Here is a 142,903-nt window from a genome sequence, read left to right as displayed (position 1 = left end):
ACTAGAGGGAAGGCCACGTGAGGACACAGCAAGAAGGCCCACAAGCCAGTCAGGAAGAGAGGTTGGACCAGAAACTGAATCAACCGACACCATGACCTTGGACTTCCCAGCTTCCACAACTGTGAGAAAATCAATTCCTGCTGATTAAGTCACCCAGTCTGTGGTATTTGGTTATGACAACCCCAGCAAACGAATCCAGCACCCTTTACTTTGTCCAAGTTTAAGAACAGGCGAAATTAGGCTGTCAAACGGAAAAGCATCAGGGATAATCACCCTTTTGTTAATTAGGTTTTATATAATAAGTTTTAATCCTCGAAGGCCCTGTTTTAACTTACATTGGGCTATAATAGCTATTTTAACTAAGGGGTCCGTGGAGTCCCATTGTACCAAGCCAATTTGAAAGTGCCAAAGATTTAGTTTTAAATTTATTACTCGTTGTGTTAGAGTGTGTGCCAATGTGGGATATTTTTAGGACAATGGGTATTATGACTATGGGAAATTTAGACAAAGCTATAGTTAAAGTGAGACATTCCTACTTCTTTTCTCTATCTTATATTTAGTTACTTTCTTAAGATTATAGCAGACACGATGTTTAAATATAGTGGAATCTCTGGATATAACTGTAATTTGAGCCCCAGTATTAAGACCATGAAGTTACGTCAATTGGTGCATTTTAGCAAATGCTAAAGTTAATTTAGAACTTGGGTTGCAGACACACAAAAGACAATCAGCACCGTTTTTATCTCTGTTACATAAATTCTTCTGGTATATACATTGTACACAAATTTTGGATTTCCAATTGGGTCAAATTAAGAAAATTTCTTTTTAGTTAGATGTCGTATGTACATATGTAATTTATCTATTACACATTTGTGTTAAAATATTAGGCAGACACATAATTTATTTAGTTACCTTTTATTTTCTCCCCCTGTATCTGGGCTTTGGTTTTGTTTTGTTCTTTTTTTCTCTGCCTACTGGTTTTCTCCTGTTTCAGGCTTCTAGCTGCCTGAAGCCGCGGTTGTTAGTTTCTGTCTCCGGCTGATGAGAGGAAAGAAGGAGGAGGAAGAGACCCCTGGTTCTAGGTGGCAACTTCTCCCTGCCCACAGCCTACTCTGTCCCCTTCTTGCCAATCCCCCAATACACGCCTGTTTTTCTCTTAAGAAGAATTTTTCAGAACAGTCAGACAGCTGTATCTCTAGGTGGGTAATGTTGCCCCCCCCCTTTTCTGTCTCCTGTCCCTGACCATTCTGACCAACCCCCCTTTTTTGCTTTTGAGTGTTTAATGATAAAGTCCTAGTCTGAATACTTCCATCAGGATCTGGGGGGCATAGAAGCTGCCCCTAGATGTCTGGTTCCTAGCCCTGGGTTGATTTAGAGCAGGGGAAATCCCAGCAAGCATTGTGGGGATTATATAAAGGAGGTGGCTGTGGGTACAGACTTGGGATGGGTTGGAGGGTTTGTAAAAGGTCTTTCCAAGCTTGCAAAAGTGGACTGCAGGTGAGATGTAAACAGCTTTGGCTGTTCCCTGGGCCCCGTGGTTAACAGACATCAGAGACCAATACAGAATCCAGCAAAACACAGTTTGAACAGCCCTCTGCGCCCTGAGGCGTTTTCCAAGAGGTCAGTGCTAGTGGCTGTGTCCCCTCAGCCACACCTGAGATAGTAACACCTGTGTTAGGCATAACAACACAGCTTCCAGGCATGAAGGAGCCAAACCACCCCCCCACCCCCCACCAAACAACTCCAAAGACAATGAAACAGCATCTTTCATAGTAGCAGATATCTGTCATTTTTACCTTTCTGCTCGCAGCACCATGATACCCCTTTGGAGAGCCACCCCTCCAACTCCCAGCCCATGCCCTTGGGGGACTGACCTCTCAAGCCTAGCGCTCCAGAGGTGGTCAAGTGACTTTCGCCTGGCCAGTTAGCGTCTCCCACTGTCTTGGTCCCCATGATTGGTTGAGGGATGGGCCTGGGATTCCAGCTAGTCCATTGTTAGAATGTACTGGGAGCCTGGCAGGTGCACCCTTTCTGGTGGGGCTGCTAGCCTGTTAGGGTGACATCTTAGAACCGGGACTGGGAAGGAAGCACCCCGTAGAGGAGGAGTGGGAACTAATTTTGGAAGAAACCACCACAGAGGAGAGTATGGGCGGGAGTGGGAAAGAAACCGGGTTCTGACTGGATTGTCCCATGCCCTGGATCCTGCTGGGAGGTCAAGTACATGAACTGGTAAGTTCCCTTTCAACTAAAAAAATACAAGGTGCAAACTGGGGAGCATAATATATGATGGTCTGTGTAATAAAAGGGGGTGGTAGTGTTTATACATATCTGCTTGCAAATGCATTTAATCTTTTCTGATAAGTAAGAAACAATCAAGGATACCTATCATGGAATGGGAAGGGGGAAAGAATCATAGAAAGACTTCACTGTGTATTTTTTAATCTCTTTTGACATTTACACATCTGAGAATGTTACCTATTCATAGTATTAAATACAGAATTCTAAAAATATAAAACCAGGGTTTGCAATGGTATTTGATAAACCTTAGGAAGAACAAATCCTATTACATCAACTGTATTGAATTTTCAAAGTGTGTGTTAGTAAGATAAGTATATTTATATCCCTAACCACCCAGGAGCAAAGTAAAAAAAGTAGTTAAGAGACCAGGTATGGGGGGCGCCTGGGTGGCTCAGTGGGTTAAAGCCTCTGCCTTCGGCTCAGGTCATGATCCCAGGGTCCTGGGATCGAGCCCCACATCGGGCTCTCTGCTCAGCAGGGAGCCTGCTTCCTCCTCTCTCTCTGCCTGCTTCTCTGCCTACTTGTGATCTCTGTCTGCCAAATAAATAAATAAAAATCTTTAAAAATTAAAAAAAATATATATATATAAATAAATAAATAAATAAATAAATAAATAGACCAGTTATGGGAGCGCCTGGGTGGCTCAGTGGGTTAAGCCTCTGCCTTTGGCTCAGGTCATGATCTCAGGGTCCTGGGATCAAGCCCCGCATTGGGCTCCTTGCTCAGCAGGGGTTTTGCTTCCCATCTCTCTCTGCCTGCCTCTCTGTCTACTTGTGAGTTCTCTCTCTCTGTCAAATAAATAAAATCTTTAAAAAAAGAGAGAGACCAGGTATGGAGAAAGATCTTAATTAAATTTAAGGTTAGGGGTGCCTGTGGGGCTCAGTCAGGTAAGTGGCTGCCTTGGACTCAGGTCATGATCCCAGAGATTGAGCCCCTGTGGGGCACCCTACTCAGTGGGGAGCCTGCTTCTCCCTCTGCTCCTCCGCGCTGCTTGTGCACAAGCATGCACTCTCTCTCTCAAATAAATAAAACCTTTTAAAAAATCTTAAAAAAATAAATAGGGGCACCTGGGTGGCTCAGTTAGTTAAGCATCGAACTCTTGATCTCAGCTCAGGTCTTGATCTCAGGGTCATGAGTAGAAACCCTGTGCTGGGCTCCATGCCTTAAATAAATAAATAAATAAACAACCAAATGAATTTAAGGTTATATATACATAGCCTGCCTTGTGTTATGTTTGCTGAGAAGATGCAAGAAGCTTTTTGAGATTTCCAGTGATAACTGCAAAGTTCTTCTAGAATATTCAGTGTTACCCACAAGGAACTTCTGTCTCTGAGTAGGATGTACTAGGTATCAGTAGGTCATCGTTCCTGCTATAATGATTGGGTGCGGGAGGGGGTGGAAAGGATAAACTTCAAAAATCATATTTTTAAAGACATCACAGAGCAGTGGAAATAGAGAAGGAAGAGCCCTTTCTAGGGGAGCTGGGATCATTCGTCCTTTTTTCCTGGGTCATTTGTGAAGTCTGGGCATAGGCTAAAGATTGGGCTTGGTTTACATTGAACTGTTGAGGCCACTCAGACTATTGTTACAGGCTAGAATCTAGATATGAGGTTCTTTACCCCTTGGGATATTTGGTAAGTGCTAGAGTAGATTGGGGTAAGGTTGGGGGGGGGGGCCTGTCTGGGGCCTGGGCTGGAAAGACAGAGTAAGATCTGCTGTCTCTTCGTGTTTGAAAGGTCGAGTCCTGCTAGGGAAGGGCCTGCAACAAACATAAGGCAGGTCTCATTCTCAAGATAATTAAAAACAGACATGGACAGAATCTAATTAAAGATGCAACTCACTCCAACTCAACTCAATTCCTGATTGGATTGAGGCATCACCCCTTGGGGCTATGTTGCCATGGGATGGGTAAACTCTGCAGGAGAAAATTTGATTATTTTCAACTTCTGTGGTTCTTTCATACATACACAATATTTGGCATATAGTAGAAAATTACAAGTCATAGAAAAAACAGGTACAGTAGACCGTTCAGGTGGCCTCCCAAAGATGTATGTGTCCTAATTCCTAGAACCTGTGGATGCAGAGACTTTGTGGATGTGGCTAAGGGTCTTGAGTTGGAGAGAGGGTCCTGGTTTATTGGGGGTGGGGCACTGATAAACGCACAAGGGTTCCAGTGAGAGTGAGGCAGGAGAGTCAGGGTCAGTAGTCAGAGATGTGAGGCAGCCAGAAGCTGGAGTTATGTGGCGAAGAGGTCACAAGTCAAGGAATGCAGGTGGTCCCTAGAAGCTGGAAAAGACAAAGAAATGTATTCTTTCCAGAGACTCTAGAAGGAGCCAGCAATGCCAACACCTTCACTTTAGCCCAGTGAAACTGCTGGACTTCTGATCTCCGGAACCAGAAGATAATAAATCAGTGTTGTCCTGGATCACTAAATTTGTGGTTATTTATTACAGCAGCAATAGGAAAACTAATACAGCAGGGCGGTGTGACAGATAATCAAGAGAGAAAAATGAGATGATAAAAGTAGACCCACACCTGATCTGGATGTTAAGGATTTAAAATAACAATTTAAATATGTTAAAGAAGGGGTGACTGGGTGGTTCAGTCTGTTGAGGCATCCAACTCTTGATTTCAGCTCAGGTCAGGATCTCATGGTCATGGGATTGAGCCCCGAGTTGTGTTCACACTCAGAGGGGAGCCTGCTTGAAACCCTCTCTCTCCCTCTGCCCCTTCCTCCTACCACTCTTTCTCTTTCTCTAAAATGAATAAATAAAATCTTAAAAAAATAAATAGTGGGACAAAATGCTAACAAAGTGGGGAATTTCGATAGGGAACTGGAATATGTGAAAACCAAATGAACATTCTAGAATGGAATAAAGAATGGGATGAAATAAAGAATTCAGATGGGCTGAGCAGCAGAATGGACACAGCAGAGGCAAGAGCTTAGTAAACTTGAAGACAGGCTAATGGAAAATATCCAAACTCAAGTTCAGAAAGATAAAAGAACAGAAAGAACAATGTCAACTGCAAAGGTCTTGTTTAACGGCTTCCCAGAATACAATATTTATCCAAAAAGATTATTCCTTTAATCTTAGAATGGTTGTTGCCGAAAATAAAAGGGAATTTGTGTATTTAAACTATAAATAAACTCACTTCATAAATCCTATTGTAGGTGTTCCTATTGGACACCTGGATCTAGTTTCCACACGGATTATAAAGTAAAGCTTCAAGCAGGTTTGAATCTAAAAGCCACATCATCTGACAACTCTGAAGTTATTTTCATATTTGAAAAATGGAGGTGGTAGTACATGTCTCACAGTTTTAGGGTGAGGATGAAGTGCCATAAGCCCTTAGCATAATGCCTGGTTCCTTGTGGATAACACTGAATATTCTAGACGAACTTTGCAGTTATCGCTGGATAGCTCAACAGAGTAAACATCTGTTTGTATTAAGTTTTTCTTGGGTGCTACGTCTGCCTTGTCAGAAGAGTCCTCAGGGGAGGATGAGGCAGCGAACTCTCATTGCATGAAATGAGGTTTTAAATGAGATAATAGGTGTGAAGCTCTCCATAAAGCCCTTACAAATGGTGACTTTTCCTACTATGGCAGGAACTTCAGTTTACCAACAACTCAGGTATGCAATAAATACCATTTTCTTTATTTTTAGTTAATTTTATGTTGTAGAACCCCAATCAGCTAGAGTGATAGCACATTCATCTCTGGAATTTGGGGTCTTCTTTCCTTTCTGCTGTCGAAGTTCTAGAGGCTCACGTTGTGCCAGTGTGTCAAGGGTGTGCGGTCCTGGTCATCTTTCTCCGTAGTCACAAAGTAGTATCCTGTCCCCGGGCCTGTGTCTTCTTCCCAGCAGTGGGCTCTCTCCTCAACTTCCATTCCCAGTCTGGGGGCCACGGGAGTCTCTCTGCTGCCATAGCGCCAAGCAAGGACCTGGGGATCTTGGAGAGGCTGCCTGGGCATGGCTGGCCCGGACATCTAGACAGCAGTGCCCTCTCTGCAGTCATGTTCCCTGGGGTGCTGGCCAGGAAGCGGGGCCCCAGGCCTTCCTTTCCTGAATCTACCTCATCACTGTTCTCACAAACCACTTCCTCATTTATCTTTCCCCTTTATAAGGGGCTTTTATCTGGTCTTCGTAGAGAACCCTGTCTTCTTAATAGGTGTAGGCCTCTGGAAACTATTGTTTTCAGACTATAGTAGTCCCCATTTATCTTCGGGGGTCCTTCCAAGACCACGCTCCCCAAGTGGAGGCCTGAAACCGCAGATTGTACTGAACCCATATGTTGTGTTTTCCCTATACATACATACCTATGATAAAGTTTATCATATAAAGTTTATACATATCAGATGTATAAATTAAGAGATAAATAAAGATAATGAATAATAGAACAATTCTAACATTATACTGTAAGGAAAGTTATATGAATTTGGCCTGCCTTTCAAATTACCTTATTGTTCTGTACTCACCCTTTTTTTCCCTTTGAAGATTAATTTATTTGAGAATGCGAGAGTGTGCAGGGAGGAGGAGTGGGGGAGAGTGAGACAGGATCTTAAGCAGACTCCATGCTGAGTGTGGAACCCGATGCTGGGCTCAGTCCCACGACCCTGAGATCATGACCTGAGTCAAAACCACCGCTACCACCAGGCCCTCCTCTGTCCTCACCCTTCTCATAAGGAGGGGAGATGACAGAATGCCCACGTGACTGATGAAGTGAGGTGAATGACATAGGATCGTGGCGTAGCATTAGGCTACTACCAACCTTCTGATGCTATGTCGGAAGGAAGAACCATCTGCTTCTGAACCATGGTGACCATGGACAATGAAAGCACAGGTAACGGGGGACAGCTGTAGCTTTGATTACTGCTTCATCTCTCATCTGAGCCAATAAGCACAGAACTGTCTTAAATTGATGAAAAAGGGGAGGATGGAGGATACTACAAGAAAATAAAAATCTAGGGGCACCTGAGTGGCTCAGTCAGTTAAACACTCGTCTTCAGCTCAAGTCATGATCTTAGGGTCCTGAGATCGAGCCCCGAGTCAGGCTCCCTGCTCAGCAGGGAATCTCCTTCTCCCTCAGCCTACTCCCCCCCCCCCAACTTGTGCTCTCTCAGATAAATAAATATATCTCTCTCTTTTTAAAAAGATTTTATTCATTTATTTGACAGAGATCACAAGTAAGCAGAGAGGCAGGCAGAGAGATGGGGAAGCAGGCTCCCCGCTGAGCAGAGAGCCCAACACGGGGCTCAATCCCAGGACCCTGAGATCATGACCTGAGCTGAAGGCAGAGGCTTAACCCACTGAGTCACCGAGGCACCCCTCAAAAGTGATTTAAATAACATAACATTTCCTGGAAACTGTTCTCATCCAGTATGTGAAGAGCCTTCTGTTTGCCTCCTCCTCACTAAAAGGCCTCAAATGAGATTTCTCAATTTGTCTTTCTTCTTGTGTTCTCAGGGGCCACAAAGCCTCTAACATAAATTATAGTTATGCCAATCCCAAGCCCATTACTTGGAGATGACAAATCAGGAAGAGAGAGAGACTCATTTTCTTCTAAGGAAGTAGCCCTCCTCAAGGGACTTGGGACTACCACAAATGCATACATTCTTAGACATGTCTGGCCTTTGATGACGGTAAATATTAAATTGTGCTTCAAATATAAAACCTCTACTGCTTGTAACTCCAGCTAGAACATTAAATGATTACCTAGGTGTAAAAATCTAAAAGGCTTTCTTTTTCCTTAAACAAGTCCTGTCAGCCTCAACATTAATTTTCTCGATTCTAGTGAGCACTTCACTCTTCTCTGCCATTTGTGCGGGGGAGGGAAGCACCTTTGTTGTACAAAGACTCATGGAGACAACTCCTTTTTGCCTATTAGAATTCTCCACACAGTTGGTAGCCCTAGGTGTGCCTCCAGCCTGTGTTCTGTGATTAGGACATATATCTGGTTGGAGCTTTCTTCTATTTTTGACTTGGTTGCCCCCTGAAAGGGGAGGGAGCTTCTCCCCTGCAGGTACAGTACTCCTTCTGAAAACCAAACTACAATTCCTATCTACTGTCCAAGTACGTTCGTGTTAATTTTACCTATCCTGGGTGGTCATAGACCCTGCACTCTATTTCCAACTGCAACATACTAGAAACCTGATAATTGCCTCACAGTTTTTGCATCCCCTCTGTTTGCCCTCATGCAAGCTTTTTGCCCTCTTTTTTGCTTCACGGTATCTTGATTTCATGCAAACATCTATGCACACCCCTTCCTCTCCTAGAAACTGACACTGTCCCCAGCTCAGGGCAAATCTTGATTAGCTGAGTCCCCTTTCCTTAGGTGGGACTGTTCCAGTATGGATCAAGTTCTTCCAATGACACATGTGGACACATCTCCTGGGGAGACTTCTGAGAAAGGTTTCCTCATTCCCAGAAACAGACCTCTGGGGAGAGTCATTTTCTTCTGCTGATCATGATCAGGTCTGAGTCAAGCGGCTGGAGCTCCAGCAACCTTCTTGTGATGGGGAGGAAAGGATGGAGACTGGGTCCTCCATGACATCCCCAATTATACCAACCACGGAGCTTCCCCACTTCAGGAAATCTTGTTAAGTAAGTAAAATGCTCTTAATTTTTAAAGCCAAATTGAAGTTGAGTATATTGCATTTTTGTCCGTTTGGCACTCCAGATCCACTGTCCATTCCTCTCTGGATCAGGAAGCTGGGCTTGGCCAATGGCATGCCTCAATAGTAGGTCAAAGGGTGGGACTAGCGAGCTGTTCCCATAACCATGCCTCTCTTCGCCCTCTCAAGTATGAGGGTAGCTTCTCTCTGTTACTAGTTACATCCCTTGTTGGTTTCTGAACTCGGCCCCTACTTCTGTAATCTCTCCATTAACCTCTCTGAAATGTGCCCTTTCCAACGTGCCATCTCTTTCCTGTTGGGATCCTGACTAAAATATCAGGTTTTCAATGGATGCTGTTACTGTCCACCTGACTGAACTATAATGGCCTCAGAGACATTTTACTGTCTTGTACATAGATAGATCTGTTCACTGGTTTCAGTTCACGTTCCCCTTTGATGTCTCCTATCTACACAGGTGATGGGCTGACTACTTTCAACACACGTACCTTCTAATAAATCTATCAATGTTTTTATTGATTGCAGGTGACTTTGGGGGTGTTCGTATTTACGGCCAACCAGTAAATCAATGAAGAGAAATCTCCAAATGTCTTTAGACTAAGGACTTTTTATGCCTTACACACTGTCTTCCAAAGAAGCCTTGCAAGTTCCTCTAGCTGAAAATGCTTTGGCTGCTGCAACCGTTTCTCTCCTCTCAGGCCATTGCTTTGTTTTCCTCACCTACCAACCAGGTTCCTCTGACAACTTTCTTGTAAGTTGCTCTGCTCCAAAACCAGCCCCCACATTCAGGGGGCAGGGGTTGGGGGGGGCATCTGAGAGGCTGGACTCTTCACCCAGGTGACCTGAGGTAATACCCCAGATGGCCACTTGATGGTGCCCAAGAATCTTCTCCTTCACTTTGCTCACATGATCCCGGGACGGCTCAGGTGAATAAAGCAACTATGGTAAAGAAGTCTGATGAGAGCTACTGATGTGTTCTTACATGTCCCATTGTGGGTCACAGTACTCTTGTGTCTGCAATTTTTATTTTGTTTATTTCTTTACTTGTATATTTATTTATCTGAGAGCCGGAGAGAGAGAGACAGAACAGGAGTGCAGGGGAGGGAAGGGGAGGAGAGGGGCAGAGGGAAGGGAAAGGGAGAAACAGACTCTTCACTGAGCAGGGAGCCCGACTGTGGACTCAATCCCAGGACCCTGGGATCATGACCTGAGCCAAGGGTAGGCGCTTAGCCAAGTGAGCCACCCAGGGCCCCATGCCTGCCATTTTTAAAGCATACAATGGATTATTCTGTTTAATTTCGTCCAGATGAAGAACTACTGACCACAGAAACAGAAATGTATGTTCATAGGAGATATAGAAATATCACCATATGCAAAATGTAAGATGATATTGTCATCAAAGAGCTGTGGAAAGATTCCACAGTTAGATCTGAAGTACCCCTGTCCTTTAATAAGATGGGACACACACTTTATAGATGATACTGAGAAGGAAGTCTGTGAAGCCTCTCAGAGACAGCAAGAAATTCACTGTAGATGTTCAGCAAGGCCATAAAGTGGCAAAAATAGGAATTTGAAAACAAAACTGTCCAAGGAATGTGCAGATACCTGAATCTAACAGCCTTGATCTTGCCCTCAGTTCTTGCAAGCACAAGATGCATAGCTATCAAAGAGACAAAACTTTCTCATCTGTAAGTATTAATGGGTTGACTCACGAAACTTTCTTCTATACTCTCAGGGGCACCCACTTAAAAACCAACATATACTAAATGCTATCTTACTAAAGTAGTGCAGAGCGTTTAAAAAAAATGTATGTCAAGCTCTTTCATTCGTAAGTGTCCTACCATAGCAATGGTGCTTCACCTGTATCCCTTTCAGTCCCTCCAATTCTGATTCCAATTCCAACAGGTCTTGTTTTTTCCCACATCAGGTCATTCTCTGAATCACCACCTATCTAATTCCACTCAATTCTGACACTATCTACCTGGAGATAACATCAGATCCCACGGGTTAAGGCAAAGTTCTACAAGATTGTTCCCCTCTTCAGGTGCCAACCATAAGTCTAGGTTGTCACCTGGGCTTCTGACCAAACATTATAGATTGGAGGTTCTCATGGCTCTGTCCTTGGGCTCAATTAATTTGCTAGAGCAGCTCACAGAAAAAGACTGAACTCGCTAGATTACCAATTTATTATAAAAGGATGTAACTTACTAACAGCCCAAAGGAAGAGTTGCACAGAGCAAGGGATGGGGAAAGGGGTACAGAGCTGCCATGCCTTCTCCAACCAGCTGTCTCTCCAAATCTATACTTGCTCACCAACCCAGAAACTCTCCAAACCCCATCCTTCTGGTTTTTTATGAAGGATTCATTCCGTAGGCAACTGATAATATCACTAGCCACTGGCAAATGACAAACCTCCAGCCCCTCTCCACTCCATGGAGGTCAGGGGGTAGGACTGAAAGTTCCAACCCTCTGATTGCAAAATTTGCTCACCTAGCAAGACCTTCCCTTTAGGAAGACCTAAGGGTTTCCCAGGTCACCCGATTCACACAACTTGAAAAGACACCTTCACGACTCCCATCATTTAGACAATTCCAAGGATTTTAGGAGCTCTGTGCCAGGAATAGGGACAAAGACCAGATATATATCTCTTATTATAAATCCCAATATAACAGTCCTTTTCACCCTTTCTGTTCTGTGACCCTCCAGCTCCTCCCTGCGACTGTTTGAGGATCTCTCTTGGGCTACAGAGGCTGCCTTGCACACTAAGCTTGCCAGAAGTGCCCAGGAGTTAATGTGCCTCTCCTCTGAGTCCGGGGCTACTGACCAGTGCGGGGGTCTGAGGGACCCACTCCGAGGCAAGGTTTGCCCTTCAGAGCTCCCCTCTGTATCTGTTGGTGCATGGCCAACACCACACTCTTGCTGGCGTCTTACCTTTCCTATATGTCTTTCCCCCACTCCTTCTCTTGTTTCTCCCTGGAGTATTTCCTTAATAAATCATTTGCACATGACTCCTGTCTCAATATTTGCTTTTGGGAACCCAACCTAGGAAACCAACATCGCTATAAACCATGTAGTTGTGAATAGCCTTATGTTGGGATACACATCAAAGTCCACCAGGGAAAAAACCATACTGAGACATGGCAGAAAGTCCTTGGCCTTGAATCTCTGACTGCAGAGAGAATTTGGCTTCAGTGTAGGCAGGGAGGGGAGGAGAGAGGCAGAGTGATAATGCCTGCCGCTCTGCTGCTTACCAGAAGGCAAGAGCTATCAGTGAAATGCCCACCAGGATCCTCTGTGCTTCAAGAGGAGCAGCTATGGGGGCTCTGGTAGGGACTCCGCTCCTCCCGACTCCCATGAAACACTCCTAGGCAGGGGCGGGGCACCTGGGTGGTTCAGTCTGTTGAGTGTCTGCCTTCGGCTCAGGTCATGATCCCAGGGTCCTGGGATGGAGCCGGGAGCCTGCTTCTCTCTCTCCTCCCCGCTCGTGCTCTCTGTTGCCATTTCTGTCTCTCTCGCTCAAATAAATAAGTAAACAAAATCTTTTTTTCTTTTTTTTTTCTTTTCTTTTTTTTTTTTTTTTTTAAAGATTTTATTTATTTATTTGACAGAGAGAAATCACAAGTAGTCGGAGAGGCAGGCAGAGAGAGAGGAGGAAGCAGGCTCCCCGCTGAGCAGAGAGCCCCATGCAGGACTCGATCCCAGGACCCTGAGATCATGACCTGAGCCGAAGGCAGCGGCTTAACCCACTGAGCCACCCAGGCGCCCCTTTTTTTTTTTTCAAAAAGGAATGTTCCTGGGTTTGTGTTTTGATTTCCTACTCAGTTGAAGATCTGCAACACCAAGTCAAAGGTATTTGCCAAACAAGTTTTGAAAACCCTTTTGGCTCTAGAACTGTTGGCTACACACTGGCTACAACTGTAATTTTCTCGCTCATCATTTCTGTCCATGTCTGTGCCCAGTAGCTGCAGAGTACACTTTTTGTTTAAGAACACATGAACATTCCCCAAGATAAGCCACACGCTAGACCATGATATAAATAAATAAATAATGAAGGACTGACATCTTAGAGTATGTTCTCTGGTTACAATGGAATTATAAATGTTAAAAAAATTTAATGAAGTAAATCTGCAGATCAAAGGGGTATTGTTAAAGGATTCATGAATCGGGCAGCATCCCAACTGGCAAGTAGAGCAGATCTCCAAAGGGCTACAGAAAAGGGAGGGTTTTTAAAGGTAGAGCAGGAGTGGAAAAGAGGCAATTAAAGCAAAGAATCCATTCTTAGGCAAGGTTACCCTCTTAAGGGGAACGGAAGGAGCCTATCAGTATATATCAGTGTATTTCCTAATGCTGATCAGGAAATCCCCATATCCACTGGTAAAAGGTTACATTTCCGGGGCGTTGAAACTGTAATTAGGTTAGGTGTTAAGTCTTGGTTTACTGACTTAGGGCCTTAACCTAGGTGATACAATTCTGGGTCTGTGGTTTTCTTTTAAAGAGAAATAATAACAAAAAGAAACCTGGAGGAGCCTCCAGTATTTAGGAATTAAGCAACACACTACTAAAAAACTCATGAGTCAAAGAGAAAAATCCACAAGGAAAATTTAAAAATATGTTAGGGGTGCCTGGGTGGCTCAGTCCGCTGAGCATCTGATTTTTGGTTTCAGTTCAGGTCATGATCTCAGGGTCCTGGGATCGAGCCCCGAGTCAAGCTCCTTGTTCAGTGGGGAGTCTGTTTGGGATTCTCTCACTCCTTCTCCCTCTGCCTCTCCCAGCCTCTAAAACAAACAAACAAATAAAATCTTCACTAAATAAATAAAAATACCTTAAATTAAAGAGAATGAAAATATGACATATCAAAATATGTGGGGTGCAGATAAAGCTGTGCTTAGAGGAAACTTTACGGTTTTAAATGCTTTTATTACAGAAGAGAAATTTTGAATCAATGATCGAGCGGTCTACCTTAGGAATCAAGAAAAATTAAATCAAAAGTAACAGGAAGAAAGGAGACAATAAAGACAAATAGGAATCTGTGAAGTAGAAAACTAACAAAAATAGAGAAAACCAAAAGTTGGATCTTGGAAAAGATCAATGAAATTGGTAAACCCTATAAAGACTTCGCAAAAAAGAGAGAGACAGAAAGTAATAGTGAGACCAGGGTAGACAAAAATAGACACTCAGATCAATGGAACAGAATAGAGAGCCCAGAAATAAACCCACAATTATATGGCCAATTAACCTACAACAACAGAGGCAAGAATATCCAAGGGGAAAAGACAGGCTCAACAGATGGTGTTGGGAAGACTGGACAGCTCCATGCAGAGGAACGCCACTGGACCGCTTTCTTTTACCACACACACAAAAAAACCCTCACGATGGATTAAAGACCTAATGTGAGACCTAAAATCATAAAACTCCTGGAAGAAAACAGGCAGTAATTTCTTTGACATCACCCATCGCACATGTCTCTAGATATGTCTCCTCAGGCAAGAAAAACAAAAGAAAAAATAAACCATTAGAACTACACCAACATAATAAGCTTACGCACAGTGAAGGAAATCATCTACAAAATGAAAAGGCAGTCTACCAAATGGGAGAAGATATTTGCAAACAATACACCTGATAAGAGGTTAATATTCAAAATATATAAAAAGTTCTACAACTTGGGGTGCCTGTGTGGCACCAACTCTTTTTCAGTTCAGGCTGTGATCTCGGGTTGTGAGATGGAGCCCTGCGTCAGGCTCCCTGCTGTGTGTGGGTGTCTGCTTAAGACTCTCTTTCCCTCTCCCCCTGCCCTTCTTTTTTCTTTTTTTCTCTCTCTTTATCTAAAATAAATCCTTAAAAAAACACCAAACTTACACAATGAACACTAAAAAAGCCCAAATAGGGGTGCCTGGGTGGCTCAGTGGGTTAAAGCCTCTGCCTTCAGCTCAGGTCATAGTCCCGGAGTCCTGGGATTGAACCCCGCATTGGGCTCTCTGCTCAGCAGGGAGCCTGTTTCCCACTCCTCTGCCTGCCTCTCTGCCTCCCTGTGATCTCTGTCTGTCAAATAAATAAATAAAATCTTTTAAAAAAAAAAAAAGCCCCAAATAATCTGATTAAAAATGGGCAGAGGACCTGAATAGACAAGTTCTCTTTTCCAAAGAAGTCAACCAGATGCCCAAAAGACACAGGAAAAGATAAGCAACATCACTCGTCATCAGGGAAATGCAAATCATAACCACAATGAGAGATCACCTCACACCTGTCAGAATGACTAAAATAAGAAACACTTATAAGAAAGTAAGTGTTGGGGTACCTGGGTGGCTCAGTGGGTTAGGCCTCTGCCTTCAGCTCAGGTCGTGATCCCCGGGTCCTGGGATCGAGCCCCACATCCGACTCTCTGCGCTGCAGGGAGCCTGCTTCCTCCTCTCTCTCTGCCTGCCTCTCTGCCTACTTGTGATCTCTGTCAGATAAATAAAGAAAAAATCTTTAAAAAAAAAAAAAAAGAAAGTAAGTGTTAGCGAGGATGTGGAGAAAAAAGAACCTTCATGCACCATTGATGGGAATGCAAACTGGTGCAGCCATTGTAGAAACCTGTATGGAGTTCCTCAAAAAGTTACAAATAGAATTACCACACAATTCATGAATTCCACTACTGGGTGTTTACCAAGGAAAATGAAAACACTAATTCAAAGAGATGCATGCACCCTTATGTTTACAGCAGCATCATTTACAATAGCCAAGATACAGAAGCAGCCCAAGTGTCCACTGATAGATGAATGGATGAAGACGATGTGGTGTACACACACACACACACACACACACACACACAGAAGAATATTACTCAGCCATTTCTAAAGAGGGATGAGATTGAGCCATTTGTAATAACATAGTTGAACCTAGAGGGTATAACCTAAGTAAAATAATTCAGACGAGAAAGGTAAGTGCCATACGATTTCACTTAAAGAGGAATCCAAGAAAAGAAAAGAAAACAAAAGGCAGAAACAGACTCATAAATACAGAGAAAACATTGATGGTTGTGGGGGGCGGGTGGGGGGAGATGGAAGAGACAGAACGAGTAAGTCCTGGGAATGAAGGTTCGGAATCCCTGCATTGTGTACTTGAGACTCATGTCCTGCTGTGTTAATTATACTTCAGTTAAAAAAGAAAAAAGAAAAGGTGGGGCACCTGGGTGGCTCAGTGGGTTAAGCCTCTGCCTTCGGCTCAGGTCACGATCTCAGGGTCTTGGGATGGAGCCCCACATCTGGCTTTCCGCTCAGTGGGGAGCCTGCTTCCTCCTCTCTCTGCCTGCCTCTGTGCCTACTTGTGATCTGTCTGTCAAATAAAAATTAAAAAATTTAAAAATTAAAAAAAAAAAAGAAAAAGCGAGGCCAGAGAAAAGGCTCTATGACGGTGCCTGACCCTACAGGCGCTCTGAATGTCCAGAGTCACTGTGGTCTCCCCCTTCTCACCTCCAGTTTTCGTTTCCACAGTCTGTTACTCGAGGTCAACCGTGGTCCTCATCGGAAGCTCCTGGGCAGCCTAATGCTAAGTCACAGTGTCTCCGCTGGGGCCTCCTGTCTTCTCATCATGGAGCCTTTCATCATCTGGCATCCTCACAAGAAGAAGGGAGAGGACAGACCGTAAGATGCCCAGACAGAGAGAGACCACATTCACCTACCTTGTGTCACGGAGTACTGTGATGATTGTTCTGTTCTGAATGTGAATCACTGCTGTCTGACTCTTAGGGAGCCTGATTGGTCCCCGAAGCTTTATCACAGGTATGCATGTGGGTGTAGGAACAGACATGGCGCATATAGGGTTTGGTACTATCTGCGGTGTCAGCATCTACTGGGGGGTCTTGGAACGTATCCCCCACAGAGAAGGGGTGACTACCGTATCTCAGGATCCACACTGAAACCAAGTGGGTGCAGTGTGCCAACTGATAATCTGGAACGACTTGAATCTCTGTCCAGAGGGTCTGTGTTCTGCTGAATGGAAGACGGGAGAGGGAGAAGCGTAGTAAGGAACAGCAGGTTGAGCCCTCCGATGCCCCCAGCGATTCCTTAGCCTGGAGGTCCACGCGTGGCCCGGCCTTGCGCACCCGCACGCCCGCGCCCCCGTGCATGCGCCTTGGGAGCTCGGCCATGTGGAGCTCTCTGAACTGCAGCAGCCTTCCAGTCCGCTTTGGGTCCTCTTCCAGACCTTTCTTGACACCCAACACCGAAACGCCTCTTGCAGCCCTAACCTAAACCTCATGCGAAGCCCCCAGTCTTTCCTTCAGTGTTACAGGGAAGAGGGCTGAGTTTTATGGGAGGGAGAAGACAGGCATTTATATTTAGACGTGGTGAAGGAAAGCAAGTCTCATGCTGCATCTGAATCAGAAACGAGGCTGAGACCCTTCTTTATTCTAAAAGCCAACAGCTGCTCAGAGACAAGCAGATTGAACCACTTCCTCCTTGCTCAGAAACTCCGAGTACGTGTACACACACACACATACACACACACACACTTTATATACACATATGTTTGGAAGAATGAAGAAAAAAAGCACAAAGAAAAATAATTCATTGATGATGTCATCTGCAATTCTGGTGCACGGTTACACATCTCATGTCTCATGATGTCCTGCAATAAAGAACGTTCACGAGTCCAGACAATTCTCTCAAACCAGGAGGTTAAGGATCGCGTGACAGATAAGCACTCACCCGCCAATTAAGACAGACCAGTTGCTTTCATAAAACACACACAGAGATGTTACTTCTTTTTTTAGATCCTCATGAAAAATTTCAAACACACACAGAAGAATAGTGAAACGACCCCCTCCTATACCCATCACCCAGACGGAACATTCCAATTAAGTTGGAAGGAATCATGAAACAGGAAGTCTGTAGTTTGGGAACAGGGCATAGTTAAATTTAGCTTTCCTGGGAACTTGCTCCAACTTGATTAATCAGCTAATCAAAGCTCTTTGTCTGATTTCAGTTTCCTTATCAGCGTAAAGAAAGGCTGTTCACAGCTCACCATCTGTGCCCGATTTCTATAGGTCTGGGTCGAATGTTCACACCCTGTTCAAGATTGTCCGTCTTAGCTGATCCCTTTCTCATCAGGTTGGGGGAAGGAAAGGATGACTTATATTATTTTCTATATTTATTTCCACAAAAATGAGACCTAGATTTTAAAACTGCAATCTGCCGTGTTTGAGACGGTGGCAGGATCCCCATGTGGGGACGATCACTGGGCCGATGGAGCTCTGCACCTGGCCACCAGGAGAGAGTTCTGGACGGCACATCTGTCACATGGTCTGACCTGGGAGACCATGTCAAGAGAGAAGAGTGTGGGTGAAAGCCAGAGCCAGAGTGGAATTCTGTGGGACACTCCCATCCAGGGTAGGTCAGAGCTAGGTCCTGACAGAACAGAGGAAACGCAGAGCTGACCCCACAGAAGGAACCGAGGACAATCCTCAGAACTCAGCAGGAGAAAGGCATGCACAGAGGCAGAGATAAAAACCCAATTTCTACCCAGCCCATCTCATCCCTCTCTCCCAGCCCTGTCCATCTCTTCCCCAGCCTCTCAGTCTCTCCCCGTTCTGGAATCCCTGGTCCCCTGGGGGGGAAGACTGCCCTTCGTCCTTTCCCCCAGTCCCCTTGTCACCTTCTTCCTCCCCAGTCCTCTTGGAATAGCTAATTCCTTCTCAACAGTCAGACCTCAGCCTTTCTGACTTCCCAGGGAGATCAGACCCTACTGTTCTCTGCTCTGCACTTTTCCTCTATAAAACATTCAGGTGGTCATTGTGTATCTTCCTGACTCTTCATTACCTACTGCCCCGAGGAGACCATGAACCCTAGGCGTGGAGACTAGATCTGTTTCATTCACATGGTGGATGCCAAGTGCCTTAGTGGCTGGCCTGAGTTGTGCTCAGTAGACAGAACAAACGAAGGAAGGAACGAATGAAGGCAAGGAGGTGCTGGCGCATTCCCAGGACTCAAGGCCAGCTATTCTTTCTGGAATTGCTCAGAAGGGCCAAGCTATCATCTGCAGTTCCGCTCACAACCCTGGGGAAGGCCGACTGTGGCCGTCCCCTGCTGCCGCTCCCACGGCCAGAGTCCCCGCTGGGGTCAGTCCGGCCTCCTGCTCTCCAGCCACAGCTCAGCCCTGCCCGGATCATGACCATACTGGCTGTCTCCAGGGCCTGGTGAGGGTGGAAGCCAGACTGGAGTGAGTGGGAGGTGAGGACAGGGAGACAGTGGATGTCCACAGCTTCTTCACAAGTTTGGCTTCGAAGAAGAGAAGAGAATTAGGGTGATAGCTGCAAGGAACTCTGGGGTCAAAGCAGGTCTTTTCTTTTTATAATTTGGGGAGAGATTTAAACATGTTTAAAGGTTTCAGTTAGGAGGAGGAAGTTGAAGAAACAGGAGGGAGAAAGAATCCAGAGAAGAGGAACAAAGTCATTTCTAAAGGGCCCACGGATGCTAATACCAGCTCCTTCTGCTTCCCGGCTGGCTGAGGCTCCGACAAGTGCGGCAGCCGCTCCCCCATTTCCACGTGGGCTGCTGGAGCTCCCGAGCAGGGCCAGGAAGGGAAATGTCAGAGCACTGGGTCTGAGTCATTACATTGACTGCCCACCTTCAGCTTATAAAGAGGTTGGAGAGGCCTAGGAAGGAACCAGGAATTCTGAAGTCAATTTCTGCAGGAGATGTCTGCACAGTAGAGTGCAGGGGGAGAGGCAAGGTGTGCTTTTTCTTTTCTAAGATCAACTGAGGGGGGCCATCTGCAGGACCTGAAGGGTGGTCCCTAGAGCAGGGGATACACAGGGGTACCTGAGGCATGCCCAGAAATCCAGGGGAGGCTGTGGCTGTGGGCTTTCACGAAGGGCTCTGTTTAAGAGGCAGGTGAAGGTTGGTCAAATGTGTGGATCAGACGTGCACCCCGAGTGTGAGACAGAGTGACCGGTGGTTGGTCTAGATTAACGAGTCTCACCTGGGGAGACCCTACGCCCCCAGAGACATTTGGCAAAGTCTGGAAACACTTCAATCATAGTGACTCATGAGGGGGGGGCGGTCATCTAGTGGGCATGCAGGGGGCGCAGCTACACACCCTGCAGGGCGCAAGCTGGGGCAGTAAGGCGGGGAAGGAGTGCAGGTTTTGTGTTGGCAAAGTCCCTGTATGAGCGAGCGAGTCCCTGTATGATGGTCTCAACTCGTCTTCTGCTAGGAGTGAAGGCAATGTGGAGGCCACGGAGATTGGAAAGAATGGATAATGGAGACAGTCGTTTTAGGAGGGGGAGAGCTAGGTGACACAGGACAGGGTTGTCAGACAACAGGCAGGAGAGAGCAACAGGGGCCCCATAAGAGAATGGAGGGTCCAGAGACAGAGTCAGTACAGATTCCCGGAGTGGGCGGGGGGGGGCAGCACAGCGCGCCTGGCCCTGGAGTGGCACCGGGGTCCTCCCTGCTAGCAGGCCCATTTTCTCTTACTGCCCAAGGCCTCAGTCCGCTGTCGGCATCCCCTACCAGCCACATCCGTGGGCCGGGTCTCGGCCTGGCATGACGTGCTAAGTGCAGGGAGGTGTCCACCTTGGCAGCTCCCGCTTTGCCTTAAGGAGAGGAGACCCCCTAACTTGCACCTTGTAAATGTCATTGAGTGCAGTTTGAGCCCCACATGCTCTTGGCATGAGGCGCCTTTTGCAGATGGCCTCGGTGCTGTGTGGTGAGTGACAGGCACTGGCCCTGACCATGGGGGTTGGGGGGGGCGGAAGTTCACGGCAAGGACACAGCCCTCACGAAGGAGGAGGAAAGATGAAGAACCTGCTCTGAAAGGGCCAGAAAGCAGGGAGGCCTTGGGGACCCAGAAAGAGCAACTGACAGTCTCAACCAGCTGCTGCCGGATGGGTCAGCTCCTACCTCTTCTCGGCTTTTTCCTCCTTCCATTCAAGGCTCAGAGTCCCAGGACAGAGTCTCTGGGGGCGGGTGGGGGGAGCAGTGGCCTCAGCCTGCAGGGAGGGCAGACACGGGATCTAACACCCACAGGCGTTGGGGAAGCATCTGGGGAAGTAGAGGCAGGCTTTCGGGAGAGTGGTCTGGACGCTTATTTCCTGGAAGGCTCCCCAGAGGCCCGTCCTTCCTGACAGAGTTGGATGGACACAGAGCTGCAAGACAGCTCCTGGTGGTCGCTGAACCCCCCAGTCCAGACTCATCTCCTGCTGCAGCAGGCCTTATGCACTGTCTCGCGGGGGGACACGCACTGCCCCCTTTCACACCCACAGATAGGCGGGTTGTGCAAGCGGAGCCCTAAGCCCGTTCTTGACCTCGTAAAAAAAATTTTTTTTCTTCTAAAAGGGAAAAACACTATTTTAGTCACTGTTTTGCAGAGAGGAAGAAAGTCCTGTTTGTCCTTATGATTCATGTTGGTGGTTTCTGGATGATGTTGTATTGATTCACGACGACTCCCTCGGCATCTGGTGTGAGTTAAGTGGGGCTTTCTTTGGGTGACAGGAAAATGCGAGATCTGAAACAGGGCTAACGTGAGAAGGAGCCGGGTGGGAGCTCCGAGAGAGTTTGAGCAATCCTCGGGGCTGGAGACGGTCCTGCTGGATGCTGCACGGGCTGAGCAAAGTAAGCAGAGAGCGACATGTGGCTTCAGTGTGGGGCGGCCCATGACGGAATGTCTGCTCCTCACTTTCGCGCCAATGACTCCTCACGGGTCAGAGGGCTTCCCGTACCGTGTTGCTTTATCCTGTTGCCAGTATCCCGACTAGACCCACGGGGGAAGTAGAGGCAAACAAGCTGCCATGGGTGTCCGATCAGGGGCCCAGGTTTTCTCTGGTTGGTCCATGACGCTTCCCGGAGAATCCCGGAGCCTATCTAGCAGTTCCGAATGGGAGATGATCTGGCCACCGGTGGAGGCCGTTTTTAGCTGTCGTGGCTGGAAGGGGACTCCTGGCCGCCAGTTTGCAGAGAGCTGGGAGGCTGCTCAACATCCCACAGAGCACAGGACCGTCTCCACAACGAAGAATTTTCCAGCCCCAGATGTCAACAGAGCTAAGGTTAAGAAACTGCTCTAATCCAAACCAACCCTTAATCCCAAGTGACTTGATGGTTTCAGGTCATTAACTGACTTAATGAAAAGGCCTCGAGTTATGGTTAAAAAGAAAAAACAACAACCAAACAGATTTCATGAAAAATCATGAAATTTCTGTTTAAAAACTATACAGTTGACCCTTGAACAACATGGCTTTGAACTGTGGGGCCCCACTGATACACAGATTTTTTCCATAAATACAGTCCAGTCCTGTAAATGTATTTTCTTTTCCTTATGATTTTCTCTTTTTTTTAAGATTTCATTTATTTATTTGACAGAGAGAGACACAGCGAGAGAGGGAACACAAGCAGAGGGAGTGGGAGAGGAGAAGCAGGCTTCCCGCTGAGCAGGGAGCCCAATGTGGGGCTCGATCCTAGGACCCTGGGATCGTGACCTGAGCTGAAGGCAGACGCTTAACGACTGAGCCACCCAGGCACCCTCTGTATGATTTTCTTAATAATGTTTTTTTTTCTCTAGCTTACTTGATTATAGGAAAATAATATATAATACATATAACATACGAAACGTGTATAAATTGTGTTATCGGCAAACCTTTAGTCATCAGGGGGTTGGGGGTTCTCAGCAGTTAAGTTTTGGGGGACTCAAGTTATATGGATTTTTGACAGTGGAGTGGTCCATGCCAGTGCAGGGGTCCTGCATTATTTCAAGGATCAACCATATATACCTTGCCTAGATTTTAATCTTTTTTTTTTTTAAGATTTTATTTATTTATTTTAGAGAGCAAGTGAGCAGGGAAAGGAGCAGAAGGAGAGGGACAGGCAGACTCTGTGCTCAGTGTGGAGCCCAGTTCCGGGCTCAATGTCACGACCACGAGATCACGACCTGAGCGGAAGTCGAGTTGGACGATTAACCAACTGAGCCCCCCAGGAGCCCCAAGAACTTAGTCTTTAAGTACCATTCTCTGCTGAAAAGAGCCAGGGCTTCTGAGAAATGGCTCTCCCAGGACTGGAACAGGCAAGCAAGGAAAACAGCAAAGACCATGATGTGGATTTAAGGACACAGGAGGCAACCTGAAGGAGCAGTCTCTGCTCGCAAGTGGGATGATTTGGGTGTCGAAAAAAAATGCCAATATGCTGAAATCCATATCTGCTATCCTGTGGCTTCTAGAATTTTCTTTTATAATATAAAAAGAAATGGTGCTTCCATTGCCTCTCAAACTTAGGTGTTCTCAGTTTTCTTTAGCGTTATCCACAATGGCTGGAAGGAAGTTTGCCTCATCTGGGCTCTGCTCCAGAAAGGGAGCCAGAATGAGGCACATGGTAACCACACAGTCATCATCAAACAAACCAGGACTGCACACTACTCTGGGATGCTTGTAGCTCTTGTGTGGGAGAGGGCGTGAAATGTGTTAACAGGTGACTGCAGAATAGATGGGTATGTCTGTGGGAGGGTACTTTCGCTGGAATCTTCCTCTTCCAAAAACCCAACTCTAGTAAGTTTAAACAATAAAAAGAAGCCATGGGCTCATACAATCAAGACATGTAGACGGCGCTACTCAAAGCACGGTCCATGGACTGGAATGTTCCACGAACTGTTACAATCCCATAAGGGGGTACAACTATACAGCTGAAATGACCACATGCACAATCCTCTTTGTACTAACCTCCTTTCCTCTGTTGTTGATAATAATAAGGAATAATGAGGGGCGCCTGGTTGGCTCAGTCAGTTAAGCATCTGCCTACGGCTCAGGTCATGATCCCAGGGTCCTCGGATCAAGCCCTGCATCCGTCTCCCTGCTCAGTGGGAAGCCTGCTTCTCCCTCTCCCTCTATCCCTCCCCTGTTTGTGCTCTCTCTCTCACTGTCAAATCAATAAATAAAATCGTTAAAAAATAATAAAGGATAATGAGAACACCTAGATTTAAGAGGCAATAGAAGTGCCACTCTTCAGGAGGGAAACTTCTTTAAATTACAGGTTCATTTTTACCATATGTTACAAAGTATTTCATAAAGTAACAGGGAACATACTTGGAAATAAAAAAAAAAAAAAAAAAAAAAGAACTGCCTTCGTTACAGTTTGAGAAACACTAGCTGAGTGTGGTCGTGATTCACCATCCCAGCCGTCCCTTAAACCTACCTGCTGAGTTTTGACAACTCCTCATCCTGTAGCTCATTCCCAAAGATTCTGTCTTAATTGGCCTGGGGTGGGGCCAAGGCATGGGTGTTTCTGAAGTTTATAGGGCGGCTTTGATATAGCCAGAGCTGGGGACCAGTAGCCTCAGATGAGACTTAACCCAGGGCTCAAGTCATGGACTGTCATCAGAAACCTGTGTCCTCACAGCACTAAATGCTTAGGTTAGAAAATTAGACGGATATCACATCAGTGACCCCAGCTTCTACCTTAAGAAACTAGAAAAAAGTGAATAAATTAAATCCAAAAGGAGCAAATGAAACAAAACAGTAAAGATTAAAGAAGATATCAGCAAGACAGGGAAAAGAACAATAAAGAATATCAGTGAAAATCTTTGAGAAAAATCTTTGAAAAATCAATGAGAAAAATCAATGAAATTGATAAACCTCTAGCCAAACTGGCCAGGAAAAAAAAAAAAAAAGAGAGAAAACACAATTCACCAATATCAAGAAGGAGAGAGGGGACACCAATACAGAGTGCATGGGTGTGAAAAGGCTAGTAAGACAATACTGTGAACAACTTAATGTGAATAAATTCTGTAACTTAGATGACATGGACAATTTCCTTTTTAAAATAATTTTTAAATTAACATATAATGTATTATTAGCCCCGGGGGTACAAGTCTGTGAATCGCCAGGTTTACATACTTCACGGCACTCACCATAGCACATACCCTCCCCAGCCCCCCCCCTTTTTTTTTTAAGATTTTTTATTTATTTGAGAGAGAGAGAGAGAGAGAGAGAGAACATGAGCAGAGGGGAGGGGCAGAGGGAGAAGAAGGCTCCCCACGGAGCAGGGAGCCCGATGTGGGGCTCAATCCCAGGACCCTGAGATTGTGACCTGAATGGACGGGAGACATTTAACAGACTGAGCCACCCAGGTGCCCTTAGACAAACAATTTCCTTAAAAGACTCCAACTACCAAAGCCAACTCAGAAAGAAAGAGGTAACTGGAATAGTCCTATATTTATTGAAGAAATTGAATTTATAGCTAAGAAACCTCAGAAAGAGAACTCTGGGCCAGATGGCTTTACTGTTCAATTCCACCAAATCTTTCAGGAAGAAAGAATGGCAGTTCTCCACAAACTCTTCCAGAAAACCGAAAAGGAGACAACACTTCCCAACTTACTGTTTCTGACCAGCTTTCCCTTAAGACCTGAACTAAAAACATTATAAGAAAATATATAGAGAGATCCTTCAAACTTACCATTCTTGAGAAAGTCATCTCTTGCTGCCTTCTCCTCCACAGCTCTTTTGAAAATGGGTTCTTCTAACCCAGGACCTGGCCCATACATAACTTCAAACTGTACAACATGGCTTCCTTCTTTCTGCTGTAGATGTTGGGCCCAAAGGCAGCCTTTTCACCTACATCGGGACACTGGCTCAAAAAGGTGTGCTGGGACCATTCTTGGGAGGTTGACCTAAGAGACACAAAGGGAAGGAATAGTTAATGACCTAAGGAGGGAGACTCATACTGACCCAACAGCTGTGGCAGCCATATTGGAACCACGAAGAGAAAAGAGAGAAAACGGGTCCAAAGACCGAATTGAGTAGATACACAAGCATAGGCAGAAATTTCAGGAGAGAGGGGGAGACTGAGAGGGAGGTAGAGAGAGAGACCAAGAGGGAGAGAGAAAGAGAGACAGAGAGACTGAGTTAGCAGTGAGGGAATATCCCAATTTCTGCCCCTTGTGAGGTCTCGCTCTTCAGATTCTTTTGGATTCATGGAAGATTCTTTCTACTTGACACAGTGAGTAGAATTCCCTTTCCTATAGGCAGAACTACCCTGACAAACAAAATGCTCAGTGAAAGCGAAGATCCTTCCATTCCTGCATGTTAAGGCCTTGGTGTCAATTCCTAGCCTAAGGATACCATGGGCCACCTTCTTCCTTCCCAAAGTCCTCAGGGATTTAATTGGATTCTCTTCTCTGTGTGTTTATTAAAATTGAGAAAAAAAATTGAAGTGTAACATACATATATCGAAGCATACAATTCTTAAGTATATACCTCAAATAATTTATACACACACACACACACACACACACACACACACACACACCTGTATAACCACCACACAGATACAGAACATTTCTAACACAGAAAGTTGACTCTTTCTATTCTCTGTGGAGTTGCAGACCAGATTATGAGCAGTTCTTGGGTGTCTATGTGCAATGGACTCAGTTGTGCTCTTCCATAATGCATGTCTTACAACATTAACCCCATGGGACTGTATTTGGAGATACGGTCTGCACAATGTAATTCAGATTAAATGAAATAATAAGGGGGGGCCCCTAATCTAACACAACTGATGTCCTTGTAGGAAGAAAAGGCACCACAGCTCAGTCTCTTCTTCCCCTGCCCCTCCCTTACGTGCACAAAGATGAGGTCCTGTGAGCACCCTGAGACGGTGGCCCCTTACCTACACGCCAGAAGAGACCTCACGATGAAGCCGACTTGCTGGCACCTAGATCTTGGCCTACCAGCCTCCAGACGTGGAAGAAATACATTTCTGTTGTTTAAGCCACTGGGTCTATGGTATTTTGTTTTGGCATCTGAGCAGATTAATACACCATGGGACCCATACAAAGGACAAAGAGAGGAGAAAGACGTCTTGAACAGAAAACTACCCCTGATAAGACCTCAGGCAAGTGATTTCACAACACAGGCAGGTGGCCCGTGCCCAGCGTGGCAGGGGAGGAGAGGGCAGGCAGCACAGCCGGCAAGCCCGCAGCCCCTCTGGCCACCGGGTCTGGTCCACCTCTAGGCTGGCTTGGACAGTGCGCAGAGACATTTGATCAATTTGGAACTGTAGTTAAATGTCAACCAACAGCCTCTCATCCATCTGTCCCCTAGGAAGTGCTCCAAGACAGCCCAATAGTCCAATAGGGCTTGTATTTGATTTTCCGGAGCCAAATGTGAGCCTGGTGGGCTGAGCATTGACTTGTAGGAAATACGGAGCCCTTACCATGCGACGGGCTGAGTGCACTGGGCCAGCCGGACGGTACTGGGCCCCTCTGGAAACAGCACACTCTCTGGTATGAACTGGGAACACCTCAGCTCCTCGGAACTCAGTGACACCTTACAACAGGTCACTGGGAGGGGTCCATCCTGGTCTAGGCCCTGTACTTTGTCATTGTCCACTCCCAGTGTTGTCAGATGGCCACTCACTAAACTTGTCCCTCCTGTCGGAGCTGATGTATCAGTGAGAGAGAGTTTCTGGTCTCTCTCTCGCTGCAGTAACTGTATTTCTCTCTCTCTCTCTTTAAAGCTTTTATTTATTTATTTGACAGAGAGAGATCACAAGTAGGCGGAGAGGCAGCAGAGAGAAAAAGAGAGGAGAAAGCAGGCTCCCCAGCGAGCATAGTGCCCAATGCAGGGCCTGATCCCAGGACCCTGGGATCATGACCTGAGCCGAAAGCAGAGGCTTTAACCCACTGAGCCACCCAGGTGCCCCACCTCTCTTTTTTTCAAGATTTTAAGTAATTTCTATACCCAATGTGGGGCTCAAACTCACAACCCTGAGAGTAAGAGCTGTGCATTCCCATGACTGAGCCAGCCAGGAGCCCCATGCAATTGCTTGTTTCTGTTGTTAGGGCTTTCCTGCCCCCTTGTTGCTGCCGTGATTTCTCTTCTTTCTTGTTCCTGCAACGCTGAGAGGCAGCCCCTTCACCCACAAGACCCAACACACAAGACCATCCTGTCTCGGTTGCTGCAGTGGAAGGTGCTGGAAGGATACATCCCAGACTCAAGGTAGCAGGTGCCTCAAGGCATGGGGAAGGGATGCAGTCAGAGAGACACACTCTGGGGCTTTGGACTCTCTTGGTGATATTTTCTTTTCCTTATACTTGGTGATGGGACGTGAGCATTCTCTATTAGTTTTAATGCCTTTTTATATGTCATATTTCATAAAAAGCTTTGTAAAAAGATTACCACAAAGCTGAGCACCCTACTTCCCTCCCAGCGGAGTCTGGAGACCAGCAGGGGTACCCCTCAGACTGGGCCCATCGATGGTGCTGGAACCTCTGTGCAGGCCAGGTCCAGGGTCCTGGGAGATGTTGCCCTTGGTTCCGAGAATGAAGCAGCATTTTGTGGGCGCTGCTCAGGCTGCAGAAAGCACAGACTCCCCCAGGAAGTGGTTGGGCTTCTCGTTCATCTGAGAGGAGGAGGCGGATATGATGGACACAGCCAAGCGGGACAAAAACCAAACAGGCATACGAACAAAACCGAAATCCTGACCCTTGTTTCTGGTCCTGGGGTGACTGTTGGACATTCTGCCATCACAAGAAAGGGGAGCACGAATGGGGGCCCCCCCAGTCTCCTGGCATTCCAGCCCAGTAGAGCTCCTGACATTCTACCCCAGTAGAGCTCCCTGGATAGTTCTTTCCCCCTTTACCCCTTTGCCCACAGCAGCTTTACAAAACTCCCTCTTGTCTTGACCTTTTGAGAAGCCGGCATAGTGCCCGCAGCCAGACAGCCTGCTTCAGAGGGGTCTTCTGGACCCTTTGATAGCCTCTTTTGGGAGCAAAAATGCCTTCCAATCAAAGCACCATTTCCCTGTCAAGGCAGGCCCCTCTCTGTCCTGCAACTGGCACCTTTTGGGGATAAGAGTTTTCTTGGAATTTATGAAAACACTCCATATTCATTTTGTACCAAAGATGTAAAAATGTGTCTTTGTGTGAAAGGAGAATGCAGATTTTGCTGTGGTTTTTTTTTTTTTTTTTTTAAGATTTTATTTACTTGACAGGGAGAAATCACAAGTAGACGGAGAGGCAGGCAGAGAGAGAGAGTGAGGGAAGCAGGCTCCCCGCTGAGCAGAGAGCCCGATGCGGGACTCGATCCCAGGACCCCGAGATCATGACCTGAGCCGAAGGCAGTGGCCCAACCCACTGAGCCACCCAGGCGCCCTGCTGTGTGTTTTTAAGATTGAAAAAAAAACCATTTTGGGGTGCCTGGGTGGCTCAGTGGGTTAAGCCGCTGCCTTCGGCTCGGGTCATGATCTCAGGGTCCTGGGATCGAGTCCCGCATCGGGCTCTCTGCTCAGCGGGGAGCCTGCTTCCCTCTCTCTCTCTCTCTCTCTCTGCCTGCCTCTCCATCCATCTACTTGTGATTTCTCTCTGTCAAATAAATAAATAAAATCTTTAAAAAAAAAAAAAAAGAAAAAAAAGAAAAAAAAACCATTTTGTTTATTTGAGAGAGCGCATGTGTACGAGTGCAAGCTGGGGGGAGGAGAGCAGAGGGCGCAGACCCCCAACTGAGCAGGGAGCCTGACCTGGGACACAGTCCCAGGACCCTGGGATCATGACCTGAGCAGGAGACAGATGCTTAAGAAGGCACCCTTGGTGGGGTTTTGAATCATAAGCAGATATTTTTTTCTTTCCATAAAGAGAAGCAAACAATACAGCTGCATGGTGGTATTACATGGTTTTTCCGCTTCTGGAGGAGAATTGGAACCACAGGGGCCCCTGGACCATCTCCAAAGCCAATTTTCTAGGAAGCACTGTTTCTACCCTAACTATATGTTCTCACCTATTTCTCCCCGTTCTGTATTCCCACTTCTTTCATTTCCATCCACCCACCGAGGCAGCTCTCCCCCAGGACCTCAGCAGCGTCCTTGCCACTGTCACCCAACAGACTCCGTTCGGCCCTCATCATTCCTGGCTTCCCAGGGCCACTGGACATCTGGGGCCTCTTCTTCCTTGAAACACCCCATCCTGAGTGTGTGGGACACCACCTCCCCAGGCCCTCTTCCCTTTGTGTCCCCCAATCCTGGGGGCCCTGGTCACTCCAGGTCAGCCAGGGATGTTCAGCAAGGGGCTCTCTTGAAGTCTGGGTGAATCACCTACGTCACAGTCGGTAGAACTCAGAGGCCTCCCCCAGGCCGCTTCTGATCTCCAGACGCTCTAGGGACTCTAATCTTGAGCTCTGGCTTCCTGGCATGTTGTCTCTCTGTCTGTACCATGTAGACACTAATGAAAAATACAGCCTCCTCTTGGGTTTCCCATGCCGTGTAATCATACCCCACACTGTGGGGTTATTAGACTTTGCTAAAGGTTTTGGGGTGTTCCAGGTCAGGGGTCACGTTAGGCCTTGCACAGCCTCCCACCATCCTGCCCACCCCCTTTACCTTTCATTTTTCTGTGGTAAACCCCAGACCTCCCCATGCCCTGAAGTGTCTCCTGGCCTCTGAATCCTGAGGGCTGTGGACTCCCAGGCCCTCGGGAGTGGGGGGGTCTCACCTTCCAAAACAAATGCTTAGCATGATTTGTAACAGAAATTCTGCAGGAGACTGTTTAAGCGGGTACCTGGGTGTCTCGGTCAGTTAAGCGGTGGACTCTGGATTTCGACTCAGGTCATGTTCTCAGGGTCCTCTGCGCTCAGCTGGGAGTTTACCGGAGACTTTCTCTCTCCTTCTGCCCCCTCCCGCATCCATGCGCTTTCTAAATAAAATCTTTTAAAAATAATAAAATAAAAAATATATTTCTCCACCTTGTTCCAGCCTCGCTGTTTTCCCCTCGCTCCAGACCCACATGTCCTATGGATACCTCAGACTTAGCACGTCCAAACCGGAGCACATCATCTCCCTTGGAAGCCAGCTACTCCTCTCTCTGCTCCCATGATTGGCGTCCCCATCGGGTCAGGTGCCCGGGGCTTCCCAGACTGCTGGGCCCGGGGTCCAGGCCTGCACCACGTCTCCCCCAGGGAAACTGTTTCGGGCCCGCACCTTCCATCCGTCCTCACAGGGCAGCCACAGGCGCGGTTCTCAAATGCCGTCTGATCATAACACAGCTCTATGCCCAGCTCCCCCGTGGATCCCAACATCTGCTGACGTCCCAGCTTGTGTCCCACAGCCCCCCAGCCCCCCAGCCCCTGCTCCAGCCTCTGGCTCCCGGGGTCCCGTCCCTTTGCTGTCTCAGGCTTGCTCCTGAACTCCCACTTCTGTGTCTGTCTTCTTCCAGAAACCTTTCTGCACCCCCGACTTGAGGTTAGGTGCCCTTCCTATGATGGGGGAGGGTATTAATAGCTGCTTGGCCAGTCAGAATAGCGTAAACAATGAACTCTCTGGGGAAGGTAAGGGAGGGGGAAAGGTGTGTTTATATGTGGGCGCTGGAGTGTGCAGGGGGAGAGGCACAGCCCGAGGTCGAGAATCAGGAAAGGACGGTTCAAAAGGGAAAAGCCAAGGAATAATCATGGAAGCTTATCACTGAAGATTACGGAAGTAAATACCAAAAGAACTAACTTAAAGAATGTGAACTTTGCGGGTCTAGATCGGGGAGTGTTGCTATTGCGCCAATATTTATTGTACCATGGACAAAATAAAAATTGAATTAGGAAAACAATTGAAACAGATCAACTCCAAGCCACTGAGCTTGGGTGAGGAGGGCTGATCTGGTCCCACCCATCCCCGGGACTTTAACGGCACATTTGGAAACTAGACCAACCACGGTTTCAAGGAATGCCCAGGAAACAAGGAGGAGAACCTCCAAATGCCTTAGATAAGACGCAGCCACTTGAACAATGAGTCTACGATTCAGGATGGCAGAATTTTGCTGCATTTCGTTTCTGTAGCGCAGGCGTCTCTCTCTTGCAGTTTGCTGGGCATTCGGATCTAGAAGAGACTGGAGTCTCTCCCCCAGGCTGTTTTCCCTGAAACCTACAGACTGTCATGGCCCCACATTTAAGAAGATGTGTTTATTGGGTGGTTCCTCCTGGTGGCATGGGTGCCTTCCCAGTCCTCTGCAGAGAGGTGAGGAGGAGGAGGGCTTGCACAAACCGGGGGTGGGAGGGATAGGGAGCACCATTCCCAGAGCTGTCTTGGACAGTATGTAGGATTTTTTTCCGATGGGATTCTGGCCGTTTTAAATCCAGGAAACTGCATGTTTTGGTTTGGTCCTTCCCAGGCCAAGTTTCTACACAGATTTTCAGCAATGTCAATGCATGATATATAATTATAGTATCTTTAAATTAGGAAGAGGCTGAGTGAAGATGCTAATAGAGCTTGCTGCATTTAGAAAAGCTTTCAGCCCGCATCGTGTAGAACAGGGACCTATTTTACTATTTTATTTCATAGTCACATGTGAACTATGTCTTTTTTAAGCCTTGGAAAGTTGTATGTATTTCTAAAGCCTGCAAAAGGGAGCGTTACCCGTGTGGCCCGCCCCAGAGATTTCCAAGAACACATCTTCTGTGGGGTTTGTAACATAGAAGACTTCTTGGAGGTGTAGCTCCAGGGTTTGCCCCCGTATCTGAGAACTCTCACACCCACCACCATTCCTGAGAGTGGGGTCCTGCTGTCCCCGGCCCCATGTCCGAGCATGCATGCTCCCAGAGCCCTAGGACAGTGGGGAGGGCTGGCCTGATGGAAGTGCTCCCTCGGGCCTACAGATTCGGACCCCGGGCACCTGGAGACCCCATCAGCTGGCACAGGCACCACATGTGTAGGGTCATGAAAAGAACTGTCATGGTTCAGCAGAGATGAGAGAGCCTCTCTGCAAAGAGAGGGAGAAAGGAAAAGCAGATGCTCTGGGCAAGCAGAGAGGAGAGATCTCATGTCCTGAGAGAGGCCAGCCGGCAGACACCTACAGGGACCAGGAGACAGAGAGACAGCAAGACAGAGAGACAGATGAATAGACGTAGGAGACAAAGGGACAGAAATCTGGCCTTGGCTTCCCACACGTCCCCCTACACCCTCCACAATCCACCCCCCACCCCGGCTACTCTCCGCCAACATCCCTGGGCTGGCCCTGCCACCAACAGTCTCATCATCCTTTCCTCTTAACCTAATGGACAGGACTCTGTCCCTTCCAGAAGAGTCCTGGGTGAGTCAGTCACCAGACAGTGCTTGGCATGGAAGGGAGCTGGGGCTGCTATTTTGTGTCTGTTCTGGGAATCTATTTTCATCCTTTTTTGGGGGGGAACACTTGGTGCTTTCTTTCCCCCAGAGGACTGGGAATTCAGTATGTCAGTATAATAAAATTCCCCAAATACGTCTCTTTGTCCAGACAATGGTATTTTTTTCCTAGTCATTAAGTCAATGCTGCTGTAAGAGTGACACTGAAGTGACTGGGTTTTATTTTTGTCCCCAAGGTACAAAAAGTGCTGCTTACTTTCTTACTGCGTACAGGCGGGGTGATGTGTCCAAGGCGAAAGTTCCAGAGCTTCAGAGGGCTGGGAATGGTTGATCTGTGGTGAAGATCTGCCTTGGTCATGACCTCTGCAGGGTCAAAAATCCCACAACTACATGTTGAGACGTCTGCCCACCAGCTCGTAGTGCATAGTGGGAACTCAGTAAACACACTAGAAAGGCTGGGCAAGGGACGCACATGTGAGTGCTTTGGAAGGAACGTGGCCAAGAGCCAGCAGGGGGGAAGGAAGGAGAGCAGGGGGCCGAGGAGCTGGCCTTCAGGGGTGCTCTCTCCATTGCCACTCCTGCCCAGCAGGCAGACTGAGGTTGGGTCGGGGGCAAGCGCCTGCTTGCCTCTGGTCTGGCTTACCTGGAAGGACATAAGGCTTTTCCAGGTCCACAGGCGCTGAGCTCTGGAGGGCGGGGGCCACAGGGGCTCCAGGAGAGGAACCGAGCTACCTGTTCCACACCATAATAAATACAAACACGCCACTGGACTCCGAGGACGTCATCCCCATGAGCCCTCCGTGGCCTCTAGCGTCCCTTCCCCAACTCTGCATGGGGAAAGGAGTGCCCAGTCTGAGCCCACCCAGGGCACAGCGTGATCATAGGTTCTAGGAAGACGGTCTTGTGGGTTACCCTCTGGGGCCAAGAGGCCCGCAGGATCACAGAGCTGAAGCTGCCAGGGGTGGGCTGGGCAGTGATCTGCCCAGCGGACTGCCAAGGAGGGTTGAGGCTGCCCTGCCAGGCCTGTCAAGGGCCAGCCCTGCTCTGAACATTGGCTCCATCTTCCTTCCCTTGTCACTCCGGGCCTGGGAGAAAGAACAGGGCGGGCAGGGCTCAGAAGGTGCTCCAGAAGTGTTGCTGGAGGGAGGAAGTGCTCTCCCTCCGCAGGTGGCCTTTAACCTCTGCCTTTGCCAAAGGCCCCATGAAGCCAGTTGTCCTGCTTCCCCACCAGAGATTTCCTTCCATTGTCTTCTGGGCTTCAGGAGTCCTGGGAGCCTCTCATTCCCTCAACTCTGTGGTTTTCATTCCATTGTCACAGGACTTGACTGTTGCCCTGCTAAGTTCAAAGCTGTCTTGGTTATCAAGATTTTGGAAAGTTATTTAACTTTGCATTTTCTGCCCAAAATCTGGGGGAAGTTTTTATTGTTTTTCCATCAAGTTTAGGGATCCCAACAAGTTGTTATCTTAGGGCTAGTGGGCCTCTCATTTTAATTAGTGCAAGATGACCCATCTCTGTTCATTATAACGTCTTCCATTCGTTTATTTGACAAATACTAAAGGCTTACTATGACCTACGTACTGTTTTGGGTTTTGTTTTGTTTTTTTTTTTTTTTAAGATGTTATTTATTTATGAGTGAGTGAGAGAGAACACAGGTGCAGCAGGAAAGGGCAGAGGCAGAGGGAGAAGCAGGCTCCCCACTGAGCAGAGAGCCCAATGTGGGATTTGACCTTAGGACCCTGGGATCATGACTTGAGCCGAAGGCAGGCGCTCCTCTTTGTTTTTTTAAAGTATGTTCTAGGCCCAACATGGAGTTTGAACTCAGCACGTGGAGATTAAGATCACATGTTCCAGGGACTGAGCCAGCCAGGCACTGCTGGACGAGGCACTGTTTCAAGTTCTGGCGAAACAGCCGTGAAGAAAACCGACAAGACTCTCTACCTGTGAGTGTGTGCATGTGCCTGTTTGTGTGTGTGTGTGAGACAGACAGCAGGTCGGGGGCAGAGAGAGGAGGGGAAGGAAGGAGAGAGAAGAAAGAGGAAGAGGAGAAAAGAGGAAAAGGGAGAGGAAATATAAACTTGTTTTGATGATTAATTCTGTTCCACTTGATTTTTTCTGAAATTTCAGGGACTTTTTTGTCGCCCTGTATGTTCACACTTTCTCCTGGAAGTCTGGCACGGTCCCCGGCTTTCCTTCCCTCTCTCAGTGATTTCCCCCACGTGCCACACAGGTTTCCCTGTCGCTCCTCTGTTTAATCACCCAGCCTCCTGTAAGCTTATTCACCACAGCAAACAGTGACAAGCGGAGGTGACAGGCCCCCATTCCCCTGCCCTGTCTTTGTCTCATCCCCCAGCCCTCCCAACAATAGGTAATAGCTGTTTTCTCAAATCTTTTTTCCTTTCAGTTGAGAGATCTATTTCAGAGAATAGGATTATCAACAAGATTTCACTGCCTTCTCCTTTTACTTTTGTGCTGGGGCTTTCTCACTGGGATCAGATTCATTTTCTTCCTCTTATATTCAGACTTCTTAAAATTCATGTGTAAATCCAGTAAGAGCAAGTGGATATTTTTTTAAAAAATCACTGAGGGGCGCCTGGGTGGCTCAGTGGTTTAAGCCTCTGCTTTTGGCTCGGGTCATGATTTCAGTGTCCTGGGATCAAGCCCCCGCATCGGGCTCTCTGCTCAGCAGGGAGCCTGCTTCCCCCTCTCTCTGCCTGCCTCTCTGCCTCCTTGTGATCTGTCAAATAAATAAAATCTTTTAAAAAAAAATCACCGAACCTAGTAGTATATATGTGCCCAAAAGGGAAGAGAAAGAAGAAAACAGAAAGAAGGGGGCAGGGGAGGACAATGGAGGTCGGGCTGAGGTCCTGCCTTTCACACCTCATGGTGGGTGACCCTGAGGGAGCAACAGGAAAAAGGTGTGGTGGCATCTGTGGCTCTCTCAGTGGGTCAGGTCCCCTGTGCCTCTAAGGCTGTGAGTGTCTCATGTATGCTCTCCACACCACAGGACCCATAAGGCAAAATCCAGCTACGCCTGGGGCTTCACTGGAGAGACAGTCATCTGCCCCCACTCAGCAGGGAAACCAGTTGAGCTGGATTTTTCTAGGTGGTACTGGAGAGAAATTCGTGGTAACGGAAGGGACTGTCAGAAGTCACTGACCAGATGACATAATGTCTTACATGGAGAGTTTAGAACCCTGTCCTCTGGGGAGAAGTGACCCCACTGTACCAGACAGGTCAGCACCTCACGCCCAATGGGGATCTCGCAGGCCCTTCTGATGGGCTAACATCGGCAGACACCCCTCCCCTTTATAGGCCGTCCTGACCATCAGTGGCTTGGTACAAGTAGACAAGATGACCAGCAAGATTCCTCCTGTCTGGAACCTAAAATTGGGACTAGCCCACGAAGAAGGGGCGGTTAGCCATAAAAGAGCTGAGGTTTGAAGGTCACGCACTGTCATTTCTTCAGGTCAGCCTTATTCACCATGGGAAGGGACATCGTGTACCCCGTGCATTAACTTAACATCCACAGGCTCTTGGGACGGGCCAAGCACCATTCTAGGTACGGAGGATACAGAGATAAAGCAAGTCCCAGTTCTCATAGCACTTACCCAGAGGCAAGCAGTAAATACAAGAGCAAGATGGCCAGAGAAAGGCAGAAAGCCCTCAAGTGTTGGAGCAGAGCCGTGAACTCCTTTCCCAAGTAACCATTTTCCTTTTGGGAGATAGCTCTCGGCTCGCTACTGGGTTTTGTTGTTGTTTCTAAGCTGAAGTAGGAAAGAAGGGTTGACGGAAACCATGGACTACTCTTCCTTGGTTTTGAGAATTCCCCATCCTCTGAACTCACAGCTCCCCAGGGTGGGATCAGGTTAAGCTCCTGGTCTCTCTGGCAGGTGGAGCAGAGCATGTGACCCAAGATGCCACCAAGGAGAGGCACGTGCATGACACTAAAGGACACTGAGAAGCAGGTGCCAAGGAATCTTCTCTGGAGAATCCAGCAGATCCATCTGGCTCCCAAAGGTGGCAGTAGCAAGCATCCCAATGGTGGTCCCCATCCCAACGGAGGTCTCTGCCCACCCGGGCAACAGCAGTGTGTGTGTGTGTGTGTGTGTGTGCGCGCAGTGGGGCTCCTACAAGGAATGATCCCCACAAATGACCCCCAAGCCTGGTTCTCTGCCCTCCCTGACGTTTTCTGAGGTGCTTACTATCCTGTAATAAGTTCCTCTTCAGCTTAAACTAGCCAGAAAGGAGTCTGTTGCTTAGAAGTCAGGGCTCGCATTGGCACGCAAATGGAGAAGGGCAATAACCTGATACACGAGGACAAGATCAGTTCAGCTACAGGTCTGTGCTGTGCTGGGAAGAAGTTAGCACAGGGTGATGTGATGGGCCTCTCCAACGGAACTGAAGGAATAAAATGTAGCCCGGCAGCATGACATCGGTACTGACTGCATGTCTAAATACATCCGATCAGAAATTATGTATCATCTGTATCATCATTCACGCAGGATCTACAAATTTGTCATAGTGGGGGGAAGAAAGCACACAAGGTGATGTGAGACAGACACAAGCAGGGGTGGGGGCTCTTTTTAACAGGGTGCTCAGGGAAGCCGATCTAAGGAGCTGCCATTGAGCTGAGACCTGAAAGGTAAGAGGGAACCAACCATGCAAAGAGGTGGAAAGGAGACTCGTAGGCAGAGAGAGCAGAAATATGAAGGATGAGCCTGGGAGGTTGAGGGATGGAGGGAAGGTTGCTGGGTCCGGAGGTCAGTGCAAGTAGGCCAAGGACATGATCAGCCTGGGAAGTAAGCAAGGGCCAGGTCACGCCAGGCCTCCCAGGCCAGGGTCAGGCCTTCGGATTTTGTTCTAAGGATGGTGGAAATCCCTGAGAGGACCTCAAAGAGGGAGCAGCCTCCTGAATGTCCCCCACCAAGCCTCACCTCCTGGTATTTACAGCCTTGCGCAAGCCCTTCCACACGAGAGTATGGCTGATCTGTGCACCCACCAGGACACTGCAGAAAGGGCGGTGGGTGACTTTTGAGGCTAGGTCATAACAGACCGTCTGACTCTGCCTTGCTCTCTCGGATCACTCCCTCTGGGGAAGCCAGCCACCATGTGGTGGGGACGCTCAAGCAGCCCTATGGAGAGGTCCACCAGTGGGGCCCTGGAACCTCCTGCCCACAGTCCTGGGACCGAGACAGCTCGGAAGCGGATGCTCCAGCCCCGGTCAAGCCTTCAAATGACCATAACTTCCTGAGACGGCCTGAACCGGAACCACCCAGCTAAGCAGCTTCAAATTCCTGACCCATAAGTGGGTGAGACCGTAAATGTTTGTCATTCTAAACCAGTGAATTTAGGGATTATTTGCTACCTCCTTCCATTGTTCACAACTGGTGTCTGTTTTGCCTGCGGGGGGTGGGAGCATGCTTTCGAAGCTGTTCGGTATTTGGATTATCAGCGTGAGCAGGAGTCATCACATAGAGGGGAGTCATGAGTGAGGTGAGACCAAATGGTAGATAGAAGCAGAGAGAAAGGCGCACTGCTGGGAGGGCTGAGTCACCCGTGCTGGTTGGAAGAGGGTAGAGCAAAGGCCTGTCACCGCCCGGCCTGACTAGCATCTTGGCTCTTCCTGTACCCGGGTTGTTCTCCTGGGCTCCTGAGCTATGAGACCAGGCTATGATGCCCCACGACTTGGGGTGATAGGAGTTCCCCTCCTTGCTCTACTCAAGCAGTTTTTAACTTGACACTGGAGGGTTGGGTTGCTATTCTGGTTTCTTCTGGGCTGGGGAGAGTGCTCAGTCCAGGCACAGGTCAGTGCCCAGGAGCTCCTTCTGCCTCCATACAGTTAAGGTCACATCCTGACCTCACAGCCGCCTCCCCAGCCAGGTGGATAAGGGGTTGTGTGAGGGAAATCTGCTTTGTTCTCTCTTCCCATTCCGAGGGGCTGGGTCATAAGGACCCTGCATTCTGAGCAAGGTTCTCCCTCTCTATGCTGGCTGTGTCTTAAGAGTTCGTTTGTGTTGATTTCAAGGACGCTCAAATGGGTTTCGGGATAGGAGGTACTAGAATTTCAGCTCATTATAATAGTTTCTGGAAAATCACACACAGCATTCCCACCTGGGTCATTAATTTAAAAAATATTAAACAGAAAAAGTTCAGATATGAAAACATAAAAAGTGGGGCACCTGGGTGGCTCAGTGGGATAAGCCGCTGCCTTCGGCTCAGGTCATGATCCCGGGGTCCTGGGATCGAGTCCCGCATCGGGCTCTCTACTCAGCAGGGAGCCTGCTTCCTCCTCTCTCTCTCTGCCTTCCTCTCTGCTTACTTGTGATCTCTCTCTGTCAAATAAATAAAATATTTAAAAAAAAAAAAAAAGAAAACATAAAAAGTGAACCTGTCTTAATGATGAGGGAGCAGGAGGCCGGCTGAGGACAAAGCAAGAGCTGGCGCCTTGCACCCCCCCTTCACCCGCTCCCCTCCATATGTGGAGCATTCCTCAGGCACCCCTGACTGCCATAAAATGATAAATAGTTAACTTGCTGAGATCACAATCCTGCAAGACACGAGTCTCCCTTGGTTTGCAAATGTCCTTGAGATTACAACAAAGAAGTTAACCTTATCAATAGCCCAATTTGCAAAGACCCAGAACTCAGTTCCTCAAGCCCTAATGTCAATAAATCTCATTAACAAGGATGCTTGATAGCAGGAATGTAACATTCCACCAGACTTCCAATTGTCTTCACTTGATAGCAACTAAGCCTTCAATATCCTGATAGTATTCTTTGCCCTAATAGCCCTTCTGGACACCCCTTTGTCCTCACCTACCCAACTCCTGTGTATATAACCAACCACTCCTCACAACCCGGGGCAGCCGCATCTCCGCCTGCCCACGGGCCCTGTCCCCGTGCTCTAATAAATCACCTTTCGCACCAACGACGTCTTAAGAATTCTTTCTTTAGTCGTCGGCTCCGAACCTCCTCACCCCACCGAACCTGACTTAGGTTCTGGGACTTCATCATTTCTCTTCCACACTCTGATTCTTGAGATCACGTCCAGTATTTCTTGAATACAAACAGTGCTGTGATGACCATACTTGTTCGCACAGCCATGTACCCTGAGCGGGTACAATCTATTCTTTCCAAAGAATAGATTCCTTCAACTTTACCTAAACATTTTACGTGTTGGTAGGTTCTCCCAATGGCCCATCAAAAAACTCTACTAGCATACAATGACCACAGCATACAAGAACACCCCTTTCCTTTTGCCAACACTAGATATTACCAATTTTAAATCTGCATTTCTCTGATCCCTAGTAAGCGTACATGTCCCTTCTCAACTAGCGGCCATTTGAATTCTCCTGTGAGTTGCCTGTTCTTGTCCTTCGACCATTTGTATATTGGAACATAAAGCTCTGTATTTATTATGAAGGGCCCCTCAGTATTTTAGAGTCATTACGCACGTTGCACCTGTTGTCTATACTTTGTATTTTACCTTTGATGTGGTCTTTAGTGCTACAGAAGTTTTAAATTTTTGAGGTTGAATCTGTCCATTTTTCCCTTTAGACTTTCTAGATTTTGGTGTCTTTTTTTTTTTTTTTTTTTTAGATTTTATTTATTTATTTGACAGAGAGAAATCACAAGTAGATGGAGAGGCAGGCAGAGAGAGAGAGGGAGGGAAGCAGGCTCCCCGCCGAGCAGAGAGCCTGATGCGGGACTCGATCCCAGGACCCTGAGATCATGACCTGAGCCGAAGGCAGCGGCTTAACCCACTGAGCCACCCAGGCGCCCTAGATTTTGGTGTCTTGCTTTAGGTAGGGTTTCCCCACTCCAAGAATGTAAAATATATATATTTTATCATATTTTCTTTCAGTCCCTTACCTTCCCTTTGCTCGCCAATGTCAAATTGTCCTCCAGAAAGGTCGTGCAGATTTACATCACATCAGCCTGTCTGCCCACGCCCTCACGAGCCCTGAGCTCAGCAGTCTTTTCAAATCTTTGATAAGAGTGAACCACCAGGAGCTCCCTATTTTAATTAGCATCTCTTTAATTATGAGTGAGGTCCAGGACCTTCTCATAGGGGTATCAGTTCTCAGTATTTCATTCCCTGTGAACTGCCTGATCCTATCTTGGTCCCAGTTTTTCAGTTGGGTGTTGGCCTTTATCTTACTGATAAAGGGCTCATTGTTTACAAAGGAAATGAGCCCTGCATCCCACCCATCCCCCCAGTTTGTCTTTGGTCTCTGCTGCCCTGCTGTCCCTTAGAGGCATCTGTCGCCAGCTGCTCAGTGCCCTGGATGGGGTTGCGAACAAGTCCTCCCCACAGTCCTCCCCACACGGCACCTGTCGCCTGGTGAGCTGCCTGGACCTTACTCTCCCTGCTCCTGCACACACCCCAAGAGCTAGCTCCCTCTCTTCCTAGCGTCTTTTCCTGAACATTTCAGGCTAGAGTATTACCTTCCACTGCCCTGTATTTCTCATCATCTCTGATACGGAAGGATATCGGTTTGCAGTTTCTAGTCCTATGACAGAGGCTTGAAACACATACCTTCTCTGGGCTCCTGGGTGACTCAGTCGGTTAAGCATCTGCCTTCGCCTCAGGGGATGATGATTCCGGCGTCCTGGGTTCGAGCCCCGCATTGGGCTCCCTCGACTGGGAGCCTCCTTCTCCCACTTCTCCTTGCTTGCGCTTGCTCTTGCTGTCTCTGTCATTATCATCTATCTCTCTCTAATAAAAAGATAAAATACAAAAAAAAAAAAAAAAACACCCAAAAAACTTTTCAGTCACGTTTAGAGGGTGGGGGGAGCACAGAGGCCGTAACTGGTTCTCAGCGGCCATCTTGACGCCATCTCTCCCCCGCACCGCCTACGCGCTCGCTTCCGCGCTCCGTCCGCCGGGTTCTCTTCCTGCTCCTGTGGGCGTCCATTTGATGTTCTCTTGTGTGTCAACAACCCTAAATTATGTACATACATATATTAAATGTTCTCCAGGTTTTCGGGCCTAGAATCATATCACCTGGAAATAAAGATCATTTTATCAAAAATATCTTAAGAAGCCATGCATACATTCACACAGGCTCGATGGCCGGGCAGACCATTCTGCACTGGAGAAGAGAAAAAAAAAAAAAAATCAGCTTCTGGGTCAGAGGCTGCTGGTCCGCATGTCCGCGGGGTCCTGGGGACCGGGGCCCCAAGTGTGTAACAGGAGTGGGGGTGGGGCTGTTCTTCACCCGGGGTTCGAGTGTCGGGTGTGGCTTTTCGGAGAGTCACTTGTTTATATTAAAGTTGGTGATCAGATTCATAGTCATTTTCCCCATGGGTCAGGGGCACCTCTCAGGCTAACGTGAGCGGGAGCCCACAAGTACGGCCACAACTGCCCTTCGTCCTCTTCTAGCTCTTTCTCTCTGGTTTGGTTTTTCAGAGCGCGCGCGAGAGAGTGCGCGTGCGCGAGCTCGTGAGGGAGGGGCTGGGGGAAAGGGTGTGGCCGGGGAAGGGCAGAATCTCAAGCAGGCTCCAAGCCCAGCGCCCGGCGCTGTACAGGGCTCCATCCCAGGACCCCAAGATCCCAACCTGAGCCAAAATCAAGAGTCAGACGCTTAATTGACTGAGTCCCCCAGGCGCCCCTTTATCGGTTCCGGGTTCATCCTTTCCCCTCCCCCCCTTTTGGATCTTTTCCAAGTCCCTAAGACTCCCATGCAGCCTGCCCTCGCCCATGCCTCCCTGCTTCCCGGCCTTCCCCAGCGTGTTCCACTGAACATCTCACAAGGGGGTCCCACCAAAAACGTCTTGGGGGTCCAGTCTGTTTCAGAAACGCTGCCTTCCATCTCGGCCTCCTCCGGGAAGACTTCTGGAAGCCTGCGGGGAACTCAGTTGTGTGTCCCTCATTAGCATTCTGCCCGCTGGTGCCTGCCAGGCCTTGCCAGGGAGGCGGGGAGAGATGTGAGAGGTGTGTGACAGTGCGACACTGGGAATTCCCCAGAGCTGGGCTGGCGGGGGGGCTATCTCCAGGAAGAGCCTGGAGCAGGAAGGGCGGTGTCGGGGCAGCTCCCACCACCACCGCCTGATCCAAGGCAGTCAGGCAAGGCAGGGACAGCCCCCCAGGCTGGGGACCAGACCATGCTGCAGTGGCCCCCACAGTGCTCCCCAGGAAGGCAGTCTCTAACTCTCCACCCCAGGGCGCTCCCAAGGAGGTGAAAGGGGCAGCGCGCAGACCAGAGGGACAGCTGGATACCCAGGCACGATACTGGGGGCCTTGGTGGGACCTTCCCTCCAGGGCATAATGTGACACCCAGACTCTCTGTCTCTCCGCCTCAAGCCTCAGATTCCCCGGAGAGGACGTCTGACTGGCCTGGTGGATCCAGGGCCTGGGCAGCCTGGCCTGGCTTCTAGAAGTGGGGGGCTCCGTGCAGACTCCAGCCTGCCGGGCTCCCCTGCGCTCAGGAAGGCCGGCGCGGGCCAGGTGCAGGGCTCTGGAGCGGAAAAGAAGGTTCTGCTGAAGCCGGCAAGGAAGAGTCGGGGCTTACCAGGTCAGCCTGACCAGCAGGCGAAGACTAAGCCTCCTCTGAGGTCAGTGCTGGGGCTCTGGAACCGGGAGAGAGCTGAGGGCGGCCCCCGCCCCCTGGCTAGATGGGTGAGTCACACCAGCGCCTCAGGGAGAGAGTGGGGAGGCCCAGCTGGGACCCCTCTGTGCGCTGAGAAAACTCTGGGCCGTGCTCCCTTCAGAGCGTGAGCTTGGTCTTCTCAGCAAATCCTTCTGTTGTGTTTCTGAAGTCTAGGAAGAAAGGACCAGTTTAATAAAATGAGTTTGAGCCAACATGACAGATAACAGGTAGGAAGTGCTGACCAGGGCAGGCGCAAGCCCGTGAGGTGGGTCTCGCCGTCCCTGTTTCCCAGCTGGGGAGACTGACACCAGTGCCTTTGCAGCCAGGATGGGTGGGGACATGTGTGAAGCCAGGTCTCTGATTCCAGAGCCCATGCACTTGGCCCCAGAGCAATGCTGCCTGTAGTTCTTGTTCCTCGTGCACAGGCTGACCATACAACTCTGCTTGCCAGGCCCCGTTTATGCCCAGGGAGTGGGCATGCTCTGCCCACCAAGCCCACATCAAGGCTTTGTCCCGGCACAGCCACTAAAGGCGCCTCCTTTCACTCTCACAAAGTGTCCTGGTTTGGATGACAACTTTTAAGGAAACTAGGCTAGCTGGAACCTAGAATATCCTAGCAAGATGCTGGTGGGCAGAGCTTGGAAAACTGGGTCTGCAGCTGCCCCTCACTAGCCCAGAACTCTGGCTCCCATGCTCAGTCTCCTGGGGCAGACCTCCATCGCTGCCCCCTGGATAGCTGGGCATGTTTGCAAACTGGGTTTCCATGATTTCTATGACTCCAAGCCTCTTTGTTTATATTCTCTCTGTCCCCACCCCTCTAATGCGAACTTACCGGATCTTCTCCCTGTTTCCCTTCTTTAGCTGTGAAAGAAGCTGTGTGGTCCCTCCCAATGCTCCCAGGAAGGACAGCTGTGCTCCCCGAGTGTCCCCGCCCCTCCCCTCTCCCGCAGTGGATACCAAAACTTGGGGCTTCTGAATCTTCTTGTCCAAATTTGCAGATGTGTCACAGAAGCAGACACTCAGACTGAGTTGTCCTGGAGAGGGTGCAGAGGGAAATGATCATGTTGGGTGCCATTTAGTTGGGCACTGGGTTGTCAGTATTGGTTAAGACACAGTCCTTGCCTCAAGTTTCTCGTAGACTGGAGGGGAGGCAGAAGGCAGACGCTACAACAAAATCAGCCCTACGGTTAAGAAATTGAATCTGTGGGACAAAGTACAACTCAAGCCCCAAAGAGGAAATGGACCGAAAAAGTGAACTGGTCAGCTGTCACCACAGTGCTGTGTAACAAACGACCCCATCGTTCAGTGGCTTGCCTTGTGAGCTCTTACTTCTGACTCCCACATCTGCAGATTGCCTGGGGCAGCCCTGCCAACTTCAGCTGGGCAGCTCGATTGGCTCCTGGGCGGGGATTTGGTTGAAGTCTGCCTTGTCTCATTCTTTTGGACCTGGTGGGCAATGCCTGGTGGGCAGTGCAGGGGGAAACCATGCCCATGGCAATGACAGCAGCCCAAGTAGTGGGTATGCTGTTCCATCAAGTCCATGTCAAGGCTTTGCACCAGGCCTGGTCTCCAAGCATCTTGTTGACCAAAGGGGGCTGGAGGTATATTATTCCCACAGTGGGAGTGGAGGGAAGTGCATCTTTGCCAAATGATGATCCAAGCTTCACAGAAGGCTGCATGGAAGAGGTGTCATTTGTCCTAGGCCTTGAAGAAGAAGCTGGATTTTCCCAAGTGAAGGTAGGATAGGGCACGGCTATCCAAGGGATGAAGAGTATGGGGGTGGGGGTGGCGATGGGAAGCGTGGTCATGGAGGTTCCCCTGGGCTTGAAGCCTGGCATGTGCTTTCCTTGAACCCAATACTCTCACCATCCCCACCTACCCATCATTTCCCTTATTTCCAGAGTCTGAAACTTCAGCCATGTGTTAAGTTCAAGACCTAGTTTTCGACATGGAGTCACAATGGAAAGTGTAGTGGCCGTCCCCAACAGGGAAATTGTGCTGGTCCCCCCCCCCCCCCCGCATAAATCAGCCAATGTTATGGTCCCCTATCCCCATTATGGAGCTCAGGTCTCCAGTCCTGAAGCTTGAAGCCTGAACCAACATAGCCCTCTCAGGGAAAGGACTCCTCGAAGACCAAGTCCAGACAGCAGGAGGAGCACCACAATAAAGCGAACTCAGCAGCGGGACTGGGAAGGCCATTTGGAAAGGGCTGGCAGGGAGCAGAGGACCCCTGTGCACACGGAACTGCGCGAGACAATGGTGGGAAGGATGGTTACAGGACAGGATGCAAACAGCACAAACCTTGACCATGTAAAAATAAGAAGTCACAGCTTCTGGGAGGGGAAGGAGATAGGAAGTGGGTGAGCTCATTTCCTCCTCCTAAATCCCAGGCTGTCGAGAGATGCCATCTACAGGGAAATATGCTTCAAGAAAGGAATCCAGCCTCTTGGTATTTTTCTTCCCTTTTAGGGAAATAATTTAGAAACATAAGGAGCACAATTATTTGCGGTCCGGCCATTTCTTTGGTTACATGTAGGCTTCCTTTCCTTCTGTGAAATTCAAATACTTTCCCCAGAAGAGCATGTATTGTACAAGAGCCCTTTACCTGGCCTACTCTCCGAAGATGGACGTAGAAAGGGGTCCCCGTCAGCATTGCTGGGGGTGCTGGTTTTGGCACCTCCTGGACGTTTTCTGTGTGTACTCCTCAGTGTGACGTGAGTTTCTTATAGTGAGCGGGCATGGCTAATATACAAACAAAACCTTAAAAAACACAACACATTTCTGGAAAAGAGACAATCCCACAATGGGGGTGGGGATACCCTCCGAGCTCCCCAAGGGGCCGCCTCTCCGTGTCTTCCCCTCCACGGGGTCCCGGGGACTTCCTGAGCTCCGCAGGCACCAGCCACAGGGAGGTCCTCGGCGGGGGCTCAGAGCAGGTGACTGAGCCTCCCCAGGGCTGTGTCTTCCGCTGTAAACCTAGGAAGTCACCCTTGCTTTGCCTCACTTTCAGGTGACGGTGAGGGACACTTGAAGTGCAGGGCCTGTCCTCCGTGGCTAAAGGGCAAAGGGACAGACTTCTTAGCGTCTTGTTCAGCAGGGCATCCAGCTGGAACCAGGTCTGAGGGCTGCCTGTAGGTCGGTCAGGGGGCTCTCTGCAGCTGTTTCTGGGTCCGAACAGCCACTCTCACGGTCTCAGCTCCATCTAGTGTCCACACTGGGACACGGTCACTTGCGACAGACTTCCCCTCATTTCTACACTTGTGAAGGTACAGCATTCACTGGGCAAACAGGATGTACATAAGATCAATTTAAATCATTCCTCCCTGTGCTGAGATTTGGTATTCCAAAGCAAGCTTTATACAAGTTCAGTACTACTAAAGGTTTGTGCCTCCGGTCTTTGGAAGGATAGCACATTCACGCAACAAATAATACTTACAATAATTGATATTTATTGAATGTTTACCATGTGCTGGGCACCATTCCGGGTCCTTTAATTGTGTGAGTTCATTGTGGTGGTGAGGTGCTTATTGTCCCATTTTATAGATAGGAACACTGAGGCACACAGGTAACAGTAAAATTCATCACTCTTGATTTGTGAGGGCAGGTAGAGGCCATGTCATGGGGCTGGAGATGAGGACGCAGCCCGATGGGAAGCTCCTCCAGGCTGAGTAGAGAGGAAACGGGGGCTGAGACAGCCCTGGGACTTGGGCTAGGTCTGAGAGGTGAGGGGGCAGGAGGGTGTGGGATGGCTCACGTCCAGCATTCGTGTCAGGAAGGAGGCTGTAGTGTGAGACAGAGCACACAGGGGTGGGCAGTTAGAGAATGTTTACTGAGCACCCAAGTGCCGGGCAAGGCTCCTGTCCTCGCAGGCCAGAGCCTCGTGCGGGAAGGTGGGTGTCAAAGGCCGATTCTGAGTGCTTGCTGGTGCGCAGACATCCACAAAGGACAAAGGCAGCTGGCGACGCGGCCTGGAGTGCAGGTGAACCTGAGCTCACAGGCAGAGGGGTATGAGGTTGAAGGTGGGGGTCGTCAACTTGGAGGACTGGACAGTTGATCTCAAGAAGACGGAGGAGGGTCCGCGAGGAGATGGACGTGTGAGCCGAAGGAACAAGAAGGGGGTTTACTGGAGCCAAAGAGAGGGTTTGGGGGGAAAGTGAGTGGCCATAGGGCTCGAGGGTCAGGGAAGGGGCAGGAGGAGGACTGGAGGGGTCTGGGGGTGTACTGGGCAGAGGGTGCTGGGCTGTGGATGCCAAGAGAAGGGAGTGAGTAAAACATGAGCAACTCTTCCAGGAGGGAAAGCAGACAAGGTTGTGGTCCAAAGAAGGAGAAGCCAGGTTGAGGAAGGGTTGTTTCCTTCTGTTTGTTCTTCGCAAGGAGGTAACAAGGCATCTGCGTGGGCTGATGGGTAGAACATGGAGAGGGATGAGGTCTGGGGTAGGCAGGGCATCCTCGAAGGTCAGTCACACATGCGGCGAGCGAGGACTAGACAAGGTTGGGGGAAGGTGCCAGGAGGGACAGAGATTCGGGACCTTTTGGGAAAGGGGACAGTATGGTGGGAAGCCAAGGGAGCTGCCCCCAGGGGCCTGGAATTTCTGGGCCTGAGGAGAGAAATGAGAGAGCTTCTGGAGAGGTCTGGAGCCCCGGGCATGGCAGGAGAGGGTCAGGTCAGCAGACAGCGTGGGGTTGCTGGTTTTCTCCTGCGGAGCCCCCAGCAGGGCAAGGCCGAGGGCCAGAGCAGGAGGAGGGCTGTGATGCTGCTCGTGGAGGCTGCTGGCCCAGTGGGCTAGGCCAGGGAGAGGAGGGAAGCCAGGAGACGACAAGGAGGCTGAGAGCAGGCACCACGGGCAGAACTCTCTGTGGGGTCAAAGAGCAGGGTGCGTCTGGACCAGAGTGGACTCGGTGGCTCAGGAAGTTGGGGTCAAAGATGGGATTTCTGAGTAAGACTTCGGAACAGTCACCTTTGTGACAACGCTGGGTGTGGCTGATGGGTCTGAAGGCAGCAGGGCTGGGGGAGGGGAGGGGACAGGCCTGGGAACCCTGAGGGAGTGGGGAGGGGACAGGGCTGGGGCAGAAACAAAGCCAAAGCCCTTGGTGAAGAGGGGACGGCTGGAGGCCAGTACAGGGCAGCAGGGCACTGAGGGACAGCGCATCCGCGGCCTGAACCTCAAAAGGGGAGGTGTGTGAGGTGAGGGCTGGAGCGGGGGCCTGCCCGTGGGTAGCAGGAAGCGGGGTGCTGCCAGGCTGCTCTGTCTTCAGTCTCCTTGGCTCTGAAGGAACCCTGTGCCCCGTCATCTTTCTCTATAGTTTCTTGGACGTGGGCGCGATAGCACTTATATTAACAGCACTTGACAGGTGGGCCCCGGACAGGACCCGCCAAAGCCAAGGACCAGAAGCCTGCCTGTGGGCCAAGTGGCACTAGGGGTAGGGGGCGTGGGGACAGCTTTCCATCAGTTCATCTCACCTGAGGCCGAAGAAAAACATCACGTGCAGATACAACCTTATTGTGCTGCTTTTAATTACGAAAGATGTAAAACGACGTATTATAAAACTTGGGAGCTACTTTATACAAATTCCAATCTTTAAATATTTTTTTTAACAGGGGACCTGGGAGTTAGGGCACTGGCGGGAAGTCTGATTAGTTGCTGTGATGGTCCCGCCGCGGAGCGAAGGAACCACCGTGCGTAACAGAGCCAACGAGAGAGTCAGAGTCGGAAGGGTCTTCAGATCCGCAGGTGGGCTGGAACCCACGGGGCTTCAGCTCGGTTAATATACAGTAGACTCAGGAGAAATGAAACAGGACAGGGGAGAATTTATGGTCGTCGAGACATGATCAAAAAAATTTTTCTCCTAACACCATGTGTCCTAAAAACCACAACTGTACGCAAAGAAAAAGTAGAACACAGGTAGGTTTTTAGTTCTATACTGTTTAACTGCTAGTAAACGAGAGTAGTACAGCTGTCGCTTTCTTGTAACAAGACTAAATATTGGAAGATCGTTTATTCTGATGCATGTAGTTGCTTCAGATGCAGAGGACCACGCCTGGTTTGTTGCAAAGGCAGCAGTGAGGGCAGAATTACCCGCTGAAGGTCAGAGTGACACCCGCCCATGGGTGTCCTTGATGCCATGTGAGCAAAGTGGGTTGGATAATGCCTAAAACCTTTTCACAGGAAAAGACTGGACTGGCAGACCTAAGGACAAATTTAATTCAGTGCTAACCTTACTGTCATCATTATATACCCCTGGGACACTGCACTGTTCCTTGGGAGCCTCCATTTCCATGAGTCACTGGGAGAATGCCCCGGGGGCAGTGTTCTTCACTGTGTAGGTCCCGGGGCTCCTGCTGTGCAGATAGAGCTGGGACCCCCCACGCCACTGACCCCTCCAGGTAAGGCACTGTGCAAAGAGTGGGTTATGCTGGGGCCTCTACTTAAAAAAAAAACAAAAACAAAAACAAAAACCAAACTTCTACCATCAGCATCATTCCCTGTCTGAAGGGCCAGGTCAGATTTGGGGGGGCCTCTGACCCAGGCAAGGCAGCATGGAGCTAGCTAGCTTCATTCTCGGCACACCAGGGAGCTGTGTACCATGACAAGCAAAGGGCTTGTACTTGAACAGCGAGAGTCACTCCCTCCTGAGATCCTCAGGATAAAGGGATCTGAAAATTCCCCTGGGACTGGGGCTTGGAGCTCAGGTGAGGACCCTGGCTAGATTTGGGGCGACTGTGAGGCTCAGGACTTGGGCCCCACAGAGGAAGCAGCAGTGGCGGGCCATCGGGGTTCTTTGAGAGACCGGAGGTAAGGCGATCCTTCTGGAGACAGGAATGGGGTGAGGTCTAGAGAGGTTAACAGCCCAGCATGCCGTTCCAGACTCTTCTTGCCATGTGGCACTGACCCTTCTGATTCAGACCTGTAGTAGAGCCTTGCTTCTTTGGGTGGGGGCAGACTAGCGAGCTTCAGCCACACTCCTGGGGTCTCCTGGAAGGGCAGTGGCTGTCCAGGCGAAAGTTCCAGCATCCTTTCTCTCTCCTTCAGCACTCCTGTCCTCTCCGTCCTGTTTTCCCGTGCCCACACCCCTCCCCAGAGGTGCTCCTCAGACTCAGCTATCAGGCCTCTGCCCGGGGCTAAGCAGAGGAGGCAAGCGGTGCTGGAAACCCAGTCATACTAGTTTACGTGAAGGGACTGATGACTAATGACGGCTTCATGAATTAGGTCTTCATTTTACTGTAGATTTTTTCTACAACTTCAAAGAATAAATCTCCTTTAAAAGCAATTCAGAACAAAACATGGATCTGATAAGGGAAGATCTTTTCAGGTGGGGGCCTGGCTGGGATCCCCGAGGTCCTGGCACTGAGCCCCGAGGCCTCAGCGTGCCCAGCCATCCTGGCTGCGCTCCGAAGACGGTCTCCACCCGCCTGCCCTGGAGAATCCCCTTGAGGAGAACGGGGCCCGGTATCACTGTGGAGCTGGTCTCCTAGCGTCAGAAGCTTACTAAAGTGCAGGCCTCGCTTCACCACAGGCACAAGTGTTAGAAAGGCTGAAGCTCTGGGATTTGGCAAGGAAGGGGTCGAGCTGAAGACGGGACTGCCGGGGCAGCGGGGCACCTCCATGCACTTCTCCGTTCCTTGTTCATGCCTTCGGGGTGCAGCTCACAGCATCTCCCGGGGCCCACATCTGCTTGCTGCTGGGGTTTGGAAAGAGTAAGGCACAGTCCCCGCGCTCAAGGAGCTTACGGGCTAGTGGGGTTCCAGGAACACTCCTGCTCCACAGAGAAAGAGCCTCCCCCTGCCGCTGTCGGCGGCTGGCCAGGCTTCCCCGCAGCCGGCTGGTGGAGAGGGCGGCCTGCTCTGGTCGGGAGCTCGTCTGGAAGACATCGTGGGTCTGGAGATGCTGCCCCTGGCACCGAGAGGAAGCCCTTCTCTCTCCAGGCTCATTCATCACCGGGGGATTTTTTTTTTTTCCAGTGACTGAATAGAACAGTTCTCCTTTCCCTTGTCCACAGGAAAAGGTGTCCTGAAGCAGCAGAGACATTGCATACTTGGGAGAAAACGAATGAGCATTCACTTTGCTTAACTCAAATCTGTTCTTGACATCGTGGTAAAAATTCTTCATGTTGGAAGTAAGGCATCGGGGTGATCGTGGCGTGTCCCGTCCGTGGCGGGCGGCTGCCGGGCCGGGCCGGCAGGAGCGGGGAAGGCGGCGTGGTGCTGCGGGGCCGCGGCTGGCAGCCGAGTCACCCCCCGAAGGCCCGCAGCCCCTCACCGCCTCGCAGTCCGGGCCGGCTCTTCAGTGTGGACTAAGTCAGTGGTTCTGGTGCTGCACCCGCTACCGCGGCCCGTGGCACACACTGTTCTGCTTCTATGCGCCGACAGACTAGATGGCTGGTAAGCAGATGTCCTGGTCCCGGTGTCACCCCACCCGAGTCGTCAGAAGCCCCGAGGTGGACCACCTGTGGCCACATCATCGGGGCCGTGGGCCTGAGAGGCAGCGCGCAGCTCTGAGGTCTCGAGTGAGCCACGGGGTGTGACGGGGCCTCGTCGGAATGCTGGGACTCACGGAACCGGCTGCTTCCATGCCAAAAGCCCAGGACCCCTCCGGCCCAGGGGGTGTAGCTGGCTCCATGCTGTGCCGCTCTAGTTCCGCTCCTTCAGCAACACATTCTGGCCCATTCCATCCTGTTCACAGTCGGTCAGCTCGAAACGTCTCTTCCACAGAGGGGTCAAGCAGGCCCATGCTGGAGTCACTTAGCATGTTGAGTCCGTCCAGGCTCAGGGGTTCAATCTGGAGCTCTTCTTCCAGTGGAAACGGAGTGTCTATGTTCAGGCTGACCTCGGGCATGCCCGCCAGTGCGCTGCTGAGGTCTTTGAATAGGCTGGTACTCGAGTCTTCTGGAAGGAGCAGTGAACGGGTTAAAACAGTGCAGGTTAGGAGGCATGTACAACAGACGACAGCCCCACAAACACTGGCCCTTTACCTTCTAGCCAAGACAGCGATGGCCTACATTCCCCCCCACTCCCAGGGTCCAGGCAGGACAGCAATGGCCCAATGCTCCCAACAGCCAGCATCGAGGCATGACAGCGATGGCCTGTGTCCCCCCAACTCCCAGCGTCCAGGCAGCACAGCGATGGCCCACGTCCCCCCACCACTCCCAGCGTCCCCTCTGCTCTGGACTCTACAGTCTTTTCCCTCAGTTCCACCACTCCCTGTTTTTGCAGGTTTTCTCCCTTTGAGCAGTTGTCAATCACTAAAGCTAAATTCTTGAGAACAGGCTTGGATCACTGGGCCTTTCCCCACTGTTAATGGTCTCTGGGGCCAGACACGTGCCTTTCGAAAAGCTAAAGTTGAGCCGGGGGACTTTCATTTCTTTGCTTTATAGCATGTTGTTTAAACTCTCTTACAGTGGTGATCTGCGAAAACACAGCAAAAGACGGACAGCAGAGCTGAGGGGCGGCCCGCACTCACCCGTCAGGATGGTGTTGGGGAAACTCCCGCAGTTGGAATACAGGTTTGGTCTCAAATGAAATGAGTCCTGTGGTTCTCGGGGACCTTGCTGCACCAGGGGCACCTGGAGGCATCAGAGGACACACGGTAAGGAATGACCTCTGCTTCCCGGGCGTGAAGGACACAACACACACCCAGAGCAAAACCAGACATGGAAACTGTCTTGGGGGCCTTCTCTCAAGGATCCCACACAGAATACTCTTCTCAGGCAGGCAGGTGCTGGGGCGGGGGGAGGAGAGCTCCCTGAGGCGCAGTGTGGGTGACTCATCTCGGCTCACACACAGCCCGGCCCACTAAGCCATCCAAGGAGACACCAGCAGTCATGGTCTCTGTGGCCCTCTGGTGTCACACACCCCTCCCTCCCAGCCACACCGAGGCCTTTGGAAACACCATCTGTGGGAACCCCTCCAAGGCTCCATCTATAACCAAGGAAGTGTTAGGACAAAGGGGCTCTTCTGCCTGTTGGTTTCTAGGAAAGGGAGGCAGGGGACCCTTTCCCTCTGATGCTCAGAGGGAGGAACCTCAGGCCCCTCTCCACGAGAAAGCCTCTGGGAGGACTGGTGAGAACTGGGGCCTATCTTAGGTGCCTTTCCAGAAAATAATATGCCAAACTATTGTCTTAAATCTTACAAAAATAGGTATTTCTATCATTTTTCAGGGAGATATTGACTCATCTAAACTCAATGGGCTTCTTCAGAAAATGAGGAGGCAGAGACTACTGGTTTATGCCGTGAGTCTTCACCGTGGCCCACTCAGGAAACATCTGTCTTTATTTTACTGTTGTAATTATTATTAAGATCTCTAAAATGCTCAAAACCCTTCGTTCTCTCCTTAATTCATCCTAGAACCCAATCCGTACTTAATGGACACTACAAAATCTAGAGTTATTTTAAATGGTCCACATTAGGGAAACCTACAAAGCAAAAGTTAGGGGTCAAATGAAAGTATCTGAGGGAGGGATGTCTGGCCGCAACTGCACTGAGCTCCCCTGGGAGGCCACACTGGGCTGGCTCCCGCAGCTAGGCCTGTGGGATGAGCCCCTCCTGTGTCTCTGTCTCCTCTGTAGGTGGTCCCTTCCTTCTGAGCCATTCTATAATTCTAGAACTGGAGTGTCACCAGAATTCTGCTAGCACTTGTTCAAACAATTCTTCTGCAGAGGCCTGACACCAGATAAGGCAGCCAGCACCAGGACTCTAGAGCTAGGGGACACTGCAGGGTCCCTCAGCCACTGGGCACATCTGAAATCTGGGCCATGGGATACCTGGTCTGTCTGGTGTGGGGGGTTCTGTGCCCTGAGCAGCCTCAACAATGCACGTGCTGCTCCGATGAAGAGGCCTGACTGGACACCCGCTCACCTGTTGAGGGAAGGCCGGGCCTGGCCTCATGGACTGCTGGTCAAAGCTCACATCTGGGAAGAAGTTGGTCAAAGATGAACCCTTCAGGGAATAAGGAAGGGAACGTTTAGCTTGGAATTTGGGGCAAGGTAAGTGTTCCCTTCTGAACGGTGTCCCTGCTAGGACCCACCTGGGCTGTGAGGAGCGGGAAGCCAGATGGAGGCAGGGATGAGGCGGCCTGGGGCTCCTGGGCAGGGGGCTGCTGTAGGAGGGGCTGGGAGAGGTCCTGGGGGGCGGGGTAAGGGGGTGGCGGGGACACTTGAGCTTCTGTGGGCAGGAAGGAAAGCGGGCTGCGATCTGAGGACACCATCTGTAAAACAAAGCCTCTAGTTAGCTTCGATTAGAGTTTCTAAGTGGTAAATCCTTTAAAATCAGGAGGTGTCAAAGTGAGGGAAAAACGTGAGTCCTTCTTCCCCAGGACTATGCTGTGCTATGCTCCCCGAAGCCTATGTCTTACTTCTGCTCCTTCAAAGTGACCTTAAATCTCACTTCCCCACCAAACATTTCCTATTCAACAACAATTTCTATTGTCTTAAAACACAAAACACCTGTCAATTTAACCAGTGTCCTCAGTGAAAATCATGCTGTGTTTTTTTTTTTTTTCTTTTTTAAAGTCACACCTTCTGGTTTAGGATGGAAGATCGGAGGAAAAAGAAAAAACCAAACATAGCTCTGTCTCCCAAGCCTCGACTAAAAACATTAAACAACAGGAGACATTAATGAACAACACCTTGAAAAAAATAAGACTAAACGGATAATAAACAGCACAAGGACAGAGATCATGGCATGGAAGAAAGTGGCAGCACAATCTGGAAAACGAAAAGCGACAGACAAGCCGTGCCTGGGTCAGCAGAGCTGAGAATGACAAGAGGAGGCTGGTAGTGGGAACAAGCCGAGAGGCAACCGGACTGCCATCACAGGGTCCCTGCGGGGCCTGCGGGACAGCAGTGGGCAGGGGAGAGCCAGGAGGAGGCACGGTTAGGGTTCACAGCTCTCGCCTGCGCCGAGACTGGGGGGCGGCACACTGGAGAGGGCAGAGCTGAGGGTCTGTGGGTGGCAAACAGCAGCGCCCAGTGGGTGAGGCGCTCTGCTGGAAACATAGGCTCCAGAGAGCTCACCACTCAGTCTTGAGGCCTCCACCCTTCTTTCCCACCCTGACTCTCAGGAGGCGCAGTCCAGGGATGCCAGCATCCTCTGGAGATTGGACCAGCTGGAGAGAGAATCCTGGGCACCCGAGGGCACCCCAGGGAAATGGCCACGCCGGGTCGGTCTACGCTCAACAAGCCCGCCCGTCTATGCAGCTTCTGGGCCCTGAGCTTAAACGTGTGCCGAGTGCCAAAAGTCACCAGACTGTGAGGAAAGCCTCTGAATGGAAATCAGAGACCAAGGCAGACATACAAGGAACAGGAACTTGGAGAAGTCCGTGCGGGAAGAAATTGTCATGAAAAACAAAATTATCAGGGGCCTCGGTGGCTCAGTTGGTAAAGCGTCTGCTTTCAGCTCAGGTCGTGATGCCAGGGCCCTGGGATCAAGTCCTGTATCATGCTCCCTGCTCAGCGAGGAGTCTGCTTCTCCCTCTCTCCACCTTCTGCCTGTGCTTTCTCTCTCTTTCTCTCTCACAAAAATAAATTAAAAATCTTTAGAGAAACACCAAATTATTATACTATTTAAACTATTGAAAAATCCTTGTTAAATCTGTTAAAAATACATAAAAAATATTTACGATGTGTATCTCTATATACTTTTTTTTTTCAAAGTGGGGATGTGGATGAAACAAGATTTCAAAAATGTTGTTGAGGCTGGATGACAGGTATAGAAGGATTTGTTCAATTATATTCTCTACTTTTATGCTACATGGAAAACTTATGTTACAAAAAAAAAAGCACAAACTAGAATGAAAATTACTACTGAAAACCTCAGAGAGATGAAAAAATGATATTGCATCCATAGGACGAGTGTATAATGCTATAAAAAGGAACACTCACTCAAAGGACAGAAGAGAATTCTTGGGAATTTAAAAGGATGAACTCAGAAATGAAAACTCAGTGTAACAGCAGGAAGATAAAGGTGAGAAGCTCTCCCAGACAGCAGGGTGAAAAGATTAGGAGACGAGAAGAGAAGGGAAAAAAACAGGGTATGAGAGGGAAAGAATGGGCTGTCCAAGATTCAACAACAGGTGTTCCAGAAAGAGCACACAGAGAAATCAAAGGGAAGAAACCATCCAGGAAATTTCCAGAAATGAAGGATGATAGGAGTTTCCAGATTGAGGAAACCCACCAAATATCCAGACTCATGTGATGTTGAAGCTTCAGAACTCTGGGAAATAAAAAGAAGATCTTATAGGCCTCTGGAGGGGAAAAAGACATTTTGTTCAAAGTATTAAGAATTGGAGGGGCGCCTGGGTGGCTCAGTGGGTTAAGCCTCTGCCTTCGGCTCAGGTCATGATCCCAGGGTCCTGGGATCAAGCCCCGCATCGGAGCCTGCTTCCCTTCCTCTCTCTCTGCCTGCCTCTCTGCCTGCTTGTGAGCTCTCTCTGTCAAATAAAATCTTAAAAAATACATATATTAAAAAAAAAAAGAATTAGAATGGCACTGGATTTCTCATTAGCAACTCTAGAAACTAAAAGGCAAAGAATTAATACCTTCAAAATTTTAAGAGAAAATTATTTCAGATTTGAATTCTGTATCTGGCCAATTATGAGCTAAATGATGGGTAGAAGGAGGACATAGTTGAATCATGCCAGGCTCACATAGCCTTCCTCGGAAATCTACTGGAAGGCTTGGTTTTTTCCCTGTTGTTTTGTTTTGAAGATTTTATGTATTTATTTGAGAGACTGAGCAAGCGCACAGGCAGACGCTGAGCAGGGAGCCCTATGCCACCTGGGGCTCAATCTTAAACGACCCTGAGATGAACTTGAGCTGAAGTCAGACGCTTAACTGACTGAGCCACCCAGGCGCCCACGGAGGGCTTGTTTTTAAATCTACTGAGAGGAGACCTACCTGACTCCAAGAGGTGGGGTTGGGATAAGAAATACATACGTAGAAAAGCAGACTAACAATAAAGTAAGACATTTATTAACTCCCAGGAGAAAAATATTTTCCATTTTGTTATTTCATGGCATATTAAGTGGTTCAACTCTGCACTATTATAACTGGGAAAACACTAAACACCGAATATTGCTCTGATGAAAAAACAAAGCCCAGTGCGAATGAGGAAGAAACGTGTGGGTGGGTGGGTGGGGAGAGGTGAAAGAGAACCATATCCTAATGGTAGGATAGCATCAGAAAATACCTAACACTAAAAACATAACAAGCATGAAATAATACGGTTATACCAAAGAGATTAGCTAAAGTGTTGAAGGCGCCATCTCTAGGGAGTGAGAAGTACAGGGAGTCGGGGAGGGGAAGACAATGTTATTCCATAACAAGCCCTTTCTTATGAAACTCTGTGCAGGGATAACACTGATTTTTTAAAAAATTTTAATATTAGGCAAACAAAAATAAATGGAAACATCTGGTAAAGGATGCTCTCTATACCTACAGCTCTCCTTAAAATGTAGCTAGAAAGCAAGAGTAACATTTCTTACAACCTATAAAATAAACTTGCAAAAGAAAATTAAATTAGCAATCCAATAACATAAAAAGAACCATTAAAAAAAACAATTATGAAATACCCTCTCACCCTCTCCCGAAAGGGATTACTCATGTTACGAGTGAGTAATGACTAGATCTGCTAAGTCCTTCCGCTGTGTTCTGTCAACTCTTGCTAAATCATGACTCATTTATGGCGAGGTGGGGAGTAAATGATGTCACAGTGTATCTAGGGAGGGACCAATAGGTTGAAAATATATTCATTGATGATTATAGTAAGAACCACCCTAAGTGCTCAGAATAAAAACAAAGTCAGCAAGACAAAAATATGATGTTTTGACATCTGAATTTCTGTAACAGGCTTGTGATTTCAAAATGCGCCTTTCTCCTTTTCTTTTCTGCTTCCTTCTTAATTTTTACTTTACTTTTTTTTTTTTTTTTTTTTAAAGATTTTATTTGTTTATTTGACAGAGAGAGACAGAGAGGTCACAAGTAGGCAGAGAGGCAGGCAGAGAGAGAGAGGGAGAAGCAGGCTCCCTGTCAAGGAGAGAGCCCGATGTGGGGCTCGATCCCAGGACCCTGGGATCATGACCTGGGCCGAAGGCAGAGGCTTAACCCACTGAGCCACCCAGGGGCCCTTTACTTTACTTTTTAATCTTTATACTCAACATGGGGCTTGAACTCACGACCCCAAGATCGAGAGTCACATGCTCTACCCACTGAGCCAGCCAGGGGTCCCAAAATGTGCCTCCTTCTGAACAGACTCCTTTGGGTCCTTCTGTGGAGGATCTTTATTAAATCCCACTCATGCCATGAGCAGTAAAAGCACTGCTTCTCACATCTGTAGGCGTGTTTAGGGAAGAGGTCTTACCCAATACCAAAGCTTCAGGGAGGTATTAAAGGTCTTTGGCTTTCCCCTGTGGCTTAAAATACTCACAGACTCAGTTTCTGATCATTTTCCACACCAATGTTAAAGCCCGGGCCTGGTCTCCCCGAGCCACACAAGACACGTCTGGAGTGTTCTCCACGCCCTCCCAGGCCCCAAGCCCAAGGTGGTTGCTTGCCCACCAGTGATCATCACAGCAGACGCCGGAAGGACACCGGCAGGGCTTCCCGAGGCATTCACACCTGCTCCCCGCGATCTCAGGGGAGACCTCGCGGCCTCACCTGCTGAGGGGACCCCAATCAGGCCCTGCATGCCTCCCCGTCGGACCGTGGCTTGGCTCTCACCTGCGCCGCAGGATACGGGTTCAGGGGGCTGGTGGCCGAGAGCTGTCTGCTGAAGGCCGGCTGCGCCTCGGGGCCCGGAGAGAGCGTGAGTGGGCTGACGGGGGGCTGTCTCCGCCGGGCCGGGCCGCTCAGGGCTGTGGTGGACAGGGACGGGTTGCTGAGGGAAAAGAGCCGGAGGGAAGGGTGAAGGGCGGAGGCGCTGGGGGCGGACGTCTGCGGGTGGCTGTTCAGGGAGGAGGACAGGGCCGTCTTATTGAGCGTGGCCTGGATGGAGGGGTTGCTCCGAGAGCTCTGCAGACCTAGGGACAACAAAGGCACAGGTCACTTGGGGTAACTGCAGGACAAAGCTTTCATTTTCCAAAGACTCAAGAACACTTAACTTCCACCTATCGGTCTCTGATGCTGATTCTGTGATGGGGCGGCTCTGGGGCAGCTGTCCTCCTGTGCACACAGTAGAGAACGGCTGCGCCCACACTGAGGGCTGGTGGCAGTGGGATGACAGGGAGTCTGACTCACGAGGACACGTGTACACAGCCACCTGGGCAAGAGACCCCAGGGCTGTGCACACATTCTGTTCAGAGCCCCCCAATGCCTCTGTCCCGGCACCCTGCCCGGACCCTCTGCTGCCTTCCTCTGAGAGTCATGGCTCTGGGGCGCTGCCTCGGGGACCCTGAAAATACTGTGAACACCCCAACAGTCACAGGAAGGGACCCCCCTCTCATGTCTCCTGTTTTCCTGGCTCCTGAAAAATTGTTCGTCACAGTCTATTCCAATTCATGGAAAATGAAGTTTTTGCTGGTGCTCTGCGTTATTTGGGGGGAGGGGCTGCAATTTTTAACTTGAGTTGGAGAGTTTGGGAAAGGCATCTCCATGACACACTGCCAGGGCACAAGCCCGTGAGGCCGGGGACCATGTCCTGTGTCCTGCCAGAGCCTTGGCACCGGGCCAGGCACGGAGTGGCTTTGCTCTGTGACTTAATGATGCTTCTGTGTATCTCAGAAGGCAGTGCCTGTGTTTCAAAGTTCAGCCTATTACTCTGGGACCAGCAGCCCGGGTGCGTACAAATGTGTGTTCTTTTACGTTCATAAAAAACTAAGTGTTCGATAAGAGTTACTGCAATGGAGCAAGGACAAAATAAAGCTTCTTTTTTTTTTTTTTTTTTTCCTGGAAAATGATTTTTCTAAACACAGGAAGGAGGTCTCTGGTAAAACCCTATGTAGCTTCCCGGAAAGCTCCCTGGTAAAACCCTATGTAGCTCCCCGGAAAGGTCTCTGGTAAAACCCTATGTAGCTCCCCGGAAAGCTCCGCTGACTCGAGTCCCAATCAGAGCTGAAGACGTGAGCTTTGGTTAAGAAACAAAGTCACTAGGGTGCCTGGGTGGCTCAGTGGATTAAGCCGCTGCCTTCGGCTCAGCTCATGATCTCAGTTTCCTGGGCTCTCTGCTCAGCGGGGAGCCTGCTTCCCCTTCTCTCTCTGCCTAGCTCTCTGCCTACTTGTGATCTCTCTCTGTCAAATAAATAAATATAATCTTTAAAAAAAAATAAAAAAAAAAGAAACAAAGTCACTCATTCAGAAGGAAAGCTCAGACATGTTTCTATGAGTTTGTTCACCATGCATCTTAAGGAATGCCTAGAAACTATAGAATCTTGAATCCAGTTCTGGACAAAATGATGTTTTGAGGAAAATAACACACAATGATAAACACAGGATTTTCAGTTGAAGCAACGCATCAGAGGCTTCCCTGGAGAATGCCAGCTTCCCCAAGGCCCCAGGGAGCTAACTGCCGATGTTGCATTATTTGTGTGACCTTGGATGTCCTTGTTCATGTAGAATTCACCATGACACTTGGAAGAGCAGCAGATTAATAAAATGACCTAAGTGAGTAAGTAGAGGTTATCTCAAATCAATTCTTCAAACCTAAAATTATGGGGGACAATGGCAGCACCTTCTGCAAGCTTTAGAGAACCTTCCAGATGACTGCTGTAAAGGGGAGCTCTGTCAGGTGAGTGGTGGATTCTGATTTGCATGGACAAGTCCTGTTGAACCCAGAGTGGAAACCAGCAGCCATGTCCCCCACTGGTGGACCACCACTGGGGACCCCCTCCTAAGGAAATGGTCCACACCACAGCTCTTCGGACCCAGCCAGCCAGGGGCTGAATCGCAGCCCTGGGAGTAAGAGACCAACGCCTGCCTCAGACATCGGCGGGCGTCTGTCGAGGTTCAGGTAAACATGGACAGGTTTCAGCATGGGGTCTGGGCTGCAGGCGCTCACACATGGTGCAGGAAAACCCAGGTCACACTGCGGGCAGCATTCGTACAGCCTCATGCGAACCTTTAAGCGCTTCTGAAGACCTGAACCAATAAGCTGGCAGATTCCTATTTACTATGCGTATCTCTGGAGTATAAAACAGTTTCATCATAGCCAGTATAAATGTTCTAAAATTCAAAATATTCTCTTTTGAAACCCGGTGGGAAATGAGAGGGTTTTAGAAAGATAGCTGTAATGATAAACCATTGTGGCATGTTCGTAAGCGCCACTAATGTTGTTCAGTGAACAGGGCATGGAATGGACACTTTCTTCTTGGCTTTTGCATCTTACTCTCCAAGTCCCAGGACACCTGGGCTGCTGAAGACAATGAAGGAGGAGGTCTAGCAGAGCATTCCAGAGCTCATGGAATCCAGCAGAAACAGACCAAAGGGAAAAGTCAGCAGGGTCAAGAGCTCCAGGAACAGGTACATCGCTATCTCTAACTCAGATGACTCATTCTCACTCACTGGGACCACCTGTGATCAAGCCACCGGTGCACATACGTGAGCACGTCCTCACTGGGTGGGGGACACTTACCAGAAGAGCTCCGTAGGCCCAGGTGAGTCATGGCAGCCGGCAGGTTGCCCATGCTATTCCCCACACTCATACTACCGAAGATGTGGTCGCCGGTGTCCAGTGAGGCTGGCACGGGCGCAGAGTAGTGGAGGTTGGTTAGATCTGGCAATGACCCCCCAGTGTTCAGGGTCCCCAGAAAGGGTGAGAGGCCTATGTTTTGACCATTGTGTGGAAAAGCACTGAAAAAAAAAGAGAGAAGTGTTACTTTCTCTAGTGCATTTGGTGGCTAGGGAATAGGAGAGACTTGTCAGGGAAAGGCTGTGGCATCGGAAACCCAAGTCCTTACAGAAGCGGAGACTGCCGCGTTCTGAGGACCTGCCTCCTCGGCTTAACTCTCTGAAGGGCAATGGCCTTACCGGTTCAGTCAGACTAAGGACGTCATCTATGCCTACTCTGCAGGAATATTTTTCCAAGACCAGATCAGACGATGGGTGTAAAAGTTCTCTGAAAACCATAAGGCCCTATATAAAACGGGAGGCACTACTTTGTATTTGCATGCTTCTTTTTCTAGATTTTAAAAGTATCTTTCCTACACACACACACACATACACAAGTCTCTCTGCCTTGAGCAGATACCCTCCAAGATATATTTAGTTACAGTTTTCATCAATTTTAAAGAGAGAAAGGGGTGTTAGCATTCGCTTATCTGCTGTGTGCCAGGCGCTGGGCTGAGCTGGTGCTACAAAGACCAAGGAGCCGAGCGTGTGGGTTCGCCGTCAGGCCCGCCCCTGGCATCTGCAGGTCTGCAGCGAGAGTGCGCGTGGAGGCCCACGTACCATCTGTTTACACGTCTAAAAGTTATGAATCAAATTAACACACCCTTAACTGAACTATGGTCTATGTTTCTGTCCTGACAAATGACACCTCCGTAAGAGCCTGGAAGGTCAGATTCAAATTCAGAATCCTCTGACTCCTGGAAGCTCTGCCCTGGGACATACGGGAGGTGGCCGTGGTCCTCAGTGCGCCCCAGCCTGCTCCGCAACCACAGGGGCCCCACGCAGCTCTCCCAGCCTACAGGCCAAGCCCTGGCCATACTCCACGCCCCCTCGACTGCATCCATCAGGCAGGTGGTGTGGTTCCCCAGCGGCCCCTTGGACTCCAGACCCCATGGGAACGGGGTCTCTAAAGTGTGGGGCTCTGGGGGAGGCTGCCTAGCCCCGGTCTGAGGGGCACTGCTCTTGGGGTTCATGGGCAGACAGGAGAGACAGAAGAGTGGTAAAGCAAGCATTTGCAATGTAGAAGGAAGCATGGGGCCAGGGCTGAAGGGGGTGGGCTGATCATTAGGGACCAGACTTGCAGGAGCTGCTGGGCTGGGAAGGGAACGCTTTACCAAGCACGTGACAGGGTGCTCAGACGTCATGGCAGAGCGAGGAAAAGGTGGGGAGCAGGAGGAGGTAGGAGGGGCGAGAAGTGAGCAAGGGTAAGACGACATGCTGTTCTCAAGAGTCTGACCAGAGGCTGTGGGAGGTAGGGAGCCCAGTGTAAGCTGGAGAACGACACTTCAGAAATGCCACTGCGGTCACAGCTTGGAGGACGGTGTAAGGGGGCAGAGAGTGAGGCAGCGACGGCCCAGGTCTGACCCACGAGGCTGAAGAAGAGAGGAGCCGGAGGAAGGAGACGCTAGCGGGGAGTGGGGGGGTGGTAGTGGATGCCGCCGAGGGCGCTGCTGTCCAACAGCACCTCCCAGGGACCAGCCACGGGCATCAGGGCCACAGAAGACTCAGACAAGGCAGGGAGATAGCCACATGATACAAGTCTGGAGTGGCGTGAGGTGTGGAGGGACTAACCAGCGGGCTGGGGGGCTTCCTGGAGGGCTCCTGGGCTGAGTTCCAAGCCCCAGTGGGTCTCGGCGGGAAAACCAGTTCAGGCAGAGTTCACGGCATGGGCAAAGCAGGGAAGCATGAAACCACACAGTGTGCCCAAGGAATTTAGATACAGCAGGAACTACGACACGAAGGTCAAGTTCAGGAGAGGTAGTGGTGAGGGCGGCAGGACTGGACAGGTAGGCAGAGAGCACATGAGGCTCAGACTGAAAGAAGCCGGTGGAAGGTGGGAAGCAGGAAAAAACATAATCCCACGGAGGACAATGTGGCTAACAGACGGGGGAGGAGGACTGGCATACGGAGCGGAGCCTGGCGGCAGAGAGGTGAGTGGTGGCTGGTGGGGCTTGGTAGTCAAGGGAGACAGAGCGAAGACAGAGCGTGGGGACTGAGTCGAAGAGACAGAAGGCACTACTGGAGAAGGACTCCTGACTTTCCAGCATGGGGACACTGAGGCGTATGAGCAGACTGGGGTGGTGGGCGTGTGCTGTGGGGATGACAAGGAATTCTGTCTTAGACACCGAGTTTCCACAGGACAAGAGGACGCGTACTAGGGATGTCTCCTGAGGACAGCTCCCTTGCAACAGTGCGGCTGGAGGCCAGGCCACTGTGGGCTGCAGAGTGGACAAGCAGTCAGGGGAGAAGCCTCAGAAGTAAATACTCTTTCCAAAGTGTGGCTAAGAATTCTGGAAACGAGCAGGAAGGAAGTAACTGTAAGTAACTACAAGGGAATGCAGGGGTAAGGATTTTTTCTGTGCAGACTCCTTAGTGAGTACATTTAAACACAGAGAGAAAACCTACCAGGGCAGACAAGGCTGAACACCCAGGGGAGGGCAGGACAGGGAGGAGGGAGAGGCCTCAGAAAGGCCAGTGCGGGCAAGGACCAGGGAGTGGGTAAGGCGTCAGCCTTGGCCAGGAGGACACCTGTGTCTCTGAGACCAGGAGGAGAGAATGGCCAGGGGAATCCGGGCCAGGAGGGAAGCTGAACCTGCCTCCCTGGGGGCCTCCCTCTTCCCAGTACAGGTAGGGGGATGGACGGAACTGGCAGGTTTGGGAGGACGTGGGGAAGAAGGAAAGCTGTCCAATTTGGCAGATGAGGAAGAAAGATTTTGGTTGTAGAAAACTGAATGTGGTACCTTGTTTTTCTGATTGGCTGAATGTAGAGGAAAGGTGATAGGGTCAAAGGTCAAGGACTAGGAAAGTGAACTTGAGAACCAGGGTGGCTCACCCTGACAGTGGACAGGCTCTCTGACTGATGGGCGGCAGGCACTGAGTTTTAAAAACTGGTAAAATCTACCTGCTGGGAGGTTTCAAACATCTAAGTGTGAGGCTCGGCGGCCGGAAGTGCGCACAGACACGCTGTCCATCTGCATTGGCGGGTGTGTTCACCGACACTCAGCTGTGCTCTTCTTAAGTGTATTTATGACACCGTAGCTTGCTAGGGCCGTTCGGCCACTGAATTATTTGAAACAAATGAAATGTGACTACCACGGGAGCTGCTGTTTTTGTGAATGTTCGGCTGACTTCCAAGTTACACCTTACAAGGGAAGTTGCTCAGAGTTTTGGGACAAAGAAGTCTCAAGACTTTCCTTAGGGAAAAACCTTGGGGACAGTTGGTCTCTGAGCCTTGAACAGGAAGAGCAAAACTTACTTGCCACCTCCAACATCACAGGATCGAGGGCGCCCTGACAGGGACTGAATCTGGGGAGAGACACAAAAAGCCTGGGATTACTCACTGGAAAGTCAAATTCAAGTTTTTTGAAAGTGTCTTTGTAAGTGTCTTGGGCTCCCAGCACGGTAAGGAGCACATACACGGGGCAGCCATTTCAGTTCGGACCGGATTTTTCCTGGCACAAGGGGGGCATGACATTAGTGAGTTTTCTTAATTTTTGCCTTGTTAATTATCTCCTAGGTGAATACTATTTCCTTCAAAAAGGCCAACGTGGAGCGCCTGGGTGGCTCAATGGGTTAAAGCCTCTGCCTTCAGCCCAGGTCATGATCCCAGGGTCCTTGGATCAAGCCCCACATCGGGCTCTCTGCTCTGCGGAGAGCCTGCTTCCTCCTCTCTCTCTGCCTGCCTCTCTGCCTACTTGTGATCTCTGCCTGTCAAATTAAAAAAAAAAAAAAAAGCCAATGTTTTGGGGTGCCTGGGTGGCTCAGTGGGTTAAAGCTTCTGCCTTCGGCTCGGGTCATGATCTCAGGGTCCTGGGGTCGAGCCCTGCGTCAGGCTCTCTGCTCAGCAGGGAGCCTGCTTCCCATCCCCCTCTGCCTGCCTCTCTGCATACTTGTGATCTCTGTCTGTGAAATAAATAAATAGAATCTTAAAAAAAAAAATCCAAAAAGGCCAATGCTGTTAAGAGAGTTTTTAAATCAACATTATATTTCGAACTGGCCTCAGAGGAAAGGAAAAAAACACAAAAACAAAACAGGGTGAAGGAGGAGGAAATTAACCTCAGAAGGAAACATGTATTTCCACTAGAACTTAAGCTTCAGGAGGGCAGGGTTTTTAACTCTGTTCATTCATAAATATTCAGCTAGAGGGCCTGGTGATAAGGGCTCGATAAAAAGACCGTGGGGAAAAATGAATGTACCACTGACTCAACTCTTCTACCAGAAATCGCTTACGGAGTGCTGCAAATCCCTAAGAAGTAGGGTGAGCTCCTCCTTCCAGAGACAGCAGTCCCTGGCACCTGGGGAAGAGTGGGTGCTACCACCCTTCCCGCTGGAGAAGGTGGTGCTGTCCTCCAAAACCACCCAAGCCTCCCACGGTCACAAGGACAGTATGGCCCCTCCTCCTGTTATAGTATGTTCATTTTTTATTTCAGTTTATTTAAGTCCCCTGTACACCCAACGTGGGGCTCGAGCTCCTGACCCTGAGATCAAAAGTCTCGCGTGCTTCTGAGTGAGCCAGCCAGGTGCCCCGAAGTACATGCATTTAAAATGTTATCTCCCCTCTCATCCCCAAAAGATGAAACATCATGTATATCTTGCTTTTATTAAAAAATGTCTTTTCAAGCCCACCCTTAATGCTAATGGTGACTCTGGTAGATCTGGCAGAAGAAACTGGGAATCTGACCATAAGGCAGTACAAGCATCACTAATACCCTTTCTTTCAAAGGAAACACAGCTTCCCTACGGGAAGAGAGGCCACGTCAAGTTCCATGGGGCCTCGCTCCTTCCACAGCTGGCAAGGTTCACAAGAGCCGTGGTGGCAGGCAGCTGGCAAAGCTGTACACGCAAATACTCAGAGGCTCCCAGAAGTCACAAAACAGAAGTCAACTTACTGACTCCAAGGACTCAGGTCAAACACCCTTCATTAAAGAGACAGGTATCTGGTGAACCAGCCACGCACAGAAGCTGGTGATGGGGAGAAGGTTTGGCTCTAAAACAGAAAAATCTGCTTATGACTAGTCACCGGGCTTCGGAGCTTCTAGAAACACAAATGAGGAGTGAAGGATGGATAGGACTTTCTGAATGAGTAAATGCGCATGAAAACTGTGTGAGTTGCGTGAACAGCATCAAGAGATACCTGTCCTAATTCATCGACACAGTTGTGGTCAGTTTCATTTAAACAATCATTCCCTAATACACTCTTCCATTTCTGTCCCCTGACATCTTTGCTTCCTTTTTTCTCAGCTCTTATCTCCCCCACTGCTGGATTTTAGTGACCTCGTAAGTATATTCAGTGATAACAAACACAGACGACTCCCCTACCTCCTTGGTCTCCCACAGTTGCTTCGGCAGTGGCTTGGGAACGTTTAACAGATTCTCTTCCTTCAGTGGGCCCGGAAAAGACAGCACTGAAGGGGGAAAAAGACATATTCACTCCATTTAGAAGGCAGCCATCCTACCCTCAGCCAAATCATCTTCGCAAAAAATGACTGATATGGCATTGTGTATTGACTGGGGAAGAGCTGGTGTGGGCCTCTGCAGCCGGGCACTGAGCAAAGGACTTTGGAGACACAGGAAAAGGGCATTACGGAGATGGAGAGATAAGAAAAAAAAGCCTAGGGTGTCTGGGTGGCTCAGCTGGTTAAGCAACTGTCTTCGGCTCAGGTCATGATCCGGGAGTCCTGGGATCGAGTCCCGTGTCGGGCTCCCAGCTCCACAGAGAGTCTGCTTCTCCCTCTGAACTTCTCCCCTCTCATGTTCTCGCTCTCAAATAAATAAATAAATAAATAAATAAAATCTTTTTAGAAAAAAAGAAAAATGAAAAGAAAAAATGGCCTAGAAATGAGGACAGACTAGAGGGTGGATCACTATGGAGTCGAGCTGCTCTTCTCAGTGGAGCATGGCCTAAGTAAAGGAGTGGCAGGAGATCCAGTTTAGAAGGTCAAGGCCAGATCGACGGGCCCCCAACCTTGGCCAGGAGATGGATGGTGGAAGCCGATGCAATGGGGATCACACAGTGGCCCAGGAGGGATGAAATGAGGATAAACAAGACAAGAGAAACACCATAGGGAAGACAAGGCGGCCATGGGGCTGCCTGGTGACGGGCTGGGAGAGGGAAGGGAACTGAAAACCCAGAGGGCTTGAGGCAGAGCTGTGGGATGGCCAGCTCTGTGCTGAGGGACCATCCCACGGTTTTCTGCGTTATCGCTCTCAGTCTGGCCAGGTGAAACGCGGATCATGTCATCTGATGTCAGGAAGGGGATACATCACGAGAGACACCAGTGACTGTGAAACTAGGAATGCTGTTAGGTCTCAGTGACGGTCATGGCTGCCTCGTCTCAGCCCCACACAGGACAGTCTCCGAACCCAAGAATAACAGAACCCGGAAAGAAGTCACTTGAAACAGAGACCAAAGTTGCAGAGGAGAGTCTGAGATGCAGTGCTCTTTTCTCGGCGCCAGGAAGACGGCGGTCAGGTCTGCTCGGCTCCTCGGGCCTGCCCCAGCGCTCCCAGAGGTCTCTCTTAATTCTGGTACTCCAGCCACTCTCTCTTGAAGAGCTTATTTGGCCAAGTTAAAGCTCAGGTTATAGAGATTCAGAGAAAGAAAACAGTGCCCGGTGGTTCCGAATGAATAGAAGAACCGTGTCACTCTTTCCTTTGTTAGTGGCTTCGGGGGTCATCTCGGTACATCTCCGACAGCAGCTGGCTTCACGAAGCTCAGTATCTCCTGCCAGATCTGCAATTTCGTTTTGCAACCAATTTGCCTTTTTCTGGCATTGTTTACTTACGTGTGTCAATTACTGACTTGCAAAACTTTCTAAGTAGGAACAGACAGCTAAGAAGGAAGGGGCCTTGGGATAATTAATGGTCCGAGTGACTGACTCATTCCTACTTTCATGTGGATACGGATACAGTTTTGCTTCCCTGCACAACCTCGTGACCATGGGACTGTGAGGACTCAGATGACAGGGAGCCTTTGTGATCTAAGTACATGGTTCCTTCCCATGCCCTTGATCATGGCTAGCCTGGATTTTATACGGCCTCTCAGAAAGTGAACCGAGCAGCTGCCATGGGCACTTGGTAAAGTCCTGAGAGCAGGAGTCTTGGGAGCGTGAAGGGAGCCTAGAGATGCTGTGCTCAGTGCCGGCAGGTGAAAGCAGGTCATACCTTCCCCATGTATGTCGTTCTCACCATCACAGAAACCTGGTGGGAAAGGGAAAAAAAACACACTTTTATGTGGTGCTTTCAATTTTATTTATCTAAGAATTAGTGACTCTTTCTGATTTGAAATAGAATCGTGAAAATTCCAGGGTGATTTTGGTATGCTGATGTTCATCCAAGGTGCACTAGTGTTACTAAAATTAGAATAGGTATGGCCCATTTGAGTCAAGAATTGGCTCCTTTCTACTCTTCCTTTAAAATGATCTCAGTCTTAATTTATTTTAAAAAACAGCCTCTGTCTTGAAAGAACAACGTACAAAGTCTGAGAACCTCTATTCAAATCACAAAATAAAGAAGTTCAGATCAAAACTCTTGCAAGTTGCAGGGGTGGGGGAAGGGCTGGTAACTCCAAAAATCTACGTGACTGGCTCACACGAACCATGCATGTTTAGAGGGACAGACTGCAAGTCCCATGTTGAATGTTGTTATATGTATTGCTTGAAAAGAGTCAAGTTATTTTTTTAAAAATTATCTAGTCTCTGTCAATTTAAATAGAATATATGATAGCTATTCACAAAGTTTTAAACATTTGACTTGGAATAAATTCTGGCTGGATCAAATATTTTTTTTTAAGATTTTATTTATTTATGAATCAAATATTTTTAATCCATAAAATATACTGCAGATGACCAACCATAGTATTTTCCATTGTTCTAAGCTAAAACCCATGAATTAGGTGACCATCCTCCTTGGAGCAAATACACTAAAAGAGTTTTCTTTCTTTCTTTCTTTTTTTAAGATTTTATTTATTTACTTGAGAGAGAGAATGACAGAGAGAGCATGAGAGGGGGAAGGTCAGAGGGAGAAGCAGAATCCCTGCTGAGCAGGGAGTCCCGATGCGGGACTCGATCCTGGGACTCCAGGATCATGACCTGAGCAAAAGGCAGTCGCCCAACCAACTGAGCCACCCAGGCACCCCTAAATGAGTTTTCAATAAAAAATCAGGACAAAGTTTTAAGTTCTGAGCCTTTAAATATACTTAAATGCTTTCTTAAAGTTTTGATAAGTTTCTGGAGAACCTGATAAGCCTCTACAGCTTCAACACCAGCTGTAATGATCATTCTTTCAACATGGATTCGTCAAGTTCCTGCAAGGAGGGTGTGCTAGGCCAGGGGGGAGAGGACCAGTGAGAAGCTGGAACGCTGAAGCAAATTCTCGAAAACAGGTAGAAGACCGACCATTTCGGTAGAGTCTGAGGTGGGGGCAACACTGAGAATCCCCAGGAGCACTAACAGGCTGATAAACCCAGCACGCTCATGAAGACAGAACTTCTCTCAGCCCAAGGAAGCAGAAATCAACTTAGTAATTTAAGACTTTATTTTAGGGGCGCCTGGGTGGCTCAGTGGGTTAAGCCACTGCCTTCGGCTCAGGTCATGATCTCAGGGTCCTGGGATCGAGTCCCGCATCGGGCTCTCTGCTCAGCAGGGAGCCTGCTTCCCTATCTCTCTCTCTCTGCCTGCCTCGCCATCTACTTGTGATTTCTCTCTGTCAAATTAATAAATAAAAAATCTTTAAAAAAAAAAAGACTTTATTTTAGTGCACAGAAAGACTTGGGTAAAAGCCTGTTAGGATGTAGCTTTGTGGGCCCAAGCCTCAAAGACTGATTCGGAGGGAGTGAGAATGGGCCCAGGAATCTGTTTTTAACTATCACCTCTGAGGACTGTCCGCAGACCATCCTTGGCCCACTTTCTGAGGGACCTGGACGAGGCTAGACCTGAATTCTGATTTGACATCTCCAAAGAAGGCAAGGTGAGGGCTGCCCGGCTGGCTCAGTAGACCAGGCAACTTCTGATCTTGGGGTTGTGAGTTTGAGCGCCACAGTGGATTTAGAGATTACTTTAAAATCTTAAGGGCGGGGTGGGGGGGCTGGGTGGCTCAGTGGGTTAAGCCTCTGCCTTCTGCTCAGGTCATGGTCTCAGGGTCCTGGGATCAAGCCCCGAATCGGGCTCTCTGCTCAGCAGGGAACCTGCTTCCTCCTCTCTCTCTGCCTGCCTCTCTGCCTGCTTGTGATTTCTGTCTGTCAAGTAAATAAACAAAATCTTTACAAAATAATAATAATAAAATAAAATAAAATAAAATCTTAAGGGCGGGGTGCCTGGGTGGCTCCGTAGGTTAAGCATTGCACTCTTGATCTCGGGGTCATGAGTTCAAGCCCCATGTTGGGCTCCAGACCCAGCGTGGAGCCCACTTAATAAAAATAAATAAAATAAAACCTTAAGACAGACAAAAAACAAAGCAAGGTGAGCAGAGCATCAGAAAATGAGGTGCAGAGAGAGGGAAGGTGAAGCTCTACAACGGCAACTGTCAGCAGGATGGAAAAGAAACTTCTCATGCATCTTTTGGCTTCCTTGGGGCCCTCATCTTGGGAAGGGGCTGGGAACGTGACCATTCTGACCACGACACCAGGATTATCCCATTGCAAACAACAGACTGGTTTCACTCAGCAACCTGGCATGGTATGAGCCTACATCGCTTCATCAAGACCCCAAGCCCCCCTCGCTCCCTTAGTATAGCTGCCCTGGCCCTGGAACACGAGGACCCGGTGGAGGGCTACCTGAGGAAACTGGGTGGCTCTCCTGTTCGTGCCACCCCTCTCCCTCAGATGGGCACAGAAGGAGGGCTTCATGGAGGAGGTGGCACTGCAGTTAGGCCCTGAAGGATAATGACGAGGATGACCATAATGAGAGCCAGCATTACGGCTCGCATACCACGGCCCAGGCTTCACAGCACTGCAAGGCAGTCCGTATTGTCCTCACAGCAGCCCTGAGGCAGGCACCGTGTGCTGCACCGCTAAGTTCTGGGACTAGAACTGGCCTGTGTGCCTCCAGGAAGTCCAGCTGCTGTAATGGGAGGGATGTGGACACTGGGGAGTGAGGTTGAAGGGGACACCCCCGTGCAGAGACGGGAGGAGGAGGACAGGAAAGGGGACATGAGGCCGAATGTGTCTGGCAGGGGCAAGAATAGCGTTGGGCTGGAGCGGGAGACGGGGGGCGAGGGACACGGCAGATGAGGCTGGACTGGAGCAGTCTGCCGGTGGCTCAGCGGGAGACACGGAAGGGGTGTGACAGGATGACAGCAGAGCTCTGGAGAGAGTGTTCCAGCAGCGCGTGTGAGATGGACGGAGAGGAGAAGGCCCAAAGGCAGGGAGACGGTGTGGGAAACTGGGAGGCCAGTCCGGGCAAGAAGGAAGGGGGGCCAGGCACTGAGGGCAGGAGAGAGGCTGCTCTGAGGCTCGCTGCGGGCAGGAGGGCTGGGACTTGGCTGCTGACTGCTGTGAGGGCTGTGGGAGGGAGGGTGAGGCCCCCAGGTTCAGCGTCCAGGTAAGCGGAACAATGGTGACGATCAGGACTGGTTTGTCAGAGCCAAGCTAACGCAGAGCCGACATACCCGCACCCGGATCTGTATTACTGGATGACAAAATACCGTAGGATACAACTAGAAATAAAGCACTGAGCCTAAAAAGGGAGCACTGAGACTGGACATCTGGAATCAGAGGAAACTCACTCACATCCGTCCCACAGGGCTAAGGGACGGCCGCGGCCAAGGCTGCATCTGTGTTCTGGGCACCCAGGAGGCCTCAGAGCCGCTGGGCGCTGACCTCCTGAGTGCAACACAGACCACGTGCCCTCTGCCTGCTCCATGCCGGATGGATAAAAGTCCTCCAGCAGCAGGATTTGCAGAGCTGGGTCCCTTCGCAACAAGCCTCTGGGGCATCAGCCTCCCCATTCGGGCACTCCTGCCATCTGGGTGATGCTTTCGCCCCTCTTTCGATCTGAGATGTTTGTGCCCTCCCCCTCCCCGCCCGCTCCTCCGTGCAATCAGGGGTCATTAACAGGCTCACTTCCTTATGGGTTGTTTGCATTTTAGACCTTCTTCGTAACTGTGCAGGTCACAGTGTTTGCCTGAGGACAGAGGATCGTTAAAACAGAGGTCCAAGACTCGCCTTCTTCCCGGAGGAGGGGTTCGGGGCTACGGCTCCCAAACCAGTACAGCTCAGCATCTATCTACAAGCTGTGGGTGCAGAAAAGATCATTCTCCCACACTCTTCGGTCCTGAGCTCCAGAGTGCTCCCGGGAAGGACAGGGACCACTCCAGCCCCCATGTCCATGACCACGTGGGAGTGGGGGGCAGTTAGGGGACAGTCCTGGGCTACAGGACAGAGCCAGGGTCCCAGCGAGCCCTTACGCTTGCCCGGCAGTGTGCATGTGAAATGGCGAAGCACCCCGGCCGCCAGGGAACTCTGGTCAAGGCTTCTCTTCGTAGATTCTGAATAATGAAAAGAGAAGAAACTAAAAATCTTGTCTGGTGTAGAAGCTTATTCCTGTTATTTACATCACCTACTTACCACTGACGCCTAATTGTCACACAACTCAATAACCACTGTGAAAATTTAAGCATGAACAGACCAATGGCTTCATTCTCTGGGGATACACAGTCCTGCTCACAGACGTACCAGTTTATTGCTCATGTGGCTAAGTTAGGAGCAGGCACTCCCTCATCACCAGCTTGCAGACAGACAGTGGGGACATGGTGGCTGCATCACTGAGCTCAGGAAGGATTCCCAGGGAAAGAGCGGTTACTGCTACTTCTGCTACGGAGCCTGAATCCTGGGCTTCAACTGCATTTTCCCATCACTTTTTAAATCCTTACTTTATTTGGTTGGTTCTATAATAAATACCTTTTTGCCAAGCTAGCTGGTATTTTTAAAATCCAAAGGGAAAGAAAATGAAAAACTTTTAATGAATTACAGGGGGAAAATACACAGAACTCTTTAAAATAGCTCCCACCGACAAATATAATTCTCCAGAAATAATCCCCACCCTTGGAGACTTGAATAATATTTTAAACACACTGGCTTTCCCATGTAAACACATCCATATTTGGCCGTGTTTCTGAGTTGTGCTGTCCTTGCACGGCAAGTGTGCACAAGCAGGCCCACAGCTCGGTCGCTGGGGCTGGAGGCTCCCCCCTGTGACCCCCCCATGCCCAACAGACGCTGCGGCCCCACAATCTCGAGTCGCTGACTTGACAAAGAGTGACCACCTCGATTCTCGAGTCGGCCCAGGAATTCTCCTCCCGATTTCTTTCTTGCTCCGTCTGCCGAGAGCAGCTCTGCCACAGTTCTGCCTGATTCCTTCTCACTCACCCCTTCTGACATCTCGCATCTCTCCCCTCACAGGCCCGACGGCTCCCGGTATGACTACTTCACCTAGTCAACCCCTTTCTGTGCTCTCTCTCTCTGCGTGCAGGCCCCAAAGGCTCTTTATTTAAATTATCTACAGTTGCCTTCTGGTCTCTGGGTCTCTGGCCCTTTGTGCAGAAGCAAAAACTTTGCAGAGAGGACAGGAGACGCGAAGGTATGGCAGAGGCCGAAAGGTGGCTCTTTATCAGGGGCTCCGAGGGTCAAAACCCATCCATCTGGTTCCCTCCCAGTCCGGGGAGACCAGGATGTCACTGTACTTCCTGGCACCTCCACGGATCACAGCTGCTGCCTTTCTGGCCTGTGTGTATATGGTCCCATCTCTGCCTCTCCTGGAGCTAAACTCACGCGTCTCTCCATAGACCCTGCTCCTCCGAGCAGTGAGCGGCGGGCTCCTGTCCAGTTCCCACATTCCTGCCAGCCTGATGCTCCCATTCCCATGGATGGAAACACGGCCAGATGGCCCAGACCGACTCTCAAAGATCTCGTGCTTGAAGCGTAAGGGAATGTTTTGGCCAAGGCAGTCATCTACGAGTGAGACCAATGGAACAAACACAGCAAAGTCATTACTAACCCCACCTCTACTATGTGCAAGGAAGGAAGACCTTGAACAGTCTCCAAACAGAGGCTATTTGGGTTTCAAATGGTCTCAAAAATAAAGTAAACCAGGAAGCCTGGGATTCTCTTGACCAAGATTTATTTTCTCCCCTGTTTTAAGACCGACCACCTAGCCCTAAGGGTTGTGGACAAGAGTCAACCTGCATAGGAAGGAGGTAATGCAAGACCATGGTTCCTATTAGATTATCATCCCCGGAAGGAAAGGTAGGCTTGCAGTGTGTCTTAGTGAAGCAGGTTGGGTTCCTGGCAGATGAGATGTCAGCCCCTAGAGTGTTCTAGCAAGGGCTCTGTGCCTGCGAGCCACTACGTAATTTCTCCATCACTGAGGGTCACTCCTCTGTGCCATGCACCGTGCTGGAGATAAGACCATCAGGATGCTGACTTTTCAAGAAATCTACACCAAGCAGCGGGAGAGAAGGCAGAAGGCAGCCAAGTGGCACAGCTGCCAAGGTAGGCCTGAGCCTAGAGGAGCTCCAGGCTGTGACACGGACACGGGTGGTTCTGGGCTGGTAAAGGGAGGAAGGTCAAGGATGGCCCCAAGGAAATGACAACAAAGCCAAGGGTGTTGGTCAGGTAGGCTGGGGTAGATCAGAGAGGAAAAGACGGAGGCAGAAGACACATCAAGAGTGGTTGTTGTGGCCGACAGAGGTGACTGAGGGACAAATCCCAGAGCTGGAGTCACTTCAAACAGAATGAGAAAGCAGACGCTGTGAGCAGTGGGCCTGTGTGTCTTACCCATATATGGGGCAGGCCAGGTGGACTGGCCCCCTCCTCCGTAGGGGTCCTGGGGCTTGGCGCTCAGAGCACTCGTGTGAAGCGCAGAATCAGAATTGGTCCTAAGGGGAGGAAGAGAGAGTCTGACTGAAAATCCATTTTTCCTTAGTAAGAATGCAATATTCTGAAAATATTAGCAAGAAAAATCCATTAGTAAGATCCATTAGTAATAAAATCCATTTTTCCTTAGTGAGAATGCAATATTCTGAAAATTACCAAGAGGAGAGAACTCAAGCACCCATAAGATGAGGAGTCTGAACCTACCTGAAGTCCCTCACCTCAGGAACAGCCTCTGAGGGTGGCCCACACCCAACAAGACCTTAATCTGTACGTGTATAGTCTCACACTTCGAAGCTAATGGCATAATGCTCTATTTCAACAACGTAGAGCTTGGACTCCTGGCCTCCCCCAGGGGGCTCCCTGTTCTCCCTGCGACACAGAAGACAGGTGGGCCCAGTGCATTCTTTGCTCCAGATTCTCTCCATGTGAGAGTAAGTCCTCCTGTGTGAAAGGTTGCCTATAGCCGTGGCTCAGGGGGCGTGCAAGGTCAAGACGACTCTGCAAATAATACTAAATGCTCTTTGCCTTCCGCGCTCATTCTCTCATGAGCACAGCAGTTTCTAGCAGTGACCCGTGAGGTCACGAAGGACAGAACGCATAAACCGAGAACCTAGCTACCTTCGAGAGGGTCGTGAAAGGTAAAACAGCGCCCCCTTTTTGGTAAATTCTTCGTTTTAGAAAATAATAACGCGCTTCCAAAGGGAGCCATCTTTTATGTTGACGTGTCATGAATCTATTATTGCTATTCTTTAATTTTTAAATTAATAAGTATCTCTTATAAACAGATAAATATCAACAGACACAGCCATATATGCAAACACTCTTTGAGGGCCTCAGTGGTTTTCAAGACTGTAAAGGGGTCCTAAGACAAAAAGGTTGGAAACCCCGATCTACAGCAAATTCTGGAAATTGCCCCCAATGGCTCCAATTTCTACTCTTAACTCTTAACTCTAAGGGATGATTATTTACTTTTTCTCATCCATGAGTCAAACTATCTGCCATGAAAAGAACCTGTGAGAGATGTAAGATTAGCTGAAAATGCTTCCTGTGGTCTCTTCTAGGTGACAGCCTCAGGTGGCCATTAAGCCATGTGGCCTGACTGTGCACCGTGGCGGTGCCATGTTCAGACAAGGGTATGGGGTGGGAGTGGGAGCGGGGAGGGCAGGTCGGAAGCTGCATGAGGCAGCAGAAAGAGCATGGACCCTGGGATCTGAGACCCCTGGCTTTGGATTCCAGCTCCTTCACAGATACAAAGAGGCACAAGAGAATATCAATCAAACGCAGAGAGACAACTGGGAAAATCCGTATATAGCCTGAGTTTGGCTAACATGAAGGAATCGCTACTAATTTTGTTACGTGTAAAAATGGCATTGTGGTTGTGTTTTCTTTAAAAGAAGTTCTCATCAATCTTTCCTGTTAGAGACATTTACAGAGGCAGTAGTCGATCTGGTGGGGGTGGGGTGGAAATGGGACGGGGATGGGGTATATGGCAGGACATGGATGAGGACGAAAGCTGAAGGGTGGGCACGGGGACTTGGGGTCATGCTTCTCTCTTCTGTGTATGTTTTATATTTTACACTATAAATGGTTTAAAAAAAAAAGTCTCAGTTCCATCACATGCTAGCTACATTGCCTTGGACAAGTCCTCTAGTCTCTTAAAACAGAACATAATATTTGTTCTTGGGGGCAGCTGTCAGGACCGAAAACACTGACCTCCACAAAACAGTCAACCCTGGCATTGGGCCGAGCGCGATCACGACAGGAGGGAACGCTGGCTGGATGCTAATGCTACCCCTGTTTCTCACAGATCTTATTTGATTCTCACACCACCCTCTTGAGAGAGGTATGATGATCTGCCTTTTCCAGATGGGTAAACTGGGGCGCAGAGAAGTTATACAACTTACTCAAAGTCACATAGTAAGACCCAACCCCGTAGTCCCCCCAGGACCCCATCGATGGATTGGTACTGTTTGTGCAGACATTCAATAAATGGTGGGAGATTTAGGCTTTTTAAAAATACTTCCTATAAACACATGTGACAGGCATATCCTCTAGTAACTGGAGAATACATAAAGAACATCAGGAAAATCAAATCAATTGGTCTTCTTTAAATTTCTTTCTATGAGTGACCAACCCGGGTACCTGTTAAGAGCAGATGTCAGCCTGAATCCGGGGTGCTTCTCTTCTTTCCAAGGATGCTGCTGCCTTTAAAAACCAGAATGACAGAGAAAGTAAAGACGTTCAATTCATAGGAGCAAAGGCAAGCCTCGGGCCCAAGTTTGGGAACTGGCTCTTCTACTCACCCAGGGAAAGTCACCCGCATGCTCCATGCCTCGTTCACTTTGCTCAACATTGTTAAAATGAGGTCTGACTGAGGGATCTCTCCGATTCCTATGATCCTGATTTCCATGATTAAAAACCCCCCAAAATCCGTAAAAACAGGATTAGCTAGTGGGGCATATACTGAGGTTTGGTTTGGTTTTGTCTTAAAAAGGGCCAACAAGCACCTTAAATAGTTCAAAATCCATGACCGTCTCCTCTCTAGGGGATATGAGGTCTCCGTCCAGATGTGGAAAAAGTCACCGTTCAGCACACCCCAAGGGTGCGTGGGGGGGGGCACCCTGACAACCCTACAGGTGGAAACCATCTTCCCTCGGAGATACTGTGAGTAGGAACACAACTGGCACGGGTGTCGCACTCATGGAAACACTTCTCGCACTTCTCGCACTGCTCTGGGCAGCTGTGGACATTTCTTCCTTGGACGCTAACTTTCAAAATATTCGTCTGGAGATCTCTTTCTCTGACTGAAAATACAATACTGTATTTTCCCACGACCCTGGGGCCCGGGATTCTTGAGGGCAGCTGAAAACCGCCTGGAGGCAGGAGCCCCCGTCACCCATACGGACGTCGCAGTTCCTGACTGTCACCCATACGGATGTCGCAGTTCCTGACTGTGTTAATCACCGTAAGTGCTCAGTCAGGATTTCCCCAGAGAACAGACAGAGAGTCAGCCTCAATGCCAAGAGCGCTCTGAATGTCTCTTTTTTGATGTGTACACTTCAGTGTCTCCTGATTCTGACTTGGTGAACTGGGAACGTGCCACACAAGCAATGGGTACACCAGTCTTTGCAGCTGGTTTTAGATTCCATCACTCTCTAGACCCCAAAATACTCAATTTTGGGGGGCACATATCCTCTGTATACAAAAATACTCAGAGACTCTAAATCAAACCCACTAAGCAAATTACATTTTGAGAAGCTTATTAAATCTTTCACTCCTTCCAACAGCTTACTAAGATACCCTGAGCAAAGGTGGTTATTTTCCCATGTCTCAAATACAAGGAAACCGCATCAGGGTATTCTCTTGGTAGGTATAGCCCGAGTATGTTTCCATTTGATTTTAAATATGAAGATCTAGATTTTTTTTTAATGATTTTTCATCTTAGACTTCCAGATTAATCTAGGATCCTACCTGAAAAACCTACGTTTTCTAAGAGAAAACAAGATTTATGTCAGAAATTTCTAAAACAATATTCAAAGGATAAAATAAAGTGAAAACATTGACAAACAACATGTGCCCACTTTTTAAAATACAGCTCGCTTACCTTGGCCAGCTCTCATCCAAGGGCTGTGAGGAGTAATTGGCTCCGAAAGTACTACCATCAAAGTGAAATTTTTTAATAAAGGAAAAATAAAATTAATGGGAAGTTGAAACCGAATGAAGGCGGCAGAATTATGGAGAGTTAAACACCTGAGTTTCTGGTTCTTATCCCTCTACACCAACAGCTTTTCCTCCACGCTCCCTCTGAAAAGCCTATTGGAAAATTGGCCCTGGAAGGACTATTGCTCTCACCACTGCCCTCTTCGTGTGATTCTTGTGGGGTCTCTTGTTTTTTGTTTTTGTTTTTTTGCCTGCGTAGCATCTTTCGATTTTGAGAACTGCCCTGCCCTTCACCCCCAACCTGGTAAGGCCGCCCTTCTGCGCAGGCCCCTCTGTCCCATGGGATAGATCAGGCTCAGTATTTCCGGTCAAGGTACCTTATAGCCTCGGAAACAGTGACTGGCTAAGGCACGGGCTCATGACACAAGCCCGAAGAGTGTGTTGGAGGAGAAAAGGGAGTGCCGTCAGCTGGTGAGCCTGAGAGTACTGTAAAGGTCTACAAGAAGAGAAAGCCTGCCCACACGGAAAGTCAGCACAGACGTGGCACCTCGCAGACAGCCTCGATGCTATCAGATGTACCCCCGGATCGAGCCCTTGGGCTTCCAGTGACATAAGCCAGTGAGTGTCCTTTTCCCAAGCTGAGGATTCCCATTACTTACAGCCAAAAGAGAGCTGCGTTAGATTTGTGGAGAAACACTAAGCTCCTTGGGTTGTCAGGGGCTCCACTGTATAAATTCCGTGTTCTTCTGGGGGTCTAGCATGCCTTGGAACACATTCGAGAGGCACAGAGAAACAGACATGATGCTATCTGTGCGGAGGGCAGGAGAGCTGTCTGGTTAATTAAATTAATTAAATGCATAGAATAGTTTCAATCAAGGGGTGCCGCCTAGGAGGTGCAGTCGTTTAAACGAGCAACTCTTGGGTTTTGGCTCAGGTCGTAAGCTCAGGGTCGGGAGACTGAACCCCATGTCGGGTTCTGCACTTAGTGTAGAGTCTGCTTGGGTTTCCCTCTCCCTCTGCCTCTCTCCTGTTCTTTCTCTCTCTCCAAAAAAATCAATAAATCTTAAAACAAACCTTTTTTTTTTTTTAAGATTTTTATTTATTTGATAGAGAGAAAGATCACAGGTAGGCAGAGAGGCAGGCAGAGAGAGAGGGGGAAGCAGGCTCCCTGCTGAGCAGAGAGCCCGATGCGGGGCTTGATCCCAGGACCCTGAGATCATGACCTGAGCTGAAAGCAGAGGCTTAACCCACTGAGCCACCCAGGTGCCCCCAAACCTTTTTTAATCATAATATTCTCCTGCTAAAAAATCTTTAATGATCCTCTGTTACGTACTTGGGCTCAGGACAGAGGGGCGGGGCCTATCCTGCAGGCCTGGGCTGGGCGTCCCAGAATGCGGCACTCAGAGCTTCCCAGCGATCTGGTGTGAGCGGCCTCCTTTGTGAGGGGAGGCGTCATGATCCCAGTTTCACCCTCCGTGGATCCATTTTGCCCTATCCAGCTAGCTTATGCCTTCAGCTGACTCCAAGTCAATATAGCAGAAGAGATGATTTTCAGAAGAGAACCATTTCTTCAGCATTAACTGCCAGGCTTCAGGGTGGCGAAGTGCTGACTAGAGTAGCCACAGGAGACAGGAGAGGTGCAGACAGTCAGGACAAGCACCCCCTCCCCCGCAATGGAACACTCCAGCACCTTCACCAGCAGAAGGGACGGAGGGGGTGTGGACGCCCCCGTCCCATGGTTATCTAGCTTTCCCTTTCCTGCAGTTGGATGAATCTCCAACCAGAAAAGCGTCATTTCACGAAGCCAAAGCTTACCGCTTCCCTCAGTACACGGCCGTCCTCAGTCCCCGTCACTCGTCCCGCTAACACCAACAGCGAGCAAGGACACAACGGGAACATCATGATCAAACACCAACTACTTCAATGTGGGGGTTCCAGGTAGCATTTCGGACTTTCTGATACATAGTAACGACATGAACATGCAGCGATCTCCTGACAGGTCTTTCTCATGGGGACTGGCTCTGTTGCCCAGGCCGGAGCGCAGCGGCTACCGACAGGCTCGATGGCCCTGCTGACCTGCTCCGCTCCGCCCGGGTCAGGTTCTCCCCTCCTTAGGTAGCCAGGTGGCCCCCCACTCCTGCAGGGCATTGGGTCAGTGAGGAACTTAGCCTGCACACCTGACGGGCATGACTTACTCCAGCCCAGAACTCCTGAGCTCAAGCCCTCCCCTCAGCCTTCCGAGAGGCTGGGGCCTAGGCCATGCCACCATGCTCGGCTGGGATTTTTTTTTTTTTTTAAGATTTTATTTATTTATTTGACAGAGAGAGATCACAAGCAGGCAGAGAGGCAGGCAGAGAGAGAGGGAAAAGGAGGCTTCCCACCCAGCAGACAGACCGACATGGAGCTCGATCCCAGGACCCGGAGATCATGACCCGAGCCAAAAGCAGAGCCCTAACCCACTGAGCCACCCAGGCACCCCCCCCAGCTGGGATTTTTAATACGACTGAGATGAAGCATCAAACATGAAACGTTGTGACCTCTGAGCATTCTTAATTCTCACTATCATATCTCACTTACTGCATATTAAAAAAAACCCAAGAACTGTTGGCATCAAGACAACCACTAGTGTTACTGGCTTACAGTTAAAGTCAACCAAATGGTGGGGCTCCTGGGGGGGCTCAGTCGGTGAAGCGTCTGCCTTCAGCTCAAGTGAGGATCCCAGGGTCCTGAGATGGAGCCCCACATCCGGCTCCCTGCTCAGCGAGGAGTCTGCTTCTCCCTCTCTCTGCTGCTCCCCCTACTTGTGCTCTATCAACAAAAATAAATAAAATCTTAAAAAAAAAAAAAAAAAGGCCAACCTAAGGACAACCTAGAAAAGATTACAGAAAAGTTCATTTGGGTGGCTCTGACAATTCCACTAGACCAAGAGGTCCTACGGAATAACCTAAGATGGGGGGAAAAGAGCCTATTTGTAAACCCGAATTTATCACTAATTCAACAAGCATTTTTGGAATGCCTACCAGCTGCCAGCAACCAAACAGAAAAGAAACTGGCAACAGGGTTTTCAAAGAGCCAGCCCAGTTTCTTGGCCATCCACGCGTCCTGCGCACATCAGTTAGTGAGGTTGAAGATGGTCCCACCTGCACCTCTGTATCTGCCCCCCTCCCCACCCCGCCCCAGGGCCCTCCTCCCCAGCTCCTTGGCTGCCTCCTCGCCTCCCTCCAGTCCTAACGCTCCCTGAGTTCTGCGGCCCACAGCCTCTCAGCCCACACTGCTGGCAAAGGGAGCTGCTGGGGAGAAGGGCTGCAGAACTGCCAGGTGTCCCGCTATGGGGAGCAGCCCCAGGGGCCTGGACACACTTGGGGAGGTGTGAGCTGGGCCCACCCCGGCCTCTGGCTGCAGGCTGGGGAGCCCAGGAAGTCACAAACCCAGACCCCCGGCTGCCAACAGTGTACAGAGTCCGAGTTTCCTGCTGCCCCTTCAGCTTCGTCACCAAACATACTCCAGACTCCCCCTGAAAACCTCCTCCTCCTCCTCCCCACTGGCACCTCTGCCCCTTTTGTAGTCCGTCCACCAGTACTTCACCGACCAAGGTGTTCCCCAAGTGCCTAGAGCTCGGAGAGGAAACTCCTCCTCATGTTCCTGCCTCAACCCACCAACAAAGGGGCGCCCTTACTCCTTCTCCGCATGGGCAGCGGCAGAGGGAAGCTTCTTACTCACTCTTCCCCAGAGGAAGGGGAGTAGCTCTTCTGCTGATAAGACAGGACATCTGTTGGCCCACGTACCCATGGGTGGGGTCACTGAGCCACAGAAGCCCAGAGAGTTCCACCCTCTCTTCTGGGCTGCCTGCCTCGTGGCTGGAGAGCACAGCCAGGCTTCTCCTTTTGGCTTCCTGTTCCCCTGTGGTGAGGGCACCTGGGGCAGGGCTCAGGAGCAGCTTGCTCCAGGCAGCCTGGATGCTGGCCACGTTCTCTCCCAGTCTCGGGGACTCTGGGTCCTCCCAGGGCCAGCATTTGCGGGGCAGGCCTGGGACCTCCCGGGGTGACGGATCTCCGAGTCAGCTTAATAGAACCTGCCACCGAGACGAATTCCAGGGTCAGATTTAAGACCTAAAGCTGGTCACAGTTTGGTTCCTTCCTAATTGCTCAACCATGTCTTCACCATCGTGCTACTTCCTCTTGCCCTTTCTGCCTCCCGACTACATCCTACTAGAATACATCTTACATGTATTAAATTAAAAATTAATTAAATTAAAAGTCAGATGTTTGGGAAAGTGTCTGAGTGGGATCCTCTGGAGTCCTTGCCTGCATGAGGGCGACCTGCTTCCCTCCACACGTGAGTGACAGCTCGGTGGCACAGGGAATCCTGAAGTCTGAAAACTCCGCACCCCACCCCATTTCCTTGTCCTTCATAGTGGAAATCACTGATGGGTATTAGGTAAAAACTGGGTGTTGTGATTAAATACATTTTGTTAGTCCTGGCAAGAGAGAACGCTTCTTAACCGCACGGCTTCTTGGAGCCCCGACTTCAACGGTGAGGCTCGGGGTGGGGGGAGAGACAGCAGGGCTTCTCAAACCTAGCAGGCCGTCTGTGTCAAAGAAACAGTGTTCTATAAACCGGTGCCCTAAAATCCTCATCTCATTGTGTGAGAAGAATCAGAGCAGAGCCTGTTCCAAAGAGGAAAGCCATTCCGAACTGTGGCCGGTCCTAATGCCTCTCCTCCCGACTGTTCGTGCTGGTTTCCCAGACACCATATGCTCTTGAACCTTGCTGGGAATAAAAGTCAGAAATTTTCCAGATATCTATTATTTTCCCCTCTTTCTAAAAATATATTTAGAGGAAAGCATTTTCTATGATTCTTCAGTGTGTCCCCTTCTTTCTCAGTGTGTTATCCACAGGGATAATATTATGTTAATTGCTCAGAAATTCAGCAAGATGGTGTTTGGGACCCGTGTCTGCGGCCCTTGAGGAGTGAGGAGGGTGGTGAAGGCATGAGCACTTGGGAAAGGGTAGAAGAGCCTGTATTCTGAATTCTCAAGCCCGGGCCCCAGCCAGGGACCAGGCAGTGCCTCTCCTCTGCCTTGAGGGTGGCCCCAGGCCAGAGCCCAGCTGGATAGTGTCCTGGTCTTTGCCTTTGGTGGCTGCCCACGCAGGCAGCAAAGCCCACAGCACTTGCCTTCACTGAGGCCACAGCCGCCCACTGCAGAAGGAATCTCCCCATGCCAGAGCTCTGCCTGCTGTAGCTGCCCACTCTGGGAGGAAGCCAGAATATTTATTAAACAACTTTCATTTTATGTATCATAGGACTGAATCCTTGTCTACGCTGGTCTGCCCCTTCTAAAATAACTTCCAAGCCAGGAAACAGCTGAAAGAAAAGAATTCTGAATGCAGTTTCTCTTTTTGTTCTAACAAATGTTCAAATCAGTGTTAACACTTGCAAAGAACAGAAGCGGGAGACAGACGTTGGGGAGGCACCAGACACACGTGAAAGGCCATCATTTTAAGCAAATTATTTCTAAATGAAGTTGCCATGAAAGGAAAGATGGAATCTTTCTCTAACTTCTCCTGACTCTATTAGCATCGTCAACATAAAATCATCCCTCTCCTGTGTTTCATGGGAGCTCACGGTCCCTGCAGGAGAGACGCGCTGTCCATTTACGGACAGCCCCAAGCTCAAGAGGCTTTTTTGAACCAGCAAATGTCCGGTCCCTGGGCCCGGGTTAGGTGCGCAGGAAGAGCATACAGAGTGACGTCTCAGACCTGTACTGTGATGAACTTTAATTTATCTGCATGTTTGACTTTTGCTTCCCCTCCCCTTTGGAGGTGACTGGTTTTCTGCAGTTGCTCCCATAAGGTGACCCATACATGGGGTCAAGTTACACCCTACAGTAGATCACCTGGCAGGAGACGGAGTCCCCTGAACACAGGTGTAGTCACTCCTTGTGCGACTCTGCACAAGACCTTCCCTCTCCGGCAGCCTTCCTCTCTCTGTACCACTTACCACCAGTCATTTGCCTAAATCGTTGTTTTACCTGTTTGCCTCTGTCCCTTCCCCCAGACTATAAACTATAAACTCATGAAGGGACACATCTTATTCACCACCGAGTCTCCTCTGTTTAGAACAGCCCTTGTACAGGGGGCGCCTGGGTGGCTCAGGTGGTGAATCATCTGTCTTCGGCTCAATTCATGATCCAGGGTCCTGGGATCAAGCCCCGTGCTGGCAGGGAGCCTGCTTCTCCCTGTGTTTCCCCTCCTGCTCCTGCTCTCTCTCAAATTAATAAATAAAATCTAAACAAACAAACAAAAGAACAGTATCTGTACAGAGAAGGGACACTGTAGATATCCCTTCTGATCTCTGCTGAATACAGGACTGCATTATTCCCTCACTTGTGGCTTCACCTTCCAGGGTCGGATCTGCCTCCAGGTTCCCTTTTCCGGGTCCAGGCTGCCCCTTCTATGAGCTCACGCAGCCCTCTCGGTCTGGGCGACAACTGACCACACCGGGCTGGGAGCACCGGGAGCACCGCAAGCACCGCGAGCACCGCGAGGGCAGGGGCCGGACACTGGTGACTACTTAAAATGTTTCCCATCTGTCACTTTCCTTCGATCCCCTCCTCTTCTACGTTATTCCTTCGGTTAAAAAAGGGGTGAGCGTATGTATATCCTTACACCACACTTGCTGCAAAAAGGTTCCGAGATAGCTACAAATATGTATTTATAAATATGCCACATACGTACTACAATATTCAGAACACTGACGGGAGAAAAAGAGAATTGAGAAATTGGAGAAAGACATATTTAAATCAAGCAAAGAAACACTCAAAGCCTTTTGCTTGAGAACTCCCCGCCGCCTAGACCACGGTCAGATGCGCTCACGCCACCCGCGCATGCGCACCAGCGGGCGACTCGGCGGGCTTCACCTCTCCCCCGAGCGTTCTGTGGAAGTGAGGACACATTCCAGAAGAGAACCTGCAGGCTCAGTCGTCATCTCCACCCTCCCTGACAGTGGTCACAAAGTACACAAGGACTACAAGTCAGGGTCTCTCGTGGACCAAATGTGCTGTGTCCCTGGGGGCCAAAGAGGGGAGAAACCGTTCTGTCTGTGGGTCCTACACCTCCTCCCCTAGGGCCTCTCTTACGGGTGTGTGTGTGTGTGTGTGTGTGTGTGTGTGTGTGTGTGTATCCCTGGGGCTGACCCACCTAGTGGTGCAGGGTGGAATTGGCCCAGGGTGGAACTGGTGCCCTTTCAACCTCAGCAGTGGCATCTCAGAGAAGTGACTCTGGACGCTCAGTTTCCTCCCTGGAAGACGGGGGTTAAAAAAGAAACGAAAATTCAGTAGTTTTGAGGACTAAATGACACATCCGTTGCCCAGCACAGTGCCTGGCCTGGGTAGGTGCTCAGCAAACGTGCGTGCCCTCCCCCCACTTCCTGGTTTCTCGAGAAGCCAGCTCTGCCATCACTGCCAGGAATTCGGCTCTGCAGTAACACTCACCCCGCCTTCCTGCGCCTTCCTCTACCCGTGAGCAGCGTGCAGGGAGAACCCCGGCTCTGCTGGCACACTGCTTCTCTGTCCTCTCCCACAAAACCTGGCTCGGTTCTGTGTCCCCAAAGCCCTGAGCACAGAGCTGGTGGCCCAGCAGTGCCTGTCCCTGACCCCCGGGGCCCCAGCCCCCTGATGAACGAAATTGTCCGGGGAATTCGCAATCTCCTTCTCCTTATTCCTACTTAACAGCATAGGATCTGGGGTATGCCGTGCCTGAGAATTTTCCTAACTACGAGCTCTTTATCTTGGGTGTCATTTGCTGAGTTTGAAACTCCATAAATAGAAGATCCTATGAAATTTCCTCTTTAAGTTCTAATGGCAGGTCACCAGGTCAACGGAAATAAAAATTAGTCACACACCTCTCTGTTTTAGCTAGACTAACTCTCTAACTTGGTTCAAAGTCAGGTGTTGCTCTGACCTGGCTGCTTTCTGAAGAACTGAGCAGGCCTTGCAAGAGGGCTGAATTACAGCTTGTTTATGTTCCTCTCCTTCACTCAACTCAACTCTATCTGTGTTTTCATCAAGTAAATACCCACGATGATCTTACCAGCTTTTAGCTGTGGAGATGTTTCTAGTTTCCAACTCACTTATTTTTATCGCCTCCATTCATCAGATAAAATGAAGGCTTTGAGGCCAAAGGGGAACCGTGGGGAAGATAAATCCCGAAAACCTTTCAAACATTTTAAAACTCATACTCCCCCCCCGCCTCCCCCCAAGACAATGAGAAAGGATATTTGTCGTCCTGGCTTGTCCCCGGACCTTCGGTGGAGAGGGTGGAAGCGGGTCCTGGCTGGCCTCTCCACCAGCCCGTGGTGGCGGGTCCCACGCACGCTATCAGCCTGGTGAAGGGCGGGCTGCAGAGAGAAGGGACAGGAGTCAGCCCGGGACTGACACTGCCATTCACCATCAAGAACAGCAACAGGTAACAACAGCAGACAGAAAGACTGGTTTCAGCTTTCTACAAGTGTTTACAACTAGGCCTCGAGTCAAGGCAAATCAGATCACGTAGCACGTGGGGCTGTTTCCATAAGGTTACAGAGCAATTGAGAACAGTCTTCAGTGTGTTAAGGTGAAAGCTGAAAGAATGGTAATATTAAAATTTTAATATTAATGGTAATATTAAAACCTGAGGCAGGACCATGGGTTCATACATCACACCCCAGACAACTCAGGAGTACCCTTGAAATGTACTCATCTAAGCCGGAGAAAGGCTGGATACGAGAACAAGAATGGGATACCTACAGACCGTGGACTATCTGTCCTGCACAGAGTCTTTTTGAAATTTTGAATCAACAATGTTTAAAAATTCAGGGTTGAGGCTTCCAGTGAAAAACCCGAACCCTTTGCCCACACCAATCCCACAGCCCCGGAAATCGAGAGCGGCTGCTCTCTGTAGGTGGGACCCCCATTCTCGTACTTTTAATGCTTACACCAGACCACTGGGTTGACCTACTGTATCAGACATCTGAGTCTGTAGTCCCTGAGTTAAGCAAAGAGAGAAGAAATACTACCTCAATACAAGTTGAAAATATGCAACTCATTCCCCAACATGGCACAGGTGAAACACAAACAGATTCAGGGTAAATCCGTGCTCAATAAATCCAAAGTCCTTAGTTAAGGAAGGCTTGGGATACATTCGTAACATTTTTGAGCCTGGCATCATAAAAGGCAATTTTTTGGTTGTCAAAGACCAAATGCCAAGCGGGCCCATTATATCGCGCATGTGACAAGCGTGTAATTTGTACATGCTATTCTGCAAGAGCCGTGTTTGTGAAACAGCTAAAAACAGATTTTCTTTTATGTAAATGGAATTATGTAAATAGTGAGGTTACTCTGAAAGGAATCATACGATAGAATATGGTTTTCTAAGGGAGCTGCTTTTAGCTAAGAATGGGTCATTAATTTTTTTTTTTTTGTTAAACATACGGATTTTCTCACGCTGGATTTGGGGATGACTCCTCTCTCTCTTCAGTGGGCTAATCAAATGTCTGGGCTAATGGAATCTAACGGTTCTACTCTATTTTTACAACCCAAATCTGTTAACTCTTAAAGAGATCTAGGTGAGCAACAACTTTTTTTCACGGAGTGAAACAGCCATTGTGATGGGTAAGCAGGGCGTTGGTCTCGGGCGATCTGCACACCCCTCCAGGGACTGACAGGCTGAAATCCCTTTGTGAATCAGGAGGAGACATGCCCACACTTTTTCAGAGCCTGTTTACACAGGAGACATAAGGGACAGATGACTTTGTTCCAGGATGAAAGGAAAGATTCTCCGGAAATGCAGCCGATGTTCACGACGGTGAGGTCACATGTACCTGAAGACACAGCATTTTCACTGAGGGCTCTCAGAGCACAAACGCTACCACACTGGGCTCTCAGAGGCCGGCCTACAGAGGTGGGCTGAGAGTCTCCAGAAGCAGTTCCGAAAAAGCAGAAAGTTCTTAGAACATCTTAGAGACTTCCTACGACACGCATATGCGCTATTGACACTTGTGCCTCTTTTGCATTCGTCCCTATGGGCCCAAATCCTGTAACTGCTACTTGGACTTGGCTGGGGGCTGGGGGGAATGGCCTTGGCTACCATTTTAATTTTCTCCTCTTCCTTACCGTGGCACTACTGCAACTCTCTATCCCTGTGGCAGCTGATCTCCCTCCAAACGATATTGGGCGATTTAGCCTTTTCGGCTCACAGGGACCAGCCTTGTTCATGAAACGAGCTCAAGCTGGTGTTCAGTCACGGAAGCTGGGGACCAAAGTGGACTTGGAGCAAGGACACCCGTGAAACACTATGGTGTGATGCTTGCTGAGGGCTAAGACTCTGTTATTTAAAAATGTATTTCTGGGGTGCCTGGGTGGCCCCGGGGGTTAAGCCTTCAACTCTTGGTTGCTGTACTCAGTGGGGAGTCGGCTGGGGACTCTTCTCTCCCCCTCCCCATGCTCGCGCTCACTAAAAATGTATTTCTTAGATCAACTTTAATACAAAAGAGAAACAGAGCCCTGACACACTGAAGGCCAAGTACATCATGCTTTCTGTTCCTTTTCAAGTTTTATTCAGCTTGTACGAGGCTCAGACCCACAGAGCACATCTATTTTTGTGGTCTGTAATCTGTACTCAACAGTATTTTGTAAACAGTTTTCCGTATACTTGGTGACCCTTACAGTTCCTAATTCAGCAGGTGCACAGTGCTCTACTTCCAATGTTCCGGAGGCCCTCCATGTTGCAGTTCAAAGACCATGTGGAGTCAAACCATTCCAGCCCAGAACCTTTCCTTACTGGCAAGTCACTTCACCTTATCTGTAAAGTGGAAATGATGCTGCCGATAACTTCCCACAGGCTTGTGGAGAAAACGAAATTAGATCATGCACTTGAAAGTTGCCTTATCCCAGGGATCCTGGGCGTTGCCAGCTGAAGCGTCCCCTCCCCTGCCCTCATTCACACCCCCCAGTGTGGCTGTCTGTGGACCTAGAACCTTCAGGAAGGTACTGAAGGTGAAATGAGGTAATGAGGCTCTCATCTAACAGCTCTGGGGTCCTTACGAGCAGAGGAAGAGGCAAGGGGAGCGCGTCGCACAGGAAAGGCCGTGTGAGGACAGGAAGAGGGGCCTCACCAGAAACCACCTCTGCTGACGCCTTGATCTTGGACGTCCAGCATCCAGAACGGTGAGAAAATAAATCTCTGTTGTTTAGGCCACCCAGTCTGTGGTACTACTGTCAGGGCAGCCCAAGGCGACTAAGCAGACGACACATGCCTAGGGGGGTGGACACGGAGAAGCATCTTGTCAAAGGTGAGGCCACCCTGAGTCCCTTTCGGGATGGCAAGAGCAGCACCACAGTTAGGGGCTCACCCAGTATTCTGAGCCTCCCCGAGGATCCCCAAGGGACCCAGATCTTCGTTAGGTACCCATGCCGGGTCGCCTCTGAGAGCTGCCACCTGGAGATGAAGAGAATGTCAGCAGGGCCCTGTGATTGGCCTTGGCCAAGGGCTCATGAGGAGATATGATACACATTTGTCCAAACAAAAACTCGCACACTTTTTTCCTCCTGCTGTGAGAATTCCATGACTCGCTCAGCCTCGGCTCTGCAGGGGAACAGCAGCATGGAGGAAAGCCACAGCCGTCACCAGCAGCAGATCGGAGTTAGGGGAAAAAAAAAGAAAGAAAGAAAGAAAAAGTTTGCTCAAAGTTCCAGAGTTTCAGGAATGGTTGGTCCACAGTGGCGCCGACTAATACGGCAGTGACAGCGGAGAGAGGCCGTGGTGAGCCGGAGAGTCCTGCTTTTGTTGAAGAGCCCCAAGAGGGGTGCCAAGTCCAAAGGGCCTACAGACTGGCTCCGGCATGTTTTGAGGATGGCCTCAGGCGCAAACTCTGCCCGATGCCATCCTGTTTCGGAACACGGGAGCAGACACCAAATGAAGAAGAGAAGGCTTCCGTGCCTCCATCTACAGAAGTTCCTCTCCCTTGAGTCGGGGCGCCACGGCTGGACCGCACGCGGGGAGACCACGCACATGTTTAGGGCAGCAGCAGGGCAGGGGCGACACAGAGGAGGCAGGACTGATTTGAGAGGACGCCCCATGACATTCCAAGTGGCACTGTGGGAAAAATCAGAATTGAGCTGGATTTCCTTTCCTTTCTGTTTGTCCTTGGATGGGGCACTGGTTTTTACTCTGAAATACAGGCGCAGACGGGAGGTCCAGCAATCTCTGCGGGGCCCGGGCGAGCACGAGTATTCACACGCGCCCCGGGCGCACGGAGCAGATGGGAACGGCGCACCGCGGAGGGGCCCGTGTCAGCAGCCTGACGATGGGGCGTGACACCGGGACGCTCACCCGGGACCCTCACCGGCGAAGGGGCGAGCTGCCAAACTCAGCTTCACATTGTGATCTAAGTGCCAGGGGCTGAGTGTGGGAAGAAAGGACAGCGTGGTCACCCGAGGCAGGGGAAAGTGCCCAACTCTGAGAGAAGGCAGACGGAGGATGGCGCGCAGCCCACAGACCTCAACAGTGAGGGGCAATGAGCGGGGCTCAGGTGGGGGGCAGGGGTCAGAGTGACTCCTGAGTTGGCAAGTAGACGGCCACAGCCAGTTCTTAACTAGTTTCTGTGGGTGGCTTTGTGGGGAAGGAGGCAGGTCTCGAACGGTTCAAGGTGCTGCTGAGAACTGGCTGTCCAAGTGCACACGGCCCTGCTCTCGGGTTCCCCAACTGTTTCTCTGAAGGTGTCTCTGCGTGGATGGGAACTGGTTCAGGTTGTGCAGGGATCAGGATGGCTGCTGGGGGAGGCGGAGGCATGAAGGGGCCAGGACTGATGGAGAATGCTTTCTGAGATGAAACAGGACGTAGGAACCTTCCAGATGAGCAGAGTTGTGCATTTCCGGGGAAAAGTCGAGAGCCAACGGCAGAGAGGACCGAGTGCTCCAAGCAGCCCCCCAGGGGACCCAGATCTCATTTAAGCATCTTCGCGTGTGTGGGCACCGTCTGCTGCCCTCCTCCCACCCCCACAGAGAGCAGCGGCCCAGCACGAATGTTTGAAAAGCTGCGCTGACTTTCCTTACCTTTCCTAGAGGGAAAAGTACCTCCTCAGATTAGCACTGCTGATCTATGCCCTGTATTGGAGTTAACGTTCAGCAGATGTATCACATTGTTGGCGTATCAGGTTGTGGTTTATTAGAAACCCCAGATCCTTCCATGTGACTACTAAGCCCTTGTTACGAAATGAGCTCAAGAGTGGGAAATGAGCTTGAGAGTGGGAGAGCTGTTTATTGTCACCTCCAGAGGAAGATCATTATTAAAAGTATCCTACAGTATATTCTACATATGCATGTCCTGTTTATGCTATAGCATGTGTGTGTTTTTTTTTTTTTTTTTACAAAGATTTTATTTACTTGAGAGGCGCTTGGGTGGCTCAGTGGGTTACGGCTTTGCCTTCAGCTCAGGTCATGATCTCAGGGTCCTGGGATCAAGTCCTGCATCAGGCTCTCTGCTCAGCAGGGAGCCTGCTTCCCTTTCTCTCTGCCTGCCTCTCTGCTTACTTGTGATCTCTGTCAAATAAATAAAACCTTTTAAAAAAAATAAAGATTTTATTTACTTGAGAGAGACCATGAGCGGGATAAGGGGCAGAGGGGGAAGCAGACTCCCTGCTCAGCAGGGAGCCCAGTGTGGGCCTTGATCCCAGGACTCAGGGATCAAGACCTGAGCTGAAGGTAGACGGTTAAATGACTAAGCCGCCCAGGTGCCTGGCTATAATACATTCTTTACCCGTGAAGGACCAAGTAGCACTTTTTTCTTGCCACAAAGATCAATTCTAGCTTATGATGGCATTTCTATACAATGTTATTAAAAGAAAGAGAACTGGGCTACCTGGGTGGCTCAGTCGCCTTTGGCTCAGGTCATGGCCCCGGAGTCTTGGTATTAAGCCCAGCATTGGGCTCCCTGGTCAGTGGGGAGTCTGCTTCTTCCTCTTCCTGCTGCTCCCCCCTGCTGTGTGCTCTCTCTCTCTCTCAAATATACAGAATCTTGTTTTTAAAAAGGGGGGGAAAAGTCCCCCAACGAGAGCACTCAGAAGGGAGCCCCTCAGGTCCCCATCACATCTTACCTGAACCTAATAAATGGCCCCCCTGAGCCACAGGATGAGCAAGAGGAGGGAACGGGGCTGCTGGACCATTAGGGTGAGCTTCACAAGTGACAACAAAGGGACTACTGCCCACTGCCCACACCGGCCCCCCAATCTCCATGCTTTCCTCTAGATGAGACACTGGGATCCAGAATGGGGAGGGACTTTTCTCAGGATGACACAGCCGGTAGCAACAGGAAACTTGAACCGTGGACCCTGGGCCTCATGCAGTGTTGGCCTCACCTTGCCGTTTTGCCTCCTTATCTAAGGAGCCTACATAAAATCAGATACTTTTGAGATTGTGAGTGATTTTTGCTGGCACCCCACAGACAGAAAGTAAAAGTGAGAAATTTTCCCGAAGAAATTACGTTCTAGTAAATCTACCAGAGAGTTCAGGTTTGAGGGAAGGACACCAGCCCTGCTGGGATCTCAGACTGTCCTGCGGCATAAACGGCACCCCTACCCCTTGCTGGTGGACCCCAGGGCCATCTGCGGCAGGTGTCGAACCTCATATTTTATTAAAGGTGAGCTGACAAGTCCGAAGGCCATTTACTGTCTACCCCAGGCTTCCTCCCAGGGAATTAAGATGCTTCCTCAATCATTCTAAAGTGCTCTGTGTGCTGGAGCTCGCATCTGTGTCCCCCCTCCCCAGCATGGTGGGTTGGGACAGCTGACAGGCTGAAGTTTAAGGTGGAGAGGGCAAGCTCACACGCGGCCCCAAGGCCACACTTACACTCTTGCGCTCCGCAGGACCTCCGGCCTGCCCGTGATGGCGTTCTGCTTTAGTTCCCTGCTTCAGCTCTTGGGAGGTTATAAAAGACTGGCCACAGGGACTGAATGGACTGCTTGCGGGGAAGAGTGTGGGAAGTAAGGCAGGTTCCTTGAGCTTTAACGCAAACTCTAGTTAATGGAAGCTGCTACCGGCCCGCTCTTTGTCAAAGGGCAAGTCTAACAAAGGGACAACTGTGCCCCTCTTGGGAACCCAGCCAGGGATCATTCCGGCCACAGCCTGTATCTCCTTTGTTTCTCATGATGCAGAGAGGGAGTCATGAGGACCTGCCCACAACAGAAAAGAGCTATTAACTCACTGCCTTGGGGTTACACAGGCTATTTTATTTCTACCTTATAAACTGTGCAGAAGAAAAAGGATTTCATAGCTGGATTAGAGACTCTGTTATACCACCATCAAAAGAAAAAGATTAAAAAAAAAAAAAACACCAAAAACCTAACTCCTTTACAACTCTCCAGGGCCAGACCAGCCTTTGGCCTACTCCTCCTTCCTCCCTGCGGGCCGCAGGCTCTTCCTTTGCCATCTGTGGGTCAGGACGGGCCGGGGCTGGCGCTCACACACCTGCCGCAGGGCAAGGTCTTGGCTCTGCCAGACTGTAAAGCTCCTAACTCCTGGGAACCAGGGGAGACTTCTCTCTCAGCTGCGCGCCAGTGGGCACTGTCCGTGGGCCAGGCTTACTCCAGCCTGGCAGGGGAATTTGGCCCTCAAAGCCCCTGGATCACCACAGGGACGTTCTGGGTTTTGTTTGTGGATTTTTTAACCTGGAGACTCTGCCTTTTTGACCAAATGAATTTGGGATGCGATCTCCAAAGGACCAAATGAGCCCTACCGTGAAGGTGCAAAGAAGTTACATAGAACAGAGCAGGCCGGGGGCGTGGGGGCGAGGGAAGGGGTGGCTGGCACCCCACTTTCCGCTGGAGACCTGTCCTGTTACCACATCTGGGGCCCTTATGTTCCCCCTTCCTCCTCCTTATTGTAAACGAAAACTAAAAGGGAAGTAAAGTTAATGAGATAAACTAAGATAAAAGATTACTCTAAAAAATGAAAGACATAAAAATTTGTTTTTTATGGCAGCGAAAGTCCAAACACACACATACACACAAAGAAAGCAATCAAAATGACCTCAGAGGGCCAGGAGAAATAATCTGTCAAAACAAGAAATAACAGCAAAGTGGGGAGCCTGGGTGGTTCAGTCAGTGAAGCCTCTGCCTTCGGCTCAGGTCATGATCTCAGGGTCCTGGGATCGAGCCCCACATCGGGCTCCCTGCTCAGCAGGAAGCCTGCTTCTCTGTCTCCCTCTGCCTGCCTCTCTCCCTGCTCCTGTTCACACTCTCTATCAAATAAATAAACAAGATCTTAAAGAGAGAGAGAGAGAGGAAGAAAGAACCAACGAACAGCAAAGCATAAAACACACCCAGAGTGCAGGGCCCAGGGTTCACACTGGGGGCTCCCATTCAGGGAGAGGCAGGTGGGTCAGCATCTTGGGCCGGGCTGCACCATTTCTTACCTGGAGAGGTGGGGATGGCACCCACGGGTGCAGTGGGCTAGAAGCCGTGAGACCCGTCGTCCTGCGCCCAGCACCTTCCCTCTCCAGCACAGCACGTTCTCATACATGTTTGCCCTATTATTACGTTTCCAAATAACCAGGCTCCAAAGCAGAGTGTGTGCCTCTCAGAGGGGCGTACAAGAGGGTATGGGGTGTAGAGAAGACACAAGAAGCTCTGTTTCCGCTCAGTTTTTTCTCTTCTTTTTCTAAGATTCTATTTATTTATCTGACAGAGAACGCGAGAGCACAAGCAGGGGGAGGGGCACAGGCAGAGGCAGAAGCAGAGCCCCCACTGAGCAGGGAGCCAGACACAGGGTTCGACCCTGGGGACACAGGGTTCAAATCCCAGGACCCCAGGATCGTGACCTGAGCCAAAGGCAGCTGCTTAACAGGCTGAGCCACCCAGGCGCCCCTCCACTCCGCTTTCTACTTCTTGTGCACACGATGTAACAGCAGAGTGTAAATGTATGTAATTTATAAACAGAGATATGCTGAGTGGGGATACAAAACTCTATTTTCCCGCTAGGGTGCATTATCAGAAAGTTTAAGTGACCAAATGTTGGTAATTATTGAAACTGGTGACAGCCATATGCGAGTTTGTTATTCTCTTCCTTCTTCTTTTGTGGCTGGCTAAAATTTTCCAGAATAAAATGATGACTTTCCCTTCCAGCCCCTCCGGGATAAGCGTGGGCATGGCAAGGCTAGTGCAGACCCCCAGCCTCTACGGGCCTCGTACTATCTTTCCAGGAAATGCCCCACGAAGGGAGAAGTCTGAGGCTGCCCATTCCCACCCCGTCCTCCTGCCTGGTGTGGTGTGTTTGGCGGAGAGGGAGGCCTTCTGCTGAACGCAGTCTGACCTTGAACTCTGATGCTGTGATCGTGACCCGAGAGATTAGTTCTGGGTAAACTGGGTCTGCCCAGTTATTTCCCCAGGAGAAGCTGATTTGCCTCTTAGAATGATGACAGTGATATGAGGGACTGTGGAAGCCAAGGATTGTTTTTTGCGAGCTACAGCCGGAGCAGTAAGAGGGCGAAGGAGCCGGCCCGGAGGCAGGCTATACGGGACAGCAGCTGGCTGGTAGACTGAGGCCACAGGTGTCCTCAGACGCCAGAAGGGTCAGGTGGGTTGTTCAGATCAGGCAGGAAAGGGGCTCAGCGCCTGAACCCAGCTGCATCCTGGCACGGGCTTCTTCCTGCAGAGCTACTGGAGGTAAGAAACACCCCCCACCGCTGCCGACCACCCTTCTCCTTCTCCCTCTGGCTGCACTCCCCATCACGCTGCCTACACCACTGTGATGGGACTTGGTAAGACAAGTCACTGAGTCCAGAAGAAATCTGTAATTTGGAATTAAAAAAAAAAAAAAAAACCAAGGGGGGATAAAGAAAACAAAACTGACAAAATGTTGAAAATTACTGGGGGACGGCGGGTGGGGCGGGGAGTGGGTGAAGGTGGTCCAAAGGTACAAACTTCCAGGTTAAGGTAAATAAACTCTGGGAAGGTCATGGACACCATACCATGGTGGCAGTAGTTAACTCTACTGTACATCGGAAAGTTGCTGAAGAGTAGATATAAAAGTTCTCATCACACACAAAAACATAGAGCTTTGAAGTGACAGATGTTAACTAAACTTACTGTGATGACCATTTCACAACATAAACATACAGCAAATCATTATGCTGTACACCTTGAACTAAAGTAATTTATATGTCAACTGTATCTCAACAAAACTGGAAAAAATATTGAAACTGGTGATGAGTATGGGGGGGCGTTCATTATTCTATTCCTTACTTTTGGGTACATTTTACATTTCCAAATATAAAGTTTAATTTTTTAAAAAGATTTATTTATTGGGGACGCCTGGGTGGCTCAGTTGGTTAAGCAGCTGCCTTTGGCTCAGGTCATGATCCCAGCGTCCTGGGATCGAGTCCCACATCGGGCTCCTTGCTTGGCAGGGAGCCTGCTTCTCCCTCTGCCTCTGCCTGCCATTCTGTCTGCCTGTGCTCGGTCTCTCTCCCTCTCTCTCTCTGATAAATAAATAAAATCTTTAAAAAAAAAAAAGATTTATTTATTTATGTGTGTGAGAGAGAGAGTGGGTGCAAGCATAGCAGCATGTGGGGGGTGGCCAAAGGGAGATGGAGAATCTCCAGCAGACCCCCACTGAGCACAGAGCGAGGGGCGGGGAACTCGATGTCACAAATCCCGAGATCATGACGTGAGCCGAAATCATGAGTTGGACATTTAGGACACCTGGGTGGCCCAGTTGGTTAAGGTCAGGCTCAGGTCTGGCTTAGGTCATGATCCCAGAGTCCCAGGACTGGGTCCTGCATTGGGCTCCCAGCTTTGCGGGGAGTCTGCTTCTCCCTCTGACCTTCTCCTCTCTCCCTCTCAAATAAATAAAATTTAAAAAAAAAAAAAAAAAAGAGTTGGACATTTAACCAACTGAGCCACGCAGGTGCCCCCAAAAGTTAACTTTTTAAAAATTAAAATTGTGGCACTGTAATAAATGAAGGGTGCCCTTTTAAGCTTTACCCCCAATAACTTCCAAAGACACATGAAAGGGGAGGTTTTCTACCACAGAGCCAGCAGAAATTATGACTAAAATACTTTTTTTTTACATGACTTTAAAAGACAAAATCAGGGGCGCCTGGGTGGCTCAGTGGGTTAAAGCCTGTGCCTTCAGCTCAGGTCATGAACCCAGGGTCCTGGGATGGAGCCCCGAATCGGGCTCTCTGCTTAGCGGGGAGCCTGCTTCCTCTTCTCTCTGCCTGCTTCTCTGCCTACTTGTGATCTGTCAAATAAATAAATAAATAAAATCTTTAAAAGACAAAATCAGTGTATAATTTCTCAAAGGAGTTAGAAAAGTATCATGAGAAAATGTTTTTGGGGGGAATTAAATAATCTGGTCTATTTAGTTAGCTACAACAGCACATGGCAATTCTAAATAAAGCACACCGAGTTTAAAAAAAAAATACATCCTGTTTTCGTTTTCAAAGAGCCTAGGGTACTTTTCCTCATGTGGGTACCTGCTCAGGGAGGCACTCGCAGTCACGCGAGTGAGGAAGGCCCATGCAGGTCGGCCATGGCCGCCACACCATCCGCAACCGGGGCCCTGCAGCCCCCCCAGCAGCCGCAGGAGCCAGACCACCACTTTCCCAGGCCGGCCGCTCCTCCCTCGTCCAGCCGTGCATCTGGCATGTTCTCCCTCACATGGGGCTGGGACATGTCCCTGGGGGAATCTCTTGAGGGACTGTGCCCGGATGAGAAGTTTCTAAAAATTCATCCTCTTCTCCAGAAGGACGCAAGCTGCCTCAGTGGAAGGCTGTGCTGGTGGGACCAAGTTCTTCACTGAATTTGAGTTAAAACTGCGAGTCTGGGCATTAGCTGGGCCTTCCTCTTCTCAACCAAATAAAAAAAAATGGGCAGAACTCACAAAAGGAAGCCCTTTTTTTTCTTATCCGCAAGAACCGACCTCTGCCTACAGACGGGGAGGGGAAAACGGACAGGAGCGGCTTGCCCTGCGTCGGATGGGCTACTGAGCTCACGCCTGGGGCAGCACATGACAAGTGTCAGTTCTCAGCGGTCGGCCTGGTCTGTCCCTTACAAGGGCGGGGGGCCTTTCTCCAGCTCTGGCCTGCGGCCGGAGGGATGAGCCAGGCTGACCCTGCCTAGGGAGGCTCAGGTAGCCTCACTTCTGGGAAGGGGGGAGGAGGCGGGGGCCAGGCGGATGTCCTATTCTGAGCCCAGGGCCCAGCTCCATGGAGCCTGGGGAGCTACTGAGTGGCCAGGAATGAAGGTCATAAAGCTAATGATTTGGTCCTGTGTTGTCCCCACCAGTGTAACCCAGAGAAGAAAACAGTCACAACCAGCTTCCTCAGCTGTCGGAAGAGTGAGAGTGCAGCTGGCTCCGATTAGGCACTAACACAGCCCTAACATCAACTACTCCTCAGTACCTGGTACCCTAAAAAGTGGAAAACTAGCACTAGTGAACTTGGTTAAGTCTGTGGGATTTCAATACTTTGCAGTGATGGTCCACGGTGGGGTAGTGATCGTGTGGACTATAAAACTAGAGATTAAAATATGTTTAACCTGTGCAAGAATTCAGATATTTGCTCTGAAGCCACAATGAAACACTCCTGAGTAATGCTAAAGGGTTTTTCTTTCATTTTCAGTGTATTTTACTTGTTTGTTCTTTGGAAGGTTTTTGAGATCTTTTGAAAACTTTTGGAGTTCCAGGCAATAATTTTTTTCCATTTCTACACTTACCTTTTTATTGAATAAATTTGATACCTAACACTGTGTAAATTTAAATTATATAGCATGTTACTTTAATACATTTTATATATTGTAGTATGATTGCTGGTATAGCGCTACTTGTCACATCAATAAAATCACAATATATTCACCATGCTGCCCCTTACATCTCTACAGCTCATTTACTACTTGTGACAAGCTTGTATCCCTAAACACCATCACTCCTCTCCCCTCACCCCCATCCCCGGGTCACCACTGTTTTACTCTTTTACAAGGTTAATCTTTTTCGATTCCACATGTAAGTGATAATGGTACAGTACTTGTCTTTCTCTGACTTATCTCGCTTCCCATTAATGAGCTCAAGGTCCATCTGTGGTGTCGCAAATGGCAGGATATCCTCCTTTCTCGGGCCTGAATAATATTCCATTGTGCATAGGGACCACATCGTTTTTATCTATCCACCTGTTCACGGGCATTTGGGTTGTTTTCATATCTTGGTTATTGTGATTAAGGCTGCAATTAACGTAAGAGTGCAGATATCTTGTTAAAATCTTGTTTAAAAAAAGATATCTTGTAAAAACTCCCTGGGAATAATTTATAACCATCACGGAGAGACAGAAAGTCACAGGACTGTCACTGGGATGTGCCACAGCGGGAAGGGGAGAGCCCGTGTGAAGCTTCTGCCGGTGTCAGGGTAAAGACAGATCCCCTTTCTCCTTTCCTTTCCCCATAAACCAGCTTTGTAACTGATACTGTAATTTATAACAAATACTTTGGTTTTCATCCCTGTTTCTGGCACAGAGCTCCTAAAAGCCTCCTAATTTCCTAAGTGATGAAAGCAACAAAGATGTCTTCTATTATATTAATTAGGTGACTTCTGGAACACACCTAAGGGTGAGGGCTGGTTGTCAGAAGAATCAACCCCACGGTTAGGGGACTGGAACTTTCAGTGCCCCCCACGTCTCCCTGGATGGGGGAGGGACTGGAGGTTGACTCAGTCACCAATGGCCAATGATTTAATCACTCATACCTAGTAATGCAGCCTTGGTACAAACCCAAAAAGATGGGGTTCAACACACAGAGATTTGGGGAGAGTAGAGAACGCATAAGCTCGGTGCCCCTTCCCGTATACCTTGCCCTGTGCCTCTCTTCCATCGGGATGTTTATCTGCAACTTTCATTATATCCTTTTATAACAAACAGGTCAACGTAAGTACTGTTTCCCTGAGTTCTGTGAGCCGCTCTAGCACATTAACTGAATCCGAAGAGGGAGAGGTCGTAAGAACCTCTGACCTGAAGTTGGGCAGAAGTTGTAGGTAAGCTGGGGACGTAAAGCGTGTGCATTTGAGGGGGAGGGGGACAGGCAGGTGGGAAGTCAAGGGCCCCTGCTCTGTCGGATGGGATCCTGTCTCCAGGCAGACAGTGTCAGAACTGACGGTAGGAGAACCGCTCCCTGGTGGCCATGGTGGGATGGGGTGCGCAAGAGAGCCATGCAGTGCCAGGCCACGGTCCTCTTCCCTGACCCCAGATCTGGGACTATCCACTTCCCCAAGGTTTCTGGTCTCCCGTCGGGAAGAGGAGAGAAAAAGCAAAGATCCACACCTCACAGCATAAACCACGGCTTTGCTTCTTAGTGGTCCGTCTTAGTGGTCCGTGGATGCAGAGGAACTGAGAAATCACAGACAATTACAGCTATCACTAACTAAAACTTCTGGCTCTGCCAGCCAGAACCATGGCTTTTAGAGATAACCTAGCTTAGACCAAATGATTTGAATAAGTAATATGTTTACAGTCTTAAATAAAAAGATACGCAGCCGACAGTGGAGAGGCGGCCTCCCACGGTTGTTTTCCTTCTATCCGGTTCCCACTGCCCAAAGGGTAACTTGATTACCAGTCTCTCGGGAGCCCTCCCAAACATGGATTATGCATGCACAGAAAATAAGAATATACATTACTTCTGCTCCTCCTCTGTTTACACAAATGGTGGCAGATGAGTACACTTCTCTGTCCTCTGCTTTTAAACTTAATCGCCAACTAAGCTTCTAAATTCTTAGTTCTTTGGATTCGAAAAATGTAAGAAGAGCCAAACAAAAATATTAGAAAACTCCACAAAGTTAAGAGTCAAAACTGTCCGAGAACATACGCCAACGTCCTAATGGGATCACTCTTTTCTAGACCGTTCTCACCGGCCAGCTTCGCTAAGTCCCTACAGCCATCCCAGTGTTGCCTCCGCCTCAAAGTGGATCCCAGCTCTCCGGCCCTCCATAGGCTCATCCGTCCACGTCGCTCTCTCGTCTCTGCAGCCAAGCTTCAAGATGAAGGGGTTCCGGCCAGGACTGCCTTAACCCCCACTCACCACGCAGCCCCCTATACTTCTACTCTGCTGAAAAGTTATCCCAAGATAACTATGGACCTTCCTTGTTACTGAAGCCAACGGTACTTCTCAGCGCTGAAGTTATTTGACCTCTCAGCAGCGTCTGAAATTAGTGACAATTCACTCTTTTAACTATGTTCTTCGGGCTTCCAGACTCTTTCCGCATCTCTGGGTGTTTCTTCCCAGTCTTTTCTGCAGACTCCAGGACTTCCTGCTCATCCGCCTCACAGCTGTCCTACAACAACTCTCCCTCCCCAGCCCAGAGCCCTGACTAACGCTTCGGAACTGGGTATTCCACAGCCCAGTGGGCGACTCTTCTAGGAGAGCCCGCAGGCATTTCAAACTCAACATGTTTGGAAGTGAATTTGCCACCTTCCTCCAAAACCAGCCCAATTTCATCTGTTTTGAATCTCTGAGAATGGCACCACCCAGCTGCCTAACCCAGGACGCTTGGGGTCATCCTTGAGCACTGCCTCCCCCAAACCTCCCCATCCCAGGCATCTCTGGGTCTGGCCACTCTGACCTTCTAAGCACCTCTCAAACCCACTACTGTCCTCCATTCCTGTCTATCCACTCTCCCCAGGATTACTGTAACAACCTTGTAATTGGTCTTTTTTTGTCTCTAATCTTGTTTCCTCCAACCCGGTTTCCACACAGCAGTCAGAGTAATCTTCCTAAAATACCAATCTGATCACATTATTCAGCTGCATAAAACCCATTAATGACAGGATTTTTAAAAAAAGATCCGAGCAAGCCGATTTTAAAGTTCACCCGGAAAAATAAACAGGCAAGAATAGCCTGGAAAAATCATTGAAAAAAAGCCTGAGAGTGAATTAACCCTACCAGAACTTTAAGACATAACATAAAGCTACAAAAATCAGTTAAAACTGTGAGATTCTGGTGTATGAATAGACACATAAATCAATAAAGGGAACAGGAAGTCTCAAAATATAATCAAAACACATGGGAATTAGTATATGATAAGAGGGGCATTTTACATTAGTGGCAAAAAGATGATTACTCATAAATAGTGTTGGGCCAACTGGCAAGTGAACTGAAAAAAAAAATTAAGTCAGATCCACACCACATGCCTTACATTAGCATAAGCTCCTGACAGATCAAAGAGTTTAAATCTAAAAATGAAGCCATAAAGTATTACAAGAAGCAAAGAGAATACAGCATGACAAAAAACCTAGAATCTACTTATAAACATTAAATTTTGCTGCAGAGAAAAAGTAGATGTCTGCATGAAAAAAAGAATCCACCTTAAAGAAAGCCAAAAGACACATATCATAGATAAATGTCTACTTTTACTAATACATAGAAAGCTCCTAAAAACACCAAGAGGAAAACGATTAACCACCCCAAAAAATTAAGGTCAAAAGAAACAGATTGCTCACAGGAGAGATAATACACATGATTCACAAACATGGAGAAAACTTAGCTCACTCATCATAAGAGAAATGCAATTTAAAAGTACACAGAAGCATGAGTTTTCATCTACAAGCCTGACAAAGATCCAACAGTTCGATAAAACACTGAGCCGGGGAGGATGTGGGCAAACAGCGCTCTCATACGTGGCAGACACGGATGTAAATTGGTATAACTTCTGGAGGGACAGTGACACTATCTACCAAATCTTAAAATGCCCCAGAGAGTCCACTTCTAAAAATTCTTCTTGCAGATGTATCTGCAGGTGTATAAAATTATATGTCTATAAGGTTGTTCATTGCAACACAACACAGTGTGTGCATTTTTTGAAAGTATGTTAAATAACTTAAATGTTCATAATTAGGGAACCAGTTGAATAAATTATGGTAGAACCGTAAACAGAATACTACTGAGTATTCAGGAAAAAACACCACAAGAATAAGGATGTTATTTGTGAGCTGATATGGAAAGATCTCTAAGATCTATTAAGTGAAAAAAAAAAAAAAGAAAGGCACAGATATCTGTATGGTTTAGCTACCTTCGGGGAAATGGGTAGGATAAAGTGGATTACACGTTTCTATCTGCCAATATCTACATAAAATATCCCTGAGAGAATAAAGAGACAGACAATACTCATAGCCTTTGGGGAATATATTAAGTATGTAGACTAGAGAGGGAAGGAATATTTATCACCGTGTAATCTTTCATCTTGAATCCTGAGCTGTGCAAACATATATATATGGAAAAAGAATCCATCCTAAAAAAAGCCAAAAAACAAATACCACAGATAAATGTATACATATGTATGTAATACATACATATTTTTTATACTATTTGTTTTTTGAATGTATACATTCATATTAAAATCAAAACCTATCACAAAGCCACAGTAGGAAAGCCACATGCAGAATGCGGAGAAGAACAGGTAGTCATATCAATGGAACCAAAGCAAGAAACCAGGAAGAACCATCTCTGTCTCTAATCTCACATCAAAATAAATTCCAAAGTGGGGCCCTGGCTGGCTCGGTCAGTAGAGCGTGCGGCTCTTGGTCACAGGACTGTGAGTCTGAGCCCCATGTTGGTGGTAGAGATGATTTAAGAATAAAATCTTTTAAAAAACCACAAATTCTAAAGTAATAATAGTATCAAAACAAAATATGAGTTGAAAAAAAAAAAGGATGAATGTTTAAGCAATCTTACTGTGATGAAGGCCCTTCTAAAACATACTACAACTTGTAACACAGAAGCCACAAAAAAGGCCAATACATCTGTCTCATTAAAATTAGCGCAGAAAACTCCCAAAGTGACTAAATGGAGACAATGTGTGGAACACACACGGCAGACTGTGGTGCACAGACTCTAAGGTTTTCACCCGACGGGCCCCACCTCCTGGAGTTCACATTCTGCTGAAATTCTCTGCCTGTGAGTGAGGGCGGACCTGTCACCTGCTTCTCGTCAACAGGATGTCATGACAGACTATTGCTCCTGTGATTATGTTATGTATTTGTAAGACCGTCTTGTTAGCAGTGCTGCTAGAGACTCTTTATCCGGAAGAAATCAGCTGCCATGAAGTCAGAGGCTATGCTGGAGAAGCCCACAGGGTAACAAAGTTGGGGGGGGGGCCTCATAGGAGTTGGGGAACAGGGGGAGTCTCTGGCAAGAAGGTGATGCTTTTGTCCTGCAAGCACAGCGACAGCAATTCTGCCAACTACCTGGAGGAGCTCAGAAGCATATTCCCAGCTTGGCCTCCGAGGAGACCACCGCCCCAGTCAGTATGTGGACTGCAGCTGGGGAGACCCTCACTAGACAGTCCAAACAAGCTATAGCCAGACTCGGGACCTGCAGAAACTGTGAGATAATAAAAGGTAATTTTTATTTTATTTGTGGTCATCTGTTATACAGCAATGGAAAACCAATACACAAAGAAACAATTTCCCTCATGCACAATAAACACTTCATGTAGGCCAATAAAAAGATAAAATAGTCAGTAGAAAAAGAGGCAAAAAGGGGCGTCTGGGTGGCTCAGTCAGTTAAGTGTCTGCCATTGGGCTCAGGTCAGGATCCCAGCGTCCTGGGATCAAGTCCCGGGTAAGGCTCCCCCTTCAGTGGGGAGTCTGCTTCTCCCTTTCCCTCTGTGTGCAGGTGCTCTCCCTCCCTCTCCTTCTCTCACAAATAAGTAAAAATCTTTTTTTTTTAAATAAATAAAAATCTTAAAAAAATTAAAAGCACTATGATTAAAAAAAAATAGGCAACAGGCTTAAGAACATAGTCTACAGAATAGGAAGTACACATGTCTGGAGAAGCATAAAGAGAGGCTCCCTCTGGGTTTTGTGTTGCGTCCTTAGAGCACTACCCTACATATAGGGGCCACTCAACGTTATCTGCCAAATAAATTAACACGTTTCACTTTAAATGCCAAATAAATTAAATTAATTAATTAAATGCCAAATAAAATGAGATACCAGTTTTTTTACCCATCAGGCTGGCAAAGACAGAAAAGATGGGTGCAACCTGAACAGACAACAGACATTTCCCTAAAGATGATGCAGAAACGGCCAGCGAGCATCACTGCGCATTATGGAATTGCAAATCGACCACAGCGAGGTACCTCCCTGCACACACACTGGGATGGCCACTACCCCCCTAGTAACGGCATTGGTGAGGATGTGGAGAAATTAACCCCCATCTGCACTGCTGGTAGGAACATGAAGTGGGGTGCTACTATGGAAAACAGCACGGTCCCTCCTCAAAAACAAAACAAAAACGGGATTCTCACATGATCCAGCAATCCTGCTTCCGGGTATACACCCAAAAGAACTGGCAGCAGGATTTCAAAGAAATATCTGCATCCCATGTTGACAGGAGCATTATTTGTAATAACCAAGACACGAAAGCAACTCAAACGTTCACCTATGGAAGAAGAAATAAACAAAATGTGGCAGATACATATAACGGAACACTATTCAGCTTTAAAAAGGACAGACAGGGACGCCTGGGTGGCTCAGTTGGTTGGACGACTGCCTTCGGCTCAGGTCATGATCCCGGAGTCCCGGGATCGAGTCCCACATCGGGCTCTCAGCTCCACGGGGAGTCTGCTTCTCTCTCTGACCTTCTCCTTGCTCATGCTCTGTCTCACTTTCTCTCTCTCAAATAACTAAATATTTAAAAAAAATAAATAAAAAGGACAGACATCCTGCCGTCTGCTTCAACAGGGATGAGCCTTGAGGATACCCTGCCCGGTGAAATGAGGCAGCCACAAGACGACGAGTGCTGCACAGTCCACCTACATGACTTACACAGAGGAGTCAAATTCAAAGACAAAAAATAGACGGATGGTTGCGGGGGTGCGGGGTCAACGGGGAGCTGTAGTTTGATGGGTACGGAGTGTCTGTTTCGTAACACGAAACTGTCTAGAGATTGGCTGCACAATACTGAGAATATACGTAACATTCCTGATGAGTACGTTGAAAAATGGTAAAGATGGTAAATTTTTATGTTTCTTACAAGGGTGACAATGGGCATAAGTCTGGGGTAGAGAACAGGCACTCTGACGATACTGATGGGAGCCAAAACTGTTATCTCTTTAGTGAGTAACTTTACAATATCTACCTTAATTTTATTTTATTTTATAAAAGATTTTATTTATTTATTTGACAGACAGAGATCACAAGTAGGCAGAGAGGCAGGCAGAGAGAGAGAGGAGGAAGCAGGCTCCCTGCCGAGCAAAGAGCCCGATGTGGGGCACAATCCCAGGACCCTGAGATCATGACCTGAGCTGAAGGCAGAGGCTTTAACCCGCTGAGCCACCCAGGCACCACTCTACCTTAATTTTAAATATGCAAACAATCCTACCTAGCCGCTTTCCTTCTAGGAACATATCCTACAGACACCTTATAGAAATACTCAAAGACCGGTGTAACAAGAACACTCCCTGAAGTGTTGCTTCAGTGAAAATGTCTAAATGTCTGAATGTCCCTTAATAAGAAGCTAGTTAGGTAGATAATGGGAGAGCGAGATGAAGGTGTACCATACAGCCAAGGAAAAGAATGTGTTATCTTTACGTACTAATCAGGAAAAACGTCCAAGATGTTCAAGTCCCCTCTTGAGGTGGGAGTTACTTGGTATGGTGTGCTTTCACTGGTGTGAAGAACAAGTATGTGCATATGATACATGCCTGCATTTACACAGGAAACTTCTGGAAGGGTCCTAAAGAAACAGGAGGTACCTCTGGGGATCGCAATTGGGGGAGAATGTGAAGGCAACGGAAACCTGTACTTTTCATTTTATATGTTTCTGTATTAGCTGAGCTTTTGCAACAAATGTGTATTTCTTTCATATAAAAATTACTTTGGTGGGGCACTTCGCTGGCTCAGTTGGAAAAGGCCGCAAATCTTGGCCTCAGGACTGTGGCTGTAGAGATTACTTAAAAATCTTTTAAAAAATTTATTTGGAAGAGTAAGTGAGCAAGTGGTCAAGTAAGTATTTTCCAATAGCTTTACATTGCCCTTAGACAAAGTCTAAATGAGAAAGTAAGGTCCTTCTTGATGTGGTTCCTACTTCGACCTGCAGCCCTTCCCTCGCCACCACACCTCACACTCAGCTATGCTCCGGTCTCACCCAACTTCCCATTCCTCAGACGGGACAAACTCTTATCTCTCAACTTTGCCAAACACTGCTGCTTTTTGCTCAGGTCCCAGCTCAGACGTCTCTTCCTCCAGGAAGCCTTCCCTGGTATGCCCCCCCCCCCACCCTCAGTTAGGCAGCACTCAGATGCATTCAGCCCAATCTCTGAACTCCTCTACCCTGCGTCTTTCACATGGTCCTTCTCACAGTGACTTGTAAAGATGTCTGCCTCTCCCACTGAAGTTCAACCACGCAGTTACCATGCCTGTACGGGTCACAGTCCTATCTCCAGCAGCAAGCACAATGTCTGACATGTAGCTGGTGTTCAGTAATTAGTTGTCAGGTGGGACTTTTACTACAAAGGAAATACAACCACATCGTAGATAGTTGAGGAGTCCAGAAGCAGGAAGGTGGAATTAAGATCCTACCGTCCAAATACAACCACAGTGTTCCGCCAGGACTTGTGTTCCCTGGCCCTGTTTTCTCATAGCTGTATTCCCAAGCTAGACATTCTGAAAAGACCCTTGGGACACAGTCATTTTGGTTGGAGAACATTTTGCTGCACCCTGTCAGAACATGAGGCTTTCGTAAGCCAAAGTAAAGATTACTGTTTTTATAATCAAGTAATGTGTACAGCAGCCCACAGGCATCCCAGACCCTTTCTCACCATAACCTACCTCTCATCCCTGGGGACTTTCGCTGTGTACTTACTAATTAGTTTACAGCCTAGTGGGTTGTTTTGAAAACTTACTGTTACGCCCCCAAAATTATCACTGTAAAGAAGTATTAGAACATTAACATAACGTATGTGTTACTGAAGAAACTGTTAAGAATTTCACCGAGGAAAGAGTAAGAGATCATGCGGATGTGCGCACGTCCCTTCCCGTCTCCATATTGAGGCTCTACCCCAGGAAGGTCAAGATGGAAGACAAAGCCACATAAGATACAGGTGAATTCTCGGAGCCCTGCCTCATGCCTCCCTACCCCCAGCCTGTACCCCCAGCCCAAGGTTAGAGGTTGGCAAGGGGCATGAGATCTAGGCATGGGGTCTATGCTTTGTTCATTATTAGATTTTTTTTCTTTTTTCTTTTTCTTTAAGCTTCACAAAAAGAAAAAGTAGTCTCAGAGTGGCACCTGTCAGAAAGGCCCTGGAGACAAACCAGCTGTGTCCTAGCAGCCGCGTAGAAGCTTCACACGCTCCTGTAATCGCCGGGACATATGATCCATATCTCCTTTTCGGTTTTTTGCTCAACGCCTCCTCAGGTAGCTGTAGAGCCTTTACAATCGAAATTTTACACTGTACTGAGCTGGTGTATGATTTTTTTTTAAAAAAAAGATTTTATTTATTTATTTGACAAAGAGAGATCACAAGCAGGCAGAGAGTCAGGCAGAGAGAGAGAGAGGAGGAAGCAGGTTCCCTGCCGAGCAGAGAGCCCAATGCGGGGCTCGATCCCGGGACCCTGGGATCATGACCTGAGGCGAAGGTAGAGGCTGAACCCACTGAGCCACCCAGGCGCCTCCAGGTGTATGATATTTTATTCAAATCAATGATTTGCAATGAAATATAATCCCACAACATTATCAGGCCTCAAGTTTTCATTTTATGCCCTGGAATACTTTCTCAGGATAAAGTACCATAAGTAGAACTCATCAAAGAGTAAGAATACCTTAGGGGCATCTGGGCGGTTTGGTTGGTCAAACATCTGACTCTTGATTTCAGCTTAGGTCACGATCTCGGGGTCACGAGATCGAACCCCATGTCAGCTCTGTGCTGTGCGTGGAGCCTGCTTGGGATTCTCTCTCCCTCTGCCCCTCCCCCCACTCATGCACGCTCTAAAATAAATAAATCAATCTTTAAAAAAAAAAACAATCTCTATACTCTTCACACTAAATATCTACACTCTTCCTTCCTAAACTGCTTCCAGAAAGATGTGTACCAGCTGATAGCAACAGCTAGAAGGCAGACAAGAGCACATTTCATCAGCTCTGAGGATTAACTCAAATTTTTTACCCTGATTTAATGAGCAAAAAGAATAAATTGCCGCTTGGCTAATAATTAACCTTTACTGGCATCTACAATGTTCCAGGTACCGAACCAGGCCCTTCCTACCGTCATCCCATGGAAGCATCACTACGGCCCTATGACACGGTCCTACTACCATCCCCATCTTACGCTCCTGAATGTGTAGCTCACAAAGGGGGAAGAAGGCTTGGAACCCAAGCTGTCTAAACTCTATGGCCATACGCTAACCACTCCTGCTTCTGGCGTCTCCTTACTGTTCTAATCTGTGTGTCATGGCTTAGAGCGACAACAAACACACTCCCAAAGGTTTCTTTGCTGGGTGGACTTCCTAGCACCTGATTTTTCTGTCCCTGGCAAACACTAACAAGTCCAAAGGCTCAGACATAGCTTGAGAGCTGCCATTTCAGAGCCATGGTTTTGACAATGAGCAAGACAGGGTTTACAGTAAAAGCAGATGAATGAATGAATGAATGAATGAATGAAGAGAAGAACGTTCACAGTAACTACACAGCCAAGTCTCGGGGCCTTCGCAGCCTGTCTCTCCCGAGCGGCCAGGATGGGGAGCTCTGCGGCCTTAAAGGCCAGGCGCAGAATGGACAGAATCAAAGAGGACGGTCAAGTGCCCGATCCCCTGGGCAGCTTCAGAAGTTCTGCAGAATTATTCCCACTTCAGTCTTGTATGTGAGGGCGAGAGAGCAGCTGGTACCGGCCCTAACAACGTCCCGGGGCTAACAAATGAAGAAATCAGGAAATGATTTCTTTTTTTTCTTCAAGAAACACGCTGGTTGAATTTCCTCAACAGGTTTCAACTTCTGCATTCAGAGAAAATAGTTCTGTTTTAGTAACTCAACAAAAGAACAACAACAAAAACAACCAAAGAACCTGCCAGACGGATAGCTAGGAGTTACAAGCGTGGACTCCAGAATCAAAGAGCCTGGACTTGAAATCTGCCTCTAGTCTGGGTGTGTGATCTAAGGAAGTTGCTTAATCCTTCTTAGCCTCTGCCGTATCCCCCACAAACAGAGACAGTAACTGCCTAGCTCTGGGAGTACCAGGAAAATTACATAATGTGGACAAAGCACTGAGCCACAGTACCTTGTGCCAATGCGGTACATTTTCACCAACAGTGGGAGTGGAAGAAGTAGCAGCAGCACTTACACTAATAGAGGTAACCCTGTCTGGAGGGAGGGAAGAAGGGAGAGAGGTAGGAAGAAAGGAAGGAAGGAAGAAGTGGGTAAATTTCCTCTTCCACTGTGTTCAGAAACAAAGCGCAAATATGTTGGCCCAATGGTAGGAAGTGGTTGACAATCTCCACACGAAGTGAGCAGATTTTGATCTTAGCACCAGCCACTCACTATACTAGCAGAGTAACATTAAACCAATTACCTGATTTTTCTCGCTTTCAATTTTCTAACCTATAAAGCGAGAGTATTACATCAAAAGAGCTACGGGGTCTATTCTGGCTCTAAGAATTCTAACTCATCTGCCAGGGCAAGTAGTCCTGGAAAGATCTCTGTTCCAAATTAGAGCCGTCCATTACTGGCAGAAGCCCAGGCGAGACTTTTGCTTCCCATAAATGTTCCCCCTTTAATATTCTCTCTGCTTTGTTTTGAATTACATTTCAACTTACAAGCCGCTTCAAACCTTTTAAATGATAGCGCTAACTTAATTAATTCTAAATTAACGCCCCAAACTACTTAGAGACTGAACAGGCACAGACTAGTTGAAAGCATCTCTTGGGCAATTTCACGAAGGACAAGATGGCAGATGGGAGATACCGGGAAGGCAACACAATCTCTAATTCAGCACTGGGAGCCCGAGCTCTTGAGGCCACAGGCGTCCGGGCAGCCTCCGTGGAGGACGAGTCATGACCTGTGTGGCTGTGTCTGCTCTGGCAAACAGCCCCCCGCCAGCTCTAATGTTTTGGACCCCCATCGGCCCGCTCCTTCCTTGGCTAACTGGTCCCTTTCCTCTACTCTGGCTTTAGCCTCCCAGGGCTGGCCTGCCCTGATCACGTTCCAGGGTGAGAATCCTAGTTCGGGGCGGGGGAGGCTAATCTCAGGAGAGACTCCTCAATAGTCAGGTGACAGCTGAAAGGAGTAGCACAAAGCGGTCTCGGGTAGCTGAGGGAGTGAGCAGAATAGAAGCTCAAAGGAGCCAAGCAAGGGTCACACTGTATTAACTGTGCCTCTGAGGGCCCCTGGAGACCAGAAAGAGGCAGCTCTCCAGGCTGAGAAAGAGGAAGACGACGACACTTTTCCTAACTGAAAACGAATTGGTTTGTGCGTCTCTATTTGTTTCATGTGCAAAATACAAGCAAAAGCCTGGGAAAGATAAATCTGAGTTTGATTCCTGACTCTGTCACTGAACTTTTGCGTGACCTTGGGCACAGGACTGTGAAAGCAGCAGCTGGGGGGTAGTATGACTCTACTCTGTTCCCTTCCGCCGTGGCACTAACGGCCGTCTCTGGGGAGGGGTTTTCCCCAGCACCCCAGCAAACCAGCATGAAAGCAGGTGGTTACCGTGGTGACGGCCCCCCGGAGAGGCTGCGGGAGAAAATGGGCCGGGGAGCAGAGCGCTTTCTGCACTCGCGTCCCGAGAGGCTGGGGGTAGAGACGGAGAAGGGCTCAGGCGGTCGTTAGCTAGCTGTTGTCCAGGCAGCCCATTTCCATACCGGGGAGTTCCTGGAGGCACAGACTGTTGCCTTTGAACAGGGAAACCACTTTGGTATCTGGCTTCAAGGCCTGTGTAGAATCTTCCACAGATGTTATCATGACTCCTGGAAAATGTCCAAAGTAATCATAAACAAGCAAAAGCTTCATTTTAAAGTTTAAAGTATGAAAACTGGCTGTTTCATAACACAGGGACCGATTCTGACTCCCAACTATTGTGAAACTGCAGGGAACAGGGACAAAACTTTGGCGGGTTCCACAGCCAAAAAAATGTGAGAACTTGAAAGTTCAGTTAGAGACGGCCGTGGCTCCACACGCAGTGCTTCTCCCTCTCTTTTATGACTTGGCAGTCCAAGGATGGACTGGGAAAGAAAGAGGGGAGAGCTGCTTCACATTATTTGACTTGAACTGCATGGGAGTCAAAGGGCGAGGGAATCCAGGGCCCTGGGCTGGGTCCTGGTGCTGGCTCTGTTGTCCGCCGGCCCTGTCCGCTCTCTGGGCACTCCTCCCGCCTCTCCCCGAAGCTGCACGGGATCAGGGCATCGGCACACAGTCCGGCTGACCCCAGGACAGGCCCAGGAAGACTTTCCGTGAAAGTGGTTTCATCTAGTCAGCGAAGACCGAGTAGGATGTAACCAGCCTGTCTGGAGGAGAAGAAGCTTCATATAAATAGCTAAAGCTTCGGTCTCTAGCCCCGAGGGGGTACCTGCAATGAAAGAGAGGACGGGGTGCCTGGGGGTGTGCAGTCGGGTGGGCAGCCGAGTCTTGGTTTCCACTCGGGTGGTCTCAGGTTCTGGGGTAGGGCCCCATCGGGCTCCACGCTCCGCAAGGAGTCTGCTTGGGATTCTCTCTCCCTCTGCCCCTCCCCCTGCAGGCTCTCTCTCTCTCAAATAAATAAATCCTAAAAAAGAGAAAGAGCGAGCAGTGGTGTCAACCATCTGTTGAATCAAACTGGAAGGCGGGGAGGCCCAGCGGCGGGTACTTCGCTCCACGGGAGGAGAGCACAGAGGCCGCTGCACGGCATTGACTGAGCAGTAACTATGTGCTGGGCGCGGTTCGAAGGTTCCTGGTTCGAGACCAGGAACCAGGTCCCTGGCGGGACTCCTGATCACCGTGTTGCGACACCGCAGCACAGCATGAAAACTGGGTTTACTCTGACTCGCTGGGGGCGTGGGTTGTAGAGACGCAGGGAAGAGACTTCCTGAAGCTGCGTTTTCAGAGCCGGGACTGGGTATGGTGTCTAAGGTTTGCGAGGGACCGTGTGGCTGAGCTCCCAGGTGGCTGACAGGACAGTTCTCCATCGAGACTTTCCCACAGACTCGTGCTCAAACTGGAGCACAGGTGACTGTCAAGGTGCTTCCAGGATTTGGACTCAAACCAGACCCGCGTGGTGGGCAGGCGGGCCGCGGGTGCTGTGCCTGCTCCGTTCGGCTGCGACACCCAGCCCCGTGGGGCTCCGTAGGGCTTCTGTCACACAGCTGTGGGGAGCCTCGTGGGCTCGGAGCAGATAAGCTGGTCGCCCGATTTCTGGGGCTGCCCGTGTACCTCACCCACAGGGGACGTCTGAGGCATCTGTCAGCTGCCCTGTTTGTGCTGTGTCGTTGCACGAGGCTGGGGTGAGCTGAGAGGAAACTGCCCGCAGAGAACACAACGTATGCCTGACCATTGGGAGCCAAGCCCACAAATTCCAGAACTCTTTTGAAATTCCTGATTATGTGGCCAAATTCTGGGAAACGTTTGGGTCTACTTGACTCTAAGAAAACACATTCTCTTTCAAGAATCTGCTAAAACTGAAGCGGAGAGCCACCGTCAGTGACACAGACCGAAAGCCAGGATGGAGGGCTGCTGTCCCGGCTGAGAGAAGAGTCCACAGAGTTTTAGCACCCAGTGAATGACCTGTATTCCCACTGACCTGACCAGTCACGAACACTGGACTTCTAACCATACGAATGAAGGAAGACTCCAAAAACGTCAGAAGACAGATGCTAGTGTGGGAGAAACTCTTTGTAACACACGGACCACCTGTACCTCTAACACTCAAAGAACTCCTGCCACTTGAAAAGGAAGAGAGAGAGAGAGAGAGAAGTGTGCGAAGCTTATGGACAGGAAATGGCCAGAAGAAATGAAAACGGCCAATAAACATGTGAACAAAATATCAACCTCTGACCCATGATCAAGAAAATAATGATATGAAAATATGAAAATCACAGAGCCACGATCTCACACAGTCTTACCAAAGAGATAGAATCACTGCCCATATTTCATAACTGAACTTAAGCCTGAAGAAGTTTTAACTCAAACAATAGTTGACAGTCTCATAACTCTAATAACAAAGTGTATGTTTGTTCCAACGTGCTGCCCTCTCCGAATATTTGTGTCACAGCTCGGATCCTGTTAGTCAAGTCGCTTAACCTAAGACTCAGTTTCCTCACTGGCAAAATGGGAATCCCAGAAGCACCATCACCCAAGCGTGCTGGGAGGGCTGATGAGGAAACGCGTGCTCAGTGCGTGGGGCAGGGCTGCCCCCGCCCCCCACAGACACTCAGTGAACTCAGACCCTGCCCCGGCGTCATGTCAGGCTTGGGAAAACAAGGCAGTGAACCCAAGTGCCCTTGCCCGCAGCGAGCTTGCTTTCTAATGCAGTCTGACAAGGACACAGAATATGAGCAAGATAAAGCAGCAGAACCGTACAGTCTGGCTGGAGGAGCCTATTCCTGTGGAGAGATCCTAGGGGCAGCTCAAGAGGCAGAGAAAATGGGGAGTGTGGCTGGAGCAGAGCGAGGGAGGCAGGAGTTAGACAGATGAGTCGTGGGAAAGAGTGGAGAGGGAATCGGGCCCTTCCCGGGCAGCACTGCACTTTGGGCTCTGAGAGGAGAAGCCGTCGGAGGGCTCTAAAAGACGAGCGATATGGTCTGGCTCCTGATCTAAACAGGTGTGGGGATAACTGGAAGGGACAAGGACAGAAGCCAGGAGGGCGTTCGGGAGGTTCTCTGCAGGAATCTGGGGCAGAGATGACAAGGGCTCGAACCGAGGTAGTCAGAGACTGGACAGACTGTTAATGTAGCACTGAGAATGTGCTGAAGGCTCAGATGTGGGGCGGGACACGCCAGGGGAGTGTTAAGAATGTCTCCAAGGTTTTGGCCTGAGTCACTGAAGAATGGAGTTGCCATGTGCTAAGATAAGTGTCCAGAACAGAGCCTTCCTGACTGCAGGCCCTGCAGAACAATGAGAGATCTGGGGCACTCTGGAATCCCGTCAGAGGCAAAATCAGGAAAGTGCATCGGTCACTGTGTTTGAGGGCAGGACTTCAGTCCCTGGGAGGGAAGCTGATAAAAAACACGGCACTGGGATACGAATAGGTTACCATGGGATTCTGGCACCCAAGAACCAGACAAGAGTCCAGTTATCAGAGCCGAGGCACAAGGCCAACATGGTGACTTGAAGCCAAATTACAGAGTGTGAGGCGGCCTCAGGCCCTCGGCCTCAGATGGGGCTGGGTTCTTGAGACAGGCGATAGGCTAGCTCGTCAGGGGTCAAGTGGTCCCGGAGCCTGGGAAAGGAGGCTAGCACAGAAGCCAGGAATCAGACAGACCTCATTCTATTCCCACCCACAGCCACATCATCTGGTGACGTCGGTGCATTACAGACCGATTCTAGGCCTTTAGAATGGGCAGGCCACAAGGCCAGTCACTCCGTGAGTGGTCCAGGCGTGCCAACACCCCACGAAGAGGCCCCATTTTGCACGAGTCTGAGATCCTCATGGGAAGGAGGAAAAGGCAGGTCAGGCGGGGGGCGGGGGGAGGAGTCAGGGGTGCTAGTTTCCCAGAGGACAACAAAACAAAAGAAAGAAGTGCTCTGGGGGCCAGCTGGGAGGCATCCATAGCTACCGCCATCTCCCTGTCCCCAAAAGGAGAGAAAGCAACCTCAAGGAGCAACAGCTCAGACAACGGAGTGAGGGGGAGCTGCTCTCAGACTGCGGCGTGGAGGGCCGGCGGGACAGCTGTTTCGCTCAGAAGTGCAAGGTTAAGCAGATTAACATGTGATTGGCCCAAGAGAGGTCTCTTCTGCTAAGCTTGTTCTCAGACTCCTAGACATGGATGAAATCATCTTCCTCACACTCTCTTCCCTAGCTGGAGGACAAGACATCTCCCCCACAAGAACTTTGTTTTAAAATTAAAGCAAGTAAGGGGACAATATCTATAGCAGCTCACTGTCTGATGATTTCATCTGAATATTTATTTTCCTATTTTCTTATAAGGATACATATTAACCACCTCATAATTCATTATAAAGAGAAGAATTTCTTTAGGCGGCACTATAAATGAAATTGCACTTACTTTCCAGAAATGACAGGTTCACACAGACCAGCAAGCAATTAGTAACGCAGACTTTAGTAAATATTCACTCTTGTTAATATGTAAACATCTGTATCAACCCCTGGTTTGCTCTTGGGTCACACTTCTCTGACAGAGATGTTCTCTGCATATTTGTACATCATAAATTAGCAGCCATTTCTGTTTTCCCAGAAGTTCTCCATATTAAAAGAAAGAACTCGGTTTCCAAAGCCATGTATGAGAGCTACTGCAGAGAACCTCGAAGCCCCAGGGAACAGGTGCCAGGCAGCCTGAGTCACTCATGGCCAAGGGACCGAACTGTACACACACCAGCCGCAAGGCCTGTATGATTAATTCTGTGCTTCAGTAAATATGCAAACGACTTTATGTCATGAACTTTGGAGTCATTCTCGAATAGTCGACACCTGGAATGCTCCATGTGCAAAGGCCCTGGAGCTCTTATGGTTAAGGTAATAAAAATCCAGAGCGAAACTAAGCAATTCTGTAGGTCAGATATCTGTGCCGAAAGGCAACGAAGTCACATGTATTAATAATCTTACGAATATTTCTCCTCTTAAAAAGAGAACACAAATGTTTCTACTCTTTGGCTGGAGAATACTGCCTATGGAAATCTGTGATCAGAAATACAGGTGACTCATACACCAAGGTGTTTATTATTACATTGCTCTTAGTAAAGAAAAACTGTCATCAACCAAAACGTCCAACATATGGGGAAGTGGTTATAGATCATGTATAAAACATCTTGCTATTAAAATTGTACTTATAGGGGTGCCTGGGTGGCTCAGTTTGTTAAGTGTCCAACTCGTGATCTCAGCTCGGGTCACAATCTCAGGGTCCTGACATCGAGCCCCACGTTGGGCTCTGTGGTCAGTGTGCAGTCTGAAGTTATCTCTCTTCCTCTCCCTCTGCCCCTCCTGCCTTCTTTCTCTCAAAAAACAAAACAAAACCCTTAAAAAAAAGTAAAATAGGGCGTCTGGGTGGCTCAGTTGGTTGAACGACTGCCTTCGGCTCAAGTCATGGTCCTGGAGTCTTGAGATCGAGTCCTGCATTGGGCTCCCAGCTCCATGGGGAGTCTGCTTCTCCCTCTGACCTTCTCCTCTCTCATGCTCTTTCACACTCTCTCTCTCTCTCAAATAAATAAATGAAATCTTAAAAAAAAATAAAATAAAATTCTGCTTGTACAATATTTTAATAACATAGGAAAATAATGATTATATAACGGCTGAAATGAAAAAGAAAGCCCAATAGGGCAGAAATATGGAGAATATTACCTATATATAAGCTGCATGAAAATTTTAAAAAAATTTTCCATTAAGTGGAAATTTTTGTTGATGAAATATAATTTTTTGTTCCTTTTTAAATTTCATGTATTTTCCAAATTGTACACAGTGAGCATGTATTACTTTTATAATGAACAACTCGTTCAGAATTATGGAATTATTGAATAATTACTTTTATGGAATTAAGAATTATGGAATAATTACTTTTCCTGAATGTCTAAGTCTAAAAATGGAAGCTGAAGGAATACGTTTTCACCTGCAGATCTTGCGTCTATGACCTGTCGTCCATCAAGCTTAGTTGTAAGCCTCTTAAATGGACGTTTTCTCAATAACCCTCATAAACCCAATAATATCTCATTCATAACAGGTACTCAATCAATATTAATTAATGAATAAGAAGTCAGGGCAAGTTACAGGAGCTGTTGACTATAGTGAAAAATGACTTCAGCCATCAAACACGCCTTCTCCTCGCGTGGACGTATGTCTGGAGAGGCTGCTGCCGGGCATGCCGTCGGGGAGGAGGGCGAGCAGGTGGACCACGCGGAGGAGCGCGAATGTGGGAGTGGGGGTTGTGCCCTCCACGGCAGAAAGCACCGCACTCCACCACCAGCGAGTCTCTAACACATTCTCTGCCCCCACACGGGACACTCAACGTTCTGATGTTGGACCGGTGTGCTCACCGGTGTCCCTGGGCTGTGCCCAACCCTGGGGGTGCAGCTCTGCTTTCTACAGATGCTCTGCACTTCCCCAAATAGGGCCAAACAGCAATAATGTTACGGTGGGGATAACTCGGTCCCGGCTCTTTTTTTTTTTCCCACCTCCCTGAGACCGCCACCTGAGCCCAAACCAGGAGTCCCACCTTAACCGACTCTGCCACTCAGGAGCCCCTCTCGTGACTTTTTAAAAATACATTTTACCTGTTAAAAAAGGACAAATTAACCTACGACACAACTTGCAGCGGAGGGCACCGTCCCCGCTGAGCCACCGTGGTCACGAGAGGGACGTGGGGGCCGGCACCTGCTGCTCCCAGCGGGGCACGGGGCCTCCCTCGTGCTGTCTGTGGACCTTATTCCCGCCCCTTCTCAGAGGCTGGCAGGTTTGAGTCGCACGCCCAGCTGCTGGGGCCAGATCTCAAGCCCGGGGTGCAGAAGCGGCTGCAGAGGGGACTACGGTGCGGGGGAGAGTGTGTGCGCAACAATCCTCAGAGGGAGAGACTCCCCCCACCGCGTTCCCCCGCGCCCGGTTCTGCTCAAAGAGTGTTAGACACATTAACTCATTTATTCCTCACAACAAAACTCCGATCTTAGCATGACCACTATGACCCCCTGCACAGCTGAAAACTGAGACGAGGGGAGACCTTAAGGGACTGGCCAGAGGTCTCAGAGCTGAAGCGGCAGAGACCGGATTGGAATTCAGAGTCTGATCTTCTAGCCAGTGAGCCTCGAGGCCTCTGTATTACCCTAAAGCTTTACTTTGAAAATCAAACTTACGCTGGTGCTTTAGTCCTCACGGAGGACTTTTCATTGGTTTCACCCAAAAGACGGACTTCGCAGAAGTTCCCAGCTCTTGCAACTTTCCTGGCATTGAAACTTTATATTAACAGAATATAGGTCAGCTTCAAAAGCACTATTTGGCGTAGCCATGCTGTCCCTGACCCTCCAGTGCATGAATAATTGGGAGCACGTGAAAGGCGGAATGAATGTGGCAATATTCCAGTCCCCATGCTCACGTTCCCATGGACACAGATGTTCCTAATTCGGTGTGTGGGGCCGATGTTTTCCTGCCCCTTGCACGATTTCAAAGGCCTTCATTCCCGACTGCGAGAGATTCATGAGCTGTCCACTTTCCTCTTTCATTTCCTAAGTCTTCTACTCAACAGGTGAGGTAAAAGCAGAGGGGGAAAGTACTACCCAAATCTGTATTAAAAATATGACTATTGGAGTGCCTGGCTGGCTCAGTCGGTTGAGCACTGGACTCTGGACTCTTGATCTCAGGTCAGGTCTCGATCTCAGGGTCGTGAGTTTAGGCCCTGTGTTGGGTCCACACTGGTCGTGGAACCTACTTAAAAAAAAAAAAGACTACCATATTCTTGTATTCTTGGTCACAGTTCCTATTTTGGGACAGATGCGCATTCCAAAGCTATTAAATAAGCCCCTTTCTGTGCGTCTCACGATTCCCTCAAGCAGAAGAGGCGAACATGTGGCTGGAAGTCAAAGTCAAAGCTGAACCAGTGAGCAAGTCAAACACAGAGACAGAAACAAAAGAAAAAAGAAAGAAAAAAAGTCACAGTTCCAAAGTGCATGTGGATTAGGAGGTACGGACTCCAAAGCATAATTTGGGGACAAGGTCAGAAAAACGTCATTCGCTGAAAAAGAAACTAAGACATAACATAAAATAGCTATTAGTAATCAGTGAAAATCTTTCCCTAAAACATGCTAAGATAATGTGAGAATGTCTTCTATATCTCCTGCAGGAGGTCACTGCCCGATCTCATTGTATCTACTAGTATTTGGATAAAAGGGTATTGTTTCGTGCTGGCAGAGAGCGTGCTGTACCCAAGTGCAGGGCTGGCGAAGTAAGTTTATGACCTTGGGAACAAAATTCCCTCTCTCTTCTAACTTTTGAGCAGATGACTACGCCATGGAAGCCAGGAGCTGTGACGAATGAGCACACGCAACAGGGCTTAGTTAGCGGCTTGGGAAGGAATCAGTTGCTCTGCATCCTCACTTCTTAACTTGCTCTGGTTCCCATAGCTCCTGCTCAGTCAGTGCCTCCGTGTCGCCCATCCCCTCCACATCCCCTGCGGGTAACTATCACTGTTTTTACTTTACACGGAACGGATGGGCCGTGAAATGTAGAAGAGGGGCCCAGGCTCGTGGAGTGAAACCCGGAGACCCTGCCTTACACCACAGCCTCCTCCTAGGCAGCACCCGGCAGAGCAGAGGTCTGGGGCCAGTGCGGCCAGGGGATAAAAGAACGGATGAGGGGCGCTCAAGAAACATGAAGCGGTGGGGGCTGGAGGCAGAGACAGACAGAACGTCTGAAGAACATCAGACGGCACAGGAGGCAGCTTTGAGACCTCTGTGGAGACTTGGGAGCTCACTGCTTGGGGACAGCTGAACGCGGGTCACCAAACCTCAGGACGTGAACCTGGCGGTGTTTCGCGAGGACAAACTGGGCCACCGTGTTCTGGGAGAGGCTGGCTTCATGGCTTCTGTCTCCCATGCCTCGGGCAGAAGGGCCAGATTTCTGCCACCACAGCAGGCGCTTAAGAAATGGGTGCTGAATTGATTTATGATTTATCTATCAGTCAGTTAATGAGAAGCAAAAAAGAAGAGTAGTGAGTTCTCTTAGAGGAGGGAGCAGAACACAAAGCTGTCTCCGGGTCGGTCTGTTCATTTAGATGAACACCTACTCGTGTGTGTGTGTGTGTGTGTGTGTGTGTGTGCGCGCGCACATGTGTGTGCGCGAGTGTGCGTGTGTGTGTGCATGTGTTTAAAGATGAGCCCATCGGGCGCCTGGGTGGCTCAGTGGGTTAAGCCGCTGCCTTCAGCTCAGGTCATGATCTCAGGGTCCTGGGATCGAGTCCCGCATCGGGCTCTCTGCTCAGGAGAGCCTGCCTCCCTCTCTCTCTCTCTGCCTGCCTCTCCATCTACTTGTGATTTCTCTCTGTCAAATGAATAAATAAAATCTTTAAAAAAAAAAAAAAAAAAAAAAAAGATGAGCCCATCACACAGGCTTTCAGGTTAACTGCTACCTTTCACTGTGAGACATTCTGCCCACTAGAGATTTGATTGTGCAAAGCATCCTCTTTTGAAACGCATGTGCTACAGAGGAGGCAAAAGTTTTTTTTAAGATTTTATTTATTTGAGAGAAAGAGAGAGAACAAATGGGGGGAGGGGCAAAGGGAGGGGGAGAAGCAGACTCCCCGCTGAGCTGGGAGCCCAACAGGTATGGGACTGATACCACGATGTGACCTGAACTGAAGGCAGACGCTTGACTGAGCCACCCAGGTGCCCTGCAAAAATTTTTTGTATGAAATTTAATCAACATGTTCTTCTTATCATCCAAATGAGCACTTTAGCCAGGACACAGGAATCGGACTGGCTGAGGAAGGAAAGAAGGGAGGGGAAGATGGTCTTCAAGAACCAGCCAGGACAGGAAGGGGAAGCCTGGGCCAGCTGGGGCTGAGACTGGGGACGCGAGCTGGGCACAAGGACGCTCCCTGGCTGGAGCGGCGCTGCCCAGGGCCGTAGCCGCCAGCCGTATGTGGCTCCTGAGCACTTGAAATGGGGCCTGTGTGACAGAGAAACTGAATTCTGAATTGTATTTCATCTTAATTAATTTAATGTAAATAGTCACATATGGCTAGTGACTACCATACCTGGAGAGTGTAGTCATGGGGGTACAGGGGAAGGAAATAAAAAGAGAGCAGAGAGGGTGCCGGGGTGGCTCAGTCGGTCGTGTCTGCCTTCAGCTCGGGCCGTGGGATCGAGTCCCACATCGGGCTCCCTGCACAGCAGAGTCTGCTTCTCCCTTTACTTATTTTTTTTAAAAGATTTTATTTATTTGATAGAGATCACAAGTAGGCAGAGAGGCAGGCAGAGAGAGAGGAGGAAGCAGGCTCCCCACTGAGCAGAGAGCCTGATGTGGGGCTCGATCCCAGGACCCTGAGATCATGACCTGAGCCGAAGGCAGAGGCTTAACCTCCTGAGCCACCCAGGCGCGCCCCTGCTTCTCCCTTTTCATCTGCCTGCCACTATCCCTGCTTGTGTGCTCACTCTAAGACAAGTAAATAAAATCTTAAAAAAACAAAACAAAGGGACGCCTGGGTGGCTCAGCTGGATAAGCCACTGCCTTCCGCTCAGGATCCAGTCCAGTCTTGGGCTCCTCACTTGGCAGGAGGCCTGCATCTCTCTCCACCTCTGCCTGCCACTTTGCCTACTTGTGCGCGCACTCTCGCTCTTGCTCGCTCTCTCTCTCTCTCTCTCTCTCTGATAAATAAATAAATAAATAAATCTTAAAACGATACAAAAAAGAACACAGACAAAAATTAGTAGAGGGGCACCTGGGTGGCTCAGTGGGTTAAAGCCTCTGCCTTCGGCTCAGGTCACGATCCCAGCGTCCTGGGATCGACCCCCGCATCGGGCTCTCTGCTCTGAGGGGAGCCTGCTTCCTCCTCTCTCTCTGTCTGCCTCTCTGCCTACTTGTGATCTCTGTCTGTCAAATAAATAAAATCTTTAAAAAAAAAAAATTAGTAGAAAGTGGTAAATACAACCTTCCTACTTCAAAAGTGTTTCTGAGCAGTATTTGTGTTAGCAACTGCTGGTTGCTTCGGCACCAGTTTCCAAAGCCCTGCTGCTCTTCTTCTGCGTTCATTAAGTCCTTAGAACAAGGACTCACTGTCATTATCACCAAAAGGTTCAGAGAATTCTGTGATTTGCTTAAGAGGACTCAACGGGAGGGTGGTCTGCAGCCCCTCCAGAGCCGCCTGGATGGCATCAAGGAGCCTCAGCTCTTGCTTTCAGGCAGGTGGACTGCCAGATGCACAGGTGTGTGGGTCACCTTGTGGTCGCGCCCCATGCCTCTGTGGGGATATTCTGGGAGAGCTGTCCACTCCTGTCTCACTGCAGAGCTTCTCACCTGCTCGGAACGATCCTGCTGCGGCCGGGAGCATTCTTTGTGCCGTGGGGGCACAGCCCTCCATGGCTCCCAAGCCTGCTTCAAGCCCTTACAGCCTACCGTTTGGGGGACAGGAGCCAGCAGAGCTCTGAGCAGGGAGCCCTGGCTGCAGGAAGTAAAGGTGTTTCAGATTGTGCACGCCAATACCTACATGCTACTTACAACATTACTCTGAAATTCAAAGATGGCAGCTCTCAAGATCTGGCTTTCACATATACATCCAGGACTGGGGCAGGGGCACCTGCTTGGCTCAGTCGGCTAAGCATCCGACTCTCGCTTGCAGCTCAGGCCAGGATGTCCCGGGATCCAGCCCCACATCAGGGTCAGTGCTCAAGCTTGTGAGGAGTCGGCTTGAGATCGTCACTCCCTCGCTGTCTGCCCCTCCCCCTGCCCCTCACACACACTCTCTCTCTCTCTAAAATAAATAATTTTTTAATGAAGATTTTAATTATTTCTATGACAGAGAGAGAGAGCACGAGTAGGCAGAGAGGCAGGCAGAGGGAGAAGGAGAAGCAGACTCCCTACTGAGCAGGGAGCCTGATGTGGGGCTTGATCCCAGGACCCTGGGATCATGACCTGAGCCAAAGGCAGACGCTTAATCAACTAAGCCACCCAGTAGCCCCTAAAATAAATAATTTAAAAAAATATATATGTATATGTACAGGACTGGATTTTCTGCTTGAGGACAGAGGAGGTATCAAAAGCTGCTAAAAGGCTGTTTGAGGATTAAGGGAGAAAAGGCAAAGATTTCAGATAACTCCCTTTCTGCCTGGCCAACCTTGTACTAAGTCACTAAAACACTGTCCACAATTTTCTTTGGATGCCTTTTACAGATTCAGAAAACCAGGCATAGGAAGATAAAGAAAGTGATTTTTTTATATTTAATAAAAACTTATAAATAAATGGAAATCATCTTAGGCCAACAATTCTTCATGTGGGATCAAAATACATGCAAATACAAGTGTAGTATGTTTGAAATTATCCCTAATAAAAACTTTAAGAGGGACGCCTGGGTGGCTCAGTGGGTTAAGCAGCTGCCTTCGGCTCAGGTCATGATCCCAACGTCCTGGGATCGAGTCCCACATCGGGCTCCTTGCTCAGCAGGGAGCCTGCTTCTCCCTCTGTCTCTGCCTGCCATTCTGTCTACCTGTGCTCGCTCTTGCTCCCTCCCTCTCTCTGACAAATAAAATCTTAAAAAAAAAAAAAACTTTAAGAAAGTGAATGAGGGACTCCTGGGTGGCTCAGTTGGTCAAACAGCCAGTTCTTGATTTCAGCTCAGGTCACGATCTCAGGGTCCTGGAACCGAGCCCTGAGAAGAGCTCTGTGCCAGCAGGGAACCTACCCGAGAATCTCTCTCCCTCTCCCCACCCACCCCTCCTCCCACTTGTACTGTCTCTAAAAATAAATAAATACATCTTTAAATATAAATATGCAAAAACAAAATAAATAAAATCTATAAAAAAAGAAAACGAATGAGACCAGGTGCATATGTGTCTATATTTTTCTCAGGTGGGACTCACAGCTTCCATCAGATTTTCAAGGTAAAGGCTACCTTTTAGCCCTTTATAGTCTCTCAGACTTTATGGATTCTTTTCATACAGTTCTTGTAAGTTTCTTAAGTAAAACAAATGTAAGTAAAAGTAAAACATATATACATATATATTGTTAAGCTATTACAAATGTGACCTTTTTTTCCCTTTATGTATTCTAACTTGCCATTGACCACATATCTAATAATCTTTTAAAGGATTTAAATGTTTGATCAGTTGGATTTTTTAAATAATTGATTACAATTTTGTCAATTTTCTTTGAATTCAATTTCTCATTTTTTAATTTACTGATAATTTCTTTGGCCTAGTGCACAATTTATACACACACACACACACACACACACACACCATAAATAAATAAATAGGAAAAACAACCCAATGTCCAATGATTAGGCGACAGTTAAACTAAGGGACATCTGTGATAGAATATTCTTAAGTCACCAGAAATTATACTTTTGAAGACCATTTGAACATATGGGAAAATGTTTACGATGTAAAAAAAATAAGATATGAAATCATACATTTAGTAAATATGATGCTGATTTTCTTAAAAATATTTGTGGTCCTGGCGGAAACTACTGAAAGAAAAGAGCCAAAGGGACATTTTGCATTTCAAGATGTATTTCTGAGCACCTGGGTGGCCCTGTCAGTTAAACATCTGCCTTCCGCTCAGGTTATGACCCCAGGGCCCTGGGACTGAGCCCTGTGATCAGGTTCCCTGCTCAGCAGGGAGTCTGCTTCTCCCTCTCCTTCTGCCCCTCCCCTTGCTTGGCCTGCCTCTCTTTCTCTCTCTCTCTCTCTCTCACTCTCTCAAAAAATGGATAAAATCTTAAGAGAGAGAGAGAGAGGAAAAAAAAAGGCGGGGTTGGGGGTAGAGAAAAGAGCCAAAATGTGAACAGGGATGTTACCTATTTTCTGAGAATCCGGCAACTGTCTGGTATGATTCGAGTTTCATGCTGAAGCAACATAGAAATATATCTTTTTTTTTTTTTTTAAGATTTTCTTTATTTATTTGAGAGAGAGAGAGAGAGCATGAGAGGGGTGAAGGTCAGAGGGAGAAGCAGACTCCCCATGGAGCTGGGAGCCCGACGCGGACTCAATCCTGGGTCTCTGGGATGCTGACCTGAGTTGAAGGCGGTTACTTAACCAACTGGGCCTCCCAGGTGCTCAGAAATAAATCTTGAAATGCAAAATGTCCTAGAAAAATGAGGAGACTGCCCCTGGCAGTAAGAGTCCCAGAGGGTTTTTGTGAAAATTAAGTAACCTACGCAGAGAGTGCATGAAGCGTCTGACTCACAGCACCTGCTCAATAAATGCTATTATCCACGGCACTCTCGGATTAATGCTACCATAATGTTTTCCATTTACTGGAATTTGACTCATATATCTTTTGCCAATCTTTCTTTCCTTTTTTTTTTTCTTTTTTTAAGAATCTTATAAAAATTTGGGAGGGAAAGCCATAAAAATTGAACTAGGAACCAGACTTGATTTTTAAGTTCTGGTTTTCTCCATACCTACTGCGCAGACTCCAGGCCTCATTACCCACTCTGACGCTGGCTGCCAGCAGGGCCTCGAGAAAATCACTGGCCTGGACCTGGTCCTCCCCGCCTCTACTGCTGTGCAACAGGGCTTTCTCCTTTGGCTACCAGACTGTTCCCTAAATCAGTCAGAACTTACAATCCCTCAGTTATAAACAAGATGACGCAATTTTGTTAAAATGCAGTCATCAGAAATATAAAAAGTGCCATTAGATTTAGCGATCGAATTCAAAAGGACAAGGTAGGTTGCGTGGAGGATCTGAAGGGTCAGAACTACACCCAAATAGCCCTACACAGACAGCAGCCCTCTGTCCCTCTCTCTGTAGCAGCCCCACAACCAGCAGGTGCCTGAGCTCTCAGGCAGGCTGGGACATGCCGCAGAACAGTCCACTCTCCCCTGTGTCCCTGAAGACACAGCCCTAGCTTTCAGAGAAGATAATGCCATTTTCTCCTCTCTGTCTTCAATGTACACATGCTGGGCCCTGCCTAGAGACAGGAGGGCTGTAACCCCAGCCACCTCTGACTGATGACCCACCCCTCACGGAGGATTATCAGAAGGCAGCCTGAAAAGCTTGCTTTGGCTTTCTCATCTGATAAGTCCCTGCTCTCTGTGCAAGTGCCCAATGGGTGAGAGGAGAAGCATGTGCTTTGAGATCCTCCATTAGGATAGAAAATTGATCTTGAACCAATATTAAAACAGTACTGTGGTTACCAAACCAATGTTGTAGTAAAGATCAAGTAAAAAAACAAGATGTGAAAGTATTTGGTAAACTCCGAAGGGATCCATAAACCTAAGAGGAAGAGGACTGTGTTTAAATAAAAAATTACAAGCGATTTCACTTGAATCCCAATCCCTACCACGTTTATGGATTGGGAGACTCATTATTACCGAGATGTCAATTCTCCCCGACCTGATCTACGGATTCCACACCACCCCACCTAGAATCCCAGCAGGCTTTCTTCATAGAAATCAGTCAGCAAGCTGGTTCTACAATTGTGGGATAAGTAAAGGAATTAAAGTAAGCCATACAACTTCAAAAAGAACCAAGTTGGAGGGCTCTCACTCCCTGATTCCAAGCCTTCCCGTAAAGGGACAGCACTCTAGATAGTTTGGTGTTAGTAGGATCTCATTTATATGGGGAATCTTAAGAGTGGGGGAGATAGACGAAATGGGTAAAGGGGGTTAAGAGACACAAATTTCTAGTTATAAAATAAAAAAGTTGTGAGGATATAATGTACAGCATGGTGACTATACTTAATAAATGGTATTGCCTACTTGAAGGTTGCTAAAAGAGTAGATACTAAAAACTTCTTATTACAAGAAAAACAATTTTTTGGTAATTGTGACAAAAGTTAGCTAGTCTTCTTGTGGTGATCATTTTGCAATAGATACAGATATTGAATCATTATATTCCATGGCTGCCTAATACAAATATATCGTTATATGTCAATTACACCTCAACTTCCTAAAAATGTGTGGTATTAGGGACACCAGGCTAGATCAGTCAGTGGAGCATGCAACTCTTGATCTCAGGGTTGTGGGTTCAAGCCCCACGCTGGGTGTAGAGATTACTGAAAAATAAAATCTTTTTCAGGCAGATAGATAAGAAGTGTGGTATTAGCAAAACGAGAGACCTGGAGATCAGTGGAACGGAAGATGGACTCCAAAACCAGATCCACACATACATGGTCAGCTGACTCTGAACAAAGGTGAGAAGGCAATTCAATGGGAAAGAAAAGTCTTCTCTTACATGGTGCTGGCACAATTTAACCTCCATCTGCAAAGAAAGTGGTCCTCAACCCATACTTTGCATGACATAAAAAAAAGTTAACTTGAAATTATCTAAGTGTACAACCTAAAATTATAAAACTTCCCAAAGAACACACAGGAAAAACTTCTTTGTGACCTTGAGTTATGCAAATAACTTCTAGATAAGACGTGAAAGGCACAAATCATAAAGCAACAAAATTGATCAACTGGGCCTCACTGAAGTTAAAACGTCTGCTCTTCAAGACTTTGTTGAGAAAATGAGAAGATAAGCCACAGACAGGGAGAAAATATCTTGCAAAATACATATCTGATAAAGAAATGTCATCTGGGGCACCTGGGTGGCTCTGTCCGTTGGGCGCCCGACTCTTGATTTCAGCTCAGATTTCGCGATCTCAGGGTCACGAGACGGAGCCCTGCCTCGGGCTCCGCACTGGAGCCTACAGAAGATTCTCTCCCTTCTGTCCCTCCCCCACAACCATGGCGCCGCGCGTGTACGTGAGTGCTCACTGTCTAAGAAAAAAGAAAATGAAAAGAAAAGGAAAGGCATCCAAAAAATATGAAGAACTCTCAACATAACGGGAAAATGAACAACTCATTTAAAACACTGGGCAAAAGCTCTGAACAGACGTCTCACCAAAGAGAGGAGGTAATAATCACACAGGAAGATGTCCAACCTCATTAGACATTAGGGAAACACCAATGAAAACCATAATAAGACAGTACAACGCGTGCACCGGAACAGAAATCTTTTTTTTTTTTAAAAAGATTTTATTTATTTATTTGACAGAGAGAGATCACAAGTAGACGGAGAGGCAGGCAGAGAGAGAGAGAGAGGGAAGCAGGCTCCCCGCTGAGCAGAGAGCCCGATGCGGGACTCGATCCCAGGACCCTGCGATCATGACCTGAGCCGAAGGCAGCGGCTTAACCCACTGAGCCACCCAGGCGCCCCCGGAACAGAAATCTTTTAAACTGAGCCACCAGCGCCTCGCACCCATTCGGACGACTACTACGAAACCACAGAGAAACACAGAAGATGACAGGCGCTGGCAAGGATGGGCATGGACCCGAGCCCTGGCGCACCGCTGGGGGGGGAGCGCACGGCGGCGCAGGCGCAGTGGAAAACAGTAGGGCCGGTACTCAAATATTTAAAATAGGGTTACCGTATGGCCCAGCAACGCCACTTCTGAGCACACACCCGAAGAACGGAAAGCTGGATCTCTAGATGTTTCCACACCCGCGTCTGTAGCGGCATCATTCACAAGAGCCAGGTGGAGCCGACCAGGGATCCGTGATGCGTAAAAGGACAAACAAACTGTGGTCTATACATTCCGTGGAATACTATTCGTCTTAAATGAGAAGGAAATCTTGCCACGTTCCATAATATGGATAAGTCTCGTGGCCCTGATGCGAAGTGAAACGAGCCAGTCGCAAGAAGACAGCCGAGTGTGAGCCCCCTTACGTGCAGTGCCTAGAGTCATCAGTTCACACAGGCAGAGCGCACAGCTGTGGCCGTGGGGCCACGCCGGAGGAGGGCATCAGGAGTTGTTGTCGAAAGGGTAGATAGTTTCAGTTTTGTAAGATGGAAGAGTTGCACAACACTGTGAATATACTTAACACCACTGAACTATAAGCTTACAAATGGTTAAGATGGTAAATATTATGTTGTGTTATTTTGTCACCATTAAAAATGGGGCGCCTGGGTGGCTCAGTGGGTTAAAGCCTCTGCCTTCGGCTCAGGTCATGGTCCCAGAGTCCTGGCATCGAGCCCTGCATTGGGCTCTCCACTCGGCGGGGAGCCTGCTTCTTCCTCTCTCTCTGCCTGCCCCTCTGCCTGCTTGTGATCTCTGTCTGTCAAATAAATAAATAAATCTTAAAACAAAACAAAACAAACCCAATCCTGAAATACTGGGATATGAAGAGCTGTGCAGAATCACTGGAACTTTCTATACTGCTGGTGGGGAGGTTAAACAGTACAGACACGTTGTAAAACAGCCGGCAGTTTCTCGTAAAGTTAAAGATACACACGTGATCCAGCCATTTCACTACTAAGTATTTACACAAAAACCACACGTGAGTGGCTTTATCACGACTGCCAAAGCGTGGAAATGATCCAAATGCCCGTGAACTGATGAACGGATCAAGAAATGACAGTACCCCCCACTACAGAGCACTACGCAGCAATAAAAAAGAATAAACCACAGATAAATGCGACGCAGTGAGCCCCCAGCACCTGTGACTGGGATCTTATTTAGAAACAGAATCTTGACAGAGGTAATCAGCTTAAGGGGAGGTCGTATGGAATTAGCGGAGGCCTTGACCTAAGGACTGGTGGCTTTCAGGGACAAGGTGGGGACAGCTTTGGACGCACAGGGAAGAAGTTCCTACGGAATGGGGGCAGAGGCTGGAGAGAGGGAGCCACCAGCCCGGGGCACCGAGGACTGGCAACAACCAACAGAAGCTAGGGAGAGGCGAGGAAGGGTTCTTCCCTAGAGCCTCCAGACGGCACCGTCCTCCCGACACCTGGATCTCAGCCTTCCAGCCTCAGGACTGCGAGAGGAAGAATTACTGCAGTTGTAAGCCTGCTAGTTTATGGCACTTTGCTAGGGCAGCTTTAGGAAACGAACACATGCAGCAACCCAGAGGCATCTCAAATGCGATATACTAATGAAGGAAGATCTCCAAAGAGTACACACTTTCGATTCCCCTTAGAGGGCACACGGGAGTAGGCCAAGCTGCAGATCAGTGGTTTCCAGAGTCTGGAGGTGGGGGGTGGAGGAAGATTACAAAGGGACATAACAGGAACTTCAGGACGGGGATGATGGAACTGTTCTGTATCTTGACTATGGCAGTGATTATACAACATAGAAGTGTACGCCTAGGGCGCCTGGGTGGCTCAGTGGGTTAAGCCCCTGCCTTCGGCTCAGGTCATGATCTCAGGGTCCTGGGATCGAGGCCCGCATCGGGCTCTCTGCTCAGCAGGGAGCCTGCTTCCTCCTCTCTCTCTCTCTCTCTCTGCCTGCCTCTCCGACTACTTGTGATTTCTCTGTCAAATAAATAAATAAAATCTTAAAAAAAAAAAAAAAAAAAGAAGAAGTGTACGCCTAAGAACGGTCATTTGAGGGGCACATCCGACTCTTGATTTTGGCTCAGGTCCTGGGGTCGAGACCCTCATCAGGCTCCACACTCAGTAGGGAGTCTCTGCTGGAGATTCTCCGCCCCTCTGCCCCTCCCCCTGCTCATGTGTACGATGTGTGTGCCCTCTCTCTTCCTCTGTCCCCCCAACAATAAATACATAAGTAAATCTTTAAACAAAAATGTCAGTTGTCTTGTTGGTAAATTATACCTCCAAAAAGTTTACTTAAAAAAAAAAAAAAGCAAAGATAAGGTGAGCACCAATATCACAATACCAATTCCAGATTATAACCCACTGAATAAAATCAGAAGCCACAAAACCAGATAGACAGAAATAAATAAAAGGATGCATGAAAGTCTGATGAGGGTCAGGATGGAGTATCTCTTCACAGAACAGCTGTTAACTACAAAGGGGACAAGAGACTTCAACATGAAGAGGCCTGACACACACCAGTAACCGATAAAAGTGAGCACCACTGGTAACAGGACAAAAGAAAGTCATCCACTTACGGGGACACAACAGCATCACTCTGTGCTCTTCCTGCCAAAGACACAAATCTGAATCAAATCATGAAGAAGCATCAGACAAACCCCAACTGAGGAATATTCTACAAAATACCCCACTGGTAATCTTCCAAAGTGGCAGATGTAGTGAACAGAAGGGACTTCTGTACCCCAATGTTCATAGCAGCAATGGTCCTAGTTGCCAAACTGTGGAAAGAGCTGAGATGCCCTTCAACAGACGAATGGATAAAGAAGATGTGGTCCATATATACAATGGAATACTATGCAGCCACCAGAAAGGATGAATACCCAACTTTTGCATCAACATGGACAGGACTGGAGGAGACTATGCTGAGTGAAATAAGTCAGGCAGAGGAAGTCAATTATCATACGGTTTCTCTAACTTGTGGAACATAAGGAATAGCATGGAGGACATTAGGAGGAGAGGAGTAGTGAGTTGGGGGAAATCGGAGGGAGAGACAAACCATGAGAGACTGTGGACTCTGAGAAACAAACTGAGGGTTTTGGAGGGGAGTGGGATGGGGGGGATGGGTGAGCCTGGCGGTGGGTATTAAGGAGGGCACGGACTGCACGGAGCACTGGGTATGGGGCATAAACAATGAATCTTGGAACACTGAAAAAATAAAATAAAGTAAGTGGCTAAGGTCATAACAATCAGAAATAATTTCTTTAATGTCAAAAGACTGAAAAACCTTCAGACTGAAGGAGACTATGGACAGTAAACACAGGTGATTCTGAAGTGGATCCTTTTGCTGCAGAAGACGGCAGTGGGCGCACGGTGAAGCCACACACGAACGCCCGTGGCTCAGATGGTAATAACATTCCACTGTTAACTTCCTGATTTTGATGGCTCTGTTTGGGTTATGAGGGACAACGTCGTTGCTTGTAGGAAAATACACAGTGAAATATTTGGAGGTGAAAGAGCACCACGTTAGCAACTTATTTTCTCAAGGGGGAAAAAAGTTATTTGTACTGAACTTTCAACTTTTCTGTAAGTTTGTGATTGTTTCAAAGCAAGAAAAAAAAAGTATTCAGGGGCGCCTGAGTGGCTCAGTTGGTTAAGTATCTGCCTTCAGCTCTGGTCGTGATCTCAGGGTCCTGGGATCAAGGCCCGCATCAGGCTCCCTGCTCAGCAAGGAGTCTGCTTCTCTCTCTCCTCCTGTTGGTGCTCATGTTCTCTTTCTCAAATAAATAAATAACATCTTAAGAAAAAAAAAGGAGGTAAAAAAAAACCAAAGTATTCAAAGAAAGAATACTGGGAGGGTCAAGGGCTATTAGTTCATTCCACCTCCACTCCCCACTGCAACAGGACAGGGGCAGTATAAGTATAGCAAGTTCTACCTACAGTCCTCTGAAGTTGACTACCAAGAACCACAAAGTCAGGATCTCAAACACAGCACACGCTGGCAATGTTGTTTTCAGGAGCATGAAATCGAGCATAAAGCAGAGACCTGCTTTATCTGGATACTGAGTGAGCCAATAGGCCAATGCAGAAGATCATCTGGTCTACTGAGGAAGGGCTCTGATACTGGCAGCAGCACAGTGAGATTCCAACATCAACGCAAGAAAGACAAGATCCAATGTAACAGGTATAAGAATGTTCACATTTTGCCTTTTCTAATAACCATTATATTTAAGAGCCCCTGTTAGCTCTCTCAAATGGAAGTCTCTATTTTAAATAATACTTTTGCTTTATGGGACCATCATCAAACAAGTGAACCCAGCTTTTACAGCAAAGAAAGAAGACAGTGCTTTTAACATGGACATCCAAATGTCCATGGATGGACACCCATATGGACATCCAAATAAACCAACCTACACCTTGTTTTGAAGTTCCCAACCTCAACCCCAAATCTTCAATTGCTTAATTAGAACTATGAGAGACACCTTATTTTTCAGAGACTGGGGTGTCTAATTTGGATCTTAGGAACAATATCCTATACCATTGCCTGAAATATCGATTCCATGTTATTTTGAACAAAGTTCTTCAATGATACAAACGATTAAGGTACTAACCTAAATGTAAGAGGCCACGTATCCGAGCCTTAGATCTGCACTGTCCAATATGGAAGAGACCGACACATGAAGGTACTGAAATACAGCTAGTCTCAACTGCGACGAGCTCTAAGTGTACAATGTGCACCAGATTTCAGGCTTAGTACAAGTTTCAAAAAGAACATGAAATACCGCATTTGTGTTTGTTATACTGATTATACAACGAACTGATAATATTCTGGATCTACAGGGATAAATAATAACTTAAATTATTTGAATAATATTAAAATCAACTGCACCTGTTTCTTCATCCTTACTGTGGCTACTAGAGAGGTCTGATTACGTACGTGACTCACGGTACATTTCTCCTGGACAGGGCCGCCCTAGCCGGCCTGTGAGGTATACTAGGTCAAGGTATAGAAACTAGGAGACGGAATGATGGGCTTCCCAGCAGAACTCCGAATGGTACTTGGGCCCAGTTTACCCTTCAGGATGCCATCTTTCTGAGGACAACAGCTGCCTATCCTTCCACACTCAACTGGGCCTGGAGAGAGAATTCTGGAGGTACCTGGAACTCCGTGGCACTGCCCCGAAGCTGGCTCACGTTCGGTAAGGACCCGCCATGGTACTGCGTGAGACGTAGCTGCTGAAGCTTCTGAAACTGGACCTGGAAACAAAGAGATTTCCAGACGGTTGAGAGATGACAGCAAAGATCTGAGGGAGGCACTGAAGTATGGGTACTTGGTAGTGAGACGGTTCAAGAGTGAAAGTCTTGGTTTCAGTTTCTCTTCTACCTAAAACCTGCAGGTTTCCGGTGCCTTCTGATTTGTGACTAGTCTATTTTTGGAAAGAATTTACCCATGTCCCAAATGTCCCAGGCGCAGTGATAGTGAGGTCTTTGCAAGGTCTCTGAGTGTGCGTGTATAGGTGGGCACAACCTCTAACAGCAGTAAAAGAGTCTCTTAAAGGAAAACTAAGCCATTCTCTGTGACACTAACATAGGAACCGTGCTCCCTTCTGTGGTGCCCGTCCAGTCTCCGCTCACACGTGTGTGTAACACCTGCAGGGCAGTAATCACAACTTGGGTGTGATCTCGCAGGCTTACATCTTAACTCTTTCCTACGGTATTAATCATCTTTAACGACTATATAACATTTCGTCTTCCGAACTATTTCCTAAGAACACATTCCAAAGAGTGATTACGGAGTCTCTGCATCCAGGCCTTTCGATGGCTCTCAATATGCGATCCCAGCGGGTATACTAAGTATATATGAGAAAACGGTTTCAGGAGAGAACTCTCACTCACACTGAATATCATCCTTAACTGAGGAAAGGAGCAGGCTAACTCAACAGGTATCAGATGGCATCCCACTGCTTTCAGGTGCCTTTCTTCTGCAAGTTCTTCCTTGCTTCATTTTTTAAAAGGCAATAAACTGGTTACAGTTCTTGTAATCCCCCAAGTGATCCTATTTGGTCTTTGAGAGTTCTCTGTGGTTACGTAACTCTTGGCACTTATATTCACGTGGGGAAGGAAGAGGCGATGGGAACCCTGAAGGCTTTCATCATTAGACTCTTTGTCTAATAACAATAAAAGCTACCAATAGAAGCCCCTGAGATGAGCCAGATGCTGTCCTCAGAGGCTCTGCCCGTTTCATCCCTAACCCTCACCACCACCACCAAGGGAGACCATCTCATCCTGCCTTTACATACCTAGAGACCCAGACTTAAGGAAACTCAACATTTGCCCAAGGTCACACAGCTGGAGGAGACCAAGCTATGGCTACCACAAAACCCACATTCTTCGGGCCCTGGAGGCCTCAGCTGGTTAAGTATTTGACTCCTGATTTTGGCTCGGGTCATAATCTCAGGGTTGTGAGATCGTCTCTGCACCACTGGGCACGAAGCCTGCTTAAGATTCTCTCTCTCGCTTTCCCTCTACCCCCCCCCCAACCCTTCCTCTCTTACACACACACTCACATCATCTTATATCTGCCACGGTCCTTTTCTTTGTTCCATTTCTCTCTGTTTTAAGATTTATTTATTTATTTGAGAGAGAGAGCACGAGCAGGGAGGAGAACAGGGGCAGAGGGAGAGGCAGACTCCCCGCTAAGCAGGGAGCCCGGCATGGAGCTCGATCCCAGGACCGAAGGCAGAGGCTTAAGCAACTGAGCCACCCAGCTGCCCACCCCCCATTTCTTTCAATGATCATACTATTTACAAGCTCAGAGAAAAATGAAGTTTGGTTGACCAAAAGCATTGCTGGGCCTTTGCTGATTTTATTATTTTTATACTTACTATGAAAAATTCAAATATATTCAAAATAGAGATGAATACAATGAAACCCCATCTAACAGCTTCCAGCTTCCACAATGATCTCATGTCTAGTCTTGATTCATCTTTACCAACTGACGGCCCACAGCACCCCACCGAAAGAAATCCAGACGATGTATCATTCCATATTTCAGTATGCATCTCCAAAGATAAGAGCCTATATCTGGCTGGAGGTTTTAAAGGCATACAAAACCCCTTGGTGGCCTTAACTTCTTTGTACCCACAGTATTTGATTTCCCAAACACACTGTCCTGGGAGGCAGCTATACACTATTCATCAGAGCCCAGATCCAAGAGTCAAATATGAGAAGGACAGAGTGAGCCTTTTCCATTTATCAGCTGAATTACAACAATGAAGTCTGAGCTTCTGAGGTTAACACTCTTAAAGCACTTACCAGAAGCTTTTGACTCTCTGTCCTTGAAATTCTCTAGACAAGATTCTTGGCCCCCTTGATCTCAAGCCTTTGATTCCTTCTTCCATCAATCCATCCATTTATTCACTTATATAAAACATTTAACAGTGGGGTGCCGGGCTGGCTCAATCAGTTGAGCGGCTGCCTTCAGCTCAGGTCATGATCCCAGGTTCATGGGATCAAGCCCCGCATCAGGCTCTCTGCTCAGTGGAGAGCCTGCTTCTCCCTCTCCCTCTGCTTCCCACTCTGCCTACTTGTGCTCGCTCTCTCTCTCTCTCTGTCAAACAAACAAATAAATTCTTAAAAACAAAAACAAAAACATTTAACCGTGTCTGTTAGGTACTGTGCCAGGCGTTGTCTTACTAAGATGAACACATGCCAAGGTGCCTGCCTTTACAGAGTTCTCACAAAGGTTTCAACTTTTACCCAAAAGCCTTGACACTTCAACCAAGTTCAACCAAGTTCTAAATCTAGCTGGACACCTGCCTTCACCTGAGCCTAAGGCCCTCCCACCGTCTCCCATTCCTGCTCTCCCTCCACAGGTGCCTATTCTAGAGTCGTCAGAGACTGCTGTGCTTTGGGGAGAAAAGTCCTGCACTTGGAGCCGGAAGACCTGTGTGCCTTGAAGCTCCCACGGAGCTGGGGAAATTACTCTGCCTTCTACTCCACAAAGACAACGTAAGGATTAAAAGAGAGAAAGACATGACAGTGGGGTGTAAAACGGAAAGCTGTGGACAACTTCTCAAAGTATCATCATCACTGTTGATGCCTGCTGCTACCTCCTAAACCCCTGAGTAACTGTGATATCCTCCTCTTTTGAAATCTAGAATCGATGAATTGAAAAGAACCTTAGAGACTTGTCTTCAACACCATCCTGCTTCCTGGATGATCAAAACGGGCGCCGAAGAATGAGTAGCTTAAGGAGAGAGGACGGGTTGGCACGCCAGGGGCCACATTTAGAGAGTTCTGTTTGACCCACAAATATGATACTGACCCACTCAATGCTTTAAACTGCCATTCTGGATTGGAAGACTGTATAAAAACCTGGATTTCCAACATCTCTTGACTGCAAGATCAAGCAGGACTTGCGCTGCGTGGCAACAGTGCGTGGAGCTGAGAAGCAGCTGCCCCCCCCCGCCCCGCCCCCGCACACAGCCTGAGCTACCATTTGCCCAAGACCTCACTGCACCCTATTATTCCTCCGCGGCCTGAGATTGGCTACCATCTACTCATTCCTGGCTCCTCCACTCCTCTTCCCTACGTGCCTCATGCTGGAACTTAAGTTAGCAATCTCTAGCCTGTAGCCACACACTTTAGTGGAATGTCCTTTAATGTCTGTATGAAATGAAATCCAAGCCTCGCTAACTCCCTTTTTAAAAAGTCTCACAAGGGCGCCTGGGTGGCTCAGATGGTTGGGCCTCTGCCTTCCGCTCAGGTCATGATCCCAGGGTCCTGGGATTGAGCCCTGCATCGGGCTTCCTGCTTGTGCTCCCCCTGCTTGTGCTCCCTCTCTCTCTCTGTCAAAAAAATAAAAATAAAAAACCTTTAAAAGATAATTTAAAAAATAAGATAAAAAGTCTCACAGCGGCCAATCCCAAACAAAAATCCCAGCAGGCCTTTTTATAGAAACCGACAAGATCATCCTAAAACTGACCTACAGTAGTCAAAGCAATTTTTAAAAACAGCAAAGTCGGAAGGCTGTTATCTTTCTTCCAGACTTACTCTAAAGCTACAGTAATTCAAGCAGGAGCAACTGTCACAGAGACGTGGGGATCAACAGGAAAGAAGAGAGAGTCCAAAAATAGACCCACACAACATCTGGCCCAATTGATTTTGGACAAAAGTATCACAGCAATGCAATGGGGAAAGTGTCTTCCACAGATGCTGCTGGAGTAAGTAGATCTCCTGGGGGGGGGGGGGGGGGGGGAAAAAAAAGCAGTCAAGGACACAGACATGCAGGGGCACAGCCATACTCAAACCCTAGCTCTGCCACTAAGCAGCTATGCAACCGTACCTCTCCAGCCTCAGTCTACTCATCTGCAAACTGACGAGTAGTCTAGATACACATTCCCTAGGGGCACCATGAAAACCACAGGAGATAATGGATGTAAAGGAGCAAGGACAGCATCTGGCAAAGAGACGGTGCTCAATAGTTAGCCCAAATCCAGGATGTCTAGTCTCTTCTCCTTTCTTTTTTAAAAAAGGTTTTATTTATTCATTTGTCACAGAGAGCGCATGTGTGCAGAAGCAGGGGGCAGGGGCAAGGGGAGAAGCAGACACCCCACTGAGCAGGGAGCTTGATGTGGGGCCCCATCCCAGCAGCCTGGGATCATGACCTGAGCCGAAGGCAGACGCTTCACCGACTGAGGCACCCCTCTTTTCTCCTCTCTTAGAGGTCTCCCTGCTACAGAACACATCTAATATTTGTTTGTTTTAATATAAAAATGATTCTCCCCAAACAAGCTCATTGAATGCTCCAGGCTGACGTGCTGTGTTTACGCCATGGTTTCTCAAAACTACAAGTTGTTCTTCAAAGTTGAACTTCTAGAACAAGCTCCCGATCCTGTCTCTCTCTCCTTCCATTTGGTCCTGGCTGCCTCGCAACCTCCATCCCCACCAGGTCACTGGGATCACAGAGGCTCTCACCCAGATACCAACGGCCTCCACTTTACTAGACTGAAGGACACGTCCTTAACCTGTCAGACGAGTCTGCAGCATTGGGCTTAGCTGCTGGACAAGCTCTCCTTTCCCTCTCTGGTTGCTCTTTGGTCTTTCTGTTGGCCCCCTTCCTCTGCCTCCCCCTTCCATGGTGGAGCTCCCTGGGCTTCTCTTGGCCCTCTCCACATTTCACTCTGAAGCAGGGCTCACAAACTCAAATGTCTACAGGTGCCAAGTGCAGAAGAGAAGTAAGGGAAGCCCCTGGAACCACTGTGAGGACCACAGGGAGCGGTGGGGACTGAGGCAAACCGAACACGTACATGCACTTTCCAGGGCAGGGGGCCACTATGGGAGCTCCAGGCAACTGCTACCATGCAGAAATGGAGTGAGTGTTGTTAGATGATTTCATTTTTCAAAAGAAGCCAGAATCCAAACTTTAATATAAAATCCCAGTATTTGGGTGCCGGGGTAACTCAGCTGGTTAAGCAACTGCCTTCGGCTCAGGCCATGATCCCGGAGGCCTGGGATCAAGTCCCACAATGGGCTCCCGGCTCTACAGGGAGTCTGCTTCTCCCTCTGACCTTCTCCCCTCTCATACTCTCTCTCACGGTCTCTCTCTCAAATAAATAAATAAAAATCTAATAAATAAATAAATAAATAAATAAATAAATAAATAAATAAAATGCCAATATTCACTGTTGGTCCTAATTAAAAACAAACAAACAAACACATTCAGGCATACCCTGCCCCGCCCCCCATAAGGACCAAATTAGAATTTAGGTTACCAATTTGTAGATATGTTCTAGAAATTCTTCTTAGAATCTACTACCACAACCACACACCAAAGGTTCCCACATTTATATCACTAGCCTAGACTTCCCTCCGTAATTGGAGACCCTTGTATGTCTTCAGGGCCATACAGACAATTGCCTGCCAGACCATCTCCACCAAAACGCCTCACAGGCACCTCACCCTCAGCATCTCCTGACACTGGGGGGCATCTGCTCCCACCAGTGCTCCCCCTCTTAATGCAGGACACCTTGAAATGGCTCAAGTCTGAAAGTTGGGGATCATGCATTCACCCAGTTTGGTCATTTCTAGCTCTGAGTATTGATCTGCTCACCTGTCTGCCTCCCTCTTGCGGCCACCCCAGTGTCGAGGCCATCACCACATCTCCGGACTCCTACCTCAACCTCCCTCAGGTTTCTCTGCCACCTCCCCCTCCGTTCTATCCACCACTCAGGCATCCTATTAAGATGCAAATCTCCCTTACTTCAACCCCTTCATTGTCCTTAAGATCAAGTCCCAAATCCTGTCTCTACAATCTGATGCTTGTGAATGCCTCAACTCCAACCACCCTCTTTGTCCCCTTGCTGACCTCATACCCTCAAATGGCATCCCTCGCCACGGTATGAATGGCAGGACTGCCCCCTACCATTCATTTCCAGAGCAGCAGCCGCTTCCCCTTTTGTAATATTCATTAAAATCTGTCCTTACTTGTCAAAGGAATATCTTCTCCATTAAATCCTAAAATCTAAGAGGAGACTGAGTTTTGCTTGCTCACTATTATAATCCCCAATGTCTGTCTTAACCTGGACTCAGTAAGTATTTGATGAACAAATTAAGAAGACCTTTGAAACACCATGTCTTCACCTCCCCGCCACACATAGGCCCCACTAACCACAGTGGGCACTCCAGTACTGACGAATGAATGAATGAACAAAGGAACAGCCTCTTTCTACTTTTTAACCCTTCTTACCATCCCAGGTACCACCACTTAAGTAACCCCACTAGCATTGTCTTCTCGAAATATTCCCACTGCTTCTCATTAAGGCTGACCCCCTAAAGCTAGAGTGAAAAATTCCCCATAACCTAGTCTCTCCCACCTACGAGGCAA

At 48.6% G+C, this 142,903-nt stretch overlaps 1 protein-coding gene and 3 long non-coding RNA genes across 5 annotated transcripts; 2 read left to right on the top strand and 2 right to left on the bottom strand.

Moving 5' to 3' along the window:
* Positions 1-16,387: 16,387 nt before the first annotated feature.
* Positions 16,388-41,703, bottom strand: LOC132029069 (uncharacterized). Its single transcript, XR_009407683.1, has 3 exons — positions 41,526-41,703; positions 25,346-25,559; positions 16,388-16,524 (listed from the first exon to the last, which is right to left on the bottom strand). It is a non-coding gene; the product is annotated as an uncharacterized LOC132029069 (long non-coding RNA).
* A 1,317-nt stretch (positions 41,704-43,020) lies between these two features.
* LOC131999020 (uncharacterized) lies at positions 43,021-46,835 on the top strand. 2 transcript variants are annotated; one of them, XR_009398986.1, is made up of 4 exons: positions 43,021-43,167; positions 43,293-43,607; positions 44,440-45,315; positions 45,480-46,833. It is a non-coding gene; the product is annotated as an uncharacterized LOC131999020 (long non-coding RNA). The 2 variants fall into 2 exon arrangements; XR_009398985.1 differs by having other exon boundaries at positions 43,021-43,607; positions 45,480-46,835.
* Positions 46,836-49,057: 2,222 nt separating this feature from the next.
* CRTC3 (CREB regulated transcription coactivator 3) lies at positions 49,058-136,923 on the bottom strand. The gene is made up of 15 exons (XM_059371171.1): positions 136,912-136,923; positions 136,174-136,272; positions 88,197-88,316; positions 79,863-79,924; positions 78,401-78,463; positions 76,160-76,260; positions 69,553-69,588; positions 67,708-67,793; positions 65,645-65,694; positions 62,135-62,352; positions 59,290-59,588; positions 54,600-54,779; positions 54,431-54,511; positions 53,037-53,139; positions 49,058-52,462 (listed from the first exon to the last, which is right to left on the bottom strand). The coding sequence occupies exons 1-15, from the start codon at positions 136,921-136,923 to the stop codon at positions 52,254-52,256; spliced, it is 1,719 nt and encodes a 572-aa protein (XP_059227154.1). The 3' UTR covers positions 49,058-52,253.
* On the top strand, positions 97,358-102,899 carry LOC132029068 (uncharacterized). The gene is made up of 3 exons (XR_009407682.1): positions 97,358-97,613; positions 101,858-101,970; positions 102,830-102,899. It is a non-coding gene; the product is annotated as an uncharacterized LOC132029068 (long non-coding RNA).
* Positions 136,924-142,903: the final 5,980 nt, after the last annotated feature.

Source organism: Mustela nigripes, chromosome 13, assembly GCF_022355385.1.
Source record: "Mustela nigripes isolate SB6536 chromosome 13, MUSNIG.SB6536, whole genome shotgun sequence".
Classification (NCBI taxonomy): Eukaryota; Metazoa; Chordata; class Mammalia; order Carnivora; family Mustelidae; genus Mustela; species Mustela nigripes.
The sequence above is the reverse complement of the archived record's forward strand: the minus strand, read 5'-3'. Positions and strand labels throughout refer to the sequence as shown.

What these genes read in the sequence shown, in the direction of transcription:
- CRTC3 (XM_059371171.1), bottom strand. An exon ending in GCAGTGCCACGGAGTTCCAG is followed by an intron (nt 88,317 to 136,173) that starts GTACCTCCAGAA and finishes TTCTCTCTGCAG; the next exon opens with CCCGCCCTTCACCAGGCTGA. An exon ending in ACCCGTATCCTGCGGCGCAG is followed by an intron (nt 54,780 to 59,289) that starts GTGAGAGCCAAG and finishes TTTGTTTTACAG; the next exon opens with ATGGTGTCCTCAGATCGCAG.